The sequence below is a fragment of the Amblyomma maculatum genome, chromosome 9 (genome assembly GCF_055883805.1).
Source record: "Amblyomma maculatum isolate TAMU_Amacu chromosome 9, ASM5588380v1, whole genome shotgun sequence".
NCBI classification, from domain to species: Eukaryota; Metazoa; Arthropoda; class Arachnida; order Ixodida; family Ixodidae; genus Amblyomma; species Amblyomma maculatum.
In genome coordinates this window covers 59,021,997-59,149,375 of record NC_139352.1, presented here as the reverse complement: position 1 = coordinate 59,149,375, position 127,379 = coordinate 59,021,997, and the positions used below count along the sequence as shown (strand labels likewise).

General features: G+C 43.2%; 4 protein-coding genes across 6 annotated transcripts; 2 read left to right on the top strand and 2 right to left on the bottom strand.

Annotated features, from left to right (window-relative positions):
• Positions 1-6,638: 6,638 nt before the first annotated feature.
• Positions 6,639-11,079, top strand: LOC146179135 (uncharacterized). Its single transcript, XM_084580126.1, has 3 exons — positions 6,639-6,648; positions 8,354-8,469; positions 10,552-11,079. Exons 1-3 carry the CDS (start codon positions 6,639-6,641, stop codon positions 11,077-11,079), a joined length of 654 nt encoding a protein of 217 aa, XP_084436252.1.
• A 13,286-nt stretch (positions 11,080-24,365) lies between these two features.
• LOC146179134 (uncharacterized) lies at positions 24,366-88,531 on the top strand. Its single transcript, XM_084580125.1, has 12 exons — positions 24,366-25,098; positions 32,124-37,242; positions 48,218-48,600; positions 49,010-49,444; positions 60,415-60,522; positions 62,551-62,561; positions 69,215-69,648; positions 73,081-73,534; positions 80,019-80,392; positions 86,208-86,268; positions 86,528-86,647; positions 87,497-88,531. Exons 2-12 carry the CDS (start codon positions 36,859-36,861, stop codon positions 87,928-87,930), a joined length of 3,198 nt encoding a protein of 1,065 aa, XP_084436251.1. The 5' UTR covers positions 24,366-25,098; positions 32,124-36,858; the 3' UTR covers positions 87,931-88,531.
• Positions 88,532-88,991: 460 nt separating this feature from the next.
• On the bottom strand, positions 88,992-108,911 carry kin17 (kin17 DNA and RNA binding protein). 3 transcript variants are annotated; one of them, XR_014700685.1, is made up of 12 exons: positions 108,731-108,910; positions 108,517-108,637; positions 107,921-108,015; positions 106,185-106,228; positions 103,758-103,923; positions 103,032-103,225; positions 101,127-101,181; positions 100,452-100,653; positions 99,322-99,390; positions 93,728-93,841; positions 92,323-92,686; positions 88,992-92,264 (listed from the first exon to the last, which is right to left on the bottom strand). XR_014700685.1 is itself a non-coding variant. In XM_084578818.1 (11 exons), exons 2-11 carry the CDS (start codon positions 108,628-108,630, stop codon positions 92,528-92,530), a joined length of 1,212 nt encoding a protein of 403 aa, XP_084434944.1. In that variant the 5' UTR covers positions 108,631-108,659; positions 108,731-108,911; the 3' UTR covers positions 88,992-92,527. The 3 variants fall into 3 exon arrangements, 2 of the variants coding, with proteins under 2 accessions (XP_084434944.1, XP_084434943.1); XM_084578818.1 differs by having other exon boundaries at positions 88,992-92,686; positions 108,517-108,659; positions 108,731-108,911; XM_084578817.1 differs by having other exon boundaries at positions 88,992-92,686.
• Positions 108,912-118,008: 9,097 nt separating this feature from the next.
• LOC146179132 (neprilysin-1-like) lies at positions 118,009-119,808 on the bottom strand. Its single transcript, XM_084580123.1, has one exon. It carries the CDS (start codon positions 119,806-119,808, stop codon positions 118,009-118,011), a length of 1,800 nt encoding a protein of 599 aa, XP_084436249.1.
• Positions 119,809-127,379: the final 7,571 nt, after the last annotated feature.

The window sequence follows — 127,379 nt, the reverse complement described above, 5'->3', positions numbered from 1 at the left end:
GGTAACCGTTATGATGGTACTGTATTCATGGTACAGCAGTTATATCTGCATTTGAGTTACTTAAGGCAGTGCTACTTTTCTTAGTTTTGATAGAGTGCAGCCAAGGTAATTAACATAGAGCTGCAGCGTCAGATTTCAGATAATTTAGTCTACGCGGCTGTACGCGCGCAGCGTATTTTTAGACCGTTGTTTGAAGAATTGGGATTTGAATATTTGATCTCTGCTTTTTAGTTGGCGAGAATGGAGGATAAGGTTGGTTTCGAAATTGGCGGCGTAGAATCTCTAGTAGAGATCTGCTAGAGAAAGGGCCGAGCTACGGAAACGCGAAGTATGGAAGTATTCACTATCCATCGGTGTCACGTGATGCACGCCTCGCCAGCATGGCCGCCACCGTGCGCTTATCGTGTGTTGAGAGTGGTGCATGAGCACTTTTTTCAGTTCGCTCGTACACTGTCGAAGCTCTGTGTCCGCTAGCTGTGATGTGCCAGGTACTCGCTGTCCTTTTTCATGAGTGGTGCAGTTTTGGAAGTGTTTACGGTAAAGTGTCTTCGGTGCCATTCACTTTTCGCGCAGAACGCTTTTGTGTTGGCGCGCTGTGTGGTGTGCTCGTGTTGACTGGCGCGCTAGTCGTCGAATGTCTTGGGTAGGGCCACCTTCGGTGAGTACGCATGCATCTTGCACCACTTTGTCACCTCGCACCGCTGCGCAGGAACGCTTGACGACTACCCAGCAGGAGCTACGAGCAAGGCAAGGCCGTTTTGGTTTCAGCGCTCACTTCAAATCGTCAGGGTTGTCAAGATTCGCGCGTGCTGTTGACCGGGTTTTCCTAGAAATTCTATTTACTTGTGAACGAAGCTGAGAAAGTGCAAGTCAGTAGTCTTAAAAGTGAGCGGCGTGTAGCCATCGCCATTGCGAGTTTGAGTACGTCGTTCTAAAAGCTCGGTTATCTCTCTATGCTTGCGTTTGCGCCGAAAGCCTGATAAGGGTGTACCACGCAGCTTTCTTCCACCGAAGCAAGTTCACGCGGCGCTCTGTGGGCGCCAGGGTCAGCTAGATCGCTATTCGAAAACTTTTACAAGCGCACCAGAAGCGTGGTGGAAGGAACGCTTACTTCAAACTGGAGAAGGATTGTGTGTTTGGAAGCAACTGAAACGTTCTGCACAGCGCGCAAGTAATGCTGCCTAGACTTGTGGTCATGATTTCAGACTATCTTGAAGCGTTTATAAACTTCTGGAAACGCGCCGACCTTGTTGCGCTGAAGGATGGACGTCTAGTGGTTTCTAAACGCTGTTAAATATGCATTTTTTTCCTATACGCTCATGGCTAACTGGTGACGTTAAATGTTAGTGAAATTCCAACATTCGAGCTGTGGTTTTTGCTTCTGAATAACCAGGACAGAATAAATGATTGTTACGCATCGAATACGCTGGATACTTAAGCTAGTAAGGTAGTAGGGCTTGTGCTTGTCAGAATGATGTTAGCATATTCTATTGGAAAACGTATCAACAGCCTTAGATATGCGGATGATACCACTTTAATGGCAGAAAGTGAAGTGGAACTCAAGAGACTTCTGATGTGCGTACAAGAAGAGAGTGAGAAGTTTGGGCTTAAACTGAACATTAAAAAGAAAAAGATCATGGCGTCTTGCCCTATCAAGTCCTGGAGCATCAAGGGACAAGAAGTGGAAGCTGTGACAGATTTTCTCTTCTTGGGCTCCAAGATTACCTCTGAAGGAGACTGCAGGCATGAAATTAGGAGACGCCTGCTTCTGGGAAAGAGAGCAATGGTTAGCCTTGACCGCCTAGTAAAGAGCAGAGACATTAGTCTGCCAACCAAGATCTGTATAACTCGTGCTATGGTCTTTCCAGTTGTGATGTATGGATGCGAGAGTTGGACTGAAAAAGGCTGACCGCCGAAGAATTGACGCGTTTGAATTGTGGTGCTGGCGAAGACTCTTGAGAGTTCCTTGGACTGCCAGAAGATCAAATCAGTCGATATTGCCGACCATAAACCCTGACTGCTCATTGGAGGGTCAAATTCTAAAGTTAAAGTTCAGCTACTTTGGTCATCTGATGAGAAGAGAGGAGTCGCTGGAGAAAGATTTGATGTTGGGAAAGGTTGAGGGTCGCCGGAGAAGGGGTAGGCAGCGAACGCGATGGTTAGATGGCATCCTCGAGGCACTGCAGATGAAGTTATGTGATGTTAGGAAGATAGTGAGAGACCGGAAAGCATGGCGTGACATGGTCCATAGGGTCAAGAAGAGTCGGACACGACTGAATGACTGAACTGAACTGAACTGAACTGAACTTTCAGAAGCCGTACCATGCTTGTTTTATCATATTGAAGTGCACTTGCGTGGTGAACATGTGAAAACCCTGATTTATGATTATTTGCTACAGTTTACAGCATCGCTGTGCTGGTTATGGTTCCTGGGAGAGTTGCAGTTGGTATTTGCTGAAAGAAACTGCTGCCAGTCAGTAAAGGATAAAAGGTAAATTGTTCCATGGCAGAGATTGGTAATAACCGGCAATGTTGAGGCGTCACTAGTGCATATGATGATTTCCTGCACTGAATATGTGTCAAGAGAGATCTGTTCTTGACATATGTACAGTTTTCTGCAATTTTATCGAACCCCTGTTTGAAAAATTCTCCCGCCTCAACCGGAGGCTCTTTTGCATTGAAACTGCGTACAAAGCTAGCGAGTTGTTGTCCCGTTCTTTACGAGGTAAGTTTAACCATGGTGCTTACTTGGTTTGGCCTGCGCATGATGAGAAACCAGAGCCGTCTGCAACAAGAGTGAGGAGGACTGTATGTACGGGAAACATCCAGATAACCATTGCCACACTTTTAGCATGATAGCTATATAGGCCTCATTCAGTAGAACATTTGGCGTTTTGAGTGAAAAATCATGGGCATGGCTATGGCAGGTGACATGGCTGGGTATTAATTGATCGGCGGGTAGTGTGATGATCACGTGACCACATGACATGGCTGGAGCTGCCATCTCGGGCTTCCTATGAGATGGGAGGGCTATTTGGAAATTGAATCTTCCAGGATTCATGAGTGAGGAGTAAGGCGTGCTACTCCTAGGCAGTGGGAGCACATCCTTGTGGCTTGGTTAGAGCGAGGCTTTATGCATATACAGTCAAACTTCAATGGATCTTAGAAAAAAGTTTGCTAAATTGAAAGCCGGCTAAATTGAAATAAGTGTGTGGAAGCTTGTTTCCATTAGCTCAAAGAAACGTCGGGTGTTCAAATCATATCTCAACCCATTCGCAAGCGAGGAATGCAACCTTTAGCAGCACTTTTGAATTTAGGACGGCAGTGGTTGGGTTGCTGTGTGCAAGCTCCCGTTAACCTTGTCTGGCACAACCGTCTGCTGGGAAACAAAGGCCTTCACTTTCTCCTAACAGATTATTGCTTCAGCAGATCACTGTTAATCAGAATGCATACATACACCTTTCTTGGAGTTAAGAGGCCTCAAATGAAATGGGCGATAACTAAATTTCATTGAAATGAAGGGCGTTTGCGCAATGTCCAATGGAGCTTTAGTAGGGTGATTTATTAAACTTCATAAAACTATACTTCATTTAAGTGACCTTCATTCAAGTGACCTTCTACCGTATACATTGGGGGCCTTTCACATAATTTGATGGTTTACGACTGCATGCTAACAGTAAATATATGTTTGGTAATAGAGGCACAAATTAAGGGGATAGTGGTTAAGCGAGCAGCAAAGTGTGTATGCGAATGAGGATCTGCAAACTGACCCTTGCATGGCATCCATTAACATTACTGCGTTATACCCTTAAACTGATTTCTTTTTATGTTCGCCTCATTAGGAGTCCAGACAAAGATCGCAGTTTTTCCACATAATCGTGCTCTGTTTTACTTTCAGGACACCTGAGCTCGTGTGATCATATGAGCATTGTTTATAGATTGCTTGCCTATGACTTCAGGGATGCTGCATTAGATGTAGTTCCCATGTGCCAATGATCAGAATAAGCAGGTGCACTGGTTTTCACAGGGCTTTTGGTCTCTGACGAGATACCATGGCTACTGTGATATCAGTACAGGCCATCTCTATCTGAGAAATGATCATAGTTCCGATAAGCAATGAGCTGTGTAGGTAAATTTACCGTACTTGCAATCAAATTCTAGGAGCATTCAACGTATCATAAACAATGACAACAAAAAAATGCCAGATTTATCCTGTCAAGCATAGCTCATATAGCTCTTCACAGCTGAGTGCAGTCTTACCCTGCTGCTCGCCACCAAAACTCCAATAGTCTCTTTGTAGCTTCAATCGCATCCACCGAGGCTGCCTCTCCACTGGCAAGTCTAAAGCCGAGTGCTACAGGTAGTGACATCGTACGGGCAGGCGGAGAGATAGCTGGACACTCGAGTACCACGTGGTCCGTAGACTCCTCTGCCAACCCGCAGAGGGCGCACACAGTCGTCAGGCCAACCATGAATTTCGCTCTTCACCTGCGTGTACGTAACGCTCCCGAGCGTGCCTCTGCCAGCAAACCACTACCGCGCGAGTTATCACACCACAGCTCCTTTCGGATGGTGTCCTTCTCCGCCCGGTATAGGTCCAATGACACTTTCTCTTCGGAAGTCTTCTTCCATTCCTCCGTCTCGACCAGCTGTACTTGGGTCCGGATCTTCTGCTGTGCTGTGCAGTCCAGCTCCGATGCTTTTGGCAGTCGATGATAAGATTAAAAATTTTTTTAATTTACGCAGCCCCCCATAATTTCCGACATGCGGTGCCGACAACTGCAGCTACGACGCCGACGGCTTTTCGGCTGAATGAGCTTAAGCTATCTCTTACAATTTTGTCCAAACACTGCCCTGTAGTGTACTGCGTTACCTCCAGCACCTGGAACCAATCTTTGCTACGTTAGGCTTTTATCCATGTCCAAGGAATGATGGCTTCTTCTGCCATTTTGCATCACGGCAGAATGTGTCAACCCCTTTTTTTGTCGTTGTTGTCCTCTATGTTTCTCTGTATGTGGGGAGGCCCTGGTATCGCATTTTTCGCCTGACTACAGAAATTTAGAGAGGGCATATTTTTTTCCTATACATTATTCTGTACGTCTTACCATGCAGAGGTGCTTGGTAGCTTTATCTACATTCTCACCTTCTTCTCAATACTACTGCCAGACTAGATGTTTTCCAATGTAATGCATATTACATTTTTATGGCCTATAGCATGCTGTGTAACTCGTAGCTATTGTATAATAAATGTATAATAGTGGACTTGAAAAAGTGAAGGTATGTAATGTGCGGTTCAACAGTTGGGCATTAGAGCAGGAGTGGCATCTAGGATAATGATTTATTGTATGCAGTGAGTATATCTAACTAGGCTATCTGGATTGCAAGAAATAATTTGGCAGAAGAGCAAGTAGCTTGAATGCACTTTGCAGACATTCCCAAAAGTAGGGTTGCTTGTTAATGTCGCATAAAAAGAGTACACAACAGTGTGTCCTGCTATTACTGGCCTGTGGGGCTGAATGAGCGATGGAAAGAGAAATGGTAGTTGAGACCAATGGGGCAAATAGAGCAGTGTCATTATTAAAGAATGACCTTATTTCATTTAAGCCAAAATTAATTGCATGATTAAGATGTATTGCACAGAGCATATAAGTGTTGGTTTGCTAACAGTGCTGGGATATGAAGGGAAGGGAAATGAGGGAGACCTAGTTGGGTGCAGCAGAAATTTGTGAGATTTGGGAATTTCCAGGTGAACAGCGCTCACACCCAACGTTGAGCTTGTGGAGTCAAGTATAGTAGATGAGTGTGAAATTAATTGGGTCTAACGTCTGTAGTTGTGATGTGGCACGTGCGCTGTGTTGCCATGTGGATGCTGTACGAAGAGGTTGCTGGCATCAGGGGCTTTGTTCAGTAAGATTACGTTAGCGCTGTTGGCCGCATTGAAGTGTTCCAGGAAGAAAATAAGACAGCAGCAGATATTGTAAGTCACATCTGTCCTGTGATAGCAGTGCTCTAGAATACCCCTGTAGGGGACAGTCAGGGCTGAGCAGGATGTTTCCAATATGGAGAGCCTTGATGAGGGCGAGTTTCCCCAAATTAAGGTTGGCAAGATTATTCAGAGGCTGTCTTGAAGTAATGTTTCATTGAGGCACAAAGTGCTTGCTGCATTGTGCTAGTGAACCTGTTTATAGTACTTGTTAGATGGCTTGAAGTTTTTGTATTCTGAAGTTAATATGTATTCATGGCATTATAATTTGCATAAAAATCATAGGTGTGGAAGACTGCTTGTGGCGTGTGGCTTCAGTATTTTTTATTATTATTATTTTTTTTTTTTACAGCATCGTCTTTGAATGCATTTCTTTTGAGTGCCACTTTCCGACCTGCTGACATGAGCGTTTCTTTGCAATTGCTTCTTCAGCATGGGGCCATATTGTATATATTAGTGTTCTTTGCTCATGCTGCTTTTGCCACCCACATTGCATGGCTTACGTGGATTTTGCTGAAGTCTCTTTATAGCACTCCTCATTTTTGCATGCGAGTCACCTTCTATTGTCATATGTGGCATATGATCATATGTGATTCCAAGGCACTGACTTGTGGAGCCCTGCAGGGGTGCTTTTTGTGGGACAAAGAATGGAGAAATGGGTGAGGGTAAGTAGAAGTGTGTCCACATTAACGCCAGGCAAGAGGAAGAGGCAATGCAACCACTGCCTAACACCTGAAACTTCATTGGAACATACCCAAGACTTCAATCCAGTGACATTCATGGCAGGGGTAAGAGACCAGAAGGTCAAAATAAACAGAGGAGGATTATATATGTTTGTGCAAAGGATGCCACGAGAGGCAGCACGTGGACTCCAGAGCTCTTTATGACGGTTCCTTAATTTGATAAGAAATGTAGAGGTCTTGCTGGCACGCTTCAGCACACATTTAAGTTCGAATATAGGGATGTATCGGCATTTATTTTTTGAATAAGCCGAATGAGCAGAGTTCAGCTTAGAGGTATTGAGAAAAAGGCAAAAGTTTGTTAGCCACAGCAGCAGTAGCGCCGTGAAAGCTGCTGTGCAGCATGCTTTATATGCTTATTTGGCCCATTTCTTCTTTTATAGCTTTTGCAAAAGAGAGATTTGTGGATGTACCTACCATTGTAGTTAAATTTTATTTAGTTTGTTCCTGGATTCGGCTCATTAAAAAAAAAACGCCTTTTGTATGTTCAGTATACTGTTGTATATGGCTTTCTTGTACCGAACACTAGAAGAAATTAACATGCTTACTTTTCTATAGAAAATGTATTAACAATGTGGCTCTCCTTATCTGCAGTGCTACATGTTCTCTTCCAGATAGCTAACTATGCCTCATGTTAAGGAACTTTTTCAATTTCATTGTGAACATTGTTTGAAAACAGACCATTTGGAATGATTTGAGTACATTTGCAATATGAATGCTTGCATGCTATTGTTTAAGAGAAAATAATGGGAAGACAGCATGTGTATCAGCATTTAGCTTTTAGATGTGATAGAGAAACAAGTGTTGAGGCTACTGACTTCCATATTTCGATTTGGCCCAGTTCTGTGTTCTGAGCGATATTTTGTTATTAGCGAACTGGCTGTCTGTGGCAGAGGCCATTATTTTGAGGCTAATTATAATTTCGTGATCGTTTTGTTGCAGTAACGATATACACACTCCGGCACAAGTTGTTGCAAATGGCACATTAACCAAAGCTGAAAGCACTGCTTCATTGATGCAGGGCTTTTAATTTGCATTTTTTCTTTTATTTTGAAATGACGACAGTCAGGTTGACATAATAAAATGCTTGTAGTTGGGTAGTATTTTTTTTTTGCACATTAATAAAACCTGAAACATAACAAGCTCCCTTGCTGACCTGCAGTGTTTGCTGCTGAATCTTTATGCATATACTTGAGCCATAATAGTATGTGCTGAGTAAATTTCATGTTTCTTATGTGCAGACAGAGCCCTTTTGGCATGGTCCTCTCCTGAATTCTGCATTGTACACACTCTACTCCTAATGCACCTGTTAATGTTGAGATGGAAACTTAGATTAAGAAAACTCCACACTAGTTATTGCTGTCTGTGAAGCAATTGCATTGCACATATTTCAAGTCCACTGCTCTGTGGTTCGTGCTTTTCTTTTTCTTTTTTCTTGTTTTGTATTCCATATTCTTGAATTAAGTAGTGCTGTTAGAATTAAATTACTGATTTGTCTGCCTAGCAGCAGTTAGATTGGTTGGTCAGATGGTAAAATAAAATGAACCTATTCTTCAAGCTCTGTCAGGTGTATAGAAAGACCCTGTGTTGTTCGAGTAAATTGAGATATTTTTTTCTTTTCTTGTTGCAGTGCTGGTCCTTAGTACACTGCCCGCAATGTGTGGAATCATCGAGCAGTTAGCAGCAAAGTGGTCAAATGGTGAAGTGCAGTACGCCTTTCACCAGGAACTATTCCATCTTGGACCAGTATTGTGTGCTGCTGTGTTCACGAGGCTTAACACTTCTCTGGATGTAGAGGTTTTTTCATTTTGTGTAGTGCATGACTGTATTTTGGGGTGATGTCATGCTGTGTCAGCTCCAGCATCTACAATTCTTCCAATATTGATACATGATACCTTTGTACTAGGGTGCTACGTCATTTACTGTGGAGTCATTTACGGAGTCGCTTAGGAATTCGTAACAATTGTGCAGCATTCAACATTTTCTTTTTTTTTTTTTTTCCCAGTGCTTATTTTGACGCCAGGCGTCGTCTAATATTGTATAATGTTGTTTCTTTTCGTCATTCATTTTTTTCGGTATTGTGTGCTGAGTTGCGTGTACCTCAGGGAGGTTTTCTTTTTGTCAAAGTGTATTTTACACCCACTCCTGCTTAAGGCTTTGCAATAAAGCCAGCAGTCTTCTGTAAATAAATAAATAAAATAGAACAGATGCTGGATGCATGCAAGATCTGTTTTTGCATTGGTGGCATTCTTGTTAGTTTAGTGATTTCTAAGTGCTTTACGTTGGTTCTTCAGGTGTACGCCCTATGCCGTGTGGACCTGCATAAAAGCTCTACTTGGCACGACAGTTGAAGTTTTACAATGTCTTGAGAGGGCTGCATCGTGCATGATTGGCATGAAACCTTCTCGTAGCTGCTCAGACATGCAACATCCTTTTGTGTCTGTCCTCTTAAAAATTTCTAGCCGAGCCACTTTTGAAAGGCACCATTTAAATGCTGAACGAGAATATGCACATGCTGTTGACTGTCATTCAGTAATGTGCGCAAAAATCCGCAAACTGTAGCCCTCTCAGCATGCCTATGTCTAAGGCAACAAAGCGAAGCAAGACTTAGCAGCATTGTTATTCATTTTACTCTTATGAGTGTGCATTAGGATGTTCAAATGTATGGAGGAGTTATTTAATTTCTGCTTCTTTACTACACTGGCACACCTCTCATTTAGTAATTATTCTTCCTCCGCCACCTTACGCATTGTCTCATTGTCGTTTTTTGGCCGATGTCGGGTGCTATCAAGCAAAAGTTTGCACCCGGTTTTTACCCTGGCATAGATGAAGTGAAGGAAACAGTTTCCTGTCTGTGGCATTGCGCTGTTTGCTGCAATATGTTCTGGACGAGATATATGTCCTGTGCAATGCCAACTCAAGGAGGTCAGAATTAATCTCTCGCCGTTCAGTATGGTGTTCCTTGAGCCACTTTAAAATGTTAAACCCGCCACATAATAATATATATTGCAAGTAGTAATATGAGCATGTATTTGTGTGTTTAGAGTTTATTCGGCCTTAGGTGGTGTTTATGTCTCTCAGTTCTACCGAGAGGCAGCAGTGATAGTTAATTTAGATGTTGAGCATTATGTACTTCCTTTGTATGTTGTAGGCCATCCCTTGCTACATGTACCCATGCTTTTTATTTCTAAAAGGGTAGTGTGTGCATATGTTCGGGATGTTCAATTAACCTTTCACCTTATATTTCAATGTAATGGCAGAATTTGTGACAGCTGTGGCTTGGATGGTTTAATGCTCTGGATGTAGAGGTTTTTTCATTTTGTATAGTGCATGACTGTATTTTGGGGTGATGTCATGCTGTGTCAGCTCCAGCATCTACAATTCTTCCAATATTGATACATGATACCTTTGTACTAGGGTGCTACGTTCATTCTAAATTGCTCGGCACCGCTGAGAGGTTAGAATCAACACTCATTAAAGGTAGCATTGTTGTGTGATGCCAGCCATTGTGTCATGAACTTTTTTGTGATAGTGATGCTTTCTCTTTTCCGCATTTTTTGTTGTTTTCATCTGTGTAAATTGCAACAGTGGTTGCCACTAGTGGTCTTGGTTACCAGTTTGTAACTCTGCTATGCAATGAGCAGCTGGAAATTGTATGAAGTTGTTGGTAGCCGGGGACTTCCACTCATTACTCATAAGACGAATTGGGCCCCACTAGTTGGTTCTGACTGTTAACTTGCAGTTATATAAGTGTTGAAAGAAAAACAAAGGGCGAGCAGCTAGAGATCTCTAACTGTAAGGCCAGGGCATAGTGTGACGTAGTGCTAGTTGCTGAAGAAGCGTGTTAGGGGCCAGTTGTTAAGCTGCCTGACCCTCGGGCGATTTCTCTTTCTCGCAGAAGTCGTGAGCCGAGCGCAAGCGGCGCGTGCTGCCGCCATTGCCATAGCGTCGTGCCCCGACGCGCGCGAGTGCCCCCTCTGCAGCTACGTGGCTACGACGCGGTCCTCACTGGTAATCCACATGCGCAAGCACACTGGAGAGCGGCCCTATCGGTGCCACCTGTGTCCGGCTGCTTTTGCCAAGAGCAGTGACCGCAGTCGGCACTTCCGCACTCACCAGATCCACAAGCCTTTTGGCTGCAGCAGTTGCGGCAAGTCCTTTGCTCAGAAGGTGACGCTGGCCACCCACCGCTGCATGCCCTCCTCGGGCGGTGTGGGCTTCAGGTGTCAGGCCTGCTCGCAGCTGTTTGCCAATTCCTTTTGCCTGAAGGAGCATGCAGGCAAGTGTAAGGTTCTCGCGGCTGTGTCGGAGCTTTCATTGGGCTTACCGCAGGTTCAGAAGTTGAAGGTAAAGTGATGCCATGAATGACTCTAGCGGCTGGGGAGTGTTTTGGCTGAATGTATTTCTTATCAGCAAGTAGGGTGGGGTCTGCATGGATGAGCCCAACCTGCCTTTCTCACATAGCCACTCAGTGCACGTGCACCTCTCCTTCTCTGCCCTTCCCCGAGCTCTGCTGGTGAAACCTAGCATGCACCTTGCATGCGCTGGTTGTGTGGCTACAGGTGGAAGTAACAGATGGCGACAGCTGCGAGCATGCACCTGGCTATTAGCATGTTGTATGAACTGACTGCACCTGCAGCGTTTCTTTTTTTTTTTTTCGAGTTTTTTTTATTTTTATGTTTTGTCAAGCCCACAGGCTGCCGCATCCTGTGGAAAATGGCTAATTGTTCCGGTGCCAAATGATTTATCTTGTGTGTTTAGTCAGATCAAAAAAAGCTCAAAGACCATCAGAATCAAGATAGTGAGGGACGATGTGCAAGCTACATAGTTTTTATGTATACAGTAAATGAATGAACAGTCCTATCCGGTGTGTGCAGTAAGCAACTAGTAAATGCCATGTGCAGCCTCTCAATGAAGCATGTTGTCAACTTGCAAGCTGCACACCTTTTCTGACGTCTGGGCTGGGGCTGCTTGATGCTGCTCTGGAAGAAAATGGGCATATCTTTCAAGTACAATGCATGACTAGTAACGATAAGAGAGATTTGTCTTGGAATACAAGTGTATGGGCCTGCATAAGGAGGTGCAGTATTGCTTGTTCGATTTGTTTAGTATGTTTTGCTTATCAGGGTGGTGTTATGAGGTGAATGCGCATGTTTCCAGTTTAGTTAGAAGATACTGCAGAATCGGCCGCTGCAGCTGGTTGTGGAGAGTGCTTGCGCTGTACTTGACAGTGTGTTGTTATAAAATGGGACTTGCCTTACACGACAGACTCGTCAAGGGCTGCTGCACTTCTGCAAACATGTTTTCAGCTCCTGGTCTGTAAAAGTGCAGTTTTTCGAAGCTGTGCCACTGCATTTAGTAGCTGTTTATTGGAGCCTAGTGTGCCATGTACTTCCTTGCAAGTACCTCAGAGGCTTTTGCACCCTTTTGCCACCATGCTAAGTTGACTTATGTAGCTGGTACGTATGTGCATCAAAAACACTGTGGTCCCTAAAAGAATTGCACTCTTAAATGGGAAACTGTGGAGGATTTCTGGGCGTTTCGAGGTCATGATTGCAGTGTATCTGAAGTGTTGCACTCTGAGCTGCAGGGTATTATGCGAGTGCATAAGCCCATTGAGACGTTTTCTTGGCATTGTGTCACTGACATACTTGGTGAAGTGTTTCTGAGGCAAAGGTTGTGGGCCCACCAGATTGTCACAGAAAGGCTTAACTGGTTGCATGCTGACCTGCTGGGGATCTAGTACAGAATTCACAGCCTTAGGATATGATCATCCAAATCCCGCTAAACTGCTTTGGCTTTGGCAAAGCAAAGGGGGCCATTACCATCAGGAGTCCCCATCACTCTTTTGTAATATAATGGGAGGAGTCCACAAAACGTTACCGTGAATGGACTTGGGTGAGATTGGTCAGAAAGTTCAGCTCTCAATGAACTGGTTTGAAAGGCTTGAAAGTGTGAGTGAAGACCAATGCCAATTTTGTCGTTCTGTGGGCAGCTGCCCGAGAGTTCTCATTTTTGCTTTTGAATAAACTTGGATGGTAATTTCTATTTATTAGGTAAAAACTCATGCATAATTGTATACTTTTGAGTACAGTTAAAACTCGATTTAATGAAGTTGAGTGGAGCCCCAATTTATTCTGTTGAATTGAAAACTTTGTTAATTTGAGTGAGGTATGTATCGGTCACCTTACTCAGTACATTCGATTATATGATGTAGCTCATCTAGAAAGCCATCGTGGCACCATATCAGCAAAGCATAATTGCGCCGAAAATGAAACTGTGACTCTTGGAAACAACCGACTACTAGCGCATATGCAAACAAACAACAATAAGTGACACACCAAGAAGAAAAGCCCCAGGGGACTACAAACTTGTCTCCTAATCGGTGATCTTTGTTTGCGTGCGCTTTGTAAACAATGATCATACGGATTCCCCATAAGTTTGAAGTGCGACCAGCACATCTTTCGTCCCCTCGTGTGTTCTGGCAAATTGCTGCAGCACCACTTCAATCCACCACTTCACTCGCCATCTTGTGAATTCAATTTAAAATTTTAAATCTCATTTTGCACGGCACAGTTTAGTAAAAATGAGACGAAGGCTCTCTGCGATGTCGTCATGGGCTCGTGACCAATAATTTTTGGACGTTCGCTGCAAAACACAAAAATTTGCCTTTTCACCTTAGTTTTTTGAAAAAAGAAAAAAAAAAGGTTCGTTCGATTGGGACAGATTGTAAGATTGGCTTTGTTATTTCTATTTAGCCAAATCATTGCACCTAAGTGTGTTTGATGGGAATCTGGATAACTTCGTTAAGTCGAGAATTTAAATCTAGTTTTGACTGCACTTTTTTGTGTTGAAGTGTTTAGTGCTAAGGTGTTTTCTGCAATGTGCCAAAAAGAAAGGGGAGGTTTATTTTAGTGGCCTCATTGTTGTGGGCCACGTTTACGTTGCTTGCTAGTGCAAGACACTCAAGTGCCATTACATAGCGAAGCTTTGTGTGCATCTTGTGTTTGATATGTCTTTAAGGAGTTACAAAAATTGGTTTATGTTCTTAACTCTTCCTTATTTGCAGGTTAAAAGCTGTGTGTACTACCTAGATGTAATGTTTCTTTTTTTTTTTTTTTGTTTGGCCATTCATGTAAATAAGTATGACATGAGCTGCCACATCATCAAACGTAAGCTGCAATGCATTACGCGAAGCAATTTTGGGGCTTGCATGATCATATCAACATTGTTGTGCCTTTTGTTGTCTACAGTGTAATATTGTTTTTGTGTACATGCCTTATGAGTAAGGCTTTAAATTTTATATTTGTCTTGCATGGAACCATAGAGTCTTGAGTCATAGAGTCATAAGCAGATGTTTCTTTCCGAGTGTGCGTTGAGAGGGAAAAGTTCTTTATTACTTTCTTTACAACTTTTGTTGTGGTTTCTCATTGCACAGCAGATTGTTGATGCCTTGCTAGAAGGCATCGTGTTTTAGGGTTACCTGCTTGTCACCTTGCACAATTTGAAGTAGCAATGCCTTGAAGCTTGTTTTACTCAAATACAGCTCTCTCAGTACTAGTCTGTCGTTGATTAGCTATTAGCAACTCATGTTCTCATTCTGTCTTTGCAGCTATATGTCCCTTTTGTTTCATCAATTAATGTTTTTTTTTTTTTTTGCATAATAAAGATCACTTCATGCCTGCAGCATGGGAGATGGATGTTATTTGCTTATAGCTTGCCAAGATGCCCAAAGCGTTCTCGATCCTGTATGGAGCACTTTCTCTTAAAAGTGTAATTTATGGGCATCTCCATCACATGTTTTCGGTCTCACTCGGATTAGAGCTCTCTAGGCAGTTAGGTCTTGGTAGTATCTCTGAACCACAGTTGGTTTTTATCACATACATATGCCAACACATACATGTGCACATACATGTGCCAACACCTAAATAAAAAAATTGGGAATAGTTTCTTAAAACCACTCAAAATTTTATACCTCACGTGTTTTGCATTATCAACACTTAGGAGAATGCCTGTCCTGCCTATTTGTCTATTCTGTGAAATATTGCCGAGTGATGTCAGTTTTTGACACCTTAACATGTTAATGTAACATTTTCTTAGACAGGCTATGCAAGAGGCATACCGACAAAATTCTGTTCTTGTAGCATTGGAAATGTGCTTAAGCACAAAAATAACATTGCTTACATATTTCTGTGCTTTTGATGACATTGATGTCCAGGGGCTAACCTTATGGGCTAAGGGGAATTACACATTCAGAAGACTACATTGAGAAAAGATGTGCTTCGTGGATTGAAGATGTCCCAGGATTTCATTTGAATTTAACCTTCTTCAGTTCTATTCGTTAAGAAGAAAAGCTAGAGGCCAGAAGGCGAGGCTTTTTGTCTGCTACTTGCAGGAGTCATGAAAGGAGATCAGCAGTATAGCCTAGGATATTCAAGGCTGCACCAAATTTAGTTTGTGTGCCAGTGGTGGTGTGGTAAATGCAGCATGCCTGTCATAAATGTGTCCTTCTGGGGCAACCATGAAAGAACGCATTTGTAATGGGCTCATACACGCGTCTTTTCACTTTTGTTAAGGACATTGGCAAACGCTGGCTTGTTGTTTCTGCAATTCGTTGCAGTAACATTGAATAACATCTTAAGAGATGAAACAGTTGTACAAGCATACAGACAAGTTACGAGTTAGATTGGAGGCCCTTTAATCTTTTTAGTGCACTTTTGCACACATACTGTCATGCTCAGTATGAACTACACTGCGCGACCGCTCAGGAAACTGCTATCGCGGTATAGCTTATACTAAGTGCGATAGTACTTAGGCGTCTGTTCATCTCATAGGTTTTTCATTAACCAAAGTAGATGATTATGGCAGTTAGCATTTTTGTAGCATGCTTAATTTTAGTATTAGCCAGCGTTTCGTGCCTTAACTTTTTTGGCCTTTGTCTGTACCTAAAATTTGTATGCTACTTTTGAAAGCACGAGATTTACTTGCTTGCGTTGCTCCTCAGAAAAAAGCTAGCGAAACAAAAAATATATATACATATAGGAAAGCTTCCTCATTGCTGAGTCAGGCTGCACAGCAACATGTCTTCAAATGTGCCCCAGAAAATGAGTGAATATCAGCTGTGCCTTGAACTGTTACATGGAAATGAGAGTATTATGCTAGAAAAAAACTGGTTCACTTGATATACAGTGCAGCCTTTGAGATGGACGCTTTACTGCGCATCAAGTTTATATTGTGCACATTGTTTCGGAGGTTGATGCTATGCTGGGAGCATCCCACGCCACGACATCAGCTTCAAAAGTGTTTCAGTAATTTCAGCCTGACAAAAAAAAACATGAACTCCACAGAAAATATGAATATAATAATTACGAGAGGCTTTAGTGACTGAAGTAGTGAAAGGCGAAAGCCTGAGTGCCGCATTCTGCTATGCAACTGGAACTAATTAGTGATTAATTAATTCACAACTAGGTAATTGACCAATTACTTAATCGGTTAGTCATTAATTAGTAATTAATAATTTATTAATAATTGATCACTGATTGGCATATGACCATATAAGGCACACATTCAAGCATACTTTGGCAGTGCTCTGTGATTGGTCAAGACCTCTATGACGTCATCCCGCTTCGGCCAATCAGAGCCACCACAAAAGTGGGACACATTTTGTCCACGACAGCATGAGCCATTAAACAACAAACTAGTTATAGCAGAAAGATCATAGCAGTGCCTGTGGTGCTAAATTTCAGCTTCGAATCCATAGATCGCTGGCGATCGAAGCCTAGTGGCGTGGTAAGGAAAGAGTTAAAAAGCCTGTTCAAGAGCAGAGCTGTGATGACCATGCGATGATACAAGGCTTGGTAACCTCCTTCTGCATGCTGAGCGGTTTGAAAGTGTCTGCTCTAGCTAGAACAAACAGTGTGGTTGTGAAGAGCTGGAATTAAAGTGTTGCTGCACTTTTTTTTTTTTTTCTGTTTTTCAGCTTGCCTTCCTTCTGATTTGACTAGAACAGAGATGGCTGCCTCCTGTGTTTCCTTTTAGCAGGAGACTGTATGCAGCTTCCCCATGTCCTGGCTGGCACTCGTTTCGTCAATCTGCTTGCTGCTTCATGTTTGTTGCCTTATTGCCACATGCTTGCTGTACAGCACGTATCTCAGGCTCCTTTTAGTGTGCTGAGAAGTACACTCATAGGACCACCCAAGTCAAGCATTATGATTGTGTGTGCTGGCACGGATTAGTCGGCAGGTTGTGTGGCATTACGAGACCAGATGGCACAATGAGTTGGTATGAGCTGCCAGCTCAGGCAGCTCCTTCCATATGTAACGTTGAGGTGAGAATTGAACACCGTCGAACATTGTGGGCCGTTGCTCTGACTGGCTAAGCTAAGCTATTTCGCTGCTTTAAACTAAGACCAACATGCTTTAGCCTATGACTGACCATGACCTGATCCTGACTTGGCCATGGATTTAACCTTTGACCTTGATCTAAACCATGAACCAAACCAGTACTTTTCAGCACACTGCCATCCTCTCCTAATATTTTTAGAGGGCAGATTTAGAGTGAGATTAGAGATATTTATGCAGTTAGCATTCACTACTGAGGTTTTTCATTTTGCTGCATTTTTTTTTTTGCATCATACAGTCGTTTGGTCTTGTGCCATTTTCCTCGAGTTTCAGATCATCTTTCATGTAAACTGAACCATAGTTCTATATCATTTCTTGGCCATTTGGGTTCTGTTTTGTAGAAAAGTTAGGGGTGAGAGATGAGTGCTTTGACAAGTAGAGTTGTCTTTCAGGACACTGTCATTGAACTGAGACGCCTCTATCATTTTGCTGCTGTGTGCCTGCTATCTTTTTAGTTTCTATTATTTTCCTCCCGTCATTCTCTCTCTCTTTTTTTCTCCCTAGTCCCCTTTACATGTTCTAATGGTCACCCTATATGTACTGTTTTTTTATTTTCTTTCCTGGAGGCATGTATTGTGTGCTTTTAGTTCCACCCATGCTTGTTGTTGACATGCAGTAAGAAAAAGCATTTGTAGCACTTGTAGTTTGTTTCTTAACGTCATTTGTACCGTCTCATGGCAACTACCGTCTTTGGAGGTTTTCATTGTTATGCTTCCTTTCGTACGTGCTTTGTTTGAGAGTGTGCTTGTGCTGAATACTCGGATGTTGCTGTGCTTTATTTCAATTTTCCCATTTGAATGTGCCCCTGCGCTACCAGCCGTGCTTTTTTGTGTTTGGTGTCAAGTCTTCAGTTTACTTGTTCTCTCTTGTTGTTTCGCGATTTATTGTGCCCTTACATATGCACAGTCCCTGCAGTGAGTGCATGTACAGCTATGGCTGGAATCCTCTGCTCACACGCGATGGCGTTGCACAGCTTTGTCGTGGTGACCGTGTTTTAGCATAGCACAATGTTGTCTGGTGTGCTGTTGAGTTCATGCAGCAGGTGTAGGCACGTAATATGCCTGTCATTGTGCAGGCCTACATGTGTTGTAGCTTCTTGGGAGAATTGGGGAGGGATTTACCTAATGTGGGCTAGTCACTTGGCACAAAAAAAAAAAAAAAAAAAAAAAAAAAAAAAAAAAAAAAATTGGGACAGGGAACGGCTAAGCTAAACATAGCAGAACTGCTTGTTAGTAGTAGATGTAACTCTGCTCGCCAGAAATCTAGGAACCTAGCTGTTGCTTGAAATTATTCCTGCTGGACATTCTTTTTTTTTTTTTATATAGTGTATTGCAAGTGCAGATCTGCACTAGAAATGTCGAGCCATGAACAGGTTGTCAGAGGTTCTTCTATGCTACTAGCGAAGGCAACTGTCTTTCTTTTTCTACATATTTTTTCTTATTTGTTTTTATCTTTACGAACCTAAATTTCTGCCCTATACTTGTGATGGGACTTAATCACATACCACTTTGCTTTTTGCCTGCCCATTTATTGTTAGCTTCCGTAAAAATTCATTCTTTCTTTACATAGGAGAACTCTGTGGGCTACTGCTGAGTTCTAAAGGAAGTCAGGTGCAGGCTGGTTTCGTGTCATTTCCCCTGTCTCTACCTGTTATACTTCCTCTTTTACTTTCCTCTACCTCTCATTTTTTTTAATCTAATAACATTCTGCGTTCTTCAACCCATTTTATTACTTTACTCGTCTTTTCTTGACTCCTTTTCCTTCCCACCTGCGAGCACATTAAGATCAAGCTTCTGGGCATGCTGGATCCAGCCTTCAGTTCTTTTTTTTTTCCCCTTTTTTCTTTAATTGATTAACATTTTGGGGTGTCTCAGCCCACTTTTTTCACTTATCATTTGTGCTATTCTGTTTTCTTTTTCTCTAGTTTTTTAAAATTTCTCTTGGGCGTCTGTCCCTTAATTTATTTTCAATTGTTTTTGCCTATGATAACCTCTGGTTATTATGTGCGGGCTTTCTCTCAAATTTATTTTTCTTTTTTCATGTCGAAGGGTTTTACAATAAAGGATGCATAGTTCAGCCAGTAGGCTTTGTTCTTGGAAATGAAAAGCTTATGCGTGTAGTGTAAGCTTGTCTGCAGTTTTTTTTAACCCGATAGTGTTGATGGCTTTGGTGACCGAAAATTTGGTGCCGTCCGTCAGCGTTGTGACTGAAAAATCACAAGCATGGTGCTGGCAGGCAGTAGCTGGCAGCTGACATAGCCGCACACTGATTGGACTTGGGGTTTCAGGGTTTTCCGACGTTGTGTTTAGCTGGAATTTCCTACGTTGGCCTCTTTTCATTTGGGAGGGTAATATCAGAATGAACCTGCCAGGACACTTGGATTCTCATTAGGTCACGCCGTCGCGCTGATGCTGTTTGCTTAAAGTGGCGCTTTTTATGTGGGTTGGTACCCTACGCATTGCGTCATACCCTTAAAGGCAAAGCCTAACTGTCCCCACAAGTTTTTTTTTTTTTTTTTTTCCTTAAAATTGCATCTAAACAAATACAATGCTAGTTCGTGCATTGCATTCATTTTTTTTTTTACTCTTCCTGCATTCCAGTCGTGGACCAAGCCCGGGCATTGGTGACGGCGCCGACGTCTGTTAAAGTCGACGGCATGTACAGGTGTCTCCAGTGTGACCTCGTTACGAAATCTCCCGCTGGCATCTTTCGTCACACACTCACCCACACAAGTGGCCTGTCGGGAGATGACCCACTGCAATTGTTTATCAAGGCTGGTGGCCAATTTCGGTGCCTGGTATGCAATTATGTCACGGGAGTCAAAACCAACATTTTAAGTCACGTGCGCGCCCACACAGGCGAGAGGCCCTATGCCTGCCACCTGTGCCCCTATACGAGTGCTCAGAGAACCAGGCTGAGGATTCATATGCTCTCCTGCCACCCCACCCCAGCAGCTTCAAAATTCAAAATTTTCAAGTACATGGTGTGATTATACAGCGTTGCGAGTTCTTAAACATTTTGTTGTTGCCTAGTTTTTCAGATACCTGCTTATAGTATGGCATAATGTTGAAGGAAGCCATCTGCTTTTCGGATATTCCCACTGTGTGTTATGGTAGAGTCTGGATGGGCAAGTTTGTGTGGGTATGACTAAATTGTGTCTTGGTTTTGTTGATGTAACAAATTCTCATACCTTGTGCCTTGAGGCATTTTTTCTTTTTGTTGTCTTGAACTGCATTTGCGTTTCCTATTTGCTTGTAGTCTGTTTATAAGTGTGTAATTGCACCAGTTAAGTACCTATTTCTGCAGAATGATTACATTTTCTTTTCGTTGATGTCTTTAGTGCTTTTCTGTTTCTCTAATTTTCTAAACAGCAAATGAGTGATGGTGTTGAGGGGTCTCATATTTGGTGTCATTGTGTTAGAAATTTAGCTCCTTGTACGTTATATTTTGGGATGGTATATTTCATGTATAGCATCAGTGCTCTTATACTGCTGCGACTTGTATCTGTACTGAGTATGTAAATGTTCTTCAGTTACCTGAATTCTACTGCATTAGTTGGTGCAGCCAGTTTGTCGGGGCTATGCTAGCATGTTAGTGGTAATGCTTTTAGCCTTTTTTATTGATTTTGGTTATTAAGCACTTCTGTCACGCATGCTATGCTAAAAAACGATAATCGTAGTGCTTCGCATGGCATCTTTAGTTTTTTACACACTACTCTACGTGGTGAGCAGCTGCCTTCAGCAGCAGCAACCTGTCTGTACTTGATCACAGTAGTGCCTCGCACTGTGCTGAATGAGGAGGGAGGATTTGTCACACGTTCGTTTCTTTGTTAATGTGTAGCTTAGGAAGCAGCCAGTCACGTGTAAATTACTAGAGAAGAAAGAAACAATCGGCAAGTAGCTTTTTGTTATATGTAGCCAGCTTTAAGTTCCTGCCTTGTTATCCAAGGAAACTTGTTTGAATTTCAAACCTGCTTTCACATGGCATTCTGACGGTTATCACTCAAGTGTCATCATTAAGCTTGGAAGGTTTGCAAAATGCAGTTTTGATCTTAATTCTTTGACGATCTAATTGTCTCAAAAAAAGTTTTTTGAAATAGAGAAATTTTTATTGCAGATTTTGTGAAAGCAAAATGCATTCAGAGAGGGAAGCAAAAGGAGAAAAAAGTTGGGCAGTATTTTGGTCACAGTATCGCTTAAAAGTGCAGTGTTCAATATTTTCTATGAGTATAGTTAGGGCTGATTACTGGCAGAATGTAGCTCGTTGTTTGAAGATAAGGCGTCGTTCACCAAAGACGAGCACCATCCATTTCACACTAAGGGAATGGAGTCAAATCGAGTCTGCAAAAACATTGCTGCCAGTGTCAAGAGAGGAGACACTATGCGCGGCCTTAATGTCACGTTATCAGGCATCTGAACAGCTCAAACAAAAACTTGGAAAGCAGTAATACCCTGTAAGCATTGGTAATAAATAAAGTAGAGTACCAATACAGATTGAAATGAACGCTCGCAAACTCAGTAAACTTGGAGATTAGTAATACACCATGAACGTCGGCAATAAGCAAACAGGAGCAAGATTGAAATCGGCATCCACAGACCTCTGCAACAGAGTGCCAACAAAGATAAAATCAAATTTTGCATGCCTCTGTTGCGGTCATGTGGAGAACCGAAACCACCTAAGGTGCGTCCCCATAAACCATTCGGCACGCAGGAGATCAAAACTAGCCATCATGCACTCTTCAATGTGGCGTCAGAAGCAGCTTTACTAACGCTCCTTGCAAGTTCTGGAAGGTGGCGGCAGGCACCTCCTGCTGATTTGTGTATCTGCAGCAGGGTGCAAAATTTTAAACTACGTCAGCATCAGCGCTATTCCAGTATGGCAAAAATTGTGCAGGATGAAAATCTGCCTCTGTAGATGTATTGCCAATACTATCAAAGGGTTGAAAACGGCACTATTGTTTCGTAAAGGTATTATTTTTAAGGTGACAGCATTGAAGGCCCATTCTCCAAAAAATCCTGTATCTACATTGTGAGCAAAAGTCACAAGAATGGCCTTGGCAGGTGGCAGATGACACTTCCACCGCACCACTCAGGCACAGTCGTACGGCTTAGCTAGAGTGGGGCTAGATATCTATGCTGGGTGGTCTTTCTTGTAAAGTGGTATTTTATGGTTGTATAGTAATGAATATATGTAGCATAATAGAGGCACAGGTTAAAAGACTACTGATTAAGCGACTGGCAAAGTGCTTGTATGTGACCATGGATCCATAAGGGGAGCAAGAAAACGGGAGCCATTAAGCCTTAAGAGCAGAGTATAAATGTCTAAATGTCTTTCCAATATTTCTTCAGTAAAGTGTGATGATGCAAAAGCAGTGGTATAATTCTGTAGGCATTCATACACAAAAGGCACAATGCTGAGGGGCTGCCATATAAAAGAAAAGTTCCTTAAGAAGGGCATTTGAAAGTGGTCTGAAAGGATTGGGTGGTTTTTTTCATTCACATCTGTGCCCGTGTCGCAGAGTATCTTTTTTTCCTCAGTACCCTGTGCAACATTAGGAGTGCCCTGAACATCCTTTCGAATGGTGCTCATCAAACGTGGCATTGAAGAGTGTGCATTAGACAAGGTATGTAGTAAGTGTGATGTTATGCTAAGGCTGCTGCATTGAATGAGGTGACATTCAGCGTCTGGTGGTATTAAAAGTCTCGCTTGTGTGTTGTTCACAGCAGTTCATGCTCTACATTGTGCTTTGTTCAAACTGCTACCATTCTACATGTGTAGCCATTCAGAGCGCAGCAGCTTGTCCGCGCACTTACGCCTATGGAGCATGTTTACAAGCATCAGTGTTATGTTTGTGCAGTCAGCTGGGTGTCTGTATTCAGGTACAACTAAAGAAAGCAGCAGATGCCTTTGAAAAGAGGCCCTTCAACCAAAGGCGTCTGATTGTCATGGTGCTGTGGTTAATCTAAATAAGCCGTCTTGAAACCTTTAATCTGCCGCAACCTGCATTGTCACACTAATATGTCAAAAGGGATTATCTATCACATTGTGAGAATTGGTCTTTTTAGGGGCTCCCCGCCGGGGTGGCCCAGTGGTTACGGCGCTCGACTACTGTGCCCAAGGAAGCGGGTTCGAATCCCGGCCTCGGCAGTTGCATTTCAATGGAGGCGAAACGGAGTGGCGTCCGTGTGCTGTGCAGTGCCAGTGCACGTTAAAGAACTCCAGGTGGTCGAAATTCCTGGAGTCCTCGACTACGGCGTCTCTCATAGCCTGAGTCGCTTTGGCACAATAAACCCCACAAACCAAACCAAACCTTTTTAGGGGCAAAAGCTGCTTTTTTCTTAAGTTGTATTTGGTTATAGCAAGTACTTGTTGACTGTACGCTTGCATGCTACTGTGTCTAACCCAGGCTAAGCATGATGGTTGCAGAGTGCTAGAGGGAGTTATGGCTAACAAAAGAGTGCTAGAGAGAGTTATGGTGTAGGTAGACTCGGTCAACTTTCGTTGTGTTGTCTTTGAAAATGCCTTGTCACATAAGTGTTGAAAGCAGCTTTTGCTTTTTTAACTTAGTAGCTGTGTAAAAAGTAACAGAGTTTTCTTCCTGGGCTGCCATTACATTGTGGGGGCTTTTGGAAAGCTCTCTTGATAATGTTTCCTGACTCTTCACTATGCTGGGCATTTTATGGCATCTGTTTGACAATTGGCTCTTGTACTATGTATATGCTTGAGGCAACGTGTGTACTGCTTTGTGTTATGTGTATTCTTGGGCGGGGCACTGGCTTACCTTGTAGCATTTTGTGTATTGCATTAAATGATCTGAGGCATTGATTGTGCACGTGGAAGTGAGCTGTGTCCCAATATGGCTTGGATAGCACTGTTGCTGTGGTTTGGTTCTGGTGTCTAGTATCTTTAGTACAAGCAGCACATGATGCCCCTGATGCAGTTGCTGTTCTTGTCCTCTCTGCTTGCTGGGTGTTGATTTGTGTGCCTCTTGCAGGCGGCTTGAAGTTGGGCAGGCTGCTTGTTGCCTCTGCTTTTATGTTCTCTCTTTCTCTGTCTGTGTGCGTGCATGCGTGTGTGCGTGCATGTGTGCATGTGTGTGTGTGTGAAAGTGCCTGATCTCTGTTTTCTTGTATTGTCAATAATATTCTGTCTTGAATTCATGTTTGCATCACCTGGTCCTCTTCTTTCTTTTAATCGATTGTATCTGATGTGTATCACTCGTTACCATTTTTCTGCCTTGTCTCTTGTTTCCTTTATTCCAGCTCGTCATGTTTTCAAAGAAGTGCTTTGCCTTCACTTTGATGTTGTCATCTAGGCATAGGAGAGCAGTTTATTTCAATAACTATGTGCCACTGAAGTGGCTGGAAGATTATGAACATTTTCTCTTTCTCAAAGTAATCTTTCGCTTTACCTTAGAAGCCAGCTCATTGTAACATGGTTGAGCATCAAAGCTCCTTATAAAGTAGGATCTAAAGTCAAGAAACTGAAAGTGAAGATCTGAAATTTAATATGTAATAGAAAGCTAACAAAACTTTTGCATGAATGTTTGCATGAATGTGCTCTTAGTGTACTCCATTTTTGCTCATGCCTGCCATTTCTCGCAATGCAGCACCAAGTCGAGAGGCAGTGCAACTGTTAGTGCAGCAGCTGTACACCCAAGTGGGCAGCCAGTACCGCTGCCTTCGCTGTGGTTACACCTGTGCCAGCTCCTCTAGAGCCGCAAGCCACGTGCAGACTCACATGACCCAGAAGCCCCTCAAGTGTTCCGTGTGTCATGCATCATACTCCGAGCAGTCAGCCCTCATGAACCACTTACGCACGCACATTCGTGGACTGAAATCGACCGCCAAAGTCAATTTATGCCATGCTCGGGCTCCGAAGAAGCCGGAGTAGTTGTGTGGAGCAACTGCGCCTGTGCATCTCATTGTGTGACCGACTGGCGCTGTTGTCCATTAGGGAGCTGGTTTTCGAACAGGTGGAGTCTTTTATTTTTTGTTTTTTCTGTTCCTGCAGTTTTTTAATGACAGACTCGACTTTGCCTGCATAATGTGCTGGAAATTTTGGGAGAATGGGCAGCAGCAGTGGTCTGACCTTAGGAGCAAATACGTCCTCTGGAGAGATGGGACTATCATTTTTGCCTATGCGCTCTCACCTCATACAGTAAAACCCCGCTATAGTAAACTCTGATATAGTGAAGTGAAACTGAAGTCCCAGTTCATCTTCTATAGATGACTATACATTTTTTACCCTTTATAGCAAAGACAATTTTGATAAACGTCTATAGTTAAGTGCATCTGTCCGCTTATTTTTTAATTTTTTTGGGTGATGCCCAATAAATTTTTTGTTTTGTAACTTACGTTTTTGGAAAGAACATTCCATTATGTGCAATTCTGTATGCTGCAATATGTGCTGCATTATTATTTGTACTGGCAAAAAAAAAAAATGTTTTCCGAGACCTATGAAAAATGGCCATTTTCTCGTAAACAGAAACAGCGGAAGATGGTGTGATGTTCATGCAAGGCTTTGGCTTTCACATGAAATCAAACTGAGTTGTATTCATAGTGACATTGCATTCATGCTGAAGAGGCACTTCCACAAGATTTAAACAAAAAATCTCAACTGAACAAAGAAAATTGTACGAAAAGACTATAAGTATGGAAAGTATTTCGGAGTGTGTTTTCATGAAGTGACAAGATGTGTTTAGTAAGTAGCCATTTAATTACCAGACAGCATCTTCAGGGCCTTGTCAGTGCCAACAACTGATATAGTAAAGATTTTTGCTGGTCGGAGTGCCTTTACTATAAAAGGGTTGTACTGCATCTATTGCATACTGCCTGAAAATGCTTTCAAACATTATACAGGCTTGTATTTTGCTCTTATGCATATTTTGCGAGCAGTGTCTTCGAAATATTAGGCTTGTGTATTGGGAGTTGAATTCGAAGAAATGCCACTCATTTTCAGGGCTTAATAATTGCGTTGGCCTGTGGGCCGCCACTTCTGTGAACCAGCGCAATTGCTAAAGCGACTTTCAATCGTTGAACATTGCATATGTTTAACATTGTACTATTGTGCTGCAAGACGATGGCTGCTCCATTTATGAAGGAACACAATTTGACCTCTGTGATACTGGGCCGCCTGATTGCCTTGCCAGTGAGCTATTGCAGCTGTGCTTACTGGCTAAAACAATGCGCTGATGCATACAAACGAGCTGGCTAGATTGCAGCTCAATAGCAGTCGTTGTTTGGTTGGAATAATATGTGCAGGTGCTCTTGCAACAAGAGTTAGCAGTGGGGCAACGAATGACAGTCGGTAAAAGCTAATTTGTTCAACTTCTCAGTGCCTCACAAATCCTGTGGCCTGTGATGCTCTTTTCGAGACCTGGAAAGGTGAAATTGCAGTAGAAATGAATGGTTTTGCCTAGTGCAAAGAGAACTCGGTGTCATTACTGTTCAAAGGAGGGGGGTCATAGTGTTAAACTTGCTAATGAAATTGTATACGACCGAAAGTGTTGTGTTGTGCATTAAGTAGGCTGTACATATATTTGAAATTTCAGTTATGAATCGAATATGTTTGTTATTCGGTTCATATTTGGTTTGAAAAAGGACATTGGGGTCCCGCGTGAGAAAGTTCTTGAATGTTTGGCAACAACCGAATGCTGCTGGCTTTTATAAGTCGGCTTAACAGAACCAGAGTATCTTGCAAATAGTCTAAATGTTATGTTTAAAGACCCGGGAAAAGAGTAGTCATATCCCCTTTGCTTTCTTTTCTGTTGTTTATAGCATAGAATTTTCACATTTAGATACTGTCAGGCTTGAACCTTGTGTGCAGCATTCGACAAGTGGCTTTTCAAACACACCACATTTGGGGAAAGCAAGGTAGCTGACCACCAACTTCAAAACTCATGATAAAAACAAGTGCAGTTTCTTATTTTATCCCTCTGCATCGTGTTTCATACTTTACTGCCCACTCCCATGACACCCGAGCTTTGGCCTTCACAACTGTTCTTTCATGAGCTCCATCATCTCATTTTGGCCAGCTGCCATATACAAAAAAGCCACTTACAGACCCAGTTATTCCAGCCATTGCATAGTGAATTGTAGCCCATGCGTAGTATACACGATGGTAGAAAGATGGGAACTGTCGCTGGGTTGAAAAAGAAGCCTGGCTCCATAGATTTGGTTTCAAAGTCCCTCCACCAGCCCACAGCCATAGGCTGTGCATTTGGCAGCTGTCCAAATCCAGCTGCGCATCGATTTCGGATGCCGCTGTGTGGCGTGTTACTGGTTGTTCTTTTTTGTTGAGCATTTCTGGTAAGGTACGCAAAAATCAAATTTTGGGGTGCGAAGCGAATATGGGTAATAAAAATTGAATGCCAGTCGAAACTAATATTTTTTAGTAGTTTTGAATACTCTTGAGTGATTTAAAATATCAGTTCAAGTGGTTAAAACTAAAAAGGTTTTCTTCTAAGTGCAGCTGCGAACAGTGTTATATTTGGGGCATGGGAGCCCCATGAGCGAGGAACTTCTCAACTTGGTTGCTGGGTAGAGACTAGTGTTTATTCTAACTTTTGCAGTAGAGGGGAAGAGAAAGAAAGATACGTGAGCGCTTGTGAAACATTGCATCTGGTGCGTTGGTCGCGACACGGTTCTAGGAGTAGTCGTCTTCTATGAAACTGTATGGCTCGGGTTTCGTTGGCCAGCACATTGTCGCGGGCAGGGGGGACCCCTGCTGGCCTTTTCAAAGCAGCTGGCTCGCATTCGCAAAGGAGACATGGCTGCCAGAGCGACCGTGCGTCTGTTAGCTAAGAGGTAGGGTAGCTGCAACGGCTGTGTGTCCGTTAGCGTACGCAACAAACAGCAACAAAGATATTTCAAATAAATTTTATTTTTACCCAATCGTGAGCTAATTTGCAGTACCTGTAAAGTCTGCGGTGCATTAAAGAAGGAAAGGGGGAATCATTTACGACAGTAATACACTTTATTTAGTAGAATATTGCCTCCTTTACAATTCCGAACAGTTGAATTTGGTACAGAAAAAAATTATTGGGGGCACTTAAGCTCCGTCTTTAAAAGTGGGACATGATAACATAGGCTACTACTCCACATATAAAGCCCCGCTTTAACTAAGCCTTCTTATGAACGTGCCTGTGTAGCCTAGAGGTAACATGTCTAGGATTACAAATTTACTGGAAGACTGATTCTGATATCACCATCCCTTATGAAAAAGGGGACCCGAGTTGGCAGCTCCTGCCAAACATAGCGTTGGGCAACTTTACATCCAATGATGCACAACCATGTTAGCTTCCAGCTATCTCCTGACAGTGCCATGCTCCTGATTTTTTGCGCACAGCGCCGACAACAAATTTTTGGGTGAGCAGGACCTTTAATTCTGTCACATTCAAAAGTGTAGGCGCGCAGGTTGAGTGAGGAAAGTGGCCTGATGGTTGCTGGCAGCCTTCGTTTATTGAGGGAGGCTTGGTAGTTGCGGCTGGTCAGCCGGTGGAGCAGCTCAATGACGTGGTGCTGTTGCCTGGCTCAGTTGCCTTCTTTTCTGTGCGAGCATTTGCTCTCAAGATCATGGCTAACTTTTTCGCTGGTGACACAGGTAGCTTTGGGGCTGGCGGCAGTGCTGCTGCAGAAGTACTTAACAGTTTGACATATTTCTCGTGTTATGGAGCGTCTTGCTGAATGCTGTCATGAAGTACTCTAAGGTGCCTGTGCAGATACCTCCTTGCTAGAGGAATGCTGCCAGCGGTCGCTTATCTGAGTGGCAAAGACAAGGCATCGCTGACAAAATGCTTGTCATGGTGTATTGCTAGTTTGGACGCTTGACTACTTAGTTGGGGGACCTGGGCTTGATCCCAGCTTTGGCAGCCGACTGCATTTTGATGGGGTGGAAACACAAGGCACCCATGTGCTTTGTGATGTCAGTGCACATTGAAGAACTGCAGGCGGTTGAACTTATCTGAAGCTTTCCACTACGACATGTGTCATAGAGTTTGCCTTAGTATGTTAAACTCCACCACCACCAAATGCACTAACCAGCCTATGCAAAACTCAGTTCGCAAACTTTTGAAGTTTTGAAAATTCTCACTCCCCTATTTTGCGAACTTCATTCTGTCAGCCATTTTGTATTACCCCATTACAAGTTGCATACCATTAAACTGTCTCATCACGCAGTGATTTCTTGGGCACATTTTGTATGGTTCTGAGTCAGTCCAGTATTAATTCATTTGGACACACTGTTTCAAAGACCACACATTGTTTTGAGAGAAAAAAAAAAAAAGAATTCTAGCAATGTTTGGTTCTGACCTTCTTTTTTACACGATGAACAGGTATTTGGTCCAATATTTGAAGGTGTTCTGCTTCTCGTTCATATTCGATTCATATTTGAAAATTTCAATATTTGCACGGCCACGGTACTAACATTCTGATCATGTGAACGCACTTTGGTGCATGCTGCTTTGCCATTGTCAAGTGCATCAAGCTCTGTGCTTAGTAAGTCATGTATATATTTTCTGTTTGTGCTGTTGTCAGTGCATATTCTGTTGGGAAGAATGTTTATGTGTAACAGGCGACAATGCTTGATGGAGTAGTCAGCTGGTGTTAAACCACGTTCAGTTATGAGCATCTTGAACTTGGGCCAACAGATAGAAAGACAAGCTTCCAGTGTTTTTGATGGTTTTATCGCATTATGGATGCCTGTTATCGCTCTCACTGTAGAATCAGACATTGGAAGGTGAGCTCTTTTGGTGCATCACAGAAAACAGGGTTTTTGGAAATAAGGTTTAGTATTTTTCTTCAACCTGCACTTGCATTTTTTTTCTTTTTGCCTTTCTCGAGTTGGTAGTGGTTGAGTAGGCTGAGTTTCCTTTGGTAACTTAACAAAATTAGCATGAAAGAACCATCCGCAGACTGTTTTGTTGTGGTTGCAATGGCTGCTTAGAAGTACAAAACTCAGCGCTGCGGTTATGATTACACCAATAACAAGTGTCAGGCGTGTTCGTAAAGAAATGAGGCCTCTCCAGGTACATGGCGCAATTTTCGCTGCTATGGTGACGTTATTGTTCTAGTCATTTTACTCGCGACTGTATTGCACTGTCTCGTGAGGCCATTGCCCCCCCCCCCCCCCCCCCCCTTTTTTTTTTTGCTTGTGTCTTGCCTGTGCTTGAGCTGCTCCATTTTATATTTTAGTTTGTAAAAGTGTCCGTGTAAATTTTTATAATGAACACAGCAGTGTTTACGTTGGGGCTTTTGTTGGCTGTGAAAACACTTAACATTTGTTTGTAACTTCAAGATTGCAGTGTAGCTTCAACTGAAACTGCATGTAGAGCACCTCCCTGGTGTATGCTTTCATGTCATGGTTTGTGGAATTCGTATTCACATGCAATTGCATCTGATTCCTCATGGCAGTGTGTTAATTTATGTGATCATGCTTTTTTGTTGTTGGCTCCGCTTTACATGCACGTGTGTATGCAACCATGGGCTTTTTATTGCTCTGAGTGCTCATTTGCAAACTGTTTTTTGCTACATATTGTGCTTTTTGTGTTTTTGTTCATTTTGTTTCTCTTAGAAGTAGCAGCTGTTTTTTTTTTTTTTTTTTTTTTATTTAGACTTTTCTCTCGTCCTAAATTCGCCTTTCCTTTTGATTTTGTCCTGTTCCTCTGTCTGCATTCTTTTTTAGGGGGGCAGGTGGGGGTCATGATTTTCATGACCTAAGGGAGCATTGCCTGAACATAATAGTACTATGAGGACTTTTTTTGAGGTGGGCTAAGTATAAGCGTGCTTGTTTATAAAGTTTACAGTAAACTCCACCTTTATCTGTGGTGCGTACTGGTGCATGCCAAACATTCTTATTTTTCAACCATGGTGCATGCCAAACACTCATTTTTCAACCATTATTTTTCAACCATGTAAAGAAATAAACGAGAGGCAAGTACAGAATCATTGTCTGACATTTCAGACCATCTGATGGGAAAGAAAAGCAATAGATAACGAGCTTTGGATAAAATTTTGAATCTCCCACAATATTGGTCATGAAGGGCTGTGCAGCCAAAAAGGGGCAGAACTAGAAGTGTAGTTCTTCTGTTAACCATTATATAGATAGCCATTATCCAGTGACTACCAGTCAGCTTGCACCAAAAACAATCTGGAAAAGTTTGCCAGTCACTCTCGCTTGAGTTTTAACTAATAAAGACCTTTTCTTGCTAACTCGTGTTATTACCCACATGCTACTTAAAATATGAGCGTACATTTCTAATTGTGTACAAGTGGAAAGTGAGACTGACTAAGGCCACCTTTTGTAGTTAACTATGTCTTGCGTTCTCCCTGTTGGTAAGCAGTGGATAGAAGGCATGTTAATGAATTTAAGGCTGCTATGCAATTGATTCTGTTTCTTTTTTTATTATTTCTTACCATCTGCTTTGTGTGATTCGGGTGATGGCTAGCAAAGGTATAGGTGCAAAAACGAAGTGAAAAACAGTCGGAATGAAATGCAGTTGAAATGAAATCATATAGTTCCTTGCTCTCCATGGATAATGAAGCATGATACCACTACACATAATAAGGACTCCTAGTACTGACAGTCAGCACAAGCGTCTTCGCACTTGAAATGTACAGCCTTTGCCAAAAGTTTAGAGCCCAGAGGGTTTGCTTTTAAGTCATATATTGTGGCTTCTTTAACAATCGTGGATGTCCTAGTCATTGGAGAGGGTAGGAAGAAAAACCTTCTTGCCTTCAGCAAGTTTGGAAAACTGGGAATGCATTGTGAGCCACATGGTATGGCTCAGAAGCAGACCCCCTGGGCTGTAAACTTTTGACAAAGACTGTACCTCTTCGCATGCTCAGCTGGGTGTACAGATGAGGAAAAAGATAACATGTAAGACACACTTCGTGTGTTTAAATCTGTTTCCTTGTCTGTGCTTGTTTTGTTGTGTATCTTAGTTTTCCCTGGCACTGTTGGCTCAGTGTGGCTGTTCTTTTCTTTTTGCTCCCTATACAGCGCCATTGAATCCCGATGCACCGCTCTACGTCCAGGCTGCTGAAGGCCATGTATGCCATCTCTGTGGCGGTGCCTCTGCCACAAACTACAATACTCTCAGCCACATGTGGACTCATACTGGTTCGGAAGCCTTTCCAATGCCACCCCTGCCCCATATTGGAGCTGCTGCATATCGACCCTCGGAAGTCACCTCACCATCTATGATAGTGAATTGTGTTTTCCACGACTGCTCTGCCGTCTGTGATTGCGGTCAGGCTTGGGCACCAGTGTGTAGCAGTGTGGCCTTGCTGCAGTACTTTTTACTCTTTACATGTGTTTGTAGTTGTTGGTTGTTTTGTGGAATACGTGTAAAACCTTATGATCTCAGGGTTTCGAGTGTTACCGAACTGTTTATGAAGAACGTGCCTTTTTGACAACCTGTTGTGAAAACATAGATACGAGCAGCGAAATTGCAGCAATGGACTGCAATTGTTCCAACTGCGGTGGAGTGCAGTGGAGTCCAGGGAATTTTTTTTTTCTTCTTTGAAGAGCAGTATTGTCTCTGTCTGGGAGAGGGCGTTTGTACTTTCTTGTCAGCATGGTTAAGCTTGTGGAGATCTCGGAGCGTGCCAGTACATTGTTCTAGTACAAAACCATGCCTTCACTGCAAAAACATTGCTGTTTGTTTTTTCATATTTAGATGTTTAAAGTCATTTAGGTGTTGTGAATTTCAGTTGTGTGCCTAGTCATGACATTCTTTTGAAATTGTCCCAATATGTGTAACTTTCCATAGTTGCCGATGCCTTATTTTTCTTACTTTTTTTTTTCTCTAATTCTGCAAGAGTAGTGCATTCTTTCGAATTTGTCCCAACATGGGCAACTTTCTATCTTGCCAAAGTTTTTTTTTATCCTTTTTTTTTTCCTCTGCAGCTTTGTGTCTTTTTATGGAAGACTGTAATTTGAAATTACGGTTGTAAATGTAAGAGCTTTTTTTGCTTTTTTTTATGCAATCCATAACTTTAGGGTGAGCGTGGGCTTAAAATACAAAATATTTTTGTAAACTTTGAAAAGGAAAATTCAGTTGTGTATCTTGACAAAGTATTCTTTCAAATCTATCCCAACATGGGCAACTTTCCATCTTGCCAAAAGTTTTTTTTTTTTTACTGTCGTTTTGTATCTTTTTTGTCAAAGACTGTAACTTGAAATTACTCTCATAGATGTAGGAGCTTTTTTTGTTTTCTTTTATTTCAACCATAACAGTAGAGCGAGTGTGTACATAAAATGGAAGCATATTTTGTGCCGTTTGTAGGATCCGGAAATTTCTGGTTTGATTTAGGGAAAAAGGCATGTATGTGTGCTTCAAATACTGAAGTCGTACCAGATCTGAAGTTCTGTTCTGTGTTCCTCTGCAATTGTTGTTTGGTTGCTTTGACTTTTTTCTTTTTAAACTGACAGTTGATGGAACGTTGTAAATTGCGCAGCACGGGAATGTTGTAACAAAACTTCAGTTCCAGTGAGGCAGTCGCAGGCTTTCCTGCAATATATTCAGGCTTACATGGGCAATTCACGCTAGGTTATGGTAATCTTCTAGCTTTTTTTCTTCTTTCTTAAAATTCTGTTGAGATGGGGGCCGCTAATACTATTTTGTTGTAAGGGGTTACAGAGTGATGACTTCTTGGTGCTCTTGTTTATTTAGGTTTTGTTCATGTATTTGTATAGTGCTTTACTTGTGATTATTCATGGGGGGCAATACTTGTTTTGTAGCTTTCTTCAGTGTGTAGAAAGTAATATTTTTACTGTTGTTATTTTTGTATGCTGTGACGAACATATTTCTTGTGACCAAAATTTGTCAATAATGCTTTTGTCTCTGCTATTTGGATTCAGAGGTTAATGCTTTGACATATTTGTTTTGCTGTGAAGTTAAGGTATTTTCAGGCTGCAGTAAGGTTACTGTATGTTTTCCGTGCCATAGAATAAAAGTGCCTTGTGAACATTAGGTTGAGATATGTGGACATCACAAGCTAGATTGTACAAATTTCAAAATGCCACTGTTCATGTGGCATTGTGGTAAACTCCTGTCAAGAAGACAGTCTCCCATCTCTAGTCTCAACATCTATTTAGTCATTGAGATTTTTTATGCCCATCCAGATTGGCTGCTATCACGCAATGAATATTAGCGATCACTGAGGAGTGAGGATGCAGTCTAACAAATAGCGCTGGTCACATTGGCATAAAGTAAAAGCGCGAATTCGTCAGCAAATCACAAGTTGCATATTATTTGTTTAGTTTAAATTTGACTCTGAAAACATACTCAGATACCTCGCAGCTTGTTTTACTCTGCAGCCTGCAGTAACAGAGCAGTGATGTGTGGTGAAACTGCCATAAGCCAGTGACCATCCAGGTAGTGTTTATTATGTTTGTACTAACAACTATTGTTGTAGTGCTTGTGTTGCATCATCAGACATTACAAAGCACATATGCTGCCTCAGTTTTTTGTATGTATGTAAGTTTAACACCTCAAACCTCCACCTGGGCCAAGAGAGGTGCCATAGTGGACGGTTCCAAATTAATTTAGACCACCCGATCTGCAATTTTCGCTGGCATCGCATGTTGCATCGCGTGTTTTGCGTTTTGTCATCTTCAAAGTGTGGCTGCTGCAGCCAGGATCCTATACATCAAACTTGGGTAGCTTCAATTTGTAAATTTACTAATTATGAATTGCAAGAGATGGCAGTGTGACAGTAAAGCACCACTTGTAGAAAGTTCTGTCCACAGGTTATCGGAACTAATGAGCAACCGAAGTAGCAGAAGTTGTAGCTTTAATTTGAAATGTCCGAAATTTAGAAATGTATGCATCTATAAAATTGAATGGCACAAAAAGAATCGCTGAATTGCCTTCTGAGCTCTATATAGATTTAAGAACTGCTTTGTGACGGCTGGCGATTGTATTTGATCATTCATAACCTGTTAGGGAGCCTTTAGGCAAATGGTTGACCATTAGGCAGAAGCGTTACCGTTGCTTTTAGTTACCAGTTAACTATACTTTGCCTTCGTCCTGCTCACCATTTCACTTATTCAGGTAAATTGGATGCACTAGAACTTGCAACTAAGTGTGTGAATATTCAAAATTTTGAATATGAATCGTACATGTTTCTTATTTGATTTGAATTTAAAAAAATTGGTATTCGGAATTTTCGAAGCATCATCAAAACGCGACAAAGCTATTTTGTGAAGAGGGCCCTTTTTTTTTCTAAACAGGGCCTTCCCAACAGTCTGTGCACAAACTGGGAAAAAAATGCCATTCTTATTCGGTTTTTTATCTCAGATGCATTCATCCATTGTACAGATGTTCATCATATAAAATTCCTCTGATGCAAATGCTTTCGCCAAATTAAGGAGTGTTTACTGCATTCAGCAGTGATATAACAGCTCCACCCAGTTTCATGCAGGTTCTTCCCATGCGAAAAAAAAAAAAATAATAATAAAGACGGTATACAGAATACAGAACCATGTATAATATTTATTCTGGATTTTTCACTAGGGTATACACATCTGTGCAATTCAAGTTTAGTCTTATTTGCAAATATCGTGAATTCTGAAAAGACAAATTTTGTTTACTATTGTTTTTCTATTTTCTTAATTGATCAGATATTAGATTCAATTGTAAGGCATTTTCTTTCTCATATTCATATTTTAAAATTTCAATATTCACACACTCCTTTAAAAATTAGATTTGATCTAATTTGTTGCTCGCATAGGTCTGTTTTTTGTTAGCTAATGCAGGGGGCGTCATGGCAGGAATCTGTAGGGAGCATTGGTTCGGTGTCTTTCTGCTTCGATTGTTAGCTACAATTTCCATAATTTTCCACAGTCATTTGCTGAATGGCTGGTTGAACTTAGAAGAAATGCAAGGCTTTCTGTCTGGAAGGTTTCAGGGAAGAGTAAGGGAAAGAGGGAAAGTGTGAGCCTTCTGTCTGAAACATTCTGTCAAAGTTTATGGCATTCCTTTTTTTTGTGGCTGTGTTAAGACTAAGCCTAGCTCCATACATTTACTACATGTAGTCAGTGATGCATGATTAAAGTGTTGATAGTGAACGATATTCATTTTGGTGCACGAGGTGAGTTTGAGAATATAGCTTTTTGTTCTTAAGTTGCTTGTGTGTCGCTATGCTTCGGACCTATTGATTCTGCTGACAATAATGCGAGATATCTGTTGAGCATCATCGTCAAGTACTTCTCTTTACTTTCTCTTTTCTCTTGCTGAATTTAGCACATGAATGCCTTTGAATTAGTGCAGTTGGTTGGTGTTTTTTTATTGAATATTGTCTGTCTAAGTTCTGTTGCTTTTAGTCCAGTGCTGTTAATAGAAGGGAAACATGGTAATAGAAGGAACGCAATATTTCTTGGACTCCTCGAATGCTGAACCCAAGGATGCGGCATCGAATTCTGGCCGCGATGACCGCTTTTCAATCGAGGCGAAAAGCACATGGCACCTGCATGCTGTCAGTGCCCCAGGTGGTCGAAATTTCTGAAGCCCACCATTATGGAGTCTCTCATAGCCTGAGCCACATTGTGACGTTAAACCCCGTAAACCAAACCAAACCGTTCCTTGGGTTCATTTGCATAAAAGGTGTCATGAAAAAAAGCAGGATCATTGTTACCCCGACTGTCCTCTTTCTCAAACACTTCTGTTTTGCTCTTCAGTGCGGAAGATATTCTTGCTAATTTTTTGGCTACAAGTTGATGCTGTGCACTGATGCTTTCCAAACATTGGTGCCATCATATACGAAAAGGCGCCCGTAGTAAAATTGTGCTTTCCCTGCTTGCAGGATCCAAAGGAGGTAGTGACTTGGAGCCGCTGTTCACAATTGTTGCCAAGATGCGGACTTGCCGGTTGTGTGGCTATGTCAGCAAGAGTACCTTCAACATGAAGATACACCTGCGGACACACACTGGTGAGAAGCCGTTCCAGTGCCAGCACTGTTCGCGTGCCTTTGCCCACCCGAGTAACCTTCGGAGCCATCTGGTGACTCACGCACATCAGAGGCTAATCACGCACAACTGCCTCGTCTGTGGCACAGTATTCCAAGCGGAGAATGAACTGGTGCGCCACATGCGGGTACACCTGGGCAACTCTTCGTGAAAGGACTATGGTTGAGGAAGCCAGCATTGCATTTTGTGTAGTATGGGGGGGGGGGGGGGGGGGGGGGGGAGGGGAGGGGGGTTGGAACCATTTGCTTTCTTCTTTGTTCTTTTTGCAGCCTGTCTTTTAAGGGTGTTTGTTGCTTCTTGATCTTGTAGCTTGCACGTTTGTAAGCCTTAGTTTTTGCAAAGGTCTCTTGGGGACCTGATGTTATGGTGGCCAATGATGATTTACTGAAGGTAAAACAAACAGTGATGTTTATTTACAGCCTTAAAGTATAGGTAGCAAGTATAAGCAAGTTTTCATGAACACGGCAGTAACTGTTACCGAGACCTTGTAGTTTAAGAAAAGTTACTATTCAAAGAGCAAGTTTGTTTGTCAGTGCACCTTAAAAGTTTTTTGTGATATGCCTGAGAAGAATTTATGCTTAGTGGCATACTGCGTTAGTGAATAGGTGCAGGCAATTGGCTTGTTACTTGTATTGCCCATTGCTTTGCTTTGCCTTTGTGTGAGATGCATGGGCATATGGTGTCACTGCGTTGTGTCACAATTGCATTCACTTCCTTTTGCCTGTTGGCTAGTGTAAGCATTGTATGCATGGAGGCCATTTATACATGGAGGCCATTTGAACTGTGTAGTGGATGCATGTATTTGCTAGTGCTCCAGTCTTGCAGAGATAAGCATCCATGAAGCTTGGGCTTTTGTATGCTTAAGGTATAGGCAGTACACTGTTAGGTTTTTAATGTATGCTTTCAATGTATTTTTGTTTTTAATTGGTTATAAGGCAGAAATGCAGACAATTGTTATGAAATTTGCTTACTATGTATTATTTTTCAACCCTTTCGTTCTACCTTTAAGCCCGACTTGTGTATACTGTATGCAACTGGTCACTATTTATGCACTAGTACACAAATGTGTTTTGGGATCTTAGCAGTTTATTCAAGACACTTTTTATTTTTAACAGCTCATGTCTCCTTGAAAACATGCACTCCATTGCAGCTTTTGGCTATGTTAGTATAGTTATGTCTTCCTGCAGTTTAGGCTAGTGGTGTTTACAAGAAGCCTTTTATCATTACTGGTGCCACGGAATGCCAGAATAATCCTGAGGTTAGAGTTAGTGCAAACAGCACAGGCTAAATAGTCCAACTTTAGTTTGTATTTTCCTTCTATCTTGTCATGTGAACACTTTGGTGTGTTACGTGAATAAATAATAAAAAAAAACATAGGCATTTGCACATGCTGGCAGCAACAGGCTCCTATTTAGCTTATTACTACAAGAAAAACAATCTTAATTTCCACCTGAAATGCAACTTCTATCATGTGGCATCATTGGATGTGCTTGTTTATAGTGATTCAGAAACTCCACCAGCTCTTTGGCTGCCATCAAGTGTTTTCTTGAAAGCAGCAGTGGCGTCAGGTTGACTGTTGGCATCCTTTGAGCAGTATGTGTCCTCTTTTGGCATACCAGTTGTGTGGAGTCATGGTTCTTAGGCACTGCAGCCTGTTTTGCTCAGAAAATATCGCATTGCAACTGCTAAAACGCTATGTAGTGGCTGGCTTTGAGGTTGAGTAGAGCCATCAATCAGGCCAGAAAGGCCACTTCTACCGCTCAGAGCTTTTGCTGCCAACTTGAAGCACCCTCAGATTGTGTTAATTGACCTTTGCCTGTGAGGTCGTTTAGTCTTTAATGGTGTGTGCAACATTTAATGTAAGTAGAACCATAGGTTTGCAGGGTTCTGCATTATGTGGAGCAAATTTTCACCGCAGCCCCCCTTCCCCGCCTTCATGGCTCATACAGTCAAAACACAGCGCGAAAATGAGGAATGGTTATAAAACATTTATATTGATGTGATGTAATAGCAAGGCATACCAAATATTTCGTGCTTAAGAAACAAAACAAGTGTCGCCATGGATGCAGAATTGGAAATTGAGTAATTGAGTACTCGGATTGTCGAGGGGATTTCCGAGGGAAAAGCCGGCTTGGAACGCAACAGCGCAAGTCCTCGGCCGCCAGTACAGCAAAAAATCTACATGGCCAAAACCCCGCACTTTTCAAAACGACAGCACAGGTCCAACCTCCCCCACCCCGCTCCCTGCACACGCCTATCGGCAGAATGCATTAAGGGGACAGGGTAGGCACTATTCCTCCCATACATTTTAGCTTATGTTTGTAACCCTTTTTCTCGTGATTCGCTGTGGTTAGAACATTAATCTTGGTATCATTGTAATCAGCAATCTGAGATAGTGGAACTGAACTAGGATTATTTATTGTTTTCTGAATATTAGATTTCTTGCTTTTTTTTTTTACTAGGTCTACCAAATTTTAAAACCAAAGTCTACTGTAAATATATTTTAAATTAAAGTTCCCTGCACTAATGTCCATAATTCTAATTCAGTAGACTCGTTGTAGTGTCCACTCATTATTTCTAAATTTTTATCTCCCTATCATCTGTAGTTCTTGAAAAACAGGGTGAAATGCAGCAAAATTTTATGTTTTGAGATAATTGCCTTTGAAGTGGGAGAAAGAGCTTTATTACAATACTAACTTCAAAAGTACATACTGAAGCATTTTTCTGAATAGCCACCGGCCAGGTAGACACCTTCATTATCAATACTTCTTTTCTGTGCCAGCTGCCTTGCTCTCCGGGCCTCTTCAGTTACTAGTAGTCGTGTAGCCTTCTCTGCAAAGTACAGTTGCGGCCGGTCAGATTTTGCATAACAGCTAGACTGTAAGCCGTCCTTCAGAAACTTTGAATGACCTGAAATATCAGCTCGAGCAACGTTGCTCGATGTTATCCATTTGGATGTCTGGAATGGGTGCGCTGAGATGCGCTTACACACTGTAGGGAGAACTGGAAAGCAACAGCTTATCGTGCAGCATCTTCAACCATCTGCTGCTCCCCACCGCATGCTTTGCACTCACAGCTTTCAGCGACGGCACATGAGAAAAGTCAAATAGGCCATAACCACGGTAGACACTTGCACTTATGGTCTCCAAGTGTTTCGGCGAGTATGAAAGCTTTGATGCAGACGCACGCGGTGACCGCGGCATGTGCCACTGGTTTGTGTTGCGGAGGATTCGGCGTCACTTCTGATCGAACTATGCCGGTTCCCATGGAAGCGTCATTTTCTAAACCACATCTTTCTCTTCGTCATTGGATAAGCGCTAAACATACAGCGTCAAAATAAAAACAATATTGGTTGCCCGGGAAAATACCTGAAGCATGAGCAACATACCGCGTTTAGCGAGTAATGCGGCTTCGTCTGAAGAGTTGTGTCACTAAATAAACACGCTAGCTAGCTTTTCTCTGTTATGAGATGACTGACAGCCATCCTGCTGAAGGTAAACAAAATAGGCAATGGAAAAAAAAAAAATTCTTTTTTTTTTTTTTTTTCAAATTAGGGAAGACACAGATCACAAACAGGTGTCAAAGGGGGGCGTGTCTAGGTACCACCTTGGTTTCGAAAAACGTCGATGTTAGGGTAAATATTTCCTATGAGCGTAAATTAATGACTGGACTATGTTAAGGATAGAATAGGAATTTTAAATTTCAGAAAAACAAAAATCGATTTTTTTTCTAAATTTTGCCTGCCCTGTTCCCTTAAGCCCTGATATGACAACTACTGTGATCTTGATGCTGAGGCCTGCATCAGTTTTGAATGATTTGCTCTGCACTTGCATTCTGCAGGAAGCTTCTCGATAAAGAGGGTGTGTAACTTATCAATCTATTTGCACTCTACTGTAATTGGAGAGCTGTGTTGAAGGGAGGCTTCATTTTTTTTTCAACATTTTTTTTTTAAATAGGCAATCATTTATCAGCAAAAGCAGCTTTGCATGTTGTTTCTTGCTTAATATTTGCTTTTTATTTGTGTGTAATAGAATCTTAAAGAAATTGAAAAAGTATTGCCCAAGGAAACAATTTGTCAGACCTTTTTTTATATAATCCCATGCTGTGTGTATCAATTTTTTTGTTATTGTGAATGTTTATTTCTGTGAGTTCGTTGCAGCATATTCTGTTCTTTTTATCTCAGATGACCTCATTTGAGGTGCAGATATTTGCTATTGTTTCATGTTTGTCTTGGTCAACATCAGTATAACTTATCACAGGTTGCTAAATACAATTTTACTTGGCATTTAATGAACTGTACATGTGTAGCATAGCATGTTTTATTTTGTGCATGCTTATTTAGAGGACTTGTTGGTGGACAATCAGCAACCATGCTGTGAATGAAGGTAACGGTTGTGTCACTTGTCACTGAGTTTTGTGCGATTATCTTTGTAAAACTGTTCTGTGTTTCAAAGTGTACTTGTTAATTTGCAGAGCTGTTATAAACAACTTCCATGGGCTTTGTGCTTTGTGTGCTAAGTGCAAGGTGGCCAAAGTTCTGCCATTTTGAATGATATAGTTGTATCAATGATGTTTGAAATTCTTATTGAGTGGAATATATATGTTTTGAATGTGGGCTGCACTACTTGTAGCTTAATTTTAGACACCACGTGTCATTTCCCAGGCTGAGTTCAGGTGATCATTTTGTAAATGTGCTCAAATGTTTAGAAATACTAGCTCCACTTCAGTAATCTCTAAAGTGACATATGCTGGCTAGCTTAAGTCTTTTCGCCTAAGATGTAAGTTAGCAGGAATAACAGCTGCATAATCAGGGGTTATACCTCTGCAGTTGAATGCTCCGCGTTGTGATCGTTTTACGTCTTCAGAGGAAACAGTGCTGGGAAATCAGAATGTGATAATTTAGGGGGTGATAGAGGTGGGAGGGGGGGGGGGGGGGCATATGGAGTGGGGGAATGGGGTTCTTTAGTTAAGCTTCTCTCCCTTGGCTGCATAATTCTTTATCTTTAGCCCCTGTTTTGGCCATCTGGAATGGCAAGCAGACTGCGTATATCCCCTCTTGCTTTGGAGACGAATGGTCTAAGCTTGTGTGGCTGCAGTTTTTGGAGATGTCTGCTTCTTGTTGACGTGCATATACCCTGAAATTCTGTCTTGTTGATTATGGTTGAGCAAATGAAGGCCAAGATTGTGGGAGAGTGAACATGCCACCAAGGATGATACGGGCGCCTTTGTGACACGACTTGGGTCTGTCACACTGATGGCTATCCGTTCTGAGACTGGCGTGGATTTCACACTTAATCACCGCAAAGGCTTTTCATTTGCCCTGTGTTTTGTTTAATTTAGTGTCAGCTGGGTTCATACTAGCCTGAAATGTTAAATTTGCAACCCATTAATCTGTATGCACTATTATGCAGGTTAGATTATTCACTAGTGCATGTGTAAATCGCTAAGGTATGGGAAAAATATGTGCTACACACTGGCATGTTGTTTTATACTCTCTCAGAGCTGCACTGGCTGTTTTTATTCGCTGCATATAAGACTCACTTTTCCTCTGTTCATGCTCCAGAGATTTGTACACTTGCATAACGTAGATGCGGAGAAAACCCCTGGCATTCATTAGGGCTCGTTTATATTACTGCACATGATGACAGTACCTTATGTTTAATTGTGGTTGTGCTGGCTTCAGTATGCTGGCCCGTGCGATCAGGTAATCCAAAGGTTCAATACATTTTAACTTTTGGGAATTGAAGTATGTTTGAAAGAGTGCTGCGAGGCCTTGCACATCATGGCTTCTGTCCCGTCTTTCTCATTATGCACAAAAAAAAAAAGAATTACACATGAGTGGGCGCTCAAAAAGTGCCCAATTTCGGGCAATAATGACTGCCTTTGTGATGAAACAGTCTGCTGTATGCAACTTGGATATGACTAGACTGGAAACAACAACAATGCAAATAAAAGAATGTTTTTAGTAGAAACATGCTTTGATTTAGTGCGTGCTCGAGGAACCTAAGTGTTTTTCAGAGACCATATTGAGAACTTGTGATTTAGCTCAGCATAATCATGGCTCCTATAATAATGAATATGCTACCTTAGATTTGCTGTATTGAGTGATGCCGCGAGTGACATCACTTGTGTTGCTGGGGTATAGGACATATAGCCAGCCTCATTGGAGTTGCCTTTTCTGCATCTGAAAGCATTTAAATGTGCTTGAATATTCTGAATATTATGTGAACACTCATCTTGGCAGCAGATATGATGGCTAAGTTATGAAGCTTCAAGAAAGGCTAAGAATAAAAAGGCCTCAGAAGACAGGAGAACCATCATCTTTAGTTAAACGGATCTGTTAAAATTGTTGACAAAATACTGTAGAAATATTTTGACCACTGTTCTGATTATTTGATTCTTTCTGCCTCACTATGCATACAGAACTTTTAGCATCCTTTAATTGTCATCCTTTGCTGGCTGCTTTTTTCTCTGCACTTGTGTTTTGATGTTGCATGGCGGCATGGTTTAAGCGAGAAGTTCTTTACGGTGGCCTGTTCAGTTGCAAGAGAAATGGTGTGATTCATTTAAGACCAGCAGGCTTCCTTTTTTTTAATGATTGCACATTAATATCTACTACCAGCCACAGATGCAAACAGGGTAAATGTAAAGTGAAAACACAAATGCTCTACTATTACTGCTTCAATTCTCTTGCTTGCATTTCAGCTCTTACAGGTGGTGTGTGTGGAGGCTGCTTGGATGATGGTGTTAGATGATGAAATGAAAAAAGAAAAGAAAAGCCTAGTTTCCTTGTTTACATTTCAGTTGTTACCGAGTTTACAGTTGCGAGCAAAAAAAGAGTCAGCACGAGTGACATGTTTCTGTATTGGCAGGTAACAAAGCTCGGCACTTTGGTTATAAACACACTGATAACAAAAGTGTCAGGCGTGCTCACTAATTGAAGCTGCGCCACCTGCTTGGTGTGATTTTTGCTGCTGTGGTGATGTCATTGTGCTAATCTTTTTATACTCGCGACTTTGCGTGTGGAGGAGGAAAATATTGCATTAGGCCTCTTGGATGGTGGCGTTTTGTGAGGTAACGGAATGATTGTGCATGTAAATGCATGTGGGTCCACCAACTTTATGCCAGCATTGTTTGAATGGAAAAATATGTCGCATTTTGTCTGCTGGCCAGCTTTTCATTGAAGCTCAAGGTTGATGTAGCTCAGCTCCGCTCACTAATTTCCATTTGTACTTTTGTTCACTTTGATGATAGCTGCTTTCGTCAAAATATCACTTGTTTTTACTTTCATCTTCTAAATGCAGTTTATGAACAGCATGTAATGGAATGTTTCACTGCTTAAGTATGTGCAATAAGTAGACCATAAAATGGAGCTTTAAGTTCCCGAGCATCAAAACAGGAAACGCAGAATGGAGACACTGTCAGTACCTTCTTTCTAGTCTTTGGGTTCATGTGCGTAGCGTTTGTAATACGACTGCATTAAAACTCCCGTTCAACGAGCGAAAAAAATCACAAGCATGCCATTGGCAGGTGGTAGTTTGCAAGTGACATGGCCTGGCACTGATTGATTGGCGAGTAATGGGACGTCACTAGGTCACATGACATGGGCAAGTTGGCAGGCTTCTTTGAGATGAGAGTGTGAGATGGGAATCAGTCCCATCAGACATTCTACTGCTAGTCCATGCAGGCATGTTTGTACGGCTTAGCTGTAAGAGAGACTTAGTCAAATGGTCTTTCACTTCACATGATGTGGTAGTGTAAGATTGTATGGTAATGAGTATGTGTGTGATAACAGAGGTATACAATAAGGGAGTCGTGATTAGGCGAGATGCATGTGCAAGCATGAGGATCCACCAACAGGAGCCGTTAGTGCTGTAGTGTCATGACCTTTCAGGCGAGCTTCAGTGTTGCTAGTGTGTTTTTGCTGTTTTAATGAACCTGGCTTTTAAATTTATTTATGCTCTCCTTTCACACACTGTGCATGAACTGTGCATGAACTTGCATGACTTGATGCCAGTGTATGTCTGAGCATTGACGACCATGAACATTGCACTGTTGCAGATGCAGCCTGTTGTATGGGCTCCGGTGGGCAGAGTAGTCCACACTCTTGCCGTGAGATCAACACATCAGGTTCTTCTCGGAAAAATTCTGCTTGTTGTGGCCCTTAAACTATTACACGGTTTCTGACCATGGTGCTAGTTGGCTACATTTAATGACTGTAACTACAATGTGCTTGCCTCCAAGAAATGAAGTTGGTCTTTGCAATTTACACCTTATTTGCTTTATTTGACTTGATGAACTTGTTGAACAGAAATAAGTAAAGTGCTAAAAAATAAACTTTGTTGGCAAGGTGCTTGATTGGAAACGTTAGGTTGGCTGCGTGGTGCATGTACTGAAAGCCAACTGCCACGAGTGTTTTCATGCATATGTTGATAGAGAAAACATATAGTTATTAAAAGGCAAGTGTCGACCCTAGGTAAGGCAATGCTGTTTCATTCGAAAGAATTGAAATGCACCCGATGTGTTGTTTGAAGATTTTCTGTTTGTTGTATTTCTGAGAGTCTCCTGTAATTCTTTACGATTTTCTAATGGAAGAGTAGGTTTCTCTCTCACCTTGTCTTGTTGTACATAACAATATCAACTTCATTTATGCTGCTTACATTTGTGAAGTTTCCTTCACTGTTATCACGCTCGTTTTTTATTTATTTGTATAAAAATATGGAAGTTTTTAATACTAAGAGACACCTTTATTTTTATTTTTTTTTTACCTTCATTAATATGGAGCAAGGTATGTCATTCATACTGCGTTCACTATTAGTTCACTTGTTGAACTGTTGCATGACCACTTTTGATTGCTGGGGAAATGTTGCCTGTACTGTGTGACATTGCCTTGTGGACTGGTTCGTAAGTCGTATTTGTAAAGTTCCTACACACAATACAGTTGAAGGAAAAAATTAATTATAGGTGCTTTGTGATAGCTTACTATAAAGCTCGAAAAGTGCCGTATGAAAGGCACTTGATGTTAAGAAATTAAAGCAAAAGTGTTTTAACCTGTAATATTGCTGGCAACAGTTCATGAACTCATGTATTCACCACTGCATTTTGTTGTGTAGTTTTGCCTAGCTTTACTGTTTAGTCATTTTCTAGAGCAGTAAATACCTTTTATACAGGGCAGTGTGTTGGACATTTTTGATCAACTAAAAAATTTACCACGTAATTCTGAGGTCTGAGTTTTAGATAAAAGGTTGCTTTCATGTTAAGCATAAGCCTTCATGCTATTCATAGGTGTTCCTCTCTACTGCATGCATGTACAGGGTCGTCCACTTCTAGCTAGAACACGGTCACTGGTTTTAAAGCAACATTGTATCTGACGCAGGCAGATATCGATGCAAAGCGATGCAAGCACAAAGAGACACGGATGTGCTGCTTCACATGGCCAGCCACTTTAGATTACTGCGTGGCCGGGTCGGATGCAATGACACCTTGAAAGCAGTGACCGTGTTATATAGCTAGAAGTGGACGAGGCTGTACATCCATAGCATACACTTCTGAAGTGGATGCAGTTCCTCTATACACCTTTAACATATTTGTTTAGTTGCGCTGTTGCTGGAATAAATGTATGGGTGCCAGAGGGGCATTTATGAATGGAGCAGGTAGACGTGTGTGTAGGGTTGACTGCACAGATTAAAGATTATGAGAACAGGTTCCTGTGTAAAAGACTTGTGTGCAAAAACATGGATATACATAGAATGGAGAAACTGTTATTGCAGCAAAATCTTGGCAGTTTGGTTGCAGTCAGTCTGAGTTTAAAGGGGCAGTTTAGTGTCTGACATGAGCATATAACTTATTACCATTTCCTGCACAGTTAAACCATTCTTTTACATTATATCTAAAAATATTTTGACAAGGCATACCACCACCATGCTGGCAGTGGCACTGCCATGGGCAGTGCGCTATTGCGGCAAAAAAAGAAAAAAAATGTTCTCGATATTTGTGACATCACGAGCCCTTTTATTCATAGTATTCTTTTTTTTTTTTTTTGTTTTTTACAACTTAAGGTTTTTAATGGGGGACAGGGCTCTTGAGGGGCCTAAAATCGTGAAAAAAGCAACTTTTTGAAAATGAAATTTTGACAATTTACAGCCCATATTTTATATACCTACTAATTTATTCATTCCCTGGGTAATTTACTCCACTTTAGGAGGTGCAACTTAAGTGAATAATTCCCATCTCTGTTCGTTTTTTCTCGTTTTCTCAAATATTTTGGTGGTTGCCTAGTTTACAAGAAGGATATCTTCGCGTCTCTGGCAGATAAAGGAATAATTTTTATTGCAGCATGCTGTTAAGGGATTAAACTATACAATGTTGGAAACAGATTTCTCATTTTATGCTTGCAAATGTTTTTGCGAATTCTAAATTAAATGGTTCGTCATGCACTGTTCCCGATGGGTAAGGGACTAATATTTCCTTAATCAAAAAGGTAGTTCCTGTCTTGTATTCCTTATACTGTATACTATCTAGCCATATGTTAATAGCCTTCAGATTTGTGGTTTATTCTATAAATAAAGGAGTGAAAATGCTATATTTCTATAACTGACAAATCGGAAACATGAGTGCATATTGAAATCAGCATTTAAAATTGATTGAGGCTCTGCATCTTCATTGCATTTCGTCTAAAATAAAGAAAAATGTTCCAAGAGCTCAGTCACCCCCTAAACTATATTAAAGAAAAATGTTCCAAGAGCTCGGTCACCCCTCAAACTATATTTTTTAACAGAATTCGTTCTTCTGAGGTAACAGTGTACTCATTCCTGCCCCTGCCCATTGCCTAATCAGTGAGCAGCCATTGCACCTATAATGTTGATTTGCAGATGCTGGCTACCACCACGAGGAAGCGGTATTCCTAGATTTCAAGTACTTCTGGCATATTTCTTAGCCTCACAGCTGTGTATACATCTATCAAAGTTGGTAGGCCATCCCTTTAAAAACAGCGCACATTTTGAGAAATTGGTGAAGATGTATTCATTGTTGTATAAGCCTTGAGATGAACGCTTTCTCAGGTGCAGTGGATGAGGTTATATTGCTAGCATGTATGTGAAGCCCACCAAATCAGTCAAATTTAGACTCACTCACCCTATTGTGTGAGTGGTAGGCTCTTGCGTAAGTGTTCATGCATGGTCACAGGTTTCCAGTCATGGCTGCCGTCCCAACAGCTGTCCCGATCGCTCGTCTCTGTGCGAGGTCGGGTGCGCTCATGTCGGCTGTGTACCTACGTCACGACGGCCAGCTCGAGCATGACGACCCACCTGCGCACTCACACGGGTGAGCGCCCCTTCCGGTGCCACCTGTGCCCCAGTGCCTTCGCCCAGAGTGCCAACCTCAAGCGGCACGTGCGGACCCACACGGGCGAGCGCCCGTTCACCTGTGGCCAGTGTGCGGCATGCTTCACGCAGAAGTCGGACCTCCGCAGCCACATGCGCCTGCACACGGGGGAGAGGCCTTACCGGTCAGCAGCTTTTCACATCATTCTTTTGTTTCTTACCTGTATTCACTGGAAGGTGCTTGCAGGGATCCTTCAAATGCCATTTCCTGCTTGCAAGTGGCTAGGCTTAGTTACTGAACATTGTCCTCTGAGGCTGCCATCAAGTTGCACTTTGTACTCATGCCATAAGTACACTGCTAGCGCATACCTCATTGTACGAATTGTAATCATCTTGAGCTTTGAGACGAGTACGCAAGGAGGTCGAGGGGGCACACTGGTTTATCTTCCTTTTTTCCTGTCTCATGTCTCTGTCACGTGCCATAACAGAAGCTGGACCCACTCATAATTCGCTCTCCTTTCTGTATGATATTCCGCTCTGCCATTGAGTATTGTAGTGATGTGCAGATTGCAGTCATCGTGATGTTTTGTGCAGGTGCAGCCGATGCTTCCGTCTTTTCCGAACCCAGTCCCAACGTGCCAGCCACTTCACAAACTGCAGAGGACTATTCAGGGTGGTGCAACCGAATCCAGAGCTTCAGCTTCGGAGGGAGCCAGAGCTGGCAATGGAACATTTGCTGCCAGACAGCCTGCCAGACAGGCTGCCTGACGGATTGCCACCAGACGGCCTGCTGCCAGAAGGTCTTTCATTGGCCAGCCTGCCGTCTGACAACCTGCCACCTGACAGCCTGCCTCCGGAAAGCCTTCTGCATGACAGCCTGTCGTCTGACAGCATGCCACCTGACAGCCTGCTGCCAGAAAATATGCCTCCAGAGGCTTGCTCTTTGCCACCTGCCACTACTGATTTGGAGGCCTTGCAGTCACCGCCGGATTCTCCTTCCCAATCACCACCTTCATTGCTGCCACCTTAGTAGGGCTCTTTATCATATGCTGAGGAATATCAGCGTCTGTAGGACTGTGCATGTTTGAGCTGCTCAATCATTCCCCACCAGCCCCATGTTTGTTGCATCGCCTGGAGCAGTTGAGCAAGCTGCCCTGGGTTGCTGAGGGGTTGCTAGTAGCTGTTTAGCTGATGCTTCGACTTATAGGCAGTGCCTCCTCCTGCATACCCTCTGTAAATTGGGCAATGGATGTGCTCGGGCTGTAGACCAGAGTTTTATGCCTTGCATGATTGAATTGTTGTGTGTGCATGCGCCATATGCTGTTTGCTGAAGCATACTTACTGCCTAGATACTAATGTCAGCTGCGTACGCATGGTGGCCATGTCACTAATCTGAGAAGAAAGGTAGTACAAAGTGCATTTATTTTCGTTACTCATCTTCAGTTCACTCTGTGTATTTTGAAGGAACTGTGAAATGACTTTTATCAAAGCTGCCGTTTTGTAATTTCTTGCCTCCAGGTGCTTTCCTCCCATCTCGAAATTGTTAGCCATTATATATACAAAGCAGGCTGGGTGTAATCTTTGCAGCCCTGCTGACCTTTGGCTAGCCTATTATGTCGTTCGGCACCTACCCCTATCTTCCTTTCGTGATCATGCTTCATGAGAGTGCTGTGTATCTTTTGTGAAAGAAAATGGCATCTAGTGACTTTCAGGCATTAATAGCATCACCATCATCCTTGCTGACTTATGGTGGTGCAGTTGTTAGGACTCTTGACTGCTGTGCCCAAAGATGCGGAATCGAATACCAGCCGCGGTGGCTGCTTTCCGATAGAGGTGAAAAGCAAGGTGCCCATATGCTCTGCGATGTCAGTGCACATTAGAGAACCCCAGGTGGTTGAAATTTTCAATTTCTTTCACTACGGTGTCTCCCATAGCCTGAGGCACTTTGGGACATTAAACCGCATAGACCAAACCAAATTGAAATTAGGGAACACGATAGCATGTTGGCATGGCTGATATGGGTGTCTCGGGGCCCCTCTAATGGCCCAGGCGAAAATCTTAACTGGTCTAACTGATTTAAGGAACAAATTTCCAGTTGAATTTCAGTTGGGGATCCATTGTTATTCAACTGGGAATTTCAGTTGGGGATCCATTGTTATTCAACTGGGAGCCACCTGGGATGAACTGGAAATTTGTTCCTGAAACCACTTAGACCAGCTAGGATTTTCACTTGGGGGATTCTGAGGACATCAGGTTCTTTGTACTGTAAACCCTAGATCAGGGGTTCTCAAACTGGGTTCCGCGGAACACAGGGGTTCCGCAGGCTGTCTTGTGTTCCGCGAAAACCCTCACTGGCCGATCCCCGTCTCAGGTTCATTTTTAGTGTATGTGCGCAAACCAAACAGCGCTTGGTTCGTTAAAGCTAATTTTTACTCTTCGTAGCCTCAAAAAACAATCTTGCGTGTCACGCCCGCAATAGCAGGTGTTGACAGCGGACGTCTTTTTGCATACGATCGAATTCACATGCCTACCCGTTTTCCGTGACCTCTGAGATCACGTCTGAAACGCGCGCGGACCTAATCTCGGAGGCCATGCGTTTTTATAGGCACTTCTGTTTGTCGTCGCCAGATAGCACTACCCACGCCGCCGTCGCGAAGCTAAGCCAAGCCTAGACAAGCAAACAGAAGCTCGTTATGTCGCCGAGGTAGCCGCTGGTTCTGGCATGCAGTACTTTTGCCCTAGCATCATGAGCCAGAAAGCAAAAGGGAGATCGTACGATAGCAGCTATCTTGGAGGAAAGTGGAGGAAATCCGCAATATGTTATATGCTGCGAAGTTTTGGCTAACAGCTCAATGAATCCGGCCAAGCATTAGTATTTGTATTAATCACATTATTATTAATCACCCATCACATTAGTATTTGTATTAATCTGTACAATAAAAATTTAACCTTTGCAACTCTCTTTGCAAAAATGCACTCGACAACATTGCTGGTAAGTGAAAGCGGAGAGGGGGGAGGGGTTCCCTGAAACTTATTGAAGGCTTTTGGGGTTCCTCCAAGCAAAAATGTTTGAGAACCCCTGCCCTAGATAATTTGATCTTTAATATTAAATTCCAGATATTCGTATAATTTCTGTGATTCTGTCTTTGTAGTATAAATTTTTCCAGACATTTGGAACCAGAATCTGGACCAGGCCTTATTGATGCATTGGTTCACCTGGGGTGCTATGCAAGAATGGCTGAGGTCGCCTCAAAATCAAAATTATCCAAGTTTGATATTATGCTACATTTTTAGATTTGACTGTTTAAATTGATTTTAATCTATTTGCTGCCGTCCCAATTCTCTAAGGGAGTCTGGGCCCTGTCAAACTGTTTTCAGCACTTTTAGTCGTTTGTTTTTTTAGGGGGTAACAGCATTGAACTTTCGTTGTGTATTTGTGCTTTGTAGATGCGTTTAAGACATTAGCAAACATACATCACATGAAACTGTCCTATACTCAGTAGATAATCTTTGAGTTTCTTTTGCCATACAGTTTCGGTTTAGGTTTTAGATTACTGAATGATGACTATGACATCACAAGTGTGTATGAGGTCATGTAAGGTGCACACGGTAACTGCTGTATAGTGGCTTTTTCTCCAGCCGCTTTCATTTCGGCTTCTGAAGCAGCTGAGAATAAGAGTTTTATGTGAATGAAAACAGCAAATATATTGCAGCTTTTTTATGTCACATGAAACCGTACTCTTGATATGGCTACCTTCATTCGACAGCTTTAAGCCGAAACTGAAACTGCTAAGTTAAAGAAATTCAGTTACAAATGACTTATCGAGTGCTGGTGAGTTTCGCATGGTGATCCACATTTACTAATGCCATGCACACGGTTTCAAAGCAAAATTATACTAGCAAACATTTTGTGCTTCCACCCCTGTAGCAAAGAAAGATAAACTTAGGCTTGACTTGGCTGGTAACAGAGCGTTGTGCTACATCTAATAGGCCCACATTAAGCAGCATGACACTTAATTGGACTTATCCCTCGTGCGGACAGCGACAGCACTCCGACTTATGCCATGTCAATGCAGCCCTCAGCAATTCAGTGGCACTTATCTCTATTTGACACCATGTTAGACGCGCTCGCACCCAGACTGCACTGGGGTTGACAAAGAGCATAATTTCTATCCTATGCAACCGGCCACACCAGTTTCGTTTTGAAATACACCATGCCGCGCCTGGACTGGCTGGATGTACCACATGCATGTACCCCTTCCCATCACTTCTTTTTTAACCAACAGCAGCCCTCCTGCACATGTGCCTTAGTACTCAGCCGTGCCCCTAACCTTGCATATCAAACCTTGGCTGTCACCCTCAGGTGCGCAGATAACATCGAAGTAGAAAACTGTCAGCGAGTGGCGAAAAACTTTGCTCGTAATTGAGTTACATTGAGAGATATGTGACATTGTTATATAGATGTCAAAAACCAGCACGACTGAATTTCAGGCTGCCCGCAATGATGTGGCGACCACCATGAGTACAAACGAGCTCGCACTTTAGGAGAAATTAATCGTTAAACTTTAACCACAACTTTGTTAAATGCACTAATAGCAACGACATAAGGCTGCAAGCTCAACATTTTGAACTTGCCTTTTTCATTTTATTTCTCTGTTTTTCTTCTTCCTGGTACGGACTCCACCCTCGTGTTATATTTACTGCCGCATTATTTACTTGTAAATATGGTACTCTTGAGAGATGTCTGAAAATTTGTGTTGTAAGAAGTGTATATTTACAACCCCCACTTCACAAAACCTACATGAATGAAAACTGGGGTGCTGTGTTCTTTAGTAAAACATTCCATCGATCGTATTGGAAAAGAAAAAACAATGCAGAATCGAATCCCGGCCTCGGTGGCCGCATTTCGATGGAGGCAGAAAGCTAGGTGCTCATGTGCTGTGCGAGTTCAGTGTACGAGAACCACAGGTTGTCGAAATTTCTGGCGCACTCCGCGGACTTCATGAAAATAGATTTAGACACTTCAAAAAAAAATTAAGAATTCACGGGCAAAACCGTAGATGTCATGCCACAAAATATTTGATAAGACAGGAAAGTTCATCTGATACCTTTTCTTCACAGTATCAGCTTTTGAAGGCATGTTGAGGTCTGGTCGCACAGATTTGACAGCATGAATGGGAAAATATTGGCTCAGTGTTGTCTGAGCTGTTATATACTCACTGTGAAATTAAACTTGGGCATTCACTTTCTAAGCCTGTGCAAAAATCAGAAAAAAAATTGTAATTTTTTTGCCTGCTCTCTTTTTAACTGTACAGCTGTAGATGCTTTGCTGCTGGAACATAAACTCACGAAACAAAGCATTTTGTGAGAGTAAGAGCACGAGCATGGACTAAACAGGATCATCAGGGCAGCGGTTGGATGAAGGAGGTTTAATCGACCATTACAAGCTACCTCTTAATATATGTAGCTGTGATAGAGTAGGATTTGTTGGTCACATGGAGACAAACATGAGTAGTACAGCATTTTGTGTGTGCCTTTAGCGAGTGATTGTGACAAGAGAAGCAAGGTAGTTTCTGGTTCTATACACCTGGAGTTATTGCAGTGTCACATTTATTGTAGTGTTACTGTATGTGCCGAGAGGCACTTTTGCTTTCAGCAAAAGGCAGCAATTCAGAAAGCAAGCCAGAGCTTCTGCTGAGTGGTTTTACACACTTGTACAGCAATCTGGAGTGTTCACAGCATTTTAAGACCCATGAATGGGGAGTTTTGCATCAAATTATAGTGAATATATGCCCCGTGATATGTATTAATTAAGGTGAGCAAACTGACATTTGTCACGTTTGCATATGTTGTTTGTTTAGAGTTGCATAGTCGATATTTTATCTGTATCTTGAAGTAACTGCCTCCTAGATTTTACAGTAAATGCCTAGTATTTTAAAGTGCTTTTAAACGACGAAAAATGCTTACGAAGCCTTGAAAATGTCTGGCTTCTTGCACTACACTACTGTACTGTGGCCGTTGTTTTTTACTTTTTATGAGCATTACATATACATATATATATATTAATACATGTATGGTGTCACATAACTTGCATTTTAGTGATTTTGGCAAAGATGAGCTTTGTGATGTCGCAGTAAAGGCCATTTTCAAAATGTATGATGACCCTGTGCAGTAAAAAGTCACATAAATTATTTTGGCCTCTTTTTTTTTTCTTTTAATCAGCAGCTGATGTAGCAGTATTAACAAAGTAAATTGTCCTATTAAGACCTACCATTGCAGATGGCATTCATACACTGGTGGCAAGGAAAGAAATGCTGAAAGCAAATGATTGGGTGTAAGAGAAGTCCTCAAGTGAAAGTCTGGTTCCAAAAACTTAGTTCTGTTCTTTTGGTTTCACCCTGCATTGAATGAGAAGACCACATACTATATGGCCCTAACATATGGGGTGAGGCAGTAATGTAACTGCTGCATAACTGTTGCAGAAGCCAGAACATGACACTCTCATTCCTTTGACGCATGATTTTGTGTTGACTGCTTGTTACAGTTGGAGAAGTTTTCAGTATCCTTATATGCACTAGAAGAACCTATTTAACGAAGCAACGGCCTTGAGCCAGTGATAGGTCTGAGCATCTGAGCAGATGGCGCTACTCCAGTTAGGCAAGCTGCATGAAGCCTTCCTACTGCATATGCACATTGGAGTCTGTGGATTAATGTCTCATAACTCGTTATTATTACTAAATTTCAAAATACCTTGGTTGTACTATGCTCCTGATTACAGCACTTGCTTAATTTTCTGCTGTGACCTACTATAATGGGCTCTAAATTACCCCTTTGCTGTAACATGCATGTCAGAAATACTGACATTGTTTGATTAAAACCGAATTAAAAAGAAAATGGACTCAGTGTACTTTTGTCAGTGTTTTTTAGTTAAACCGAAAAGACTAACCCCTAGTTATATAGGAAAGCATAAAGGACAGCTGAGTTGCTGAAATCAGTAGTCGATTTCCTGCACTACCTTTCTGTTTTTGCCCTGCATGCCTCCCAGGACAATGCTTGAGTGCAAATAAATGTTATGTTATTATTAAAGAATGTAAAAATGGCCGAGGTATGTGCTGCAGTCAACAGACACTCTTTGTGACACAATTTGTACAATGGCCCAGCTAGACCTTATGGCTCTGGCTGTAAAATTTATTAGCCACGAATACTTGTCATTCGTCCAAAAATTGATTTCTGGTTTGTCGCCCACAGGCAACACCCGTCAATAAAGGGTTAAAAAAATAATATCCATAAAGTAAAAGTCCTCACAGCACACACAAAGCTTATTTTGTTTGCTGGAAATTTACTCTTATTAGAGAACAGCTCAACCTCAAGGTTGACTTGGAGGTGGAGATTTAGGGTTGTGGCTCGGAAAACCACAAGGTAGTCCCATTGTAGGCATAGCCCGTAGCTGTTCTTTGCTTTTCATCAGCTAGTACTTGAAGCAACGGTAGGCTGACTAACTTTATTTCAGTTGCACTATCTTAAATCTCCCGGTGTATTTATGCATGGGTGGTCATAGGCCTATTTCTACATCATTTTAGGCAACTATGCAGGGATTCATGCCGCAAAGTGTCTGTCTTTTATGTGGGCACAGTCTTGATTGCTTAGAAGGTATTAGCACATGCTGATGGTTTCTAGAGTGAATAAAGTGTGGTTCTGATGTGTGTAATAGAAGACTTGTGGAAACCTGTAGATGTTCAGGAAAGTTGACAAGGGGGCGCATACACAACTTTGCAACCCCTAGACTCGAATGTCAGCGAGCTGTGTTCGCTTTGAATTTCATTTGTTCATGTTAATACGCAGTACACCCTTGTGCCTTTTTGCTGTATGCTTGCTGACTTGCTGTTCCAAGATGCTTTTGCCATTAGGTGTAGTAGATGGCCTTCACTTGTGCTTGTCATCTGATACACATAGCATCAGTGAGATTTTTTGTTTCTTCTTTATTTAGCGCTGCTGTTGAAAACATCCCTTCCTATTGCTTCTTACTTTGAGCTACTTGCGGGAGACTAGGCATTATAAACATGTCCTCATTGTTGTATACTATGAATGTGCACATTACATACGTACATGACACTTGGATATAGGGAAGCAGCCTACTTGCTTTGCTGTCCTGCCTCCTTATGCATGGATTGATTTGCATATGCATACATTGCTAGATGGCAGCAAGCTTTAGAATGGTTGCGATACCCAGTACCTTGACTGTGAGTGCCATCTGTTGTCTCTCTGAGTCAACATTATGTATATCTAAACAGAAACATTCCTGATAGCTGAGCAGCAGCTGCATTTTTGCTTATTTCACTATATGCGATAAAGGCAGTAGTCTGCTGCTTCATGCAAAGTTAGTGTAGGGTTTGTTATTTACCTATGGCTTTTCACATAAGCTTGATGTTGAGTGTTTTAGAACTTTATTTTAGCAGGACGGGAGCAAAAGGATTATCAAGTTGTGCCTGTCTTTATAACTTTGTTGTGAAAGCAGCTGTTGGTGATGTCCTGATGTTAAGGATAGAATTACACATTCCAAAGCGTACAAGCAGCTCTTACTTTGTTTGTTTTGCTTGTCAACTCCCAAAGCTGAAATTGTCTGCAATAGATGTGACAAAGCGGTCAGTGCACCTAAATTGCTAGTTTGGCTGGTTGGTTCAGAATTTATGGCAGATACAAACAAGTGCAACAAAGGCAAAAAAGTGATGAGAGGAGCACACACCAGTTTTAGTGCTCATAGCTGCTCCTCTTCAGTGCACTGGTTAGTAGTGCTATTAGTAATTAATTCATTGCTTTTGTGTCTTCTCTTTACTGTTTGTGTTAATATGCAGGTACAACCCAGTAGAAAAAAAATCAATAGGCAGCCTAATTAAAATTTTCAATTGAAATGAATTGGTCAAAAACTTGTTGTTTCCGCCACCCATTGGGCCCAACTATTTGATATGAATTGGTGCTTACAGTTGGAAATAATTGGTTACCCATCAAGATCGAATGGTTCACCAGGTGAACTCAAATAGCATACCAATTGAGTCCAAATGGTTTCAACTCACATAGCTGAAAAAAAAAGAAAGGAACGAAAATTCAATTTCGAGCTTTTCTGGAGGAGATGCAGTAGTGCAAACTTTTATACAAGTGGATTGAAATTACAAGTTTTTACAGAAATCATGAGAGAACAGGCATGTATCACATTCACGGAACTAACACAGATTCAGTGTATACCCACAGGACACTTTGCTGAGACATATACACTCCATTTGTTGGACAGTACTGCTGGGGCCAGTGACACTTCTCCATTATTCAGAGTTACCTTATTTAGTTACGCCTGTACTGACGGTGGACAAAATAAAATCAATTAGGAAGATTAAGCGGCAAATACTTTTTATAAAAACTTCAATTTTTCACTGTTATTTTTTTATAGAACATAAGTTTATATCTCAGTCAAGGATTTCACACTTGGACTTTCCAAATTGGGAATGTTCCCATTGGTCTAATTAGAACCAATTGGAAGTCTAGTTGGAAACCCAGTTGGTTTCTTCACTTTCAGTTGGGGAGCCTAATTGGTTTTTTGACTCCCAATTGGAAGTGAAGAAACCACTTGGGCATCCCTTTGGGATAGAGGAAACCAATTGGGCTTCCCAATTGGGAGCGAAGAAATCAGTTGGGTTGGGCAGGACCCATTGGACAAACCATTTGGGATCGGCAGAACCAATTAAATTTTACTAATCATGCAAATTGGACCCACTGAATTTTTTTTCTTCTTTTTAACTGGGAAGTATTCAATATGTAAGCAGCTCTCCTTATGCTATTTTTCTTGAGCAAAGAGGACTAAAACACATGTAGTAGCACGCCTTGCGATGCCATTTACACAAACTGCCATTTCCGGAGCGGCCAGGTGCATACATCAGTTAGGGAAGGTCAAAGTGGACTTTTTTTTTACATGTACAGAACATTTGCACTGCTACATTCAACTACCAGTTAGTAGCTGCATGTCATTGAGTACTATTTTATTCTGCTTCGGTTCATCCATACCTTAAGTGTTGTAGCTGGTTCATGACTTATATCAGTTTTTTCTTGAAGCAAAAAAGAGGAATAGGAAATATAGTAACAAACTGAGATATATTTGTGGTAATGCTGTAGGTCTTGGTATAAGCTTCCAGCCGCTATGGGTGTGTGTATCTTTGAAGTTAGACTGGTCATTGCATGATTGCACAAATTACCAGTCTGTTAGGCCCTTGCCTGTGCCTTTTTTCATTTTAACCAGACATGATTTAATGTTACCAGCATTGATGGCACTTCAGCCTAGAGATATGCAAACAGTTCAGATGTTTGTAAAAACAGTTTCAGCCTATTGGAAAATATTGTCATTTTTCATGATTCAACTTGTGGTAACTAGGCTATCTAAGCCTTTTCCTTTTGATTAGAAAGTATGCCTGCAGCTGCGGGCTTGGTAAGGCTTCATTGCATTAGGTATGAATAAACAAGTTGCTGATCCACACCTACGCCAGTGAGCTATGTGGTTCTTTGTTTGCAGTTAATGCATACTTGTTCGTTGCCCTCATGAGTTTTGCACTGTGAAATTTGTTTTTTGAAGGTCTCCTATTTTGTGGGAATATATGTTCTGCTTGATTGTTGGAGCAGTCTTCTTTTAATCACTTATCTTATTTGTCTGTTGCTGAGACATGAAGGGATTTTGTATGTTTAGAAATATGTATCGGCTTTACACTGTTAGCTGTAGCAAATACAGCACAACTATTGTCAGGCAAGAGTTGCTCTCTGACAGTTGTACCTCATACTCTGCCTGGCTATATTTAGGCAAGTTTGTAGTTCAAGGTTACAATTAAGCGAACATACTCTATGATCAAAGTTGGGTGCAACAAATATGCTACTGTACTGCATTTGATGCGCTCCTTGATGTTGCATTACTAGTGCATGAATATGTGAAATAAATACTACATTAAAACAATGCAATGGAAGCCTGGAATTATTATTCACAGATCTTTTGCATTGATGCATGTTGCAGACAGTTAGATTGGTGTCATGTTTCTGGTACACACTTGTAGGTTCCATGAACTCTCTCCCAGAAGACTACGCTGTCACACAACCATTTCCGATCCTCATTGGTCTGCACTGAGGTTTTCAAGAAGGATTGAAGCATCCGGTGCTACATGGCCGTTTTGATTGAACGCTGAGAGGTTTCCTTCATGTGCATCGGGTAACGTTGAGGGTGGCGACGCCCGTTCTCGAATGTGCTTGAAAACTCGAGCGCTGGAGGAAGCAGCTTCGACCCAAGCAGGCTCGGACTCTTGAAAGTTTACTTGTGTCAACCTTGATCTGCATTGAGTTGAATACAGATCGAGTTCAATGAGGATCGAAAGTGTTCGTGTGACATAGGTGCATTCAACAGTGGGAATAGCTGCAATGCAGTAATTGCTCTTCGCCTTCGCACTGTCTCTGAGAGTTTGTGCTGGATAAGTGGTACTGAAAGCTGCTTTAGTACATAGAAAAAAAAAAAATGCGTACGATCAGTGCGAGGATATTGTAATAACGACGAAGTGTTTATTATTGCATGCGCGCTGCTTGGACCGCTGCTGCAGACTCAAGCTGCAGACTCAAGATATGGCTTGGGGGTGGTGCTACAACAAGACAACGGCCATTTCCTGCAAACTGTTGCATTTGCCTTGCGTACCTTAATCCCGCAAGAACGGAAGTACTCTGTTGGGGAATGTGAGGTCCTAGCTTGCGTTTGGGCATATGAACGCTGGCACATGTATTTGTGGGAGCGGCCTTTTGTTCTGCGAACATATCACAGTGCTCTTGTCACTTTGCTGTCGGCGAAAGGAATGGGACATCGGCCGTTGCAAATTTCACGTTGGTTGGCTTGCCTGTTGTGTTATAACTACCCCGTTGAATATCATAAAGGCAATGAAAACGCCATTGCGGACGCTGTCTCGCCTGCCTTTATCAACACAATCATGCAGTGAGTCAGGCGAGCTCGACACTGCTGATGACAATTTCATCTGCTTGCTATCCTCAGCTGCCACTGTACAAGAACTACAAGAGGCAACCATCAATGACTCGACTGTTGTGTAAGCCATGCAATATACTTCTTCGACATGGCCTGACAAGAAATCTCTGCCGAAAAATCTCAAGCCATACTATCTTCTATGCACAGAGTTGTCCATCCTGCAGTATGTTACAGAAGTGACAGAGTCGTCATGCCTGAAAGTCGTCATGCGACGACGCCTCTTGGGCATTGCGCATGAGTCACATCCCGGAATCTGTCGCACTAAAGGCCGGTTGCTTTAATGGTGGCTGCCAATGGTTGAGCACGTTGAACAGTTGGTATGAACATGCGCCGTTTGTCAGTCATGTGACAAGGTGACTCATCTGGTTGCAGTTCCTCTGCAGCCTGTTGCCTTCCTAAATAAGCCCTGGGATAAACTTGCCATTGACATCGTGGGACCTTTTGACCAAGCTGCTGTAGTGGTTGTTGCTTTTCGTTAGAGTTTCTGCTTGGTATCTTTGCACGCGAAGGTTACCCTCAAGAGAGAGTGTCAGATCATGGACCGCGATTTTCATCCTCGGATCTGCTAACTTTTCTTCAAGAACAAGGAATACGCCACTGCTACTCCTCGCTTTACCACCCTCAAGCCAATGGACTTGTAGAACGATTTAATAGTTTTCAAAGCACATGTTCAGCTGGCTCTGTGCGAGCAACGTGACTTACGTACTGCTATCATCGACTACCTCGGTGTGTACCGCTGTACGACACATGCCAGAACAGCAATCGCCTCAGCCATCCTGCTTCATGGCCGGATGTCTCGCACAAGACTTAACGTCATGGGCCTGCCAAATCAGTGCTTCTCAACAGATCCTACAAGAGCGCTTAAGCTCTTACGCCAGCGGCTCGAGGAGAAGCAAGCAGTACAAGCGTTATGCTGATCAGTGGTGTGGAACCAGGCATGCCAGGCACCGGGACTTTCAGATTGGAGACTATATGAGCATTCGCAATTTGACTACGATTGAGGCTAGCTGGCTGCTTGGTTTTCGAAGCCTCGAAGAGTTGTAGAGCGGCATGGTCCCGCCTCATATCTGCTGGATGATGGACGTGTGTGGCACTCGTCCAAATTTTCACCTGTTAGTCAAGCAGTCGCACAGCGCCAAACTCCATCCTCAGCTCCGGCGGCTCTCACCGACATTTTGCTGCCAACAGCTCTACACACGAGGACCGACCAGTTCACGTCCCGGAAACGTGGACCAAAGTTCAACTTCTACAACCCCACTGGGCCCAACCGCGCTTAACACCCATGCTATTGATGTTAGCCCGGACACTCCCTTTCCCTCGTGCTCTCTCCCAATATAGAACCAACAGCGGACCCTCCTCAAACCGCGTGTGCCGCAGCGGTAGCAGCGTCTACTCCTCTTCCTGCGCCCCGCAGAGTTCAGTTCAGGCGTTCAGTCGTGTCCGACTCTTCGTGACCCTATGGACCATGTCACACCACGCTTTCCGGTCTCTCACTATCTTCTTAACATCACATAGCTTCATCTGCAATGCCTCGAGAATGCCATCTAATCATCGCGTTCGCTGCCTACCCCTTCTCCGGCGACCCTCAACCTTTCCCAACATCAAATCTTTCTCCAGCGACTCCTCTCTTCTCATCAGATGACCAAAGTAGCTGAGCTTTAACTTTAGAATTTGACCCTCCAATGAGCAGTTAGGGTTTATGGTCGACAATATCAACTGATTTGATCTTCTGGCAGTCCAAGGAACTCTTAAGAGTCTTCGCCAGCACCACAATTCAAACGCGTCAATTCTTCGGCGGTCAGCCTTTTTCACAGTCCAACTCTCGCATTCATACATCCATACATCGCCCCGCAGAAGCACATGTGAAAAGAAACTTCCTGCAAGATGCAAAGACTATGTGATGAATTAGAAGACCTAAACATTCGCCAGCAATCTTTTTTTTTTCTTTTTTTTTTTAAGTGCGGGGGAAATGTGATAACGACGAAGTGTTTGTTATTGCGCGCACGCAGAGCGAGCGAGGAGGAAAAAGAATACAGAACAGCTGTAGAGCAGTCGATTGCTGCGTACTGTCTCCTTCACGATACAACAGATATGTTCGAGGTGAGCGCTGCACGGCCTGCGATCGCGCGGTGGTTGTCTGGCTACCTCTTACTCGCCCATTGGTGTTGCCTTCTATCTGGAACGTCCGAAAACCGCACATTGTGCACAATGCACTGTGGCCACGAAATTTACACATCAACGTCCCAAAATTTGTGTCGGCTGGGATCGTACCATCGAAATCGTGCTGTATCAACCACTTAGCTGCGAGTAATGCGAGGACCGAATTCTGCCTGACTTAATTCTTTTTCTTTAAACAAAGCAGCAGCAACAAGTATGAGCACTGAAAGCAGCTAAAAGGCCTGGGCAATTCCTTGCAATTTGCACTTCGCGCCTTCTTTGGTTTTGGTTTGGTTCTCGTAAGCAGTTTTGGGTTGGTTTTGATTCACCCAATTTTGTTTACATGTTTCCTAGCAGCAGATGGAAAATAAACTGTGGTGTTAATGTACGGTTATAAGAGCTAATTTGCATTTCAAAGCATTAAACCCCACAAATCAAACCATAATTAATTTAGAAGCTGCATTATGCCACCATAGCTGCATCAAGTCATGTTGCTCATCAACTTAGGACCGCCCACAACATGGCTAGCATGGCTATGGCTACGGTGAAAGCGACGAAAGTAACTGCAATCGAAACAGAAAATCGTGTTCTGCGAGCAGCTCAGCCTTAGCGCATGTGAACTTGAGTGAACTGTGCTGTGCCTTTTTACGTAGGATCCTTACATTTCCTTGCGCCGTTTTGGTGGTGCACGGACATAGAGGCACAGACGCGTTCCTCGATTGGTGCCTCAATGCATAGCCTCCTCAATTTTCAGTGTCACCGTGGTGCTCAGTGTGCATTGTTTTCTGAACCGTCGCTAGTTCTTCGTTGCTCAAGAATGGTCGGTAGATGTTTCGTTACTTATATTTGAAGCTGCTTCGTGGCGAGCCTGGGTGCCAGCAAGCTGTCGTTAAGATAGCTTTCCATGCAGACTAGTTCTTGCTCCCAACTGGCCGCATATAAACAACTGATCGCTTATGTGTGCTGCATTCCTAATATAAGTCATGGGTGCTTTACATTATTTTTGTATATCGGAGCTTGAGATGCATCTTTGTCAAGTTGCCGAAATAATTAAGTCATTCGCCTTTACAGATATTGCGCGCAATCTTGATGTTGGCTGACAGCACGGTATGTATGTTGTGTTTTTCATGCTCCGAACCGAGCTTTCTTAAAAAGAGAATAAAGTGCCGAACGTAAGAAAAAAAAAATAGAACAAATTATTAAAAATGTTCTATTTGGGTGGACAATACCGACCTCTAGAAATGAAATGCAAGTCTCAAAAGCAAGCAATCGTTGTAAACCGGCTAGTGCCTGCATGTTGGCTCTCGCAGTCAGTGCTAACGAAAGGCTAATGTTTGAAACATGTTAAGAGCCCTGAACATGGCTCTGAAAAAGGATGCTGCACCGCCCTCTCAAATTAGGATATTCTTAAACGAGTGTACATCATTTACATGAAAGTGAATTTGGTTGCTTGCATTAATGTTAAGCGAAAATGACATTTCAGAGAAGCAAAAGCATCGTTGTACCACAGTGTTCTGCATTGAATTGTCTTGATTCAAAGTGTTCTGAAGTTTTTTTGTGCTCAGCAGGCAAGCCTATCATACTAAGGGGTCGAAGTTTCAGGCTGTACTATCTTTCATAACAAGCCTAAATGCAGTATAATGAGTCGCAATAAAAGCAGTCTTGTTTAACTGCTTGGCTCAAAATTATATAAACGCCCAACAGGTTGGGAAGCATTGTAAGGTCAAACATATGCACCTGCAGGCAAATAAACAAAAGATGTGCCATCCTTACTGCAAACAAGCACCAGCTAGCAAGAGTTTAAGATCTTGTGTGATTGTGGTTAATGAACATTCTTTGTGTCCTAATTTATGCTGAAGCTGACAAGGGCTGACAAGTGAGGAGTCTGGACTGTACTGTGTATTGTTCATTTATGAATGCTCATGTTTGTTTTTTGCTGTCACTCTTTTAGTGAGAGTAAATAACACTTGGTCACTTCATTCGAATAAGTTGAGGAAAAGGTAGTGAGCTTTGGAAAGGAAAATGATCGGTATGACGTTGAGAGATAGGAAGCGGGGAGAGTAGATTAGGAAACGAACATGAGATAATGATATCATAGTTGGAGTTGAGAAGAAGAAATCGGTATAGGCAAGGGATGTAATGCAAAGGAAGGATAGCTGCTGGTCGTTAAGGGCCACAGACTGGAGTCCAATATAGGAGGCTAACATAGCAGGAGGCGGCAGAAAGTTAGGTGAGCAGGGGAGATTGGGAAGTTTGTAGGAATAAGAGGTCATAGCTGGCTCAGGACCAAGTTAATTGGAGAAATATGGGAGAGGCCTTTACCCTGCAGTGGGTGGAATCAGGTTGACACCAATGATGATGAGATACCACTTTGTCACTTCCATCACAACCAGCTATTCTTGTGGGACATTGATGTCATACTTGCTGACGAGCTAGGCAGTTGCTGCAGAGCCACGTGTGCCGTGTTGACACCTTCAAGATACTCGTCACGGTGGCCTCATTAAAGTTGTGCTCAATTTGCAAATGCAGGCACTACTCCTAAATGTTTTTGCACAAAGTGTGTCTCTTTTTGGTGTCTTGTATGAGGATCTCGAAAGTTAGCCTTTGTACAGTGCAGTGCACAGCGCTACTGGAAATGCCCAAGTCAGCTATTCCACTGAATCTCTGAGGCATATGAGAGGACTCCAAACTGCAGTAATTTGTCTGAAAAGGCATCTGATGTGGAAGCTTGTTCGTACATTGGGTGCCTTGTTCTTCCATTTTGCAGGCATCGAAGCCAGCATCATCAAGCCAGTGAACACCTGTTGGAGTTGGGAAAAGCTCTCAAAAGAATTGACTCACATCCTTCTTCTTTTTTTTTTTTTTTTTTTTGGCCAGTAACTTTATCAAAGCCTTTGTTAAATTAGAGTCTGTAAATGAAATTGTTTCACCGAGATTGACAAGCTTCAAGTGATGGACCTACACATTTCGGCAGTGTGCATGGACACTGGGACATTATTCCTGAATATTGCAGATGTCCATTTTGCTCTCTCAGCACTTTAGTTGCATGCAGCATCTACTCAAAGCAGAACACTGGAGAGAAGAGATAGTAGAGAGCGTGCAGCTATTGTTGTCACATGTCATTTTTGTTGAAGCTGACATCACTTTAGCAAGTGCTTTCTTTGCTCATTGAGTCTAGGTCTGCTATCATGTAGCCTAATGAATTGTTGCTGCAGCCAATTCATTTTTTATTCTGGAGACTTTTTTTCTCCTGGTGCATCCTTTTGGATGGATGCCTGAATGGCTGAGCATGAGTTCGCTGATTCGATTCCAGCTGTGGTGGCTGTAAATTGATGAAGGCAAACTGAAGAAAGCACTTGCACATTTAAATTTTGGTGCATATTAATGAAGCACTGGTAGCTGCAGCGTTTAGTACGATGCCTTTTTGACCAGAGTGGAGATCAGGTTTCTGAAGAATGGTTAATCGCCGCCATGTCAAATAGGTATAAGTGAAGAGCAGGGTTCTTGGACAGTGCGAAGGAAATCATTTTGTCGATACTGAGTGAGTTGGTTCTCTTAATGTAATGTGGCACTTGCATTTTGCTTTTGTTGCAGATCTCAAACCTGAAAAATGCATGCTTTACCGTCGATAAGAATTCACCGTTATCTTTCCTCTTTGCTGTCCTCTTGCTCTTGTACTGCTCTTTAACCTTACAGATGCATTTGCTGTCTCTCACAAATCCTAAGAACCTGTGGGCTCATTGAGAGGCAGAAACAAGGAAAGAAAACAAATACTTTATGTTTATTGCAGGCTGTCTTTTCAAGATGTAGAATTTAATGTGGTTCATTTCTTTTTATCTGTATGATGAAGGAGGTGGGAAGGGCATGAGAGGTAGCTCTTTGGCCTAATTTTAACATAACTTTATGCTTAGTATTCTTTCAAAAATTCCTGATGTTTAACTTTCTATCACCTTGTCATCCAATTGCCACTAAAGCCGATAAACCTCCTTCAGGTGATCCACTTTTTGTTGCTGAAGTGTCATTAATGTGCCATAAGGATGACCTATTTTTTATAGCAGTGAGCGTCTTTTCACTTGATTGATTTGTGTTCTTAAATCCTTGCACCCCGACTACTGAAGTTGGAATTGAGGCTCCCCGAAGAAAGTTTTGTATGCACTGCTAGATGGCTTGTACACAGTGGAGAGTGGTGTTAACGAAGTTCACTTCTCTTTCAGTGCTTTGCTCTAGTTTGCGATGTTTCTTTGCTATTTGCTGTGTATGCAACAGGTGCTTACAGAAGAACAGTTGCACTTTGCTGATACGGGCAAGAGCAGTTTTGTCTGCAAGTGTAATGCTGCCTCCGAATGCTTTGCTATCCGGAGAAAATTCGCATGGGGACACATGGCTGCTACTATTCCACATATATATGATTATACCACAGTGCAAAGTGCCATTGTAGGCACTAGGAAACAGGGTCTAGGGCTACGTGAAAGATCAATTTTGGAAATTGTGTCACTAATAATTCCCCCGGTTTGTCTGCTGACTGGCTTTGTGCTATTTCTTCAACGATGCTAGTGGCAACAATGTAAAGCCTACATTAAATGGCTTTAGACAATGTTTTCATCTTTGAAAGTATGCGTTAGACATTAGAGAACACGGACCATCGCTTGGTATTCACCTACGACGACCAAATAATTTATAATTGAACTTCTTTCTGGAGTCTGTTTTCATTTCGGTTTCATCAGCTAAGCGGTGGCTGTAATATGTAGTTGATGTTCAGGTAATGTGAGGCACGAAAGAGCCTGCAGTGCAGTAACTGATGTGTAGTTTTAATTCACAAAACTTGATGCAACCTGCTTCAAGAGCTGGAATGATAGCAAATGACTTATTAGCACTTATTAACTGAAGTGGCATAAACAAAATTCAGTTATAAATTATTTAGTGGTGGTATGCAGATGCCACGTGGTGATCCATGTATTCTAATCCGTTTCTCAAATGGGTGGGGCTCCATGAAGCAATTTTAGAGGTTCTGCGAACCGCCCCGCCCTCTCTGAAAAAGAAACAGATCGGATGATACCTCTTGCCTGGCTAGACAGTTCTGCAGTGTTATAAGCACTGAAGATCAAACCCAACATTTCTCAAAGCGGAAGAAACTTAAGACGAATGTGGAAACGGAGCACATGAGAGAGCGTCTACAGCTTTTGTTGATGCCGGCATCATTGAAACGAGCTCTGGCTGCACTGCTGCATGGGGTTGCTATTCGAAGTGTCTCGGGTGTGCGATGAGCAAGTGGGGCAGCGTTGGAAGGAGTTGAATCCCATCAGTGGAATGCATATCAGCACTGACATGTTGCCTCTTTCTCATGTCCTCTTCAGGCTGTGGCGCATTCGTTTATCATCAAGTGCGCATTTTTTAGAGGCCACTTTAACCTTGGCTGAATCCCAATTTCATGACCCACTCCCGGAACTGCTGTTGTAGTCCACACAAGGTCCCCCCCTCCCCTCTTGTGCCCTTTCAGTACCGAGGGGTCCCCACAACTCATACTTATTCACAAGGGGTAGCTGACACAATCATGGATGAGAATCACTGGTCTAACGCATCATTTTGAAGAAGAAAACACACAAGCAAAAGTTAGGTGTCTATATTCTTTTTTTTTCAAAGGAGCAAGGAACCTTTACATATGCAAGCACTGGTCTTCTAACAGTTGAGAAGCTGCAAGAATTCCCCTCTGTGTTCACTGATGTGGCTGCTGCTTGGTGTATTTGTCACATAATCCTTGAGGTTATGTGACAAATATGTGACATTTCTTTTTTCATTCTCATATAACAGTAGCAGCATGGTGTATTGGCTTCCACTATTTAGCTGTTTGTCATGGTAGGTAGGTTGTGATGAATTAACCGTGAGCTGGCTAGATGTTGAAACGAATCCCGTGTGTGCATTTTTGCTGCTTTTTGCTGGGAATTTGTAAGATGCCTCATCTTTAATTCTTACAGAAGGATGTGCATGCAGTGAGCGTTCTGCTTATTTCACAAACCCCCATTCGGGGTTTTATAGATTTTAAACTGTCCATTAATAACTGTGTTACCTTGGGGTCCTAGCTTCGGTGGGAAATAGCATTATGCTGTGACTTTCTTGGTATGCTAGTCACTGCAGCTTCTTATTCTTGAAATTACAGTCAGGTATTTCTACTTGCAACAGCAGCTTGATGTTATGTGCACTTTGCCAGAAATGTTTGAGTATAGCATGTTGAGTATGTTGAGGACTTTTTAGTGACTAGGTAATCTGTAGCAATCAGACCGAGTTTTTGCCGGATGTATTGAGATATTGCTAGGTATCAATGAACTGCAAGCAGTATTTAAATATATGTTTTGTCTTCCCGCTTGCTCAGTTTGTCTCTAGTGCCTGCTGTAAAGATCTTACTGAGGGCAGCTAATTCTTAGCCTTGTTCGCAGCTTTTAACACAGTTTTCTGAACCTATTTTTCTTAGTCAAACATGCGTGAAGTGTTACTGACACTGCCATCGTGATACGAGATCAAATGAGCATTATGAGCACTTTTGTCTTTTTCATGTGCACGAGCGGCATTAATTGTGTCATGTGGCAGCGTGCATGAGTGAGAACATGGGGTATTTTTCGGTGCAGGTCCTGTCATCCCTCACCTTGAAGACAGTCAATCTCAGGGACAAAGCCTTCATACCGAAGTGCAGCTGTTGCGGTGCCCCGAGTGCAGCTTTTTCACAAATTCCGCCATGGACATGGACAGCCACCTGAGAATGCACACTGACGAACGCCCCTTCCAGTGTGCCCACTGTGGCCGGAGGTTCAAGCGGACATCGCACCTGGTGGCACACAACCTCACCCACACGGGTGAAAAGCCATTCTTCTGCCAGCTATGCCCGGAGACTTTCACCCAGAAGGCGAGCTTAGTGAGACATATGCGAGAGCATGCGGATAAGAGACGGTTTCGCTGCCGCTTTTGCTCAATGGCCTTCGCTCGTGGGTACCTGCTGACGTACCATGAAATGAAAAAGCATGGAAGGGACAGTGCGCTTTTATAAAGCTATGGCTATTTTATCAACATTCAGGAAGTGCCTTAGTAAAGTATTCCTGTGGTCATATGGCATGGAAAGTGTAGGCTTAAGGCTCAGTTATAGAACTGAGCGGCATGTACTTTTGATTTATTCTGGAGATACAGATACCATTTAGATTATTGAACTGATGCAAGAGAACTTACCGTGACCTTTCAATACAAAGCATATTAATTGCATTTCTGCACTTTGCATTTTGAGCTGTATTTTTCATAAAATATTTGAATTGCGTATGCTGCATTTTATTTTTTATTTTTCCTGCACTTAATCCTGCAATAATTCTTAAAAATTCTGGCCTCTGATACATTTTCATTTATTTTTGGTACTAGCTCCAAGAGATTGTGAAGGATTATGTGCTGTAGATTAAGCAAGAGTTGTCTCACCTACAAGATCACTCTGTAGATATTACCATGATGTGGAGGAATGTAAATTATGTTTGGGGACACATCGTTCCTTTTAACGTGAAAGCATATCTTGTTTCATGAGTGGCATTGAGAACAATTATGGACTGAGCGTGTCTGCACGAACTGTCAATAGATAAAAAAAACTCTTTGCCACGATTGGAGCTTCCTAGGCCCAGGCACGAGGGCACTAAACTATCGCCGCTGATTATCATGCCTTGAATAAAACTAACATACAGTCGTGTTGTGCAGTAAACATTGTCGTTTTCATCGAGTTCCAACTGCAACACACTCTCCTGCTGTGCAGTGAACATTGTTGTCTTCATGAAGTTCCATCTGCGCTGCTCCTTCGTATTACCTAGGTAAATATGCCATACACATACTCTGGATTATTGAAAGGGAAATGGCCATCTGTAATTGGAGGGTAGACTTGAACAAGGAATTGATCTGTTTGCAGGGTGTAAGGCAGTTTTAGCTGAGTTATGATTGGTATGCACTTCATGCTGGTGCCTGTTTCTGGCAGGGTGCATTGAGCACTATATGTAAAAAGAAAAACAAACAAATAAAAATCAATTGTTGTGCAAATCAGTTCTACTTCAACAAACAATTTCTTTCCATTTGCCTGGTTTGCTTACACTGCTAATCGCTTTCCCTGATAAGCGGCAGACAGCATGAGAGCAAATTTCCAGTAACCACCGCAACATGCTCTGTGCAGGTATGCAAAACTACAGTATTGTTGGCAGTTCGCTGTGCCGCCAGTCGGCCAGCCGCACACAAATGTGGAGAGCAGTGCGGATTGCCATTTCACCATCTTTGATCTCCATTTTCTCCAACTGCTGGCCTTTATGCACCCTTATGCGTTTTTTTTGCTTCGAGTCTCGTGTGCCGCACTGGTATTCTGTGAAGGGTTGGGTGGGGGTGGGGGGCAGGTGCATGCGTTGGGTTGTATTTGAAGTGATCAGTTCAGTTCAGTCGTTCAGTCGTGTCCGACTCTTCGTGACCCTATGGACCATGTCACGCCACGCTTTCCGGTCTCTCACTATCTTCCTAACATCACATAACTTCATCTGCAGTGCCTCGAGGATGCCATCTAACCATCGCGTTCGCTGCCTGCCCCTTCTCCGGCGACCTTCAACCTTTCCCAACATCAAATCTTTCTCCAGCTGCTCCTCTGTGATGCCTTTATTTAAAGACCAATTTATACGTAGCAGTATATGGTAACATATTTTTTTTATATGTTTATTGAACTTTCTTGTGTTGCTGAAGGAAAGGTAGTTGTTTTACACTTGTAGTTTAAGTTCCGCACAGCTGTTTTTGAACGTATGTAAATTATAAATTAAATTCAGTTGTACGCATCACTTTGAGTCAGCAGATGAGAACTTAGTGAAATATTTTTGTGACATAATAGAGAGAATTGCAAGCATTGTATGACTGTAATATTCAGTAAGGCGCTTATTTGTACTCATGCAAACAACATATATAGTATTGAGTATTGATGTGCCACTGACTAGTCATTGTGTGTGAACACCTGAATTTTTTTATTTTTTTTTTTATAGTGTGCAGTGCATTTGCTTCACTTGTTTGTTGCACCTTACATTTTATAATAATGTGCTGTTGTGTTCTTAGTGCTGAAATCTTGTAACTACATGGTTTCATAATATATTTTGTCATTGGCCTCTCCTGAGTCTCCTCCCATCTTGTCCTCCTGTGCAGTATCCCAAAAAAAGGACTGTTCAAGGGATTGTGCATAAATAGAAATAATGGATATGGTAACCACAGATATAATATGTTTAGTGACCGTTTTCGTTGCCTTCAAGGCAAGAATAACGTTTGAGCATGTATAGGTCATGATGGAAACGAGGGACCATTCTTAAATTCCACAGACATATTTGGGAACCATAGCATTGAAATTTTTGTTTTTGCTTTTGTGGGATATTTTATTTTGTGGTGCTTTGGCTTGCGTGTGATATCTTTCATTAGCCCAGTAGTGCAACCATATGAGAAAAAAGCTTAGCATGGTAGACCATTCAAACTTGTAAGCAGTGTCCTTTGCATAGGTACTGGCTTGAACAGCAAGAACTAAAGTTGTCTACTTTGCTGTAGGCTTTTGCATTTTTTTTTTGTTGTATCTTTTTTTTTTTTTTTTTTTTTGTTATTTGCATTTGCTCGAGTTGACCTCTATTGATGGAGCCTGTTGTTTTGCAGATACTGTGCGTTGTGTGCTGGTGTTTTTTGTTTCGTTCTTGAGCTGTATATTGGTTCAAACATCTGTGTTTATTCACGGAGTTGACTGTACGCTTGGCCTTCTTCCTGTTTCTGAGGAAATGTCAAAAACATGCATAGACATAAGCTGGCTGTGATCCATTTTTTCAGAAGTTTCATTTCGTTGCCTCATGTATTCGAAACTTTGACTTGCAGGATTGGGCCCCCTGCTGGATTATACTGATCTGACGTGCTAGTTAATCTCTGTACATCCGCTAATCTTTTTAATCCATCTAGATGAATTTTTGGTGCAGATTAAGGTGTTTGCTTGTAGATTAACATGCATCAGTGGGTATGATTAATAATATATCTTGTTATGGTAAACCAGTGGGAGGTACTCGAACGTATTGTAAGTGAGATGACCGATGTATAGCATATAATGAATGTAGAACTTAATCATCACAGCAGAAAAAATTATTTGGAAAAGGTGACGCAATGGGGGAATCACAGGAAAATCTAGAACTTATTTTTGGCTGGAAAAGAAGTATGTAGTAAGTGGCAGGGGGGTGCAGAGTGTCAGTCTGCTGAAGCTTACATAGAGAGGAGCGGCATGTAAAAAGTGCCTGAAAGAAATTGACAAGCTTGAGATGTGCCCTTTTAGTGCTCATTTTTCATTTGTCATTTTCATACTTTTTGGAAACGCCAATTTATTTTGCAGCGCATTGTGCAAGGGGTCTTCAGCAACATTACTGATGCTTCTCCGACGAGCAGAGTTGGCTTTCACTGATGCCAGTTAGTGTATGCCTCAGATTTGAGTGAACGATATGCCACCCTTCATGGTGCAGGCTTCTATGCAGTACGTGACAGTCTTGGCATGCCACTCGGAGCAGGCAGATCTGGCCAAGGGCAGCTGCTGCACTGTGCAACGTGCAGCTACACCACAGTGCGCCGCAGTCACATGCAGTACCACCAGAGGGCGCACACTGGTGAACGCCCCCACCTGTGCAGCTACTGCAACAAGGGCTTCGTGAAGAAGTGCCACCTGGTGACGCACATCCGCATTCACACAGGCGAGAAGCCCTACAAGTGCCACATGTGCCCTATGGCCTTCACGCAGAAGATAACCCTCGTTGCACACTTGCGAGCTCACACAGGCGAGAAGCCGTTTCGCTGCCACTTCTGCCCCAAGGCATTTGCTCTTGCATCCAAAATGAGGTACCACGAAGAGAAGAACCACGGAGGAAGGAGCACTGCTCCATAAACTGTGGGTGGATCCTGCCAGCAGGTTTTGTGCAAGGAATGGATCTGCCATTTTGTCAGCATGGAGGATTGCCCAAAACCAGGGTGTTCTCTGAGTACTGTGTCATGTGGTGGTGCCCTTGCGAGGGCGAGCTTTTTACATTTCTCTATGGTACCGGCATACAGGCGTCTTACTAAGCTTAATCGGTACATGTGTAGAAGATGGTTTAAGTGTGTATAAGATGAGCCATCTTGTAGGCAGAAGCAAAAAATGACAGATTAAGGCCGCAACATTGCGAAGTTGCTACATTTGTGATTTAACAATGTGGACAGACAAGATAAAACACAAAGCATGCTGTATGCTGTATCCCTCTTTTCCGCATGCCATGTCAAATTTGTTGTCAAGTGTCGTATGAAAAGACCCAAGCTTAACCTTATGGTTTGGTTTGGTTTAGTTTATAAGGTTTGCTTTGTGGTGTATTTTTAAAATGTGTGTTATTGATAAGTTGGCATGATTTTCTGGGTGCCATGGCACTTACTACAGTTAGAGGGCTTTGGTGCTGCTCGCTGCCATCTATGTTTACGGTGGGGCTGTTTTCATCACAGCCACCAAGATATTATTGCCAGTAGCCATATTTTACCGTGTATGGACAATGGCTGTAATGAATACTGCTACTGGGCTTCGAAGTCTTATTTCTAGTAGATATCTAAAAACTCAAGGTAACTCAATAAGCCCAAAAGTGGCACCTCTTGACTGAGCAATTGATGTTTTTGCCCTGAGAAGGGCTTCTTGCATTATGCGCACCCTTTTACATTTGACATTTTTTGCATTGGCTATAGATAATAAAATATGAAGTAATATGGCTACATGTGTACTAATAGAATATAATTATGCACTGATTTAGGCTACATTTTCTCAAAATAGTATTGGAAATTGTATGTTGGATGCAACTTGTCTTCCCATTTGCGCTTGCAGTCTCTGCTTGTGATGCCATTGACCTGCATTGAAAGGATTGGCAATGCAGGGCTGATTGTAATATGCAAGCACTGGCTTGTCCTTAATGTGAGGAAAGCAGCTTGTTTTGTGGCCATGAAACCCCATTATCTGAACTTGCTGCATGAGACAATCTTTTTTATTCAGTGATGTTGCAGTTTAATTAAAGTTACATGCATTCTGAGCAGAAATTTCCTAATAATTGGAAGGCACAAGTCTGGGCAATGGTTAATTTGAATAAGTCACGTGGCTGACATGCCGTAGATGGCAAAGCATACGGGTGCAGCGACTCACCTCCATCTCACAGGGAACGGCCTCACATCATTTGTCATACTAACCATTCTTGGCGCTGTCTGACCATCTGCATATCACTTTCACAGCAAGCAAGGGTGACTGTTGACTTAGTGCCTGCCACTCCCCTGCCTTTCACTCTTGCCTCTCTTTTCTTTCCTGCATATCAGTTGTGGTAGTGGATCACTAAGTTTTGACAAGCACGGCAAACTGGCACTTTAGTGTGCCAACACACATAGCGGGCTGCTGCAGGTCTATCACATGCACTAAATGCTGGGCGGCTGCATATTTGCAAAAATGTCTAGCGCGTGCAAACACATGTCCATTGCAAGGCTGAATGCAGAGCATCAGCCCTTTGTTCAGTTGAGCTTTCTTTTATTTCAGCTCCCCGTAATGCTTTGTTCCACTTGAGTCTGAAATTTCGAACTTTGACTGTACAAGTATAGCTTTCCAGATTATTAAAAAAAAAATATTGTGCAAGCGTCAGCTAACTGGTGCTGCTGCACCGGAATGGAATGCGAAGGAGAGGAGAAAGCACTGCGAAGGCAAAGGCATGCCCAGAATTCCTGGTGCTGAAGTGAGCGTCATCTAGTAGGTTGTGCTGATTAATGCAAGGTAACTGCTGCCAATCACTGTCTGTTATGCTTCAGAGCCCCAAGAAGCTGCAACTAATTGCATTCATCCACTGCAATTAATGGGGGCTAAATTAATGAGGTTTGAAAGTCTCGGATGTCGTGCAGAACAAACAGCCGGCAGCCGCCGCCTCAGCCGTCAACCACCACCTTGCAGTGTCGCTGGCCACTGCGCCTTTCATGGCACTAGTTTGGCTCTATGCATTCTTCCATGGTTTTATCTGGATTTTCCTCCTCCCAATTTTAGAGGTGTGCAGTCGTGCAACTATGTCACCCTGTCGCGGGGACGTTTCTTTGGCCTTGTGCCAGGCTGCCCAGATGGTAGTTTAAATTATCTGTGATGGAATGGACTCACATTTGGATTAACAGGCTTTTTTATACATAGACTTCTATGAAGCTTAGCTGGACCAAGTAGTGCAGTTGTGATTATTGAGTTGAATTAACAAACTTTCACTGTATATGAAGAAAAATTCATCCTAATGCAATGTTATAACCTGGGACCAGCGCCAATATGGGCAGGCAGTCTATAACCAAGCTAACCAGGGAGGTTGGAGCAGATCTGTATTAAGGGAGTAATTGCTGGATATTATTTAAAACAAACGCTCTAGAGATGCTACTTGCAAATGAGCCAGAGTCTACCATCGTGCTTGCAACGTTACGTGTTTCCACCAGTCCAGATCTATAAACACTCAGCTGGTGGACGACAACAAGAAAAACGTTATTGGAACTTGACCGTAAAACTTGCTTCTCAGGGCTTGTGTTGAACGAAGCAGAACAGCGAAGTACACAAGGCTCTTTCTAGCAGCATGACTAATGCGCAGGCTCCTTCCCTCTCCCAATCTCTCCTTCGCCTCGACACCACTGCACCTGGAAATGGACGCTCGCATTATAATATTAAATGCCTGGAAGGCCGTACTTTTTATATTTGCACATGTGGCTAATTTGTGGTGTATTTGCTAATGTGAACTTTAATGTGATCACTACTCCTAATTTTATCTTGATTTTGTCTGCGTGCTATAACATAATGCGTTCTGTTCAACTTGAGAATTGTCTGTGATGGCAGCATCGTTATACATTCTGGTAAATAAAAGATGAGCGAGTTAACATCAGATATGGCTCCTGTTTTCTCAGTTTGCAATGTCATTTCTCAATCCCCTGTTCCGGGAAAACATTCTCTTAGATGTGTGTGTGTGTGTGATTTTCTTTTTTTCCAATTTTTCGCTGCAACTTGTTGGCGACTTTTGCTGTGCCCCCTTGTCTGAAAGCCTTCGCAATCCACGCAACTAGTATCTACTTATGTTATAAGCCCCATTGGTGATGTCAGAGTTTTTAAGAGTTATGTGTGGCTGCAGTGCCTTGAGGTCACATCATTTCTGAACATTAATAAAGCAGTGTCAAGTACCTCTTGCCAGCCAGGTCACTGCAGGTTTCTCTTTCCTGCAATTGTCAGCAGAGATTTCTATATCCAACAGCAGCTCGGTGTATCTGTGTGCATCATGCTAGACAGGTATATTTGAACACATAAAATAGCTTTGTGGTTAGGATACCTCTGCTTGTTAGACTGCAGTTTTGCTGCATACAGCAGATATGCGGGTCATCAAAATCAAGAGCTACATTTCGGTGGCTCTTGGGCAAGTTAAAGCCTCGTGTGTAAAATTGCGTTCGGAGTGTGTGCTGCTTTGTAGTGAGAGCCGATTGCTGGCACTTGTGAGCAGCCATCTAGTGCAGCCATTGTGCCAAGCAGTTCAAACAGAGCAAAGGATAACCGATGGTCGCTTAGGGTAACAAACTGGATTCCAAGGGAAGAAAAGCGTAGCAGGGGGCGGCAGAAAGTTAGTTGGGCGGATGAGGTTAAGACGTTGGCAAGGGTCAAGTGGGTGCAGCTAGCACAGAACCGGGTTAATTAGAGAAATATGGGAGAGGCCTTTGCCCTACAGTGGGTATAGTCAGGCTGCTGCTGATGATGATGAAACATCCAAATAAATGACCAATCTGCATTCATTTTGACGAGAAGCTCTTTCGATGCCGGCTTCCTGCCACAGTTGTGCAGTGGTTAGGGAGCTTGACTGCTGTGCCCAAGGATGCAGGATCGAATTTCGGCCGCAGCAGCCACTTTTCGATGGAAGCAGAAAGCTAGATACCCGTATGCGGTGTAATGTCAGTGCACTTTCAAGAACCCCAGGTGGTCAAAATGTTCGAAGCCCTTCACTACGGCGCCTCTTCATAGCCTGAGTCGGTTCAGGTCTTTAAATCCAATAAACCAAACCTTATGATGCCAGCCGTACCTTATGGCCTTCTCTTGTAAGGTGTACTTGACATTTGCTTGTTAGTACTCACTGAAAAATGAAACCAACGTGAAGCTGATCTAGTGGCTGGAGATGCTAGCAACCTGTGGTTATTTGTTTCTTTTGCACATGCTTTTTGTGACAAATGCCAGCCATAAAGAGAGCTATGAGTGGGAAAATAGTGGAAAGTCAGTTATCTTTCTCAGCATACAAGTAATGCGATAAAAGAGCATTCCCATTGGGTGGAAGTGTCAAGTTGGGTACACATCCCCTTTGTTTGGGATCACTTCACACGTTTTCTGCTGCCTGCTATCTATCTCAGGCATGTAGTTATGCACATAATTTGGCACAAGCCAAGTTTTAAAAAGGGCAGACATAACCCTCGGTTAAAAACTGAAAGCTTAGTGGCACACACTCTTCAATGTTTAGATGGTTAGCACCTTAATGAATAGCGCCATGAGCTGAACCACTCTTTATAGTGTGGAATAACTTGAGGATGATTCAGCATTCTATGGAAAGCATACTACTTCTAGAGATAAGAATGCAACATGAATTAAAAAGTAAACCCAGTAATATTTAGCAAAAATTTTAAAGATATTGGCTATGTTGGACGTGTACTGCCATGAGAGGTTAACTTTTGTTCTGTTGTCTCTTTCCGTCACAGTGCCTATAATTGCACGTGCGACTTTTCAAGATTTTTTTTTTTTCAAAGCATCTAGGGCTGTTTTCACGAAATGAGTATTGTCGGGTTCATTTAAAATTCCTGCTAAACAGAATGGCAAGGTCATTTCATGTCCAGAAAAAAAAAAATTTCAATTCTTGTGAAGGTGGTCTTGATGAAGTTCTAGGCAGGCCTAGGAAGTAGTCTGATGCTGTCACTGACATGGCAGAATGTTATAATACTATAGGGCACCGTATGCAAGTTTTCATTGCAGAAAGGGCTTCAGACAATAATTGATTTGTGCATAAATGTTATCTAGAAGAGTAGCGCTACCATTTTGCAAGTGCAAAAGCATGTAGTGTGCTTGAATTTACTGAAAGTTCTCGGGCTATTTATGTTGATTTTTTTAAAATGTGAGTGTAACTGGAATTTCGATTTTTGTTCATAGTAAAATCTCCATGCCAGAAAGGGTATAGTAGCAGAATGGATAGCTGGAGGAAAGAGATGACCAGGTGTGGCTGGAAGTTAAGTGTGGAGCTGAAGGCAAACGCGAGTGGTGCAGCATTCATAATCTGGCCATTAGTCTCATTTTGCTCTGGAATCTGAAAAACCTTGGCCTTTGCCACATTATTTTATGTGCCGAGTGCGAAGAACACAGTAGGTGAAGCAAAAATTGCTTGAAAGTAGGGCTGAGATTTCCTCTGTTTGAAGCCTGTAATGCTATTCTCTTAATACCCACATTAGTTTATATTCATGGCTGTGGTGAACTGATGTGTAGATTGTTTTTTTTTGCTAGCTTTGGGAGCTCTCCCACTGTGTATAAGAGGCAGTTTTCAATGCTTATGGCTGTGTTAACTGCACTTTTACTCTCTGTTTGTAAAACAATAGTCTGCTTGGTAATTTAAATTTTGCAATCATTTACAAATGTGTCTGACGTCATCTGCGTTCTGAAGTGTCCACTGAGTGAACATGTCCACTTTGGTCCACGCCTGTTGGTTGGAGACCCAAGCACAGAACAATGGATGATCAGTCTTTCTTCTTATTATATTAGCTGAAATTGGGCCTGGCATTGCACAAATAATTGTGATACAAAGTGAATATCATACGAATAGTTTATTTGGGTCTACTAAATGCCGTTATCACTAAAGTGTTGAGAAGCAGCAGGAGCGTATGCCCAGTTGAAGCTAAGCCTATGAAGATAAGTGAACTTAATGGCCACTTCCACAGTACAACTCTGAACACAAAATTGCTTGCTTTCCTTAAAACTGAACAGTTATGCATCATGCATCAATTTTAAGGCAGCAGATGCTTATTGTATTATTTGCGGCATGAGCTATAAGGGGTGTCATATAGGAGGGTTCTCGATAGTTTCGACTAGCTAAGGTACTTTTACATGCTCTGACATCGCACAGTATGTGGGAACCTTGCGTTTCACCTGCTTCAAAATGCGGTCGTTGCAGCTGGAATCGAGTATGAGTCTCCCAGCTAAATAGTATAGTGCCTTGACTACTGGGTAACTCTGGTAGGGCTTGTTAACAGAAGACAGTGTTGTACTTCAGTAGCATGGTTTATCCTGAGAGAGAGATTAGCCTTCAGAGTTGCCGATAGGTGTGCGCGTCATTTTTCTATGAATGTGCACCACTTTAACTTTGCAGGTTGGATTGCCATACATGACAAGCATGTCCTGCCACTTGGGAGATAGGAGTCTTGGTACAAGAGAGCTGCTGATCTATAATGTGTGCAACTACACCACTACACATCGTGGTCATGTGTGGTGCCACCGGAGGACATACATGGGTGAAAAGTTCACGTTCATGTGCAGCTACCGTGGCAAGGGCTTTGGGAGGGAGTCCCACCTGATGATGCATATGCGCATTCACACAGGCGAGAAGCCATTTGAGTGCAGCCCATTCTCGATGGCTTTCATGCAGAAGAATGCCCATGTAGAGCACTTGCGATTGCACATGTGGAGAGACCATTCCAGTCCTGCTTCTTCTTTTAGAGCATTTGCTTGCTGGGACCAAAAATGAGGTCCCATGAAGAGAAGTGCCATGTAGCAAGGAGCGCTATTCTGTAATTGCCGACATCTCGTGCTAACGTTTGGCAGGGAAATCCAATGGTGGCAGGTTTTGTATAACACTACCTTGCTGCTGTTCAGCCTGCATGAAGCTTGGCTGTTGTCTGAGATTAAGCACACAATTCGGCATGGGCCATATCTCATACTTTGTCCTGCGGTTGTGCCTATCATTTTTTCTGAACGAGGTGCTCTTAGTGTTTTCCTGTAGCCTCATTGCACATGCTATGGAGCCATAAATGAGAGTGAGAGTGGGTTAGGAGGATAACGTGGCATAGGGAAGGGGACTGTGGGAGTTATCTAACAACTGTATGCATTTTGTATGAGTAGATATCATGAACACTTCAAGAAAGGGAAACAAAAAAAATGATGTTGTCATCAACAGTTAGTAGCAATGAAGTGGCACTAGTGGATTGAGAAAATGTTGGTTTGAATTGCCTAGCTAAGTAGTATCATCGCCCTGTTGAGAATGATACAAAATGAATGGCACACTTCTTAAAAGTGCTTTAAATCATTACCGTGACTTTTTTTTTTTTTTTTGCTGGTTTATCTCGCAATTAGTTTGTTGCCATTGTTGTACAAGACTTTGTTGCTGCTGTGCGTCTTTGATAGTGATGTAGCACTATGTTGTTTTACTGGAAGTGTATGGAAGGCTGATTTCGGGAGTTTTCTGAAAATTAATTCTTCTGCTTCTGCTTGTCCATTGATTTATACTATGTGCTATCTCTCTCCCCACATGATGCCAATTGGGGCTCCATGCTGGCCATGTAACAGAGAAATCACAATATGAAGCTGCTGTAAATATGAAATCACTGACTTGTTTTAAATTACATATAAAGAAGCGCAAGTTCGTTTTGTTGTCACGATTGTCATTGTTGTGACTGCTGCTTTGCATATTTGATCATGTAGAGCAACCCTTGAATGGGTCACAGCTGCTGTTTTCTTTGTCTTCCACATTTGACGGCCTGTGTTGTATCATTATGCTTTTGGGTTGTCCTTAATGGCGTGTTGTGAGAAAGTTGTGAGAAATACAGTTGATGTATTTTCCCTTTTGCTAACTTGAAGCTGAAGTATTGAACAAAATAGCAAGCAGAGAATAGTATTTAAAAAATGAGAAGGGTTCAACATTGCTGAACCGAATGTGAAGCATTAGCTGTGGGTAACCGAGCATTCTTCTTCCTCTTCTTCATATTCTTCTTCTTCGTCTTCTTTGTCTCTTTTTCTTCTTCCGTCTTCTGCTTCTTCTTGTAGCTACGCCTCTTCACGACTTCACGACGTAGCTGCCACCACCAAAGGTCTCGCTTTGGCTGTCATAGTGTTGCTTTCGCAAAAAAAAAAAAAAAAAAGAGATAGTTGTATCAATCCTGTATGAACACAGGTACAAGGTTTTGCAGTTCTTTGTTGCATGTAAACTCGGGTGTTGGTGATTTTGGAAGTAGCAGTACAGTTTGATATTACTATAGGTACTCCATTACAGTTCCTTTATGTTGAAAATTATATGTGATACATGTTTTGGTGTTTATTTTCATGCTGTTTTTGATGAGTAACTATGCAAGTGAACTGACACTCGTGACACTTGTTATCACTGGCAGTTGTGGGGCATATTTCATGAATGATATGTCCATCTCAATTGGGGAATTGAAAACCTGTGTGTCCATATATGCATAGTTGTTTCGTACTTGCATTCTTAAGAGACACTTGTGTTCATTCTCAAAAAGGAAAGTTCGTCGTTTGCTGCTTCATAGTCTAGTGAACATTCTGTGTATTTTAGGCAGTTTATGTAATGTTATAGAAATCATTGTAATGTTATAGAAATCATTGTAATGTTATAGAAATCATAAATCAAGTTTGGGCTAGTTATCTAGTGTTCAGTGTAACATAAACAAAGCGAAACGCCTGCGTCATCTCATCTTTCGTTTTTGTTTTGCGTTATGCATTCTGTATGTATTATGTTGTAATGTGTGTGCATATATATGTCTTCATTCTGCATTCTGTATGTATTATGTTGTAATGTGTGTGCATATATATGTATTGTTTCCTTGTAATATGTATTGCTGTAACGAAGGAATTCATTGAGATGCCTTATCCATTTGGTATGGTAGAAATTAACGGTGCATGATAGGGTTGTTAGTGCAATTCTTGTTTATGAATGCAACTGTGTGTAAAATACTTGTTTATTAGGTTTATTTTTATTATTTTTTAATGCCTCATCACTGCTATGTGCTTGCTTGTCCAACATGGTGATAAAGGTTGTTGACAGTAATTCAGAGTTCTGTTTTATGTCAGTCCTTATTTGTCTTAGTGTTACTTTGTTTGCCTCGTTTGTCTGTAGCTTTTAATCAAGGCTTTTGAAAATGTATTCAAAGTCGTTTGAAAAGGCTTTGTTACAGGTGCATTTAGCTAGAGATATTGTCAAACTTTATTGCGGACATTGAGAAAAATTTCATCCAACTATTTTTCTCACTAAAAAGTGATTTGCTGTCTCTTTTCGGCTAGTTCGTTCAAACTGTTGACATTTCCTGAAAAAGATTTGCTACTGTTTGAAGTTAGTGGGATGCAGGATAGCATTTGGGATCTACGACCAAACATTGGTACAAATGCATGCATTTTACTTAGACATCGGCCACTGATAGCAGCATTTGCATTAATTTTTTGCTTTGTAAAAGCGTCATTTTTGATGAGGGTTCATTTTTTTAAATTATTAGTGCGTAAAGTCTCAATACACTACCTTTTTGGTTTTGGCTCAGAAGTAGGGGGAGCTTGTGTTTCTATTGTTCCGCCACTTTGCAGAGCCAAACAGTGATCAGGGATGTGTCATAAATTCGTAAGCTAACCTGTAGTGTCTTCCATGGTCCAGGCCCTGTCAGCACAGGCACCAGAGGGCGCACAACATTGGGGAAAAACTTGCGCCCCGGAAGGCTGTTGCTGCGGTGTCCCAAGTGCAGCTACACCTCGAATCTCGTGACCAGCATGAGGAACCACCTGATGATGCACACCAGTGGAGGCCCCCTCACAACTGAAGCCACTGTAAAAAGATCATCGTTCAGATGAGAAACCTTGGTACCACATGGGCGAGGAGGGATGTAGTGTCACCTGTATGAATGAGCAGATTTGTGAGTATAATTGCATTCAGGTGAAAGGTTGTTCCAGCATTGCCTTTGCGCAGTGGCATTCATGCTGAGGTTTTAGTTGACTCACCACATAAAAGAAAAATCAGAATGCATAGATAGAGAGCCAGCGTTTCATTAAACTTGCAATGCCTTGTGCTGATGTTCATCAACAATAGGCATTGCCAGAAGCTGCTTTTTGTTTACTGTACTATCTGGTACCCTTTTGACCAACAACAAATATGTAATTATAGCTGATTGATTCTTGTGAAGAGTCTTGCTTTTATAACCTTGTAAGCTGGCCATCGGCATATGAGTTGACGAGATACTTAAGTACCACACCTTTTCTTACAGCACGCTCTCGCATTGCTGTGTGCGGGCAAAGGCAAAGTTTGTTTTGTATGGTGCATTTTAACTGATCTGAAAAAAATTACCAGTGTGCTCTTGAAATTTGTTTTGGTATTATTTGTTGTTGGTCTTCATTGAATGGAGTAAAAGGACCGTGGCAGTTATGGTTACTCTTCCAGTTATTTCATATTACCTAAATAGATGTCTGAAAGTGAGTTTTGTAGTAGTTTCATTTCCACTGTTGTGCCTTCCAGTAAGTTAAGGAAACATGGCTCTGAAGTGTTTTCAGCATTTGCACTATAAACGCTAAATGAAGGGATGTGTACCATTGCTCTTGACCAAGTTTTTTTCCTGCTCTGCTTGCTGTTTTGAATTTAATACCCATTAGTGGTTACTAATGAATTATTTACCTGTCATTCATTAATGCATTTTCGGTCTTCAGTGTTAGAGCTATAGTTAAGTTGTCATATATTCCTACATGATGGTGAGGTTTGCATTTATTAATCGGCTATTTCATGATATTCTAGCCACTTGTGACATTCTAGCAGTATCTTTATTTTATTTCTGAACACAGAAATGAAATTGCTTGGGTTCAAGCGAGATGATACTGATACGAGACAGAGTAATAAGGCAAATTGAATTAATTGCTAGGCAGATATAAATGAAGTCTGTAACCACTTGCACAACTTTTACTTAAAATTGAAAAATTTGTTTGCTGTAATATCTCTGTGCAAAGCAAAGAAAACAACTTGTACAACACTTAAAACATACAAACTTTTTTGCTGTAAATATGTCTGTGTAAAGCAGAGAAATCCATGAATTATATGCTCTACTACCGAACTTTGTTGCACAACCTTCATTGATTCTTGTGCTCTATATTTTATGCACTTGGATGGCTCGTCATTTGTCTTTAATCACTCGTATTTATAATTACATGTACATAAATTCTGGCACAATTTCAGGCCATAAAAGAGCATAGGTTCTTCACTAATGCACATAACTCACATGTTGGTCGGTTGCAGTTGTTAGTGCACATTATGGTTGTACTTTTTCCAAGTTGTGCTGATGGTTAAAACTTATACCGTGCAAACAATTTTTCAGCTGGACAGAGGTCTTGCTTGTGCATTTAAAAACTTGGTTCAAAGATGTTGCCAGTTTCATGTCGTGATTCATGCTGTGGTGTACCTTCACCTGTGATCTTTCTTATTTGATCATTTTTTGAGGTAAAAACTACTTACGCAGTGCAGAATGTAACTGATGACGCTGCAGACCAAATAAGTGAAGTGCATCCTGACTTTTAATTCCTCGTGTTCACTTTCGTGATGACTGTCATTGTTGCATCTGTTGTTTCATTGGTATTGTCGAGATGTTATGCCGTTGTGCACTTCCCTCCATTTTTGTATGATGTTATACTGTCGTGTTTTCTTCCATTTTTGTAATGCATGCTATAATGAACTGTTGTATACTTCCTGATAATTAAAGAATAATAGAGCTCTTTTTGCACCAGGCTCCTGTCCTGTCTGTTCTTTGTGCATTATTTATTCATATTTAATTATCTTCATTTTCTTGAACCTTGTACTATTGGACTCTGTCCAAAATTTTAATGGAAGTTTATATTGTATGTTAGTGTAGTCATGGCTTTAAGAGCTACTGACAGTTTTCAGGAGCGGCCTTCAGAGCTGCAGCTATCGTTACACCACGCTGTGGTGTTAGAATGTGCTGAGGAAACATAGTGATCACATTGTGCTTACCGGATGAAACAGTTTCTCAATGTATGCGTGCCCGTGGATCAAGAATTTTGTGGTTGAAGTGCCTGAATTTAGCTGAATGTCCCTTGCTTTAATTTAAAAATCTACGGAGTCTTTTGTCAGGCAGTCTTGCACACAACACTGGCAACCATCCACAGACAATTGTACTGCAAGCACATTTTGTGGCGAACTTTGTACACAAATGGCTTGTTTGTTATTGTATTTCTTTCTTTCTTGCTTCTATTACTGACCATTCAAGGGCATAAAAAAGTTTCAAATAAGTTCTAGCATATGTGTCTGATGGTATTTTTAATTCTGGTAAAAATAAAACATAATGCTTTTCTTATGTATATAAGAATGAATTAGGAACTTTTTTAGCCAGGTCAACATATAACCCCTGAAAAAAAAAGACAATCACTAACATCCATTCATCTGTTTTGAAAATCGAACAGAAAACGAGAAAGAAATTGTTAGACACCAGCTAAATGTTCTACAAACGGTAGTCATGCACTTTATGAATGCATTTTCTCTCCTTTTCTAGGCCTGGAATGACCCCCCCAACCTTGTGACTCATTTCCTGCCTGTCGTGGTTATGATACTCTGTATGTAAACACAAAAATCTTTGGTGTGCATTGTGTTCTCTTGAAATTTCAAGTTTTTCCACATTGACTTGTGTTTGTTTTCTGTGGAATGGCAAATGAGGCACACTGCAGTAAGGGCTTGTTCACTTTCAACTGCCTTTGAATAAAAGCTTGAGACGGAGAAAAACTTTACTAGCTCTGAAGAGAACTCGATGTTGAGGTCAGCGGGCAAATCTTTTAGTCCAGTGTTCCAGCGGCCATGGCTGTAATGCATGCCCAGTTGAACAACTGGACATGGTCGCCCAGGTCTCCACTGGACAGAGCAGCCTCCCACTGCTCCGATATGGAACTTTGTTATGTGTGGGACTGGTGGAATTTTCTGACAGCCCCATGTTGTGTGGTATAGTGGTAAAATGTGCAATATTTGTTATTCCCCTAAGCTCTGACTGTCATATCAGATGTTCTAACTCATGCCTATTTCTTGGCTTCCATATTGCCCTAACACTGGTCAAAACACATTGGGTGAAAGATGGCCTTTTGGCTGGTTTTTAAGCATAGCAAATTTTTAGTCTGAAGACTGAAAATAGTGTTCAAAGTAATAATCGAGAATCCCCTTTGCTCTTCATACCAGAATACATTTGCCTGTAAGGGAGTTGCAAAGGCTTCAGCCTGGTTTGACCCTTCACTCTCGCTGTACACCTGCTATTGAAGAGCTGTCGAATTTGAGGTGCTTGGTTGATGTTAAAGTTGACAATGGGTATCATCAATAGTTATTTTGATATTCCTCGTGCTTTGCTACTTGTTCACTTGTGTTTCTCGTTCAGAAGAAGTTGCCTTAGCAAAGCTGGCTGTCTGGCAGCCTAATGCGTGTTGAAATGTTTCTCACCAATATTTTTTTTTCATGAAGTGTTTTGTATGTGGAGTGCGATATTGTAATTCATGGAGTACATTTTATAATTTAAACAGAATTTCTGCCAACTTCTATTTGCAAATTGAAGTCCTTTATAACTTGTATGTTCATTGAAACCCATACTTTATTTCTTTTTCAAAACTGACTTTTCTCTGTTTCATTCATTGTCTTTTAATGCATGTGTGCTAGTAGTGCGTGCGACTGGCTCAGGAGTGTCGTGACGGTGCAATTAACTATTTGCTAGCTTACAGCCTCAGAGGCTACCGAGGCCCCATCTAAGCAAACAGGCAGGGGTTATGCTCTGAATTGAGTTAATGTACGCTGTCTCTTGTGGTGCAGGATTTGTTGGCCCGCTTCGCATATGTGGCTCACTTCCTGGACAGAAGTTACCTGCTGGAAAGCGACTGCTCCGGTGCCCTATATGCAGCTACACAACAGCTTTCCACAGAAGCATGAAGGATCACCAGAGGAAACACACGGGCGAGCGCCCATTCCAGTGCAGCTACTGTGGCAAAGCATTTGGCCAGAGGGGCAACCTGGCGACGCACCTTCGAATTCACACTGGCGAGAAGCCATTCCAGTGCCATTTTTGCACCATGGCCTTCACGCAGAAGGTGAACCTTGCGACCCACATGCGAACTCACACAGGCGAAAGACCTTTCCAGTGCCGCTTTTGCCCGATGGCATACGCACACAGGTCACAGCACAAAAAGCATGAGGAGCTGCATACAAGGAATGCTGGTGTTTTAGAAACTGCGCCAGCCCTGACATAATCCTCAGGTGGCCAAAGGTGGATCCTCCACCTTGCACTCTCTTGTGACGATTGTCGACAGGGCACACCTTCCGTCAAAAGTTTAGACCCAGGGAGTTGCTTCCAAGCCACGCCGGTGACTAGCAATATGTTCCCAGTGTTCGTCTCTCCTGAAGGCAAGATCTTTGATGCTGCCCTCACCAATGCCTAGGACTTCCACGAATGCCAAAGGAGCTCTACTACATAGCATACGACAAATCTGCTGGCCTCTAAACTTTTGACAGACGCTGTACCAGTCACTTAAGAGAGTGCAGCAGCACAGTTTTATTGTCAGTATTATGTGTTTTAATTTGCCCTACAATGTGGCATGAGGTAATGCATTCTTTTTACAAAGCAGATGAGCCTAGTGACATAAATGTGAATCGAATGTAGGTGGATACCTTACTTCCTGTAGCCTTTTTATAACAGGGCCTATCACCGGTTAACTAATTGTGATCTGAATATGCAGACAGTATCCGGGTCCTCTGCAAGCTGTATAAGTGACCGCTGTACTTACATGGGGTATGGAGATGGGCAAGTTCCTCACTTTCTGAAAATAAAGGCATTTACTTATGGTAAACAAACACCAACTGAGGCTTCTGCTTGTCCACATCCCCCTCCCCAAGTGCTTCAAGGTGGCATTACAGTGCCTAATACATAAAGTACCTTGGCAGCTACCAGCCAAGCTATTTCATTTCATCAATTTGTTAAAAAAAAAGGACAGCCCTATACAGCCGCCCAAATACCACCATATAATATATATGTGCACATCCAGTCAGGATATCTAAAGGTCCCTGATGGCACATTTAAGGGATCAGTAGATGATGATGGTGATGTGAAAACTGGCCTGATATCTGGCATGAGTTCACATGTGTGCACTTCTGGGCTAATAATGGCAGTGGAGTCTTCCTTAGGTCATTTCTCTTGGGAGCTTACAGGTGAATGCAAACAACAAATGGTTTTGTCTCCTGTCCACACTATCAAAAAGGGCGCTGTTTAGTTTTTTAGCTTTACCCACATTCCAAGTGCAGCTTCCCAATGGACTGCCAATAATTTGAAAGATGGCCACTTTATTTTGATGTGCATTTAGACACAGTTAACAGTGTGAAGATCCTTAGAAAAAGCTAGGCTGGACAGCACCTTCTTTTACTCGAAGCATTCAGCATCATGTAGAATAGAGGTCTAGGAATTGCACTGCTCTAGCGACTTTATTTTCAGAACTTGGGCAAATGGTTTTCTCTAGATTGCAACCTGTGACGCTTGCCAACCTTGCCTTTCTCTGCACTACAACACGGTCATTGAGAACATGTTCCAGCTGCCTACGCCTAGAGTTTCTCCAAACCCCCCTCATGTCACTGATAGTGCCTAGAAGCAGAACAGCACAAAAAGACAAGGCCTGTCAACAGAAAAAACCATTCTTCTCCATTTTATTGCACTTTCGTGCTTTGCCATGTACCAGCTAGTCGACAACTCCATGTTAGGACTGCACCTGCTTGTTGGCAGCAGTGTCCAGGGGCAACAAAAGGCACAGAAGGAGAATCCTTTTATCGATGAGCAGAGATTTTTAGCCAGCTTATTTAAAAATGCAGACACCCTACTAGGCTGGGACTATAGGAAGGAATGGCTATTTCCTATTCAAGCAGTAGAAAATGAAGGAAAATTGGTTGGTTTGTGGGGTTTAACGTCCCAAAGCGACTCAGGCTATGAGAGACGCCATAGTGGAGGACTTCGGAAATTTCGACCATTTGGGGTTCATTAACGTGCACTGACATCTCACAGCACACTGGCGCCTTGCTTTTCGTCTCCATCGAAAAGCAATCGCCGTGGCCGGGTTTCGATCCCGCGTCCTTGGGAACAGTAGCCGAGCGCCGTAACCACTGCGCCACCCCGGCGGAGCGAAGGGGTTGCAAACTTCATTACCAACTTTTCAGTTCAGCAACTTTTCAGAAGGGAAAACTGCTCAACTGAAAAATTGGTAATGAAATTCGCAACCAAAAATTTCGAGGGTCTGATACACCAAGCTACAGTTTATCTAGGAAAATTTTTCTTAATGACGTGAACCAAAAGTTCACAGTTTTGAACTGATAGAAAGGGCACGGTATGCCTTGCCTCAACTATCTTCAGTTTGGGTTAGTAACACATTTTCTTGTTGCTATGGTGTAAGAATTTTAGGAATGTTTGCTACACAGTTTCAATCGAATACCACAATTGTAGCAGTATGAAATGCTCTGTCAATACCATTTCAAACTAAGCTTCAATAGCTTAGCTATGGAAGCTTAGTTCATGGGGTTTACGGAGCTTCTTCCAAGCGCACACCCCTAGAAAAGCCGAGCGCCAACCGGGGGACGCTTTTATCTATTTTTACCGGTCGGCGTCCGGCGATGGGTTTCGAACTAATAGCTTTCAAACTAAGGTGCCTCCACATGAATAAAATATGTACAACACCAGACTGCTTTTCAGTGTTATCTTCAGCTTTTTTTGGGGGGGTTTTAATTACTGATTGTTTTTGAAATTCTAGTGATGGCCTTTCTGGGCCATTGCAGCAGCCTTTTTATACAGTAAAAGCTTGCTAATCTGACCCCTGTTAATTCAGAAATTTGGGTAATTAGAACAAGTAGCGCAGTCCAGCCAATGCCCATGAAAGTCTACGGCGTCGAATTCTTTTTATTTCAAACAATCGGCGAGCTCACCCCGTTTAATCCAGACGGGGATCTCGTCGAGGTACAGCCCGCTGAAACAGTCCTTCCCGAACTTCAACTGCATGGAACGGTGATGCCCACGCATGAATCGTGTGTTTTTTCACACCCACTTAATTCGAGCTTCCGGTTAATTTGGACATTTCTTTGGTCCTTTGATGACAAAACTTGAGTTTACTGCAGCCTCAAATAAAAGTTTGGTTTGTAGGGTTTAATGTCCCAGAGCGGCTCGAGCTACGGGGGATGCCATAGCAAAGGGTTCCGGAAATTTCGATGCGATCCCGCATCCTTGGGTTCTATACTTGAGCGCCGTAACCACTGGGCCGATAAGAAAAAAAAAAAAAGGAAACACAAGAGGCTTCAAAACACCCACCAATTACGCTGCCGTGGCTCGACAATGGAAACGCTCTTACTTCTGAGAGCACTGACACGCAGGTGTGTGACTAGTGCACATTAAGTATGCACCACCTAATCGATGACAAAGGGGCTGTCATGAGCACTAGTACCGTACACATTCCCTCCTGCCCTGTCCTCCAGACCCAAGAAGACACGGTGACATGAACTTAATCTCACCTGTGATCTCACCGACTGTCCACACGTGAGAACACAGCACCCTTGCCCCTGCCATAGGGTGCATCCATGAGCCAATGATGTTTGGCTTCTAGTGACTGGTTGTTTTGCAGTTTTTATGGACTACGTTTCATCCACAGCAGCAAGCTGTTTACCTTCTTCTCTTCTCAATTCAGCCATTCTCCAAGCCCACTCTCATATCCTGCTTTTCCGCTCGATGGCCCCCAGTTGTGGTGGAGTACAAGATGACTAACAGTGCAGTGGCATGGGCAGGGGTGCCAAGTTTGATTCTTCTTGCTGGCATGCAATCGTATCAAAGCAAAAATCAGAGCTTTAAAAAGGAACATGGAACATGGGGACGTGCACCGAGGTGCTAGGGTGGGCACAGAGCAGTGCTCCTTCGCGCTGCACTGTTTACTGGAGCCGTTTGCAACTGGACGAGGTATGCCAATTTTTTAGCTTAAGCACATCCTGCACAACTGAGTGCAATGCGGACTAGTGGAGGTAGATGCGACAAGACCAAGCAACGGCATGCAAGCAACAGTTTCTTTGGGATGTGTGAAATTCGTAAGCTGGTTACCGATTGTAGTGACCACGAAACGAATAAAATTCCTCAACTGTGAAGGATTAAATGAGGGAAGAGGGGAATTTGTTGGAGAACTGAAATTTTGTACAAGCTGTGTGCGTTTCGCATTCGAAACAATTTGTGCTCTCAATGACATTTCCTTGGGCCAAAGTTGGTGACAGCTCTAGACATCCAGTACAATGTCTGCTGCAGTATAACAATTAGTTTAGTTTGTGGGGTTTAACTTCCCAAAGCGACTCAGGCTATGAGAGACGCCGTAGTGGAGGACTCAGGAAATTTCGACCACCTGGGGAACGTGCACTGACATCGCACAGCACACGGGCGCCTTGCTTTTCGCCTCCACCGAAAAGCGGCCGCTGAGGCCGGGATTCGATCTGCAGTATAAGAGCCAAAGGTTACAGAAAGTAGGTGCTTTAGCACCCTTTAAGCAAGTAGTGATGGAGGGAAAAAAAAATTGTGCTGGTTCTGTTGCCTCCTAGACACCACAACCGGAGAAGCTTGGGTGTCTAGGAGGCAACAGAACAAGTTGCTATACATAATGACGCAAGCACACGTGACTTCTCTATGGCACAAAGTAACAAGTAATGTGCAGGATGAAACAGACTGCCGAGTTCAGTCGAAGTTCTAACCATCCTTCCTACAAAGAAGGAAATGTAAACTGATGGTACGGTGTCACAAGTGCTTGATGAGAGGCACATGCTACGGCTGCAAGCAAGTCCCTGGAAATGTCACGAGGGCACGTGAAGCTTGGAGAAATCTTCATAAGGCACTTTTTCAAGCACACGCCCACTGATAAGTCCAGAGTCAAGACGGAGCTTGGCACAGAAGCCTGGCTGGTCCACTTCGAGCAGTGTGGCTTCCTGGCCTCGGTAGGCACCATTGACTACCTGCAAGTACCAAGTACCCTCTCAGAGTTTTTCAGAGAAATATGAGAAACAATTCAGCCATTAAAGTGTTGCAACTGCGTTGAAGGTACTAAAAGTTTGCCTAGTTCTAACATCTCGCTTCCCGTGATCGAAATGCGAAAGTTTTGTAGCCAGCATGTTTTTTTTTTTTTTTTTTTTTCTTTTCAGCAATACTTCACTTGATATTCTCCTTTTTTCACATTGCATGTTCATATGAAGGCAGTGCTGGTGAACACACTAAAAGATAGGTTACACACACAATAGACGACAGAGTAGGTTGTAGGCTTGGATCCGCCGGCAGCTAGGGCTGTTTTCTCTTCCACTTTTAATCAGTTACCTCCACAAGTACATTATTAGTTTATTTTATTCACATCTGATATTTAACTATTTCCCTCTCCAATATCTGCAGGCTCTGAAAAGTACATAGTTATATGCTAAGTATATAATTTATTAATGATCTTTTACAGAGGATGAAAAAAACATTCATGACGCTTGTGTGCATGCAAGCTTGTGAAAGGCACACTAGGTTTACACCTGGTTTATAGGATTGAACGTCCCAATGCAGCTCAGCCTACAAGTGATGCCGTAACAGAGAGCTCCACGCAATTTTGACTGGAGTTCTCATCCATGCACTGACATCACATAGCACACGAGTGCGTCGCATTTCACCTCCATCGAAACACTTTCTTATGCCAGCATCAAATCCGGGTCCCCCGCTCAGTGCCCCAAGACAAAGCCACTGCATGGCAGGGTGTGAGTGGCAGGTATAACTTAGATCTAAGGAGGCAGTTGAAAGCAAGATGTCGTACATCGCAACCATAGGAACCTGCAAAAACAACCCTGCAAAGCAACTTGGACAACAACAGCCATCTGATCTTTCTTATTATTGATGGTGGCCCAAAAAAGGATCCTAAAGGTTCTAACCAGATACAGGTGCAGGAAGCTAGTGGCAGTTTCACCAGGCTTCCTTCACATCCCTCACATGCAAACTACCCGCACCCATTCAAAGAGAGCTGTCCCCACCTTGACTCGCCGCCCAATGTTTGGGATGACTGTCTCCAGGTGGCTCTGGTCTAGCCGCAGCACGTCGTTGGTATCTAGCATACGCACTGTTGCCACATACCGGTCCTGCACATCCTGGAAAATGAAAGGAACCGTTATCGTTGCACTAGGCTTGCAATGTCTGAAACATTGCTTTTGGACTGCATATTTCGTTATACATGTTCCACCTATTCACCCTGTGCATATAATGCAGGTAAGGGCTACAATTTAGGAGAGTTCTTGCCCTATATTTGTGGTAACTAATTTGGTGTGCATACAATTTGCTGCAATAACTGGTGCCTACACAAGTGTGGCTCTTACTCGCATACATACAGTGTTAACAGTGTTTGCTCAGAGCAACAATGCCCAGAGGGGGAAAAAGCTTCCAAATGTAAAACAGAGTATAGAAATTGACTAATAATTCCCTTGGTAAAAGACCAGAGGCATATTTACTTTTCATCATACTAATGTTGTCATGACAACACCGGATGCGACATCCAGATAACCAGTGCGACTAGCAGCCGGCGTGTTTATATATGATGAAAAGTAAATGTGTGACCGGCTGCTCTCAGAACTCGGAGCAATTTTATTGCAGGCTAGACAGAAGATTTTATGCGGACCTACAATGCCTTTTAGACCGCACCCCATCATCAGACGTCGTTTTTCTCATAGGAGGCTGGAATGCCAAGGTCGGGAGTGAAGAAATATCCGAAATTACAGGCAAGTTCGGTCTTGGTGAGCCAAATGAAGCTGGGCAGAGGCTAGTAAAGTTTTGTCAAGAAAACAACCCGACCATAGCGAATACTCATTTTCAACAGCACAAGAGGCGCCTGTACACATGGACTTCACCGGACGGTCTGTACAGGAATCAGATCGATTATATTCTTTGCCGGCAGAGATGGAGAAGCGCTATACAAGCAGTAGAAACAAGGCCTGGGGCCGATTGTGGCATCGATCACCAGCTTCTTGTTGCCAAAATTAAGCAACGCAGAAAACTAGAAGGCCTTTCAAGTATGTTCTGGATCAAATTCCATTAGAATATGCTGTGGAAGTGAGGAATCGATTTCAAGAATTAGATCTAGAAGACAGAGAGCCCGAAGAGATGTGGACTGATGTTCGTGATATAATACAAGAAGTTGCTACTAAGGTAGTTCCAAAGCAAAAGAAATGCAAGAAAGCAAACTGGTTATCTGAAGAGGCTTTGCAAATAGCTGAGGAAAGGAGGATGGCAAAAGTTATGGGGGAAAGAGAAAGATACAAGGTTCTCAATGCGGATTTTCAGAAAATAGCAAGGAGAGATAAGAATGCCTTCCTGAATATACAGTGCCAAGCAGTTGAGGACAACAGCCAATTAAGGAACACAAGAGCTCTGTATAAGACAATCAAAGATATCAAAGGAAGCTTCTGTGCTAAGCTGGGCGTGATAAAGGACAAACGAGGCAAGGACCTCACTGAAGCCTCAGAGATAAAGAAGAGGTGGCAGGAATACACAGAAGAACTGTACAAGAAGGAGCAGAATGTGCAAACCCAACATAAGACGGTTGTGATTACCGATCTCGAGCCGGGCATCCTGAAGAGTGAAGTTGAATGGGCCTTAGCCAACCTTGCTAAGAACAAAGCTAGCGGAATTGATGGCATTCCAGCTGAGTAGCTTCAAAACCTCAACCATGACACTGTTAACATTCTGCATACATTATGTCAGAAGATTTGGACAACCCTGCAGTGGCCACAGGATTGGAGGAGGTCAGTTTACATCCCCATTCCAAAGAAAGGCAGTGCCAAAGATTGTTCCAACTACCGCACGATCGCGCTTATTTCGCATGCTAGCAAGGTGATGTTGAAAATCCTCCAAGGTAGACTGCAGCAGTATGTGGATCGGGAGCTTCCGGACATGCAAGCTGGGTTTCGCAAGGGCAGAGGAACTAGAGACCAAAGTGCCAACCTTCGCTGGATCATGGAAAAAGCAAGAGAGTTCCAGAAACCCATCTACTTCTGCTTTATTGATTATGCGAAAGCATTTTACTGCGTAGATCACAGCAGATTGTGGCAAGCTCTCCAAGAGATGGGAGTTCCAATTCACCTCATCTGTCTCCTCAGGAACCTGTATGAAGGGCAAGAGGCCACAGTCAGAACTGGGCACGGTCTTACTGATTGGTTTCCGATTGAGAAAGGAGTGAGGCAAGGCTGCATACTGTCGCCCTGCCTATTTAACCTATATGCAGAGTGCATCATGAGGAAGGCCGGTCTGGACGAGTCTTCAGCTGGAGTGAAGATTGCTGGCAAACGTATTAACAACCTTAGATATGCGGATGATACCACTTTAATGGCAGAAAGTGAAGTGGAACTCAAGAGACTTCTGATGCGCGCATGTGAAGAACATGTGCGTGAGTGGGGAGAATTTCATAAAAGACGAAGAAGGAAAACCATGTTTGGAGAAAGAAAAAGAGGAAAACGTGGAGGTTGGCTCGAGGAGCGCGAGGCACGAGCAGGGGAAACAAGCGAGCAGCGGAGCCGATCGGTTGTGCTCGGAGCGGTGCGTCTTCTGCCAGGCCTGACCTGGGGATCCAGACCTGGGGCCTACCGGCTGCATCCTGTCCTGTTCCTCCTGCTGTCCCAGGCGATCGGGCCCGGGAGCACCACAGCTTCAGCTCATCGCCGCTGCTTTAAAGGCAGTTCGTCACAGGCACGGGCATTCGGCGCCATGCTGGACCCAGGCACGTCGGGGAGACTTGCTTCATCGGCCGTGGAACGGCAACCCGAAGCCTCGTGCCTCCACTGGGCCCCGTCCGGTGGCCTAGTCTTTCGCTAAGCCTGCCGAGGCCCTACGTCAGCGACCCTACGTCGCTTGAACAACCGGAGCGTCTACACCGACTTTCCTGCCTACCCAACGAACTGGTGACTGTAGACAATTTTGTGTTTAGTCTTCGTCCTACTTGCTCGTCCTACTCTCGTCCCGTCCATGTGCGTACATAAAATTATTCGTCGTTAAATTGGTCGGTCTGGTCATGTATTTAGATCGCTGTCTCTGAATAAGCCACAGAACAAGGCGGCCAGAAGATTTAAAGAAAAGAACCTCACAGCGTACAAGAAGAGAGTGAGAAGTTTGGGCTTAAACTGAACATTAAAAAGACAAAGATCATGGTGTCTTGCCCTATCAAGTCCTGGAGCATCAAGGGACAAGAATTGGAAGCTGTGACAGATTTTCTCTTCTTGGGCTCCAAGATTACCTCGGAAGGAGACTGCAGCCATGAAATTAGGAGACGCCTGCTTCTGGGAAAGAGAGCAATGGTTAGCCTTGACCGCCTAGTAAAGAGCACAGACATTAGTCTGCCAACCAAGATCCGTATAACTCGTGTTATGGTCTTTCCAGTTGTGATGTATGGATGCGAGAGTTGGACTGTGAAAAAGGCTGACCGCCGAAGAATTGACGCGTTTGAATTGTGGTGCTGGCGAAGACTCTTGAGAGTTCCTTAGACTGCCAGAAGACCAAATCAGTCGATATTGTCGACCATAAACCCTGACTGCTCATTGGAGGGTCAAATTCTAAAGTTAAAGCTCAGCTACTTTGGTCATCTGATGAGAAGAGAGGAGTCGCTGGAGAAAGATTTGATGTTGGGAAAGGTTGAGGGTCGCCGGAGAAGGGGTAGGCAGTGAACGCGATGGTTAGATGGCATCCTCGAGGCACTGCAGATGAAGTTATGTGATGTTAGGAAGATAGTGAGAGGCTGGAAAGCGTGGCGTGACATGGTCCATAGGGTCACGAAGAGTCGGACACGACTGAATGACTGAACTGAACTGAATGCTATAAACAGCACACTGGTTGCTAAGAAAAACCACTGAACTAATATGGAATCTCATGAATGCAAGCTTTCACTTTGGTACTTCGATCTTGGGTGAATTAAGGGAATCCAAGGTGAAGTCCACTAAATTTGAACACAAATAAAAAAAAATATATATTGAGGTCCTTTTTAGTATGCATTCTTGAGATTTTGTGATGAGATTTGTATGGGAAGCAATCAGTCCAGCAAATAGATATCTACATTCATGTTATGTGCACAGCATGTGCATTACACCTGCTGCCAGGCATGTGAAACTATATGTATTCTTCTTGCAGTATTACACAGTCTGTGAGGCACTGGGTAAGTCTAGTGAAATTCCATGCATACCAAAGGAAGGTTGGGAGGTGTACAATTAACACCTGCCAGTTATGAAAACTCTGCAACCTAAGCAAAAGCCTAAGGCTGTGCGTAATAGTTGCACCTTCTCTGGTGGGACATCCTGCTACAAGTAATGGTGACAAAAATAGCGCTTTTGGGCTTCCTTTGCCACAGCAGCCACACTTTCCATTCCTTTCGTGAATTTAATTACGCTCTGGTTCTTGTTGCTGCACTGGTTCAATAAGGTGATACAGTTGGATCCTTGCAACGTGTTTCTTGGTTATGTGACAATCTGTCTTTACTGCATACGCATAGGCCTGGTGGCAGCCAATAGAGTGAACCTGCAAAACACTGTACGTAACCATGGTCACAACCAACACAATGGCGTCATTGGAGATTGCGGTAGTTATTTTCTGTTGAAACATTTCCTCTGTGAGCAGAGTAATGCCCATGGTGCGTGCAGCTTATGATTGCTATTTCCTCCTTATCGAATACAATGTCTGCCTCCTTGCAAGACACTTTGGCAGAAATGCTTTTCCAGTAACTCATATTCATGTCCCGAGAACATAAAGTACTGCACATTAACGTGAAAGCGTTATTTCGCTATGTTCACAGATTTCTGTCTGCTGACCGTGCTCGCAGACCGCGTCCGTAAAATCGTGTCCGCAGCAGTTGCGGGTAATTGAGAAGTGGTAGAGGTTAATAAGTAGTGTCAATCGATAGAGGCTGACGTAATGTTGCTGCAGAAAAAATAATTAGGCCAATAAGTTAATTAGGTAATTAGAATAACTGGTTCACAGGAAAGGAAAGGCGCAGTATCTGCCACACTTGTTCTGTAGACACCTGAACCAACTCCAACTTATAAGGGAAGGGAGGAAGGTGGGAGTAAAAGTGGAAAGAGAGAAACGGGTGCTATAGTGGATATGACGTCAAGGATGTGACGTCACACAACCGGAAGTAGAGCCAAAAAAAAAAAAGGGCATAGGAAGGGATTGGCGTGCAATTTGAAAGTACCAAAGACTAAAAGGGGTAAACAAAAAGTGAATTAATGTGAGATAGAGGATGTGACGTCACGCAACCGGAAGTAGAGCCAAAAAAAGTCATAGGAAGGGACTGGCGCGCAATTTGAAAGTACCAAAGACTAAAATGGGCAAACAAGAAGTGAATTAAGCTACTAGAAGCAACCAGTTTCAACCAACAGCAGTATCCGTGCTTTCGCATTACTCCAATGTAGATTCTGCAGAGCTCTTTAATTTTTCATTTCATTTATGTCCTTTCATTTGTGTCAGTGATAATTCTGGTGAAATATTTAACTGCACAACATTGAATATTCTTGGCATTACTGTTAAGCAGCGGAACGTAACAGGCCCATCTTGCAACAGGGCTAGAGTGTTATGCCTTGCTCTGGTTACCACTCACCTCAATGACGCCCTTCTTCTTGTAGTACTTGTCACCCAGTTTCTTGGCCATCACCTTGACGACTATGTCCTGCATTGCAAGGAGGGAAGCAAGCCCATTTAGTCCAACTCCTATGACTGTAAGCATTACCACGATAAATTTTGGAACATTAACTTCAAATCACCAATAAGACTCGTAACCTGAACTATACTGGCAAGCAATAATATGCGCTTTTTCACTTTCTTCCTTCCTTCCTTCGTTTTTTTTTTTTTTTTTTTCACTCTTACACACAGCAGCGTGAGTGAATAATGTGAAATCAAGGACTATAGTTTAATAACGACAACTCAAATAGACAATGCAGACGAAGCAAGCAAACATGACTTACATCTAGCCATTTGCTTACAGACTAATTGTAGTTAGCATCCCATCTTCTTGGCCAGGCAAGCACAGAAAAGGTAAGCATTGCATGGCTTCACACCAAATGGTTGGTTTTATGTGCTGGCGCGTATACCCATAGCTGGAATGATTTCCTACAAATCGTGACATAAATCCGATTAAAACTGTTTTAAGGTAGGCAGCACAAGCAAACCTCAAAAGCCATTTTAAACAGATGTACCTGAGTTAAAGCTAACTGTGCTGCTGCAGATACCAATGGATAGGACAGTAAACTAGACCATTAAAAATCGGCAGCCTTGGTCATCTCCCTGCCCCTTCCCACCATCAAAGAGCCACTTAAGGTTTACCAACCAACAAGAGCTTTCTAAAGACTTCACTTTTACATGCCCAAAACTACGAAAAAAACAAACAAACAAACAAACAAACATAACACACCTATCATAAAGTCACCACACGAATCTTTCTTTCTCAAGATAAATATCATTCCACACAACAGAAGTAGCCTAGGGACAGAACGCTGTGTGGGTACTGGTGGCAGATGATTCAAGCCATCAATTTCATCCCCTTGTGCTGCTGCTGCTGAAGCTATCTTTCACTTCTTCCTCCCGTGAGACAGCACACGGGAGAAAGAACCCTTTAAAAAAACTACACACAAAGACACAACACCAGCCAGAAGTGCAAGGAAGAAAACAATTTGTAAGCATTGCACAAGTGTCGACCAAGAAAAGTTTCTAATCACAAAACCTGCCACTCACACGAGTGATCCAGTAAGCACGGCGATTGACCTGCTCCCGTTTCTTCTCCTGCTCGAGCATGATCTCATCGAGAGCAGAGAGCTTTGCTGGTTTCTTGGCCTTGGGCTCTCCGTCACTGCAAGTTGATAACGCTGACGATGGCACCTTATGCTTCTCAGCAGCCTTGGCAGCCGCCTCCAAGGGGTTCACCTTCTTCAGCTCCCTGCAGAAAAATTCAGCTCCCTGCAGCGCTTGCCAACCTGGCCATGTCATGTGGTCTTGTGACATCACAAAACTCGACTACCACTCAGTGCACGGCTGTGTCACCTACCAAGTACCACCCGCCAGAGCCCGTAAGGCTAATGACGATAACGACTATGCTGGATTTTCTGGAGAACAGTAGACATTTCTGCTGCAGCAGTAAAACATCAAACTGCTGTAGATTAACAACATGGCTGAAATCACAAATGTGATGCCAACCGCCCTGGTGAAGACCCCACAAAGAAAGAATATTACCCATGCAAACTGCCTTACACTGTTCATAAGAGAAAGAGAGTAAAAAGAAAGGAGAATGAGAAAAGAAAAAAGAGCCAAGTACTGGAAATGGAAATATTGAACCCACTGTCAAACACGAAACAAAGTTACGACTAATAAAATAAAAACAAACAAACAAAAAAGGTCTGCATATCCACTCACTTTTTTGCACTCTCCTCCGGTTGTTTTGATGATGAAGCAGCAAGCTTGAAGACAACTGCATTAAATGAGAAAACGACAGTAAGCTTTACCACCTCTCATTTCCTTGATAATTTTTTAAGACTTATGTATAAACAAGATTTTTAAGATGCTTGCTTTTCTTTACTTTACTACAGCAGTGACTTGGCTTCTGCCATAAATCAGACCCAACCAGCTTTTATAATACAGTCAAACCGACTATAAGGAACTTGACGATCGCACTGACTTTTTTTTTGTTGCATCCGAAGTTCATATTAAGTGTACTTGCCCCATTTCAGCAAAAACAAAAATGCATAGTTCTAGGAAAATGGAACTCATGTCTTTAACGCATTTATTCAAAGCAGATACACTGAAGCTGCTTTTTAAGCTCCAGCATGATCACATGCTCCTGGCCAACACACTGAGGAACTTTACACGCACTATAATAGCGAATGAGGTGTTCAGAATAACTGATGGCCAGTCGCCATTTACACCTTTGATTCTCTACAAGGAAGCTGTGGCAAAGCTGCCAGAGCACAGGTGTACGCAGCATGTACCACACGTCTGCTGCCGCCAAGTAGCAGCAGAGCAGAAGGCAGAGACCGACTCTGCTACCGATACATGCCCCAAACCTGGTGGGACAGCAAGGCACACCTCATGACTAGAAATGAGACCAAATCAGTGATGATGGTTTATCACTGGCCATGTGTAGCCACTCCTTTTTCAATGCTGCCTGTTTCTTGCATTCACCACTCTTTTGCTTCCACATGAGACACACATTAGATGAGTTCAACAAACCAGGCCACACACATGCACTGACCTTGCAGCCTGTTTTACGAATGTGTTGGAGCTTCCTTTTTGGTGGAAGTGGGATAAGAGACCTAGGAGACGCTCTTCAGACGGCGTGTTGGCAGCAGGTGCGGATTGTATCCGGGTTTTCCCGTTGATTATAATTGAGAGATGCGGTCATAGCTGCTCGCTTTATCAGACACATGGAGTCACAGCCCTAATACATATTTTGACAGTAGTTCCACTGCCATCCATAATAAGCAAGCGTTCATTTAATTGCGGCCATTATAAGTGGGCTCGAGTGCATAATACCAGAGCTAAAGTTACTCTGCTGCTAAAAACACATACAAAGTAAATGAAACAAGGTATCAGCACCAAATTCTTGTTTTGTATACATGAACTGCAGTGGGAAAACACAAAGTAATAAAATGCAGTGCATTATCACAGGTGAAATTCTGGCTACAAGCAACCGTTATATTTATTTAAGCTCCTAAGTTCACTCAACACATACGATGAAAAACACTTTGTAACTACTGCTGCCTCGTTTCGACAGCACTGCATCATGTGGGGCTAGGAAACACATACAAAGACTGCGAAAATAACATGGGCCTTTTATCTTCTTCACAGTACAGTCTCTCCTTATAAGGCAAATGAAGTGCTTAAATTTTTCCTTATTTGCGAACTATTCAAAAACAAGAGGAAGCATCCCCCACATCAGATTGACCAGCTAATCGCATATACTATGTATTGTGGAAAAATAAGGGCTGTGCTGTTTCACCTCCTAAAGAGATTGATTAAAATAGTGGACATTAGGCGCATGCCTCTTATGCCATAATGGCTGTCCAAAGAGCGAAGCAAAAAAGAGAAGCAGGTATTCTAGCATGTTCTAGTCAAAGATGTTCTAGCAAGTTTTTATCCAAGAGGCACAGGCATGACTGGTTTCAAGCAACAAAAGGCACTTGTGCAGAACACTCATGCCCTCTCCCATATTTTTTTAAATTAACCCAAAAGCCATTGACGTTTCTTGAAAGGTGCAAAGAATATGAACGTGAAAAAGACCAAAGAGCCTAGTTTGAAATGCTGCCCATGCCAAGTAAGCACCTTTCTCTTCTTCACTTTCCCGCTTCAACTCGGTGAAATCAGCAGTAGCTGCCTCCTCTTTCTTCCTCTCCCGGTCACGCTCTATCTGCTTGTCGATGAACTTGGCAATCCGGTCCTGGTCATCCAGGTCGAGCTTTTCTTTTTTGGCCAGCGACTCTTGCCGGCGAATTGTGTCTGGATCCCTGTCAATGTACCTGCACGGCAGAGGCCACTTTGAACGTAACATCAACACTGTTATGACACTAGCATCACGTAAAGAAGTCATTTACCAGCTGTAAGAGTCACATCAGGCATGTACTGTTATGGTAGGTGCGCACCACATCATATGGTAAAACCATAACAACCTGATGGTGGTGCATTTTGAATCAAAGTACCTCGAAGACTTTCTGCTGTGCCAAAAAAAAGATATTATGCTGGATGATTTGAGGCAGAGACGTCAGACTGCATTTCCCAAGGGTAACAAACATTTCCAAATTTAGAAGAAAACTGAAAGTGTATTTCTTTTTATTCCACAACAACGCAGTAAATAATAAGCCTGTAGCTCATGGCATTCTCTATTAGTCAACATTGTTGAAGTTAGCAATACGAATGGCTTCTATACAATGATGAGACACAAAATTTGCCAGGGAGTGTATCACCAGACTACAACAGCTTTCTTTCTACTGCTACTTCAGAAGCAAGCACAGCCCCACCATACATGCAGATCAAAAGCAAACACTGACTCACGTGATGAACCAGCCCTTCTCGGTCTCGTCGACTGAGCAGTGGCCCGCCCGGCCAAGCCACTTGACAAATGAAGTGAGCGTGAGCCAACGGGTGGCGTTCATGTGCAGATGCTGCTTGTCCGCAATGTACTCCTGGTACACCTGGTTGGCATGCACTCGCTTGGTGCCTGCAAGGAGCAGCCCGCCATCGATGTGAAATCTAGCCATGATCAAGCCACCAGCGAAATTGAGTACACTAAAGAGCTGAGCACCTCGCAGAGACAGTGTCAAATTACCACTTTCTTGTACCTCCTGCGGCCAACCCCAAACCCCCTATCATGGCAAAACATCCAACCAAATTACTTCACCTGAACTTCTACTTCCCTTGACTATGATTCTCTCCCATCCACATCCACCTCTCTATCATTGCGACACACTACCGTTCCTCTATACCAAGCATCCTGCACAAAAAGCATTGCAAAGTATCATGAAGAGATATAGTTCTTCATTATGAATTTCCGGAACATCTGAGATAGCAGCAGTGGCTGCGGGTACATCGCAAACATACTGCTACTCTTTAGTTAGTCCTAAAATTAAGAAGACAAAGCGGGTAGTTTAACTGCACAAAGGTGCAACGAGTCAACTAGGAACTGGATATTACCAGGAACTCAGATGTAATCAGTGCATTCTGAACTAATAAATTCTACAAGGCAATAAGAATGAATGACAAGCCACTGATTATTCAATGTGGGAAGATGATGATAATAATCCTTGAGGCCAAACCCTTTTTACCGGGCAATCTACGAGACTAACTCGGATCAGGCCAAAAAAGAAAGTTAGCAAAAAATTAACAAAAACACTGTGGTAATCAGGTGCATTGGTACTACAAACAGTGTTGCCAAGTTAGCAGTTTTCCCGGTAAATTTAGTGGGTTTGTACACTGTTTAGCGGGCAAAAATGTGTTATGGGAGGCAGGAGATTTAGCAGTTTTTAGGTCTTGTTGGCTTTTTTGGCGGTTTCGGAGGGTCCTACGATTTCTGTCAAAAACTATATTAATTTCTGAAAGAGGATGTCGCTGTGAGCACATGGCATCACTCAGATGTGGATATTGAACAACGCCTAAAAAGCCTTGAATTGATTTATGCCGCATTTTTTAATGCAATCATAGAGTCTGCTGCTGCTGGGCATGTGGTCTGGCAGACTAGGACCCATAAAGTATGTGCAGGAATGCAGGAAAGAGCTGCTGCAGTACCCTGAGTTTCGAGAGTGAGTACTTAAGTTCCAAATGCAAATAAAGGCCCATGTGTAGTTAAATAGTTGTCGATGCCCCTATGGAATTCGAAGACCAAGAGAAAAAAATTGTCATTTAATTGCAATGAAAGAAGCCCACTCCTGTCAGCTGGAAAGGTCATGAGAGCACGGCAGAATTTTGAAATGAAGTTAACTAGTGTACCGATGCTTCTGACAAAATCCCTTCATCGAGCTGGCTGAGTTTTCTCTCTCCACACTAATGATGCTCCCATAGAACGCAGAGACTGGACGCATGTTCGCTCAACTAAAGATTATAAAATGTAAATAGAAAAACTCATGTGAACAGAGATGGCCAATCTCATTTTAATTAATTGAGCCACACTACGAAGGCAGAGAAAATACTGCTCAAACAACTAACTGCTACCAAATGTAACCAGAAGGCAAGATATGAAGGGATACATTGGCAGCCGTGCTGGAATCCCACCTGGAACAGGATGAAGATGAAGCAGACATCTTTTGCGAGTGAAAGCAGTGAAAGTGCCTGCCATCAGCAGCTTGCAGTCAGAAAAGAAGTGCTTTTGCAAGTTTAATTTAAACCTACAGGGCGCGATATTCGTGAAAATGAAAGCGTTTGCAGTCTGAAGTTTCCGGTCAAAAAGAAAAAGTGCTTTCATATACATTGTAATAGGAATTATGAGGTTTGCAAGCAAATTAACAGAATAAAATGCACAAAAAGTAGGTTTTTATGCAAATATTGCATTTAGAGGCTTTTATAGGATTTTGGCATTCCCTTTTGCTGGTTTTCTATTTTTGATTTGGCAACACTGACTACAAATTCAGTTGAATACAGACAGCAAACAATAACTGAAGTTTAAATAAATTCACACAATGTAAGGATTGGTTTCACGGGTACTGTGCTGTCTCAAATACTATTCACAAAAATTGCAAAAGCATCACTTACTATTATATCAACCTGCCTCTTGTTATACGTGTGATGTTTGCCCTGTCTTCAAGACTGAGTGTGACGCTAGTAAAAAAACAACTTTAGAGGATTGATCCTGAAGTGACTACACAATATTGTCTGTAGTAATAATTAAAACATATTCCAAGCCTGAAATCATCTGCAATTGATGTTGTAAAACATGCTTAGAAATGGAATGAAAAGATCACGCCACCCGAAAGGAAAGAGAACACTTACCAAACCGCCTCTTTAGTAGCTCGAGAAAGGTTTCAGCAAATTCTCTGAAACGAAAAATGAAGACTTTAGTGATTTCTGCAGTTTTTTGTGTGTGTTTTTATTGGGTTCAACATCCCAAAGCGACTCGGGCTATGAGAGACACTGTAGTGGAGGACTCTGGAAATTTCGACCGCCTGGGGTTCTTTAATGTGTACAGTACACGGGTGCTTTGCATTTCATCTCCATCAAAATGCAGATGCCACAGCTGGGATTTTATACCACTTCCTTGCATTTGACAACTGAGGGCCCTAACCACTAAGGCAGCAGTGGGGCCGATTTCTGCAGGGTAATGAAGACCAGACAAGCTTTGGACCCACAAATTCACCGTAAACAGAGCTAACAAAAATGAAGGTGCCGATTAATTCGACTGAAATGCATAAAAAAAAATGATTTAGTGGCAACGCTGATCTTCTTGCTTTTAATTCCAGAAATGATGCAGAGACACTGACCTGCCCCCCCCCTTCCCTACCCCACCCAAAAAATAATAATCTACACATTCGCCTACTTCTAAAGCAAAGAAGTGACAATGAGTGACAATGATGATTCCTACTTGTGCTTCAATTCAGTTTGGCTCATGTCCATGAGAGAGTTGCACTCCCGACAAAAGAAAATGCCAATCCCACATGAATGACTGTGCTGTGTACCGATTTCAAGTGTTTTCCGAATGTAAAAAGTGGCAGCAGAAAAGAGGAAAAATGGCCTCATTTTAGAAGGTCAAAAGTGAACTCAAGGAAGCTGTAGAATCTAATAATATTCTCTGTTTCAAGAGTACTGGTGTTAAAAAAGAATGCATTGGGTGGCTCCCTCACGTTTTAAATAAGGAAACATAAAGGCTAAGATCCAGGTTTCCAGTTCTTTTTCAGTGTGCACAGGGCCTTTAGAATGATGGATGGCAGGAGAACGATATTGCTAAACATGATTTATGATTAAAATAATGTATTACAGCATTCTACTTCCAGGATTCTTGTTTACAAAAATCTTGAAGTGAAAGTTGCATTCACAAGTCAGATGTGGTTACAAAGTATCTGCTGCTCAAATATCAGCTTCAAGAACCAGTGAGTAGCCACAGTTGCGATTTGCAAAAGTGATGAAGCAGCATGTGCGTCACTGCTCTCTGAGTGCGTGCGACACATGGCGGCTATGTGTACAGACCTCTGGGCATCACAACCAGCAGAAACCAAAACTTAAATTCCACGAACAAAACAACAATGTAATAAAAAACCTCAAGTACTCTTAGGCATGCCTTCTTCAGTTTTGTCATTTTTGATACCCTGCTTATCATTACCAAGAAAACGGCCTGGAAACTTCGTGCTTTTCGAAATTCTTTCCCTCTCTATGTTGCATACCTGGACATAGCCAAGGCCTACGACAATGTTGACTGAGAACGGCTGTGGAGACTTCTGTGAGAATATGCCTCCAAGGCATATTCTCACAGGCATATCATTTAACTATTTAGAGCAAAAAGGTGACTTCAAAATTTTTCAGGTTGCTGATTCATACCTTAAACTGATTTCCAACAGTTTGTATTCCTTAAACCGATACTAAAAATAAACTACATCTATCTGTATTCCAGTCTAATTGGTAGTGAGAGTGGAAGCTGGAAAAATGACTGTCTTACAAATAAATGATCAGCAACATTTCTGTCGCAACTATAAGAGCATTGAGGAATGAAGGTGTCCTCCATAGTTGATACTCACTGTGAGAATGTTCCCAGGTATTTGCCCGGACACTCGGCAAACAGCAATAGCTGGCGCTGGTGTGACTCCGACATCGTGTGACACTTGAATCCATTCTGCACAAAACATAAGCAATGTTAAAGCTTACCTTCGTGTTAGTAATATAAGACAAGAAGAAAAAATGAAGTGTTCTAGGCTGCATTCACGCCTACTGAACGATTAATAGAAACTTCCCACTTTCGGAGAAGGTATGTCTCGCCGACAGCTTGCATACTTTTAGACGCAGCACAGTCATCAGACAAACAAACCAAATTCGTAGTCACGGGCGATCACAGGGCACCCTCATTTAGGCTCACCCAACCGCACCTTAAGACTTCAACGTCCCTTTCATACGGCTACACTTATGAAGTGCTCAAGGCGACAATCAGTAGAACCGAGTTAGCTCATGCACACTTGTGAAGACAGTGTAATGACATAGTAAACACAAGAAGCGCAGCCCCAAGTCATGATCATTAAACACGCAGCACCGTGGACCGATATGTTATGGACAAGGCAGAAGTTTTTCGAGATTTGACTTCAAAATGACACTGAAGGAAACAACTATTCAGCGCACGCACCTCGTCTCGGCACTGCTTCTGGCACATCTGGCAGTACCATCGCAGTTTCTGCAAACCCTTCGACTTGATTCTGTTGGCGATGCCCTTCGGACTGAAAGGGTCGTGTTTGGGCATTTTCTACCTGAAATACAGACGTGTACCAGCTGACAACGATCGGGCGTTGCGTGAACGCTGGCACGAGACAGCAATACTTGTTGGAAACAACGAAGCCCACCTTTCTCTGTGTAGCGGCTCGCAGGTCAGATTTGTGGAATGTCTCGGCAAATGTGTAATGTAAACTGCAGTTAAATTTTGATAAAGCACAGGATGCAAAGCAAACGAGGAGTACACATACTCGCTTGAAGAAGTTTAGAGGTGGTGAGAGGGTGAGATGTGAGTGGATTGGACTGTCTACATGTTGTCTATATACACCTAAATTAACGCTAAATTATAACCTGAACGCATATTTGACGCCCAGCAAGTCAAATATGATGCTGAAAATAATATTAAAGTGAACTATTTAAAATTTTATTAACCTAAAACGTGTACATTTACTTTACTTTTACTTCTAGTTTCGCAGCTAGTTTCGATGTGCGCGCCCCCTTCCGCCACCGAGGCACCCTAGCTCCCTAGCCGTCGCGCTTTTCTACGGCATCGTCTGCTGGCGCTATGTAAAATTCTAATTGTTTTAACATAGGTACACATCTCAAACAGACGCCTCCGATATGAACTGATTGCACTGAGATGTGTCATCATTCAGGTTTTAAGGTAACGTAAAGAATTGGTAATTAAAATTAACGTCATTTCGCGGTGCGTCCACTCCCAAAACATGAAAAATAAATTTCTTAAAAATATTTTACAACTTTAAAAACGGGGTGCTGCCGTTGTCGTGCAGCAGGGCTGGGTTAAGAAAAACAAGTGCCCTGAGCTACAGAGCATGCAACTGCCCCCCCCCCCCCCCCCCCCCTTCCAACAGTCCCTCCTCACTTTCATATTATACATCTGCAATATATCCCCTTTCATTTTAACTACATCGAACCAAAAAAAAAAAAAAAAGAACAACGTGCCACCATTGTCTGGTGGGAGAGTGATGCATTAGTTTGGGAGCATACAGAACACAACCATAGGTGTTAATTAATATGCTAGGAGTGGGTAACGGATAATAATTAAGGAGCTAGTCTGGGACTCGCTCTGACACGGCCTGCTTTCCTCGCCATAAGCGAAAGAAAAGGAGTGATAGAACCATCTGAGAGATATAATGCTGTGGTGATTGTGGAGATAGGAAAAAGATTTTTCTCATCTCATCTGTTACATTCTTTAAAAGTTGTCCACCGCTGAATTAAGATGGAGGAATTGATGTGAAACCATAAGAAACTCTTCTATCCCTAAGCAACTGCAGATGACCTCACAAGAAAGGGACCTTCAAGAATGGTGAGGAACTACTGTTTTTGGAGCTTGCAAGGTATCCTCAAAAGCTAAATCAAATCAGATTGGGCAGGGACCCATCTCTCCAGATCTGGCTTTTTCTCTTCGTACATGTTGCTCGAAGCTCTGTTATTTGTGGTTTTATATATCAAGCAGGTTAGAACAATTGGGCCCCTTCCCCTCACACTTGGGGCGAGGCCCTGGGCTGTAGCCTCCCTAGACCCCACCTTATTCCAGCTCTGCGTGCAGCGAGCGAAAGTATCCGTCGAAAATGCACCATGGCATGAGTGTGAAAGCGCATTTGGAGAATTAAGAGAAAGGTGGTGGTGCGCGGGCGGGAAAATTGAACAGCGTGGGTGGTGTTCGCATTGTGAGACGTTCTTTGAGGCGAAATCTGCGCACTTGACGTCTTCAAAGCGAGTGCTGGGTCATTCCGATTTGTGCCCGGCTGCATAAGCGCACTGGTCATCATTTTACATACCAGCTCGCGATGCGTCGCAAGTACAGGCGGATATCTCTCACTTGTGTGGCATGTCAGCGTCTGTTTGAAGATGTAAATTATGGAGGACTGTTAGTACTCGAGCAGAACTTTTTGCTGGGCTAGTTGGTTCATTGTGACTTGAGTGAAACAGCGCGAAAGGAGCCCGAAGGCGAAGCGAAGAAGGGACAGGAAAGAGCGCTGAAAGAGACTGTTAGCACGCTGCTAACGGGCAAGAAGTGCGAGTTCCTCGCTGGAACATGCGCCATTATAATGCCCGGTGTCATTTCTACTCTTTCCCGGCTTTCCAAAGGAAATCTCAAAGCCAAGAAAAGGAGAAATGCAGCAGAAATCACTCAAAAAGCTTGCCTCCATGTTTATAAAAGTACGATCCCCATTACATATCCTCTCCAAGCTGCCACGCAATGATAATTCAAACTTAGCGGGTGCCATTATCCTACTCGGCTGAGGCGATTATACTACGTCTGCGCATGACACTTGATGACCTGCGACTGTGACACTACTTTCTAAGAACTGGTGAAATGAAGCTATAATAATGAAAAAAAAAAAAGAATAACCACAGGCTGTCTATATATACTGTTGTCATGTATCCTGATTAAAGGCACATGGCTCTGACCACGTATAAAGACAAATAACCAGGTGGCAAAGTCAGAAACTGTCCATCACAAAATCTTTGAGATTTTTTTTTTTTTTTCGATTGTAGCCGTCGCATTACGCCTACAAAGACAGGTTCGAGCGAGGAAAATTTGTGAGGTAACTATTTGATGAACATTGAAGACTGAACGAAGATTGCTATATTTGGTGATGCGAAATTTGAGCGCAGATTTTCGAGTATTTTAGTTTTTCAATATGCTGACATAAAGAATTGGAGCCTAATCAATATTGTCCCCCATAACAATTTTTCAACTGGAACTCAATCCTTTCCCAGTTCTTGGTTGTTATAAAGGAGGCGCGGCGCATTCGTTTGGGTGGACGAGAGCAGAGGCGCCGCGCATTGCAGAGCAGTACAGGAGCACGCCGAGCGAGGGTGTAACGTGGGTGTAACTGTCTTTCCAAGATAATGCTACAGTAGTAACGCTCTCTGCGTCTCTGCGTGTCGAGAGCAGCGCGCCCGACCACGTGACCGCACTTCTCTCCCCAGCATTCTCCGCCTGCCCGCAGTGACGGCAGTTGCAACCTAAGGAGAGGCTTCGTGAAGAACCGCTTGTTTTGTATGCCTTTGTTCTTACAACGTTGGTTTTCACAGCGCGGCCACGTAGCGCGGCGATCTGCCTCCTTTGGCCTTTCGACGCCAGCAGCGACTCTCAAACATTCATACAGTACCTGAGCTGAAATTCTGCTCGCCGAGCTCCGACGCTTTGCAGCCGGCATTTTGAACGTCGCCGACTCAAGAGAGAGAAAAAACAACTGCTCTGAGCGGAGGAAAAGCCCTCCTCCTCTACCATTGGAAGCCAGTGATTCTGCTGTTCTACTCCTGCTCTCCCACTGAATGGCGCCCGCTTGTCTGAGAGCACTTTCGAAGTGCTCTCGAGTGCACCTGCTTTCCCACTCGAATTCGCCTAGACGACCTTGCCTCGAGCGGCTCGTGGGCGAAGTCGCCGCGTTTCTCTTCTGCGCAAACAAAGTTCACCACGGACAGTTTGCGCATTCCGATCTCCGATCTCCGTTCCCGTTTATACACTTTACACTGGATAAATCATTCATCTCTCAATTTGTGCCCTGTTGTATCACTCGTCATCTCAAATACACACGCAGCATATAGCCGTAAAGCTGCCACATTACATGAAATATCTCCCAACTGCCCCTGGGGCTGCTTATCTCGCTCCTGATCTGACGGTCCCGGCCGGGTTTGATTTCCGTACCTTCCCATCTTACAGCTGCCGAGTTGGCAGCTGGGAATTCGGGTTGCAATATGTAACATCTTCATGCCCAAAATACATGCGGCCTGTCAACTCCCACATGCCAGAGGCATGTACACCCTCTCAATGTTTTAACCTGAACGCGCAAGCGTCGACCGCCGAGTCGATAAGCGGAGCACAGCAGCAAACTATACAAGAATACGTACGTGCGCGATATGGACAGCCCGGTGCAATTGTCCTCCGCCAGGCTGTTCCGGGAACCGGACTCCACTCCCTCTTCTTTTGAGCACCGTTATCGTCTCCATACCTTTTTTTATTTTTGGAACGTTGTCATCTAATATAAAGGCTGATGCCGTTGCACTTGAGTTGGATGGAATGCGATAAAAAAATCCTCAATAAGGATTTCTTTGCTCGCTCTGGCCAGAAAGCAGATGAAAGCCGTTGCCCAACGTCAATGCAATAGCAACGGCGTCTGTATCATCGGACTATTCTGTTCGTCTTTATCGCCAGCTCCGATTCACCGAGGAGGAAACTTTCTTTAGCCGAAATGACATATCGATACATAGCAAAGTTTTTAACTGACCTTACTGAGACAGATTATGTTCCCTGATTGTGCCGTAAGATAAAAGCTGGGGAGTATCCTTACTGATAAAAATAGCAGACATCTCTTACAACACGCATTTCTGCAGACGGTGGCAGGATTCTACCTGTCATTGGCCCATGGCAATTTATTTCTTGATGTTAGTTCCTTACATTTCTACAACTGAATTACGTCCTTGTTTTAAGATAAAACTTAAGATAAAGTATTTAAGATAAATTCACGCTTCGAATTATGACAGAGCACTGTCTACATGCTTACTAAATTAGTGCAAGTATACATTATTACGGTAAATAAAATAAACGCGCACGCTCATGAAGGCTTTACAACTCCGACATCGCACGAAAAACGAAGAAGCAGGAAGGTTTCTTTGCCACATGCGTATGCTTATAAAGGCAGAGCACGCTTTACAGGAGCATCACTCTGAGCCTAATTGCGACGTCTCAACGGGAAGATACTATACCTTTTATCCTCCCTGGACGTATGTGAAGACTTGAAATGCAATAAAACCTAAAGGGAACCCACGGCAAGAGAATGGAGTGATTTATTTATTTATATGCTGCTCATTACACTCTATCAGCGCTACCGTAGCCCAACATTTGATTGCGCGTGCCGGATCTATCCACAGGTATTTTTGGGCCTAATTTGGCAGAAATGCATGTCAACCACCCTAAAAGCGACAAGCACCCAGGGAATAATATGGTAGATTACTGGTCCGCTGTTGAGAAAGCTGCAGTTAAATGCGGGCAAGCAAAATACAACCGTCTTTAATGTACAAAGAATGCAACGTCGACCAATTCCAACAAAGAGGCGGCAAGAATTAATGGATTTCTCGCTTTATTATTATTTTCGTAAAATTTCCTGCTGTCAAACACGTGACGCTGCTCAGAAAGATACTGCAGGGACGGTACTGTTAAGAGATGGAACCGCAAGCGGTTACGCTTCAATATGAGGAAGCGGGAGGGGTGGGGGGATTTAGGCACAAGATTGACATGAGTGCGGACTGACTGGACGTGGAGTTTCCTGACGTTACGTCTTGCAGGAGCTGTCAACTCAGGCCTCCCATTTCATATGGGAGGGTGATCTCAGAATCAGCCTATCGGGGCTGATTCTCGTTACCCCTACGACACGCAGGCACGTCCATGCGGCTTGGTTGAAGCGTGACTTTATATGTGGGCTGGTAGTTAACGCTCTCGCGTCATACCCTTCCCGTCCCCAATAATACTGATAGGGCGTGATAGGGGAATAATGTAGCAGGCAAAAGAAGCTTCCGCCGTTGTTATCGCAATTCAACTAGGGTTAACCAGAGTTTAACCACAACTAAACGTTTTTTTTTGTTTTGTTTTTTAGTGTTTAACGCCCCACAGCAACCCAGGCAATGACATTGCTCTTCCTACTGCTCTGGATGCAGAGGCCGAGTACCCTAATAGTATTGGCTGTAGCTGTGGGTAGTCCATGCAGGACGACTGTTATATCTCCTTTATGGAGGGATGGATACATACAGCGACCTTACACAACGCTTCAAATTCTCTAGGAGAGTGTATACCCACCACCACACAAATTCCTAACAAGACGACAAGAAATCGTCCGTAGGAAATTAAGACCAACTGCTTTCCCAACCCTGCGGTTTACGCACACATATTTCCCCACAGCATAAGCTCATCCAGTACTGGGTGCGAGGAAAAGCCGATCTTAATCATATCCTATGGAACTGCTCGGAAGACCCACCTCCCAAGACTCTCATAAAAGCTCCAACACTTGAATCCTGGGAGGAAGTGCTACGCAACGCAAACCACGATATACAATTGGGCGCCGAAACGCGCCAAGTAGTGCTGCAAGCCGCGTAATTCCGTTCGCTCAACGGATAGGGTCTAACAACTTATTCTTTCTCATCCAGCTAATTAAAGGGTGATTTCGGCTCAAAACATATGCACGGAAAGCATTAGATGATTTCAGTGCAGTTAATTGCATTGTATAATCATTGCCGCACCGTAACATATATGATGCTGCCTCCTGGCTGTGTTCACCCCCATGGCTCCTTAGATTCAAAAGCATTCCATAACGCAACCTAAAATGGACCCCCCCCCCCCCCCCCCCCTCACCTCAGGGAATGTGGTTTAGATGCTTTTTGTAAAACGTTAATAAAAAAGTAAAAAAACAACAACATGGGATTCGAACCACTGTCTTCGGCGTTCAAAAATGTAGCGCTAATCCATTGCGCCACGGTATTTTTTTCCCTTAATTGCTGGCTGTAATACAGTTCATAAAACGTGCTGGCCGCACTTCGGCTAGCACAACAAAATCTTTTCAGTGATGTATCAAGTATGGCAGTCCATTGACGCGGATCTATCAACGCTCGATACATCGCTCGAAGAGTGTTCGTGCACGGGGTGAACAACAGGCTCGGCATGTTCAAATTGCATTTTCGTTTTGCACAAAGCATGGAGACCCAGGACCATAATTAAATCGTATACGGGATATCATCCGATGATTTTTTCTCTTTATTACCGACTTTAGCATGGCATAGGTACAAATTGCATTGGCAAAACACGCCAGCAACACATTTACTGTCGTGACAGGTTTCAAAAATTTTCAACAGCACCAGTTCACCAAGCACTCCAATCCATGCTAGCTGTGCGATGTCAGTGCACGTTAAAGAACCCCAGGTGGTCGAAATTTCCGGAGTCCTCCACTACGGCGTCTCTCATAGCCTGAGTGGCTTTAGGACGTTAAACCCCACAAACCAACCAAACCAACCAACCATGTTGGCTGGTCAGAAAGTACTCGATGCACTTCTCTTAACCGTATGACACTTTCAATGAAACGCTCACGTACAGATCGCACTTCGGTATCTGCGTTGTTATACTGCATCATGGTTTTCTACAAACTGTGGAGGCCCATGAGCATAATAGCATCAAAAGGAATCTCATCTGTTTGTACAGGTAAAGACCTAATTCCATAGGGATATAACGAAAATTTTCTTTAATGTTCTTTGAATGATATCCCAGAAAAAAAAAAAAAATCGCCTCGCAGCAATAAAAAACGCGTGTTGTTTCAGGTTTTCTATAGATGAAACAGTTAGTCGACCAAGGGACAAAAAGGCCTTCGTCATGCATCCATGTTTTGACAGACAATACAAGGTCCTTTTAATTGTTCTTTTTTTTATAACGTTTTTTATTGCATCAGGGCATAATGGAATATGCTAGAAAAAGTTAAATGGCATTGAATGAACGAAAAAAGGTTGGGTGTTCTAATACAGTTCAAGAGAGAGCGATAATAAGGTCCTTGCGTCCAAGCGATGTACGAAGATGACTGCTTCGGCGAAAGACCCACTGCCGCCAAGTGCCGAATTCTCGTCGGCTTCAATTGGTGCTCTTATTCGCTTTCATACAGTTTATACTTTTTACCGCTAAGTGATGCTGCTGAGTGGACCCTACTATTGAGGGGCTTTAGACTCTACAGACCCTACTCCAGCGACTCTAGACCCCACCTAATTGGTTCACAGGAAGGGAAATGCTCAGTATCTGTCACTGTTGTTCCTGTGGACACCTGAATCGCGCCGTAGGGGAAGGAAAGGCGGATTGAAGTGGAAAGAGAGAAAGAGGAGCCGTAGTGGAGAGCTGCGGAGTAATTTCGACGACCTGGGGATCTTACCGTGAAAACGGAATCACGCCCGCAAGCCAACAGTTGACTGCCACTTGGCTCTTCCACTAAGAAGATCCAGTAACTCTACTTCCGACAAGCTCTCTCTCTCTCTCTCTCTCTCTCTCTCTCTCTCTCTCTCTCTCTCTCTCTCTCTCTCTCTCTCTCTCTCTCTCTCTCTCTCTCTCTCTCTCTCTCTCTCTCTCTCTCTCTCTCTCTCTCAGGCAATGAGGGACGCCGTATTTCGACCACCTGTGTACGTGCACTGCTATTGCACAGTACACGGACGCCACTCCGTTTCGCCTGATGAAAGGTGCAGTATTCGTCAGTCTGTCACACATCTCAGTGAAGACCTGAACTGCGCCGTAAGAGAAGGAGGGAAGGTGGAATGAAAGAGGAAATAGAGAATGAGATGCCGTAGTGGAGGGCTACGGAGTAATTCCGACCACATAGGGGTCTAATGTGCACTGGCATATCTCTATAATGACACCGCAAAGCGCACTGGACGCATTTGCCCTTCGCCTTCACCGAAACGAGGCCGCCGCAGTCGGATTCCAACCCGGGTATTTCGGAACAGTAGCCAAGCGCCTTAGCCACTGAGCCACCGCGACTGATGTGTCTCATGCAGGCATGAACACCCCACTGCGGCCGAGATCTCGACACAAGCATTGTAGTACACGCCGCACAGGGCGCTCAGCAATCCTGTGCAAGTAAGTCAGCGCGTAGCTGGGTTGTTGAAGCGCTTTATGCGAAATGTACAACGCGTGTGTCGAGAGCTCTGCGCAGCTGTGTGTTTAGCCTGCATGGATTTGCAGGATCCTGACATGGACATGTTTGGACACTCAGAGAGGTTACAATGCCCGCTTCACAATGCACATGCCGCAGATACGCCGTAACGGGATGTTAGCTCGATGAAAGATGGTGCCTCATGCCTTGGTAAGAGTATACGCGCGAGGCGGCCTCGGTGCGACAGAATCGTATACGTGTCGCGTGCGTTTGTAATAATCCACACAGGTGGTTCACAAAATTTCTCACTGGCAATCTATCTAACCATGAATGGAATAACGGATCAATAACCGACTATATTGCTATTGACATTTGAATGTTTTTATGATAGTTTACATTATTTAAAGGTAAACAGTTGGCAGCAAGGCGCTAACAAGCGTCCTCCGCAATTAGATGCGCTAACTTCTCGCTATTTTTTTCTGGAAGTGAACATCCTATACACAATGAGTGATGCTCACCTGAGTGAATCACTTACTGAAAGACTCTAGCAGTCTTTGTATATTCTATATGGAGAACGTGTTCGTCTCGTCATTCAAAAAAGTGAATAAGTTGTAAACGATATCAGGCAACACAGCTAATTAGCTGCTCACTCGAGAACGTAAGTAATAATGGCAGTGAGAAAATAAGCAGTCACTCTCAGCACAGAATACTATGAGTCTCAGTCACAAAATATTTACTGTAATCGGCAGTTGAACAGCACTGTATCATGTGATAAGGTCGCACTTTCGCTCGAAGTTCATTGGAGAACCACGAGAGCAGCCAAAGTCGCGAGCGAAACTTGCGCTATGTTGTAGCGGCGTGTTACAGAGCTCTTCGCCGTTATCTTCACCGCAAAAAAAGTGACAGCCGAACGTAAAGAACGCAGTATGACTGCTCACAGGAGCCGAGGAGTCTGTGGTGATATTGTCCGAAGCGCTTGCGTTTTGGACGCTGTCTTGAAAAGCTCGCCAAGCAATGTTGATGCCCGCCACGGCTGCCTGGAGATCCAAGCCTAATGTTTGGTGCCCTCCTGCGGTACCCGCCGACATGAGACATCCGTGGTTCTCGAAAACAATAGCGCGGCAAGTTGAATTACGTTCGATGCAGCTGAAGAAGAGCGTGGCCGCTATGCGAGCCCCGATGCCTGCGTACAAAACGGAACGCGGAGCGCCCGGGGAGTACCACGGAAAGTAGAGATGGTACGGGGTCAAAACAAAGTCTCTGTACGTGGCTACAACCTCACTATCCAGTTCAAGTTGTCGACGAACCCTGTTAGGTTTATTTGCGTCGGTGGTTTCCTCTGCGGTAACGTCTCTCCGCAAAAGTTTCTCGGCGACGGACACTCTGTTCAACAGGGCGCCGGCGCTCATGTTAGGGTACGTCTCATGGAGAACACTGATGTCATCAGACTTCAGCGTGCCCAGAAGTGTCAAGAATGGCCGGATGCTGTCCTCGCTAAGATGTTCGAGAGGACTCCCTTTATGAGACGTGTTCTTGTTTAGGACGTTCAAGAATGAGTTGGTCACGTTGCGCGCAATGACCATTATTTCTTTCATTGCTTCATTACTCGCGTTCAAAAGGAATTTGCTGAGCACGTGCGGGAAGAGCCTGTACGTGTCCATAAAGCAGTGCCGCTCTTGTTGGCTCGTTGCTTCTTGTCGTGACCCAAAGAAGCTGTCGCGCATTTGTGCACTTGCGTAAAAAATTGCCGCCTGGACAGCAAGGAAGCCTAGTATGTCTTTTGCCACGGCTTCCCCTCGGGTACTGACTAGTCCAAGTAGTGCCGCAAATGACCGGAGGTCGAACATAAAGATAGCGTCGATGTCCTCCACAGATGCGTTAAAGTACTGCTGAAGAACTGAGTTCCACTTATTTTCCGTAACAGAACGTGTGACGCGAAAAATGGAGGCTGTGTCTCTTATGACCTCCTTCTTGTCGGTGGACCGAATGTATACGTCGAAGACGTCGGTAGCACCGACAAGGCGCTCCAGGATCTCGGACAGGCGGCTATCGTTAACATTTCCGACCATGCTCTCGCAGGCGACGCGCAAGTAGGTCGCCGCTTGCAGTGTCGTGACGAGTTGCTGGAACCTCCCCAGGACGGACTGGAAGGCGAAGTCCAGGCGAAATTCCAGCGTTAAGCCTCTGTTACCCCGACGTTGCAACAAGTCGACGCCGAAAAACACGGGCAGTGCCACCCGCCTAGCCATAAAAAACAGAGCAGTTAAGAAGTCAGAGCGCTCACTCCTCTCCGGCCATGTCAGTCCTACTTCGGCCAGTACTGTCTTCAGGTCACTGTTGGCAGTGTGCTCCTCAAATCCAAGACACATCTCCATGTAGCGCGCGACTTTGCCTATGGGCTCACTTTCCATGCTGCTAGCCTTGACTTCACCCACGCGCAACAGGGCTGAATCGATGAAAGAGCAGAGGTTTTCAGCGCGCGACGATGTCTTGGGGTGTCTTTGCGTCCACGACCCACAGGAGAACTTGTAAAAATTGTCGCAGGGGTCCACGCTAGTGTTCATCGCATCCAGAAGAAGCGTGGCGTACGCGTTGGCGGCTGAATCGTCGGTGGTACCTAAACGCGGATTTTTCGTGCTCGCATTGCTTCCGGGAGGTCGTTGTAAAGCTTGAGGGCGAGATCGAGGCCTAATGATCCCTATGACCCGCCAGGTAACGCCTAAGAAAACGATGGCGAATATGGCGGTGAAGCACAACACGCCGGCCATTGTCTGAAGGGAGGCCCTCTGCCGTGTGGCTGCGCCTTTCTTGTGTCCTCTGCCGGTTCTGCTTCCAGCAAAGCCCTGCGTCGCGCCAGTACAAGAGAGGTCATTCGTATTACGCACGAAAGCTGAGGTGAGGATCGTTTGTGCCGTCCCTCAGCCGATACTATACTTCCGGACGTTTTGTGTGTGCAACTAAAGGAAGGGGATACTGGCTTTTGTCTCGGAAGCGTGAAGACAAATTTGCAAAGACTAACCGTCTTTGCAAATTACCCCTGTCGCCCTTCCTCACCCCTGCCCTTAACTACGAAGAACCCACTCCCCGTGGTACGGGCACGAAGGCCTGCCTTAATTATTCGCTTTCCTGCGTAACCACCTTCGTTGCAGAACCACAGAAATGAGTGCAGAAAACTAATGAGTCTCACGTACGTCAAGGCTTTCTCTCGTGCTGTTTCCAAATCACTTGCTTTTGCTAGTCTTTGATGTTGCTGACCCGGAACTGGTGAGAAAGGGTTACCTTCTTGCGACCGCAAATTGACTAAATGCTGAAGCTGTTGATATCTTAGCATAATAACCCCATGAAAAAAAAATATATATCCATCCTTTTGAACCTTCGGTTGGCAAGTGGCAGATTTATGAGAATTTGAAGCCGTCCTCTTCACTTTAAGAGGAGAGAAAGAGAGGGGGAAGCAGAAGAGGGAAGACGCGGAAATGTGACGTAACGGGCGGTGGATGGGCTGAGTGGAAAGGAGTAAAGCGTGGCTCACAGTTATTGGTGGATGGAATCAGAAGAAAAGGGTGGCAATTTTGGGAAGTTGGTACGAATACGGTTAATCCGTGGATCCGTGTGAACTTTTCTTTGCGTGTTTTTAATGAAATCTTTCAGTTGATAGTAAGCACCTCGCCTTGTCCATACATCTTCTATCGTTTTTTTTGTGCGGTGCTACAAAGACATGAATCGTGAGCGAGGGTAGAGAGGGGAACGGCGTGTACGCCGCTTGAAGGCTGACGGACTGGACCACGCCGCCCACTGACATGGTCTGATAACCTGCCAGCGGCTGCGGCTACTCTTTCCGGAACACCAATGCTAAAGCATACTTTGCTTCATCACTGGCGTTGATCGCCGATACTTCCTCGTGAGCCCGGACCGGTGGCTACAGTTCGCGAGCCGTACCAGGAGTTCCCACTGTGACGCTGCCACGCTCCTCATCAATGACCACATGTTATGGTGGGCGGACATTTAGAGGTGTTTAATGGGGCCTCATAGTGCACCGAGTATCTTATATTACTGTAAACAGGGAAGGCCTTTTCTAGCATGTGCCAGCAGCCGCCTGCGGGCACTTGCCATCGCTCGCTTCAAAAATGCACTCTCGCGTTTTACTCAAAACATTCTCATCAAGCGCAATGGCCTTCGAACTAGCGTCTTCGTAGTGCCGTATCCGCATGCTACAAGGACTGGAGCAATAAACTTCCATATTTTGAATAAGGCAACCAGCTGAGCGGTATTGCTGCAAGGAGCGTAAACCTTGAGAAACTAGTATTTTAATCAATACCTTACGACCTTATGTAGTTTTCGTCCCGATTTCTTCTAGGAATTCAGGAGCTAATCATTAACTATACGTATATAGCTGAATAGAGGAAGGTAGCGAACCAGAGCATCATTCCGTACCTCATCTCTGCCATCCATCTTTCCCTTTTCTCCACCCTCTCTCTCTGGTTGAATATGTGCGGAGGTTTTAGTTTCAGTTGACCGTGTTTGATGTTCCGCTTCCTGACGGCTTGTAGATGACGACTTCGGCTTGTTCATGGCGAATTGTGCTGTGTGTTATTGCCTATTTTTATTTGTTAGACTGTCAAAATTTTTAATAATTACTATTATGATTCCTTTTTGCTCGCCGAATTGTAATGTGTATTGTATTTTTTGTTTTTTCTGTGTGTGATTGTTACCTGGTATGCCCCTTCTGCTTGGGCCATATAAGGCCTGCAGTATTTTGAAATAAATAAATAAATAAATAAATAAATAAATAAATAAATAAATAAATAAATAAATAAATAAATAAATAAATAAATAAATAAATAAATAAATAAATAAATAAATAAATAAATAAATAAATAAATAAATACATAAATAAATAAATAAATAAATAATGACGTGGAAAGGATTACTCAATAGAAAGATACAGCGGAAGTCGTATGCAACCAACGTTTTCAAATACCGTTGCACGACTGCGTCTTAAATTTTCAAAGGAGCCAAATAAGTAAGCACATGAACACATTAACTGTAATGAAAGCCACATCAGACAAGCCGCTGTCCACTCGTCAAACAGTGCTGGTAGAATTTATTTTAATAAGGCGCATCCCCCCAACCCGCCCACAGTCAATCAGCATCCCTCTTTTTTACAAGAACGTATTTGCGTTCTTGTTTCCCATATGAGACGCCAGCGACAGCGGACTGGTAGCTCTGACCGTCAGTTTAAGTTTTAAGGCATCCGACGAAACAGTGGCCCCTCCAAATTCCCTGGTGGTGGTGGTGGTGAAAACATTTATTATTATAATACATATAGGTATGTACACTAGGTGGGATGCCTAGACAGGCACTCCATTGGCGTTTGCCGCAGCCCGGGCGCGCTGCGTTTGGGCCTTTTGGGCTTTTGGACCTTTTGGGCCTCTAGGGTGCAGCAGCCGGACAGGGTCGCCTCCCAGTTCTCTCGGGTGGGGTTGGGGATAGGGGGCAAAGATGGGGTTTTCTGGCAGGCCCACACCATGTGGTAGATGTCAGACACCTCCCCACAGTGCGAGCACAGCCCGTCGAATTGCGGATCAAAATGTTTTAGAATAGCCGGGCACAACATTGTATTGGTGAGCAGGCGCAGGAGCACCCGCTCGTTAGCCTTCCCCAGCCCTTTGCACGGGGTGGGAAGAGTTTGGTGCGTAGATCTCTAATATTCACATATTTCTTTAAATTTGTACACTGGGCTGAAATCAAAATCCCGGTCCGCGTCGGGTCCCGTGGGAAATGCCCGGAGAGAAAGCGCGCGGGCGGCGGCGTCGACTGCCTCATTCCCTTGGAGACCTTGGTGACCTGGAGCCCAAACGAGAGATCGGTACGCGGGATCCGAATCTCGACTGCAATTTTTGTATATGCGGTAAGCTAGAGGAGCAGTCCACTCCCTAAATCAACTAAATACTTTCAGTATAAGCTTGAAAGTTGAATTTGGTCGTAGAGGTTGAATTGTGATTGCGGTGCACCATACTGAGAGCTAGTTTCCAGGTAACAGACTTATTCCAGGAATGATGCTTTGCGGGAAAGTTTTGCCGTTCGACTCACGTAATGGAATAAGGATGAAGAGTACTCGCCGCCAGTCGGCGTCTGCCACTTGCTCGCTTTCGCCAATGAACGGCTCCTGCGGGGGCTCCGTTTGGGGGACTGTAGTGGAGAACCCTGCACCTCAGCACCGGGTGAGGACACTTTGCTGTAAAAGCATGCCAAGCCTTAAATTAGTCAAACTTGTATTAGGCACAAGAGTGTGGAGAGCCACGGTACAGAAGTTAGCGCCTTGCTACGCAACTCCGCCTGGATTTAAGTTTGTCTCCAAAAGCCCATTCAACGCCCGCGAATGAACATATTTCAATTCTAAACCTTAATTGTGAGAGTTTGGCAAGAAGTAACCTAACAAGGATGGATGGTAAATAAGGATTTGTCAGCTGTAGTGCTCGAAGAAAAGTGCTATGTGCGACTGGGTGAAGATTCTCAAAATGTGTTCTAAATAACGAGGAGCCCTGGTAAAGCGCCATTTTAACCCCAAACCCTAGATCTCGAGCTAAATGCCTTTAGGCGGACGTTGCTATTCACCGTGTGTTGCAAGAAACGGGAGCCCGAGAGCACGGTTGTTTGTGTTATTCTCAACGACAATATCGCTGATTGGTGAGATGTAGTTTTGCCGATGCAATGCTGCGCCATGCACGCTACCTTTTTTTTTTTTTAATTTGTTCACAGGAAGGGAAAGGCGCAGTATCTGTCTCACTTGTGTTCTGTGGACACCGGAACCGAGCCGTAACGGAAGGGATGAAGGTGGGAGTGAAAGTGGATAGAGAGAAGGGGGAGCCGTAGTGGAGGGCTACGGAGTAATTTCGATCACTTTGGGGAATTTTAACGTGCGCTGACATCGCACAGCCCACGGACGCCTCTCCGTTTCGCCTCTACATTACCTTTGGGAATTGTCTGGATTCTGTAGGCACGTGACAGCCTAGCTGTCATGCCGGGCCAGTCTCTTAGTATAAAAATTCGCTTGGACTGAGTGGTAGTATGCCATGCGTTAAGGTTTTCTGATGCCGACATGTTCCTGCAAGTTCGTTCAGTTTTTAACGCGATTGTGTTAAGGGTACCGTGTCGCAGAAAAGCCTGCGTTGTCGTCGGCGCCTACATTATTAGCCACGAGCGAAAAATCCAGATGAAAGCAAACATTTACTCAGGAACAGGTCAAATATTGCTCGGACTGACGTAAAAAGCTTCAGGAGGACTCTTGTAATCAAAGTAATTTAGTTGAAAAGAAGATTCAGTAAATTTCGGTTCAGATGAGATTTCAACCCAGGGCCTTCAGATTGTGGCACAGGCGACCATAGGCCATGAAGGCTCGCTAGTTCAAGCGGCATAAAGGTGGACCTAATGAATGCGCTGGGGTCTTTGTCTGAATGAATTGTCTCAGAAACACGTACTAATGCGTACATGAGTAATTATGAGCACATTAACTGCGAATTATGTAGTTATACGGTATCACTGGCAAATGATCCCAGCACGATAGACGCTGTGACCCGTGACGTTATTTAAAGATATAAAGGAGCCCACCGCGTAGCCGCAGATAGACGCTGATACAGTGAACTAGATTCGAGTTCACTGTAACGCTGATAATCAAATGGAAATGCAAACCTTTCAATAAGCTATTTTTTTTTTTTTTTGCGTGACAGCATAAGGGTAAAAAACAAACTCGGTTGCACGCACGGGGCTCTTACGAAACGCGAAAAATTAGCTGTAAGCAAAAAAAGAAAAAAAGTCTAGCAGATCTACGGAATCAAACTCGGTTGCACGCACGAGATTTCTCAAAAATTGTGACACAATCGTTCTTTGTGAAGTGTGCAGGGCGGTATATTGTGATATTTTGCTTCCCATTTGGCATCCATCTGCTAATCAAGTGGAATCGAACCAAATACATATGTACCTTAGATTGCGTGCCACTAATTGTAAGCGTAGGTAAGTGTAGGTGGCACCGATAAGTGAGACAGATACAGCGCCTTTCTTTTCCCAAAAGCCAGCTTAAACGAAGAGGCGTCCGTGTGCTGTGCGATGTCAGCGCACGTTAAAGATCCCCAGGTGGTCGAAATTACTCCGTAGACCTCCACTACGGCTCCTCTTTCTCTCTTTCCACTTTCACTCCCATCTTCCTCCCTTCCCTTACGGCGCGGTTCAGGTGTCCACATAGCAAGTGTGACAGATACAGCGCCTTACCCTTCCGTGAACCAATTATTATTATTATTATTATTATTATTATTATTATTATTATTATTATTATCATCATCATCATCATTATTATTATTATTATTATTATTATTATTATTATTATTATTATTATTATTATTATTATTATTATTATTATTATTATTAGCAATAAATGTATAAAAAACTTGGCGGAATCATCATCATCATCATCAAATATGGTGAGGCAACCAAAAAGAGAATAAAATAATATGCCTCTGCCCGTGTCACTCTAGGTATAACAGGCTCAATCCAATCGAATATAAAAGAATTGGTCCCGAAGGACAAGCTTGGTCTGTGTTTGCACCCGTAGGCGAAAGAACCCGAAGGTTCCAAAAAAATGCGGGAATCTCTACGCAGCGGCCCACAGCCGGAGAGCGGGCCCGGGGAGATCCCCCGTGATCTCCCCTGGGAAGTAGAGGGAAGGGATGGGACAAGGGAAAGGGAAATGGGATATAGGGAAAGGGTTATGGGATTGTAGGAGGGATCGGGGCAGCTTAGGGGTTTCTCAAATGATCCTGATTCGATTCGAGCTCCAATTCCTTGGCCTCAGTTGAGGGCGAGCACTCGCTTTAGCCAATGCACGGCCCTCGGCCTTCAAGCGCATTCACATCCGCATCACGTTCGCCGGGTCTCCGCCACATGAGACAGGCTGCTGGGCCACATTGGGTTTCCCCGTCCCCCAAGTCAGGCTCCCTCGCCCCGACTGTACTAGGGCTACTGGAGGGGCGCATTTCGCCGTACTAAGATTCTTTCAGCCCTACTCCAAGGTACTAAGAGAGGTGCCCAGATTCACCTGTTGTAGACAACCCTCCATTCACCGTTTTCTCTCCAACATAGTATGTTGACGGCTAATTTCTGGTTGACCACTCCAGGTTCACCGTCTGATAATGTCCGCAAAGATACTCGTGCACGCACCTACAGAGGTACGGCACTGAGGGGTCACCACTCTCCCCCCCCCCTTTTTTTTTTTGGCCTTGAGTCAGCGAGCCGCGGTTCCCTTAGTACTTCGCGAGCAGCGCCACCGGGCCCTTGGCAGCGGGCTGGGCTTTCCCTCGGCCAGCACTACCGCCCAGGACCAAGGGGTCTCGAACCCCCCGCTTCTTCCGCGGTTAGCAAGCCGCGGTTCCTTGCGTACTGCGCGGGCAAAGCCACCTTTAGGTGGCCGGCTGGGCTTACCTATGGCCCGCCTACTAACCTCGGTACTGCGGGGCGTTACCCCCTGGAGGAGGTCCAAGTCAGCGAGCCGCGGTTCCTCTCGTACTACGCGAGCAGCGCCATTGTTCCCTTAATGGCCGGCTGAGCTTTCCCTCGGTCAGTCGTACCGACTCGGTTCCTCACAAGGGGACTTTACTTCCCCTTAATGCAAGCATATGAACCAGTCAGCCGCGGTTCCTCACGTACTACGCGGCTGAGCCATTGTCCCCTTACAGCCGGCTGGGCTTTCCCTCGGCCAGCCAACTGACTCATATCATTGCGGGGTCTGACTCCCCTGAGTAGTTCTGCGTGTTCGTTGAAGATACTGACAGTGAGGGACACATGTGCTTTAGCACGTTGTGCGACCACCCTCTTTTCCCAAGTTTCTGGCTTACTAGAAACCATGTAGGCTACTTTGACACCGTCTTTTTCGCCTTTTCGAGCCTAAAGGCAAGTTCCCCAGAACCTGGACTTGGTTCGCCCCAGCCGCGGCCCCGCGAGGACCCACTCCTCCTGGCAGCGGAAACCAACGTGTCTGCGGCTGGGAGATGCGCTCTCTCGCACCCCTCTCTCGCACCGAGGGGTAATTTTGATCCAACATACGGAGTCAGCTAACTGCATTTCCTTTAGTACTCTGCAGCTACGC

Bases quoted from the DNA above. Each gene is read 5' to 3' on its own strand.
- LOC146179135 (XM_084580126.1), top strand. The intron at 8,470-10,551 runs GTATTGTGTGCT...ACGTAGTGCTAG, and splicing joins AACTATTCCATCTTGGACCA to TTGCTGAAGAAGCGTGTTAG.
- LOC146179134 (XM_084580125.1), top strand. From the start codon at position 36,859: ATGCTTTCCAAACATTGGTGCCATCATATACGAAAAGGCGCCCGTAGT. The intron at 37,243-48,217 runs TGAAAGGACTAT...AGTCAAATTTAG, and splicing joins TACACCTGGGCAACTCTTCG to ACTCACTCACCCTATTGTGT. The intron at 73,535-80,018 runs GCACTGCTCCAT...TCATTTTTCTAT, and splicing joins GAAGAACCACGGAGGAAGGA to GAATGTGCACCACTTTAACT.
- kin17 (XM_084578818.1), bottom strand. From the start codon at position 108,630: ATGCCCAAACACGACCCTTTCAGTCCGAAGGGCATCGCCAACAGAATC. The intron at 100,654-101,126 runs GTGAGTGGATAT...ATTTTTCTGCAG, and splicing joins CCGGAGGAGAGTGCAAAAAA to GGAGCTGAAGAAGGTGAACC. The intron at 93,842-99,321 runs GTGAGTGGTAAC...TTCATTTTCCAG, and splicing joins AGAAGAAGGGCGTCATTGAG to GATGTGCAGGACCGGTATGT.
- LOC146179132 (XM_084580123.1), bottom strand. From the start codon at position 119,808: ATGAACACTAGCGTGGACCCCTGCGACAATTTTTACAAGTTCTCCTGT.